The following is a 143272-nucleotide window of genomic DNA, read 5'->3' as shown; positions in this document are numbered from 1 at the left end:
ACATATATATACATAATTATACACATATTATGTCTGTCCGTTATTTATAATTTAAGTGATTGAGTGGATGACTATTTCAATTAATTCTTCTTCCATCTTTTATCATTTATATTAACACGATTTCTTCTCTTTTTTCTTCTCATTGTGAATATCTAAGCCAAATACGTATGTTTGTAATTAGCTAGGTACATTAACATTTGGAGAAAAAAAACATTGTATCCTTCTATTTAAGTTTCCTCTAATTAAGTTTAGGTTTAACAACTACAGTATCCTTTTTTTTTAAAATGGTACCATGCTTCATGTATTATCTTTTTTAATTTTTAGAAAGAAACATTATATTCCAAAATCATCATTCATTACTTTTTAAATGATTTCTTTATTACTGTATTTTCTTTTCTTACCAATTTTGATATGCTTTGCTTTGTTTGAGCGAGGATTTACCAGTAGTAATTTCTCTATTTCCATAAGATAAGGATACGACTCCATAGACACTACCACATTTATAAGATTACGTTTTTGTTTGTTGTTGTTGTGATGTCCAAAAATCATCTTTGTGAAAGAAGTATGATTTTTGTAAAAAAGGGGGTCTAGAATTTACTTAAAAGGATAAAGGAGAGTCGTAATGTATTTGCATCTCCAAACTCTTTCCTTAATTAGTTAATCATTGGTCACAAAAACTCATTGAAAGACCTTTTTTTTTTCACTCGACGGGTGTGATATTATATTGGAGTCAGACTATATCAGATTGGCTCATTCAAAAGGAAACACTTCGTCCTACTAATGAATTTTTCATAGTTAGGGCTCACATTCGAGGATTCTTGTTAAAGGAGGAGCAACTCCATCTACTGCACCATGTCCTTTGATGGTATTGAAGGACCAATTTCAATCTATTGACTCTTGGAAATTTTCTCATCTAATCAATGTAGCAAGTTAAAAGGTTGGTAAAATGAAACTCTATGTCAATTTTTTTATTAAGTTTTAATTTACAACTACATAATTATTCTATGAATATTCACGGAATTTCATACACAATATATATGAAGGAATAATAAAATTGTTGTTATATACATGTACCGTGAGGATTTCTTGTTGGTGCTTTGTCATCTATTATTTCTAGTATTTAGAATTTCCTAAAATGAAGTAATACATATTCCAATTCTTTATTGTTGTCCTCTCCAAAATAAGAGGTAAATAACAATTTACATCTTACCCTTTCACTTGCTATTGGAGTAGTACCATTACCACTGAATTTGTCTCCCTTTTTTACCTTTGATATTTGGTATCTACATTGAAGTAACTGTTAAATTTAAATTGCACACTACATGGTCTATTAGGGGGTGACGTTTGCATCAAAATTTTCTCTATACCCTAGACTTCTGATTAATTAAGGGTGGAATAGTCCTACCATTTCACCACCATTTTATATATAAGATATAAAATTAACTTATAAAAATGTAAGATTTGTTGTAGTTAATTTGAATACTAGGGTCTTGTTACTTTTCAAGTTGAAATGGATCCTTAGCTTACCTTTGAAGTTATTGAAAGAATATGTATATGACTACATTCTGTTTTCATTTTGGCATCAAGGGTGATTAAACATATAGTGTCTCTCACCTTCTTTATTTTTTAAAGGAAAGTGGTACATAAAATTATTTTCTTATTTGTCATACTCTTCTTTTTACTTCGTATTTCTAACTTCTTGCTTTATTTCGTATTTCTAACATTTCACATATTTAAGCGTAAATGAAAAGATATTTTCATACATCTGTATACTACAATAAATAAAAAATTTAAAGCAATAATATAATTCTGATACGGCCAGAGTCTCCACTTTTCACATCCCTCTCGCTATATTATCTTTATCAGCAATAATGATTGAATACATATATTTATAATCAATATTTTATATAAATGTCACTAAAGACTTTAGAAACTTTGAATGCAATGATATTAAATCATTACCACTAAAAAAAAAATCTATTGCCACACTATATGAGATTTGACTTTAAAATCTTTTTTTTATTCTTTAAAATTTTATATCAAATTAAAACTAAACAGATAAATTAAAATGAAAAGAAAGTCTTGTCCACTAGAAATGACAAAAGATGAGTGTTGTCCCAACGAATGACTTCCTAAAAGTAAAATAAAACTCATCATTTGTATTAAGGGTTCTATTTCCCTAGATCATTGTCATGGGGTTGACAATGAAAGGTCAAAGGTTTGAGAATTATTTGAAAGGGCATTGATTATGTAGATGTCAACTCTAGGGTTGAACCATGAACTATTAACAAGAATGAAATTAGGAAAAAAAATTTATTTAAAAGAACGAATTTGGTATTGAAAATTGTCATATTTTTTTATTGAATTTTCGTTATATATTTGTTTCATATATATATCGTTTACTTTTAGAGTTTGTTAAATTAGATGAGATGTCATTTATGGTTATATGCATTTTCATTAAGAATGCAATAGAATATTCGGTTAATTAATCATTTTAATTTATTTCCTTTAACAAAAAATTAGGAATAATCATGTCAGTCAACTTGGGATGATTCTCTTAAAAAGTCATCAAATACTTAATTTAAATATTTTTCAAATGATTTTTAATTACGTTTTAGTTTACCATTTTATTGACCGCACCACTTAATTCAAGCCTGCTAAAATTACATGGTAAATATATATTTACTAAAAAAACCTTTTTATTTTAGAGAATTTTATGGAATAACTCATTTTCTCGAAGTTATTTTTCATTTATATCAAAACTTTCTAAACATTTAAAAAACACATCATACGAGACTTGAAAATTTAAATTCCGGAATTAGTTTTTTTTAGCAAAAATGTTCAATTCATTCATGCAATAAATATAATTAATTGCAAAATACAAAAAATATAAGGATGTTATTATTGAAATTAATCATGTTTGACAGTTGAAATGGTTCTTAATTTCTTATAATTTTTTTTATTCGATATTCTGTATTCATATTTTGCTTTATTTGAGAGTTGGCACTCTATCTATATAGTATATAATATAATAACAATGTCTAATTTAGAAAAATCATAATTCTAATTCCCAATGCCATATATTCTAGGAGGAACATACTAGAATATCCTTTATATTACGTCCTTTTCTTTTTTAGTTAGTGATTTTCATTTCAAATAAATCCCACTTTATACTTTTAATATTTTGATTTTGAAATATAATATCCCCTTCACATTTTGACTTGAATAATAAACTTCCTTAATTAATCTTAAATTATTTTCTAAAAATGAATTAGACTCAAAATCTAGCTCTTTGTAGTTGCCACTTGCAAGTATGCTCAAGAAGATCATTTTTGACATCGCCCACAACAAGATATTAGCAAATGTTAGTTTTTTTGTCACAATTTACGTGATATACTTTAAGAGTCAAATAATTTAAGTTTAACATGAGTTTTAAGTATGAAAACTTCATGTTTTTTCATATAAAATCTATATATAGAAACTATATGAAAAATATCATAAATTATAATAATTGATTATTTAAAATATTAAAAAATAAATTTAAAAATTTTAAATTTCAAAGTTTAAGCGACGTTACACAATTAGAACAGAGAAAATACCATAATTCATTGCTCTAGAAAAGCTAATCAAGTAGCTAACTTTCTTTCTAAATTCATACCATCTAGAGGCTAACCATGACCGAAATACAAGTAATTAATATTAAAGATAAAATAAAAAAAATAAATCGTTTTCTCCATGCATGAAAATAGATGAAGAAAATATTTTAAAAAAATATAACAGACAAATAAAAATGAACTAAATGAGTAATTAGCATAAAACGATGGCAACATAATGAAATAGAACATAAACCATATTTCATCCTCTCTAAATTTTTTCCCCCTTAACATAAAGCTAGGAAATATAAAATACAAGTAATATAATTGTCTCAAACTACTACTTATTTCCATGTCTAAATAAAAAATATAATTTTACCAAGATTCTTTTTTCCAATACTCAGGGGGAGGATAACGATGTGCACCAAAATAAAAACCATCTTCTTGAACCTTCCAATAACATTCCATTAAATCAGGATTTACCCTTCCACAATCTTTTTCAGCTATATGATTATTAAATACATCAATTGATTTATCTTTTTGTTCCCACCAAAAATGACAAAAGTAAAGCGTACTCCCAATAATAATTTTTCTACGAAAGCTAAAAGAAAATTCCTCATTTTTATGAAGAACTCTTTGTCCTAAATCATCGTCTTTAGATTTACAATGAAGGGTCAAAGGATTAGTATCATTGGGAAGGTTATTAGTGATGTAAACATTATATCTAGAGCTAATACCAAAGCTTCTAGCAAAATTGAGGTTGAGTAGAAATATGAGTGAGACAAAAAGGAATTTGGTTTTGAAATTAATTATCATATTGTTACTCTTGAAAGGAAAATGTTTTTTTTTATACTATAAAGTGGTTCATGGTATACATTTATATAGGCATGAGATGAGTTTAGTCAAATCAAATTTATCTTTGAGTTTTGTAAAAGAGATTTGACATTATAGTTAGTTCCATTTTAAGAGAATACAAAGGAATATTCTTTTTGTTATGCTTTTTTTTTTTAAAAAAAAAAACTTTTTACAGTTGTTAGTTGCAATTTTGGTAGTTAGATATGTAAAAATTATGAGAAGTCTTTGTTTCATTTAAATCCCTTGAAAAATTCGATGGTACTAGAAAAAATAAGGCGTAATATATATATTAGACCCTAAATTTGGCTTCAAATTTTAATTTTGATCTCTAACTTTCAAAATACACAAACAGACACTTTAACTATCCAACTTTTAAATAAATAAACACATGAGTCCTACATGACACAATACATGTAGGACACCACGTAGGACAAAAAATGATATGAAGGATGACATGTTGGACATATGTGTCTATTTGTTCAACTTTATACAAGTTTAAGTGTCTATTTATGCACATCGAAAATTGAAGGATATAAATGTGATTTGAACCCAAGTTAAAGGACACATTTATGTATTATGCCAAAAAGTAATGTAAGAATTCTCATTTTAGATACCTAATGTAGGGGTGGCTCAACACTGTAAAAAAAGGAAAAATAACTTAAATACACAACTATAAGTTTAGTATTCTCTAATTTTCCCTTCTTTTTTTAAATATTACATATTTCCCTTTTTTTAAAAATTTTAATAGAAGTTTAGAGATACATAACCTTCTCTCTCCTATAACACACACTTCCCCAATATCATGCCTATTTTTTCTCCACTAAAACACTCAATCTTCTGAATCACTTTTTGAATTTTGAATTATTAATTTTAATTAAAAACGTTTCACAACATTTAATATGAAATTTTGAATTTCAAAATTCAAAAAATTTGAAATTTCTGAAAATTGGACCATTGTTCTATGGTTCTTTTTCTTCTTCTTACTCCATCCGTCTATAGTTCTTCTTCTTCTTCTTAATCCATCATCTGTTCTTATTTTCTTTTTTTTTCTTCTTGTTCATTGTTATATTACATCAGCCGTCTCTAGGTCTTTTTTTTCTTCTTACTCCATCATCCGTTCTTTCTTTTTTTTGATTCATTGTTCTATTACATCATATTAATGGATCCTTTTACTAATAGAAGGATTAATGATTCGGACGATGAAAATTGGAAAGAAAATAGAAAAAAGTCTTTGCATGATCCTATGGATGTTCGGAAAGATTCAAACAAAGATTTTGGTGAATCATCTAAATCAAAGGTTGACAAATACACCAAAAAAAGAGAAAAGAAGCACCAACCGTTGTTGTTGAAATTAGTAAAAATTTTAGTAAAGGAATCCCATATGTATCATGAATTTTTGAAAATTGTTGTCATGTATCAGACAATAAGTTTAATACATAAGTACTCAGTGTGTTATAGTGTGTTAGTCGATGCATTGATACATGAATTAAATGTGTATCATATGATTTCCTATGTATCAAGAGTTTTTGAAAATTGTTATCATGTATCAGTGAATAAGTTTAACAACTGCGCCATCAAGTGTGCTTGTTGATACATATCGACTCAGTGTGTTATAGTGTTTAGACGATGCATTGATACATGAATTTGATGTGTATCATATGACTTTCTATGTATCACGAGTTTTTGAAAATTGTTATCATATATCAGTCAATAAGTTTAATAACTGGATGTTCATAAAAATGTCTTCAAACTAGATGATATAATCTTGAATTTTCAAAATTTGAAATTGTTATCCAATTACGTGCTGAATTAATGCTTATTAATGAACTGTTACCGTAATTTAAGCTGATTTAGATAACAAGTTTAAATGTTCCATTTTTTTCGTCTTTTAATCTTAACAGTTTTAAGTTACTGTGTATCATTTACCATATATCACAACATACTAATGTATCACGCAACAACAATTTTAAGGGATTATTAGTAAATACTAAATTTTTCGGGACAGAATGTAATTATTGTATTACACTGTGGGATTCCTTAAATTTATACAAAATAAAAAGACATGTGTATTGGCCCCCCAGCCTCAATTTTTTTTATATAATAATAAGTTATAAGTTATTATTTTTTAATAAATACTGAATACTATTTGTAGAAAAAGTAAACATTTCATGAAAATGAAGGGATTATTAAAAGAAATTTGACATATTCGGAACCTCGTTTATTTTTGCTTTAGGCCACTAATACGTTTAAACCGCCCCTGTCCTGATGTAGGATCATGTTGTGTCATTTTGACACTTTCTTTTGACTTGTCAAAGTAAATGTGTTATACTCAACAATAGCACGTGAAGGACTTAATTTAGTCGTTTTTTTTACTTTATTTCTTCTTCTCCATTTTTCAGTCCACCACCTCCTACCATTTTTTCAAGCTTAATATCCTTCAATAAAGATTACATTTTTTTTTATTTGAATACATTTTCAAGTCATGTTATTTTTCATTTTTATGTTGCTTTTCTAAATCTACAACTATATGTTATAAACATAAATCCATTCATAAAATTCTTTCGTGGAAGAATTTAATATTCCCAGAAAAATAAATTTAAGAAGATTGATAAAAGTTTGAGAGAGTGAATTTCTTTTAACTAAGCTAATGTCACGACCCAAAAATGGGTGTGATGGCACTCGTCTTATCCCACCAAGACAAGTCAGCCTAAAACCAAATATCTAACAAAGTGCGGAAGTAAATGACAATCCAACAACAATTCCTATTATGAAATCAAGTCATACTAATCCAATCCCCAAAATCAGGTTGTCACGTGCACAAGCCTCTAATGTAAAAATTAGAATTGAAACAAAATAGGAGTCTAAATGAAGTTGTCTTTCAAGTAAAAACAAAGTCATAAACAGGAGTAGGAAAGTTCGCTGAGATGACAAGCAGCTACCTCACAATCCTCCACAAGATGCCTCGAAAACGAAAAGAATGACAGGTATCACGAAGATCCAGGCTCGTATCCTACAAAAATTTGTAGAAGCAAGGGGTGAGTACCAAACCACGCGGTACCCAACAAGCAAACCTCTAAACACAAGTTAAGTGAACAAAATATGGGCACTTCTTACACCATATCTAACCTCCACGCTACAGTCTAATAGTTTACAGTTTACCAAACACACAACTCAATAACCACACTCTATCAGTTTACACATTCTCAATAACCACTCAATATTCAACAGTCACAAGCTTCACAGAGAAACACTCACAAGATCAACAAAACACGTGTTCAAGTTCATCAATAATAAAATGTGTAATGCCATGAGATGCAATGTCAAGTATAGTGATGCATGTCTTCCCTAACGATACACACCCGCTGTCTCTCACTCCGGGACCCATGGGGGACATATCTGTCCATGCATCTATCGCGGCGCACGACACGACCCTCGATAATAGTAACCTTCACGGCGCGCGATACGTCCCTCGAAATATAATATCCATCGCGGCGCGCGATACGACCCTCGAAAATAGTACATGCTCTTACCACAACCATGTCTCAGATACAATGCAAATGACATGCTCAAATGAAAAGGAGGAGATAACCATTTGATAACAAAACACAATTTGCAACAAGAAATACAACACCAACGATTAAGCAACAAGTCTCCAAATCATTCTCAACATCACACAAGGAAATACACGAATTTAGTACGCTTAACAAGGGTTTAGAAATCCACTTGCCTCAATCACTCTAATAATCACTCTGGGACTTGAGCCTTCCCTTTCCGTTGAGCTTCCAAATCGATGCAATCTATGCAAGTATATATATTCACAATAAGGTTTCAGAACTAACAACACTCACACTTTTGTGTGTTTAATCTTGACCTAAAAATTCACTCCAAATTTATAATCAAGTTCATAATTCTTGATGCCAACTAACATTTCAACTATTATATTTTTCAAGTTCCAAGTCTAAGGTTAAGTTCCAAATTATTTTCAATAGCATAATTCCAATGGTATTCACATAATACCATACATCTAATGCTTAATATGTATATTAATGTATCCAACTTGAATTTTTAATGCATTAACTAAATTATAATTATTAAAATATGAGGCCACTGGTTACGAAACCAGTGGCAGACGAACAAAGGAAGAAAAACGTATCTTATAATGAGAGTAATACTATATATAATTAATAATTAAAAGCTATACAACATGGCCAATCATTACCCTCCAACATACAATTATCATGCCATACTTTCCCACTAATATTTTCTCTCCAAAGACACTGCCAACAACCACTTTCCCACAACCTATTTCTATAATAATAATATAATATGATCATACCTATAATTACCAATATAAGGATATAGAAAACATTGAGGTTTACCTTGGGAATTATGGTCTTTTTCTTATCGCTGCACTACCGTTCTTCATTCCAAATCCTCATCAGTTTCTGATTTACAAATACAAAAAAAAAAACCTTCTTTTTTTTTTTAATTAAATATAGGCTAAAGGGTATAAGGTCTTAATTAATTTTTTTTTCACTTTAGCCCATTAACTATTAATTTAATCATTTATCTACAATTATTCATCCATTAGTTAACTCAAGTTAAGCAAATATTTAAAATTTCCAAAAATGACCTTCCGGGTCATTATATTATCCACCACTAAAATCATGTTCGTCCTCGAACATAAAGTAAAAGAAAGTACCTGATGTTTCAAAAAGTTGAGGATATCTGGCACGCATGTCGGACTCTGTCTCCCAAGTTGCTTCTCTTACTGAACGGTGCTTCCATTGCACCTTCACTGAAACAAGCTCCTTGGTTCTAAGCTTTCGGATTTGCCTATCCAATATAGCTATAGGCTCCTCCTCATATGTCAAGTCTGGACCCAACTCCACAGAATCGAGTGAAATCACATGAGATTCATCTGGAATATACTTCCGAAGCATAGAGACATGGAAAACAGGATGAATTGCCGACAAACTAGGTGGCAAGGCCAACTTATAGGCCACCTCTCCCACTCGGCTCAAAATCTCAAAAGGTCCAATGAACCTAGGGATAAGCTTGCCCTTCTTTCCAAACCTCATCACACCCTTCATGGGTGATACTCGGAGCCAAACATGATCACCCTCCATAAACACCAAGGCTCTAACTCTCCAGTCTGCATAACTCTTCTGTCGACTCTTAGCTGTCAATAATCTATACTGAATCATACGGACTTGCTCCATAGCATCTCTAAGCAAGTCTGTATCCAAAGAGTCCATCTCTGCCGAATCAAATCAACCAATCGGAGTCCTACACCGTCTTCCATACAACGCCTCAAATGGGGCCATCTAGATACTAGAGTGATAACTATTATTATAGGCAAACTCCGCTAATGGTAAATGTTGATCCCATCTAGCACCAAAATCGATCACACACGCTCGAAGCATATCTTCCAATACCTGAATGGTCCGCTCAGATTGACCATCTGTTTGAGGGTGAAATGCCGTACTCATATCTAACTGAGTACCCAGACCATGTTGTAATGCCTTCCAGAAGTGAGAAGTAAATAGTGAACCTCGATCTGATATGATAGAAATAGGAACTCCATGTAGTCGCACAATCTGACTGATATATAGTTCGGCTAACTTTTCTGCTGTATACTTTACCCGAACCGGGATGAAGTGGGCAGACTTGGTCAGCCTATCAACAACAACCCAAATAGAGTCATAACCACCCACTGTGGTAGGCAAACCCACAACAAAGTCCATAGTAATCCTCTCCCACTTCCAAGTAGGAATAGGCATCATCTGAGATACACCCCCGGGCCGCTGGTGCTCACACTTGACCGGCTGGCAAGTCAAACACCTCGAAACAAAGTCTTAAATATCTCTCTTCATCTCACACCATCAGTAATGCTGACTCAGATCATGATACATCTTCGCTGCTCCCGGATGGATGGAATACCGAGAACAATGGGCCTCCTCAAGAATTAATCTAATCAAATCGCCTGTCCTGGGCACACAAATTCTGCCTCCGATCCGCAAGACACCATCAGAATCAAGGACAGCCTCCTTAGCTTCCCCTCTCAATACTTTGTCTCGAATGAGACATAATTTTTCATCATCAAACTGGTGTGCACGAATTTGCTCGACTAAAGAAGACCGAGCCTCAATAAAAGCAATCACCCCATCACTCTCTTCTGAAATCTGCAAGCGGACAAGACTGTTAGCTAATATCTGCACATCTCTAGCCAATGGTCTCTCCTCAATACTAAGCGCTGTAAGACTCCCTATGCTAGGAGTCTTCCTACTCAGAGCATCGGCCACAACATTGGCCTTTCCTGGATGATACAGAATGGTCACATCATAGTCCTTCAGCAACTCAAGCCATCTCCGTTGCCTCAAGTTCAAATCCCTCTGGCTAAAGATATACTGAAGACTCCGATGATCAGTGAAGATCTCACAATGCACTCCATACAAATAATGACGCCATAACTTAAGTACAAATACCACAGCCGCCAACTCTAGATCATAAGTAGGGTAGTTCTTCTCATGGGACTTCAATTGCCTAGAAGCATAAGCAATCACTTTCCCCTTCTGCATCAACACACCACCCAATCCAACTCCTGAAGCATCACAATACACTGTAAAGTCTACACCCTCCTCAGGTAGAGTCAACACAAGAGCTGAAGTCAATAAAGTCTTGAGTTTTTGAAAGCTCTGCTCACACTCATCAGACCACTGAAAACGCACATCCTGTCGAGTCAATCTAGTTAATGGAGCTGCAATAGTAGAGAAACTCTGAACAAATCATCGATAATAGCCTGCCAATCCCACAAAACTCCTAATCTCAGTAAGTGAAGTAGGTCGCGTCCAGCCTCTAACTGCCTCAATCTTGGCCGGATCTACTCTAATACCCTCATTGGACACCACGTGTCCCAAGAATGTCACAGAAGTAAGCCAGAACTCACACTTTGAGAACTTGGCATACAACTTCTCTTCTCTCAACCTATGAAGTACAATCCTCAGGTGTTGGACATGGTCCTTCTCAGTCTTAGAGTAAACCAAGATGTCATCGATGAAAACAATCACAAAAGAATCAAGGTATGGTCGAAACACCCCATTCATCAACTCCATGAATATTGCAGGGGCATTAGTCAATCCGAAGGACATCACTAGAAACTCATAATGCCCATACCGGGTCCGAAAAGCTGTCTTAGGGATATCTGATGCCCTAATCTTCAACTGATGATACCCAGACCTCAAATCAATCTTAGAGAACAATGATGCTCCCTGTAACTGATCAAATAAGTCATCAATACGCGGAAGAGGATACTTATTCTTAACTGTTACCTTGTTCAACTGTCTGTAATCAATACACATTCTCATAGTCCCATCCTTCTTTTTCACAAACAATACAGGGGCACCCCAAGGTGATACATTAGGGCGAATAAAACCCTTACTCAATAAATCTTGCAACTGATCCTTCAATTCTTTTAACTCTGCTGGGGCCATACGATATGGAGGTATAGAAATAGGCTTAGTGCTCGGCTCCAAATCAATAGCAAAATCGATATCCCTATCGGGAGGAACACCAGGAAGATCAGAAGGAAATACATCAAGAAACTCCTGAACCACGGGAACAGAGTCCATTGGAGGTGGTTCAGCACTAGTATCCCGAATAAAAGCTAAGTAAGACAAACACCCCCTCTCCACCAGTCTCTGAGCACGGATAAAAGAGATGACCTTGCTAGGATAAGAACCACTAACACTCTTCCACTCAACCCTCGGAACACCAGGCATTGCTAAAGTCACTGTCTTAGCATTGCAATCAAGGATAACATGATAAGGAGAAAGCCAATCCATACCCAAGATAACATCAAAGTCCACCATCCCCAGAATGATTAAGTCTACCCAAGTGTTATACCCAGCCAAAGAAACAAGACAGGATCGATACACTCGATCCACCACTAAGGGCTTACCCACGGGTGTAGAAACACGAATAGGTACAGTCATGCTATCACATATCATATCAAATTTAGCAGCAAAATACGTAGACACATAAGAGAATGTAGAACCTGGATCAAACAACACAGACGCAGGTCGATGGCATACTGGGATGATACCTGTAATAACAGCATCGGAGGTCTCCGCCTCAGGTCTCCCGGGGAAAGCATAGCAGTGGCCTCCTCATCCACCTCCATCCTGGGTGGTACCTCTACCCCCACTCTACTGAGCTGCAACACAACTACTAGAAACTCTATCACCTCTACCTGACTGAACTCTGCCACGACCTCTACCTTGTGGTGCTGGTGGTCTAGTCTGGAATGAAGAATTAGGTCGAGGCCCACCACGACCCCTTTGAGAAGTACACTGCCGCATTAGATGATCGGGATCTCCACAAGTAAAACAAAATCTCTGACCTGGGAACCGTTGTGTGGACACTGAAAACCCACTAAAATTTCCGCGCCCTGTAGGTCGTTGCTGTGAACCGTATGAGGTCTGACCCGGGCTATAAGAACCCCTAGATGTATCGCCACCCTCAAATGTCGGCATAGATGCATGAATAGGTCCCCGCTGCTGAAAAGAACCACTCACTCTCTGTGATCCCCTACCTCCAGATGAGGCACCATGAAACTGGCCTGATATACGGGCCCTTTTAGGGTCCCCAAACTCCTCTCTCTCCATCAATTCTGCCTCTTTGGCGGCGCTCACAATGGACTGGAAAGAAGCCCCCTCCCTAGATGCCCGAAACACAGCTGACCTGATAGAGAAAGTCAATCCCCTCACAAATCTGCGGATCCTCTCTGTCTCATTTGGAATAATGGCCAACGCATGCCTAGACAACTGGCAAAAACACGCCTCATACTCCGTAACCGATAAACCATCCTGTCTCAGACTCTCAAACCTCAAGCGACTCTCCTCTCTCACGCTCCATGGGACAAAACGATCTTGGAATGCACTAGCAAACTGCTCCCAAGTCACTGGAGGAGATCCAACTGGCAAACATCCCGAATAAGTCCTCCACCAGTCTCTCGCTGGTCCACGAAGCTGGAGTGTAGCATATCGAACCCCATGTGACTCAGCTAACCCAACCACCTCTAGTAACTCTCGGCAGGTAGTTAGAAACTCATGTGCGTCCTCGTTCTTCCCACCCTGAAACTGAGGTGGGTCCATCTTTCGAAATCTCTCATACCTACGCTGCTCATCCTCTGTCAGAACAATCATCGATGCAACTTGACCCCCAACTGCTGGTGCAATATCATTCTGAACCGCGGGATCTACTGGTAGTTGCCCCACCGCATCCTGAACAACCGGAGCTTGTTGCTGCTCTTGGGTCTGAGCCACCTCTCTAGCACGAGAGTCATATGGTGTGGTAGTTGCACCACCACCCTGAGAAAAGCCCTCTAGCACACTTAACACCCTCAATAGCGTATCCTGAAGCAAAGGTGTGACTACGGGATCTGGAGGAACCTGGTCCTCTATGTCATCAATCTGAGGTTCGATAGAGACCTCTCTAGCACAACTTCTCACTGGTGCTGCTCCACGTCCACGACCTCTGGATACTGTCGCACTACTAGCACGACCTCGAGCTCGAGATCTACCCCTACCTCTAGCTGGGGCCTCAACAACTGCCTCGGGAAGTGCCTCCCCTCTACCACCAGTAACATTAGTTCTAGTTCTCGTCATCTGTCAAAAGAGTATACAACAACTCAGTACTAAAGAAAGTGACTACGCACGATGAAAAAGAATGAACAAAAAGATGTTTTTCTAGTAATCCTTGTAGCCTCTCAAAGATAAGTACAGACATCTCCGTACTGATCCTTAAGACTCTACGTAGACTCGGCTTGTATACACGTGAGACCTATAAACCTGGGGCTCTGATACCATTTTGTCACGACCCAAAAATGGGTGTGATGGCACTCGTCTTATCCCACCAAGACAAGTCAGCCTATAACCAAATATCTAACAAAGTGCGGAAGTAAATGACAATCCAACAACAATTCCTATTATGAAACCAAGTCATATTAATCCAATCCCCAAAATCAGGTTGTCACGTGCACAAGCCTATAATGTAAAAATTAGAATTGAAACAAAATAGGAGTCTAAATGAAGTTGTCTTTCAAGTAAAAACAAAGTCATAAACAAGAGTAGGAAAGTTCGCTGAGATGACAAGCAGCTACCTCACAATCCTCCACAAGATGCCTCGAAAACGAAAAGAATGACAGGTATCACGAAGATCCAGGCTCGTATCCTACAAAAATTTGTAGAAGCAAGGGGTGAGTACCAAACCACGCGGTACCCAACAAGCAAACCTCTAAACACAAGTTAAGTGAACAAAATACGGGCACTTCTTACACCATATCTAACCTCCACGCTACAGTCTAATAGTTTACAGTTTACCAAACACACAACTCAATAACCACACTCTATCAGTTTACACATTCTCAATAACCACTCAATATTCAACAGTCACAAGCTTCACAGAGAAACACTCACAAGATCAACAAAACACGTGTTCAAGTTTATCAATAATAAAATGTGTAATGCCATGAGATGCAATGTCAAGTATAGTGATGCATGTCTTCCCTAACGATACACACCCGCTGTCTCTCAGTCCGGGACCCATGGGGGACATATCTGTCCATGCATCTGTCGCGGCGCACGACACGACCCTCGATAATAGTAACCTTTGCGGCGTGCGATACGTCCCTCGAAATATAATATCCATCGCGGCGCGCAATACGACCCTCGAAAATAGTACATCCTCTTACCACAACCATGTCTCAGATACAATGCAAATGACATGCTCAAATGAAAAGGAGGAGATAACCATTTGCAACAAGAAATACAACACCAACAATTAAGCAACAAGTCTCCAAATCATTCTCAACATCACACAAGGAAATACACGAATTTAGTACGCTTAACAAGGGTTTAGAAATCCACTTGCCTCAATCACTCTAATAATCACTCTGGGACTTGAGCCTTCCCTTTCCGTTGAGCTTCCAAATCGATGCAATCGATGCAAGTATATATATTCACAATAAGGTTTCGGAACTAACAACACTCACACTTTTGTGTGTTTAATCTTGACCTAAAAATTCACTCCAAATTTATAATCAAGTTCGTAATTCTTGATGCCAACTAACATTTCAACTATTATATTTTTCAAGTTCCAAGTCTAAGGTTAAGTTCCAAATTATTTTCAATAGCATAATTCCAATGGTATTCACATAGTACCATACATCTAATGCTTAATATGTATCTTAATGTATCCAACTTGAATATTTAATGCATTAACTAAATTATAATTATTAAAATATGAGGCCACTGGTTACGAAACCAGTGGCAGACGAACAAAGGAAGAAAAACGTATCTTATAATGAGAGTAATACTATATATAATTAATAATTAAAAGCTATACAACATGGCCAATCATTACCCTCCAACATACAATTATCATGCCATACTTTCCCACTAATATTTTCTCTCCAAAGACACTGCCAACAACCACTTTCCCACAACCTATTTCTATAATAATAATATAATATGATCATACCTATAATTACCAATATAAGGATATAGAAAACATTGAGGTTTACCTTGGGAATTATGGTCTTTTTCTTATCGCTGCACTACCGTTCTTCATTCCAAATCCTCATCAGTTTCTGATTTACAAATACAAAAAAAAATCCTTCTCTTTTTTTTTTTAAATTAAATATAGGCTAAAGGGTATAAGGTCTTAATTAATTTTTTTTTTCACTTTAGCCCATTAACTATTAATTTAATCATTTATCTACAATTATTCATCCATTAGTTAACTCAAGTTAAGCAAATATTTAAAATTTCCAAAAATGACCTTCCGGGTCATTACAGCTAATTAATTTATTGGGCAATTTTTATTTTTACTGAAAATTAATTATTTAAAAATACTTTAAACATAAATCTCAAATTTTGTAGTGTAATTCATCATTTTACATATCATTCGTGAGCGTAATACCTATACATTATATATTTTTATTGATATTAAAAAAGGTATCAAAATAACACAGCGAAACTCTCTATGAGATGTCTAAAATAAATTTCTTATAATTGAGATATTTAAATAAGACACCGTGTTAATTTTAGAAGGTCACCAATAAATATTACAATTTCAGATGCAACAAGCGCGCGCGCATATATATATGTGTGTGTGTTTGTGTGTGTGAGAGAGAGAGAGAATGTCATTCTCTTTGCAATTACAATAAGTTACAAGCCTCTCTAATGATAATTAAATTCACTTTCAAACTATAAATTTAGGCCACATTCATCAATTTGAGTAGATTACTTTCAAAAAACAATGTTCATTTTAACATTATAGTAATATTTTTCACAGAACAAGCCAAGAAATACAAATAACTTATCCATTTCATTCCATTTTCAAGATAAAAATACAAGTTGTCGATCTACTTTTAAAAATAACTATGTGCGTTACATCTCAATTATTTCACCAATCATATTTTTTAACAAAACGATCAATAGGATCTCGATGACCATTGAAGTAGAATCCATCTTCTTGTACCCTCCAATAGCATTCATCAGTGACAATATCCTTCATTCCACAACTTTTAGATACATGATTATTATAAACATCGAATACTATACTTTTCGAATTCCACCAAAAACGACAAAAGAAAAGAGTACCTCCAAAAATTTTCTCATTAAAATTTATATCAAACTCATCGTGTGCAACGATGGTTTTATTTCCTAAATCATCATCACCAGATTTACAATGAAGGGCGAAAGGTTCAGAATTTGGTGGAAGGGCGTTGATGATGTGAACTTCTACGTTATTAGTAATCCACCCATTACTTTTTGCAAGAACTAGGTCTAGTAGAAAAATTATTGAGAGAAAAAAGATTTTCGTGTTGAAATTTATCATTTTTTTTTACCTTTAAGAAATGGTTCTTTGTTTGAAAGTCTAAACAAGTGAATATATATATATATATATTACACATTTAATTGTTATGTTGTATTTTTCAAAAGTCAAATTTATTAATTTTTATGTAAATTGATTATTTTAAACAAAAAAAAAATAATTAAAAAACTACAAAAAAATACTATAAATTACATTTTATAGCGTATCAATATAATAAAAAAATATATTATGATATATTAATCAAAATTCTTATATTTTGACTAAAAAAGATTATGATAATTAAATAGGTATAGCTTATTTTGATTTAGTTGCACTATAGATGAGATCATCGTTTATTTTCTCCATGCATTATTAATTAATAGAAGAAAGTGGTAGTCAATTACTAAGAAATACTCACATTTTTCTTAATGATGCATTTAAATGGTCTTTTGACCTTTTCACAAAAACTATTATCACATTTATATGTAAGAACACGTGGACATTATGTCGATTAGATATGTAATTATTTTATTTAAAAATTTAGGTTTAAGTTATATATAGCCCTTGAAATTATTTGCACAATTCACTTAGATATTTTAATAAAGATTTGTATCTATTGAACATTTAATTTTTTTCAAATTTAAATCATTTGAATATTTTTTGCATAGGTGTCATATTGTATGTGATTCATGCCGTTTAAGCGCGTGAAAAGATATAATTAGATATTTTTTTAATGGAAAAACATATTATTTCTTCATCTTCTTTTTTGTAATTCTTTTCTCCACCGCACCACCAGTTCATCGTTGTTGTCGCCGCTACACTCCCTTCTTCTTCCTCTTTTTCACCGGAACTGAACCTGTTGTGTTGCTTGTTTTTTTTGGCTTCGTTGACATTGATATTAGAATTGGCAGCACACACCATTAATTGTCACCGCTATTCTACATTTATTATAGTCATTTTCATCATATTAATTGTAGAGGGTTCGAAGTTTGAAGTTTATCTCTTTGATATTAATGTAGTGATTTGGCGTTAAATTAATGTCCAATTCCATAAATTTTATAGGAGGATTTTTCTATTTATCATTTGCTTTACTCAATTTTTTACTGAAGCTTTTTTATTTGTCTTGAATATACAAGCTAATCGGCTATGAAACATAAAAAAAAAAAAATCTGAGATGGTGGTTTAGTTTACAGCTTTTTTCATTTCTTTTTTACTTTAAAATAATTCTTTTTTTCTTTACTTCATAATATAATTTTTTGGGCTCAAAATAATACATGTCATTATTTTATTAATCTAATTGACATGTCATATTTCACATATTTTCTACTTTTAGTTTATTCTCAAAAAAATGTTCAAATAGTTCAAATTTGAAATGATAGAGATGTTTAATAAGTACAAGTCCTAGTTAAAATGTCTAATTGAATTATGCAAATAACTTTAAGCCAAAAATTTAAATTATTATTCACTTTTATTAATTAATGATCTTTTCAAAGTTGGACTTTAAAAATCTAAATATCTTTAGAAACACTTGTATTTATTTATAATGACTATTTTTAAGTTTTTTTATAATATTTTTTCTTCATTTTCATTACCTTAAAAGAGGACTCAAAACATTTTATTTAAATTAAACTAATACTTTTGACCAATCATGTTTTTTCTCATATCCAGATGGAGGATCTCTATGGGGTGCAAAGTAAAATCCATCTTCTTGCACCTTCCAAAAACATTCATAATCAAATCCTTCTAAAGGGATTAAATCTCCACAAAATGTAGCTATATCATCATTATAAACATCAAATATTATATTTTTGTCATCCCACCAAAAATGACAAAAGAAAAGTGTACCACCAAAAAATTTCTCTTGAAATCTAAAGTTATATTCCTCTCCTGAATGAAGATTTTTATATCCTAGATTATCATCTTTAGATTGACAGTGAACAGTTAAAGGTTTAGAACTACTCTCAAGGGCGTCGATGATGTAAACCACTCGTATGCTGCTAAATGGCGCCCCACAACTTCTCAAAATGAGGTTTAGTAGAAAGATGAATGAAAAAAGAGAGAATTTGATCTTATAACTAACCATATTTTTTACCTTTTGAATATAACTTCTTTTGTTATGTTTTCTTTGAGATCCTAAAGAGGTTCATGTGTGCTACCTATATATGCATATCAAGAAATAAATGACGGCAAGAAAATAACTATACGTAGATGTTCATTAATTTAATGTTGGAGTTGACAAACAAACTTCCATTTTATAATGCATTTTATTTTGAAAAAATCTTTATTTTATTTCAAGTAGAAATGATGATTCTTTTTTCTTCGATTGTATATAATAGTAAATTATTAATTCAAAAATATAGATTGATTTAATTGTCTCCGTAGTAACCTGTTGCTATTTCGCCCTTTTCCCGGTGAATTTCATTTGCCGCTCTTATTCTCTGCCTCGTCTCTCTCGTTTTTATCCAAAAGCAAATGTATAAAATGTGTTGGTGTTTGTATAATGCGAGAGAAAATTGTATATATGCATAAATTTTCGTTTCCCTCTTCCAAATATCGCTCCGACTCTTCCAGATCTCGTTCGTCAGTCTCTCTCGCTTATACAAACAAAAATGTTTAAATTGTGTTTCTATTTGTATAAAGCGAGAGAAAAATGTATATACACATGTAAATACATATTTCTTCGTCCTATATACATATAATTATAAAATACAAATATTTTTCTAACCATTTTTCTTTTGCCTTTCTCTCTTTCTTGCTTAATACAAACACAAATTATACAATTGATCTTATGTATATGTATACCTAAACGAAAACAGATTATATAACTGCAGTCTTGTGTATATGTATAGCAAAATATACATATTTATGTTTGCTCTTTTTTTAGTTTTATATATATCAGATTGTTTATGATTATTATCCGACAACCATAAAAATTCTAAAAGAATGACCTTATTTCTCTTACATCATCCATTAATCAAGAAGGAAATAACACCATTACAAATTTTGAAAACATTCATGGCAAAAAGTAATTTTTTATTTTGAATCAAGTAGACTTTCTACGGGTTTATGTGTTAGAAATGATGAAGAGGCTGATTTAGATAAGATTATCAGGTCGAGTAAAATATTAGTGAGTTTTATTTGGAATCCAGACCCAATAATCAATCAGTTAAATATAAATAGGAATTAGACAGAAGAGTTATGCGTATTGTGAAGAAACTGTCCTCTCATCTTCTTTCTAGAGTCTTGTAACTTCTCATCCACATTCTTATCTCTATCTTTTAGTTACTTGTTGTTTCGGTACTTCTCTTGTAATTCAAGTATTGTTATTATAATTTGGTTATTATAATTCAGGTTTGTTCCATTTTTGTACTCTACATTTGTATGTCCTATTTATGTTTGAAATTTAATTCCATTTTTTTTTCATAAAAATGACTTTTATTGAAAATAAAATCAGTACATATATATAGAGGGGTTACAGAAACTTCCATAACCTACTTAATGGAACAAGTTCATCAATTACTAGTACGATTTTAATATAAGCTTGCAACAAATTATAGTAGAGATATCATAATATCTCAATCTAAAATAAGAAGTCAAGGTTCATCATAAAACTATGGGAAAATATCCAAGTACCCCCTCAACCTATGCCCGAAATCCTAGAGACACACTTATACTATACTAAGGTCCTATTACCTCCGAACTTATTTTATAAGTAATTTTCTATTCCTTTTTTGCCTATGTGGCACTAGTTTGAAAAAAAAAGCCAACCATCGTTGGATCCACAAGATAGTACCACGTAGGCCGAAAAGGGGTAAAAAATTATTGATAAAATAAGTTCAGGGGGTAATAGGACCTTAGTATAGTATAAGTGTGTCTCTGGAATTTCGGACATAGATTGAGGAGGTACTTAGGCATTATCCCTAAAACTATGAATAAATAGTTTAGGTAGTAAACAAATCTAAATCAAATGTGAGCTTTGATATGAGCAAAAGGAGGATTTTGAGAGGGTGTGTTAGATGGTTATTTTTCTATTACAACTTTCATATATCATACGATAATTAAAGAGAAATTATTGTTTGTCATAGCTGAAAATATAAAATTTAAAATAATATGAATTAAAAAATAATATTAGTTAAAAATAAGTAGAAATCGAATCGGGTTAAAAAAAGAATATTTGTGTTAGAAGTGATATAATTTCTTTTTTTGAATGCCACAACCTAGAAATCAAAAGAGTGAGAAACCTATCAAAAGGCAAAACACAAATACACAAAAAATGATGCATAAATTAAACTAAATCACAAATTGATCATTTCATGAAAACTCATAAAGAAATGCTAAAATAAATACAAGGCTTTATTTGTTTGTTTAAAAGTTTTGGCCATTTTATTCCTTCTTTGGGTTGTGGATTGAGGAAGTTAAGTCCCTGGTAAATGTTTGCAAGAAAGTAAAATTGTGTATCTAAAGTACCAAACTTTTCTGTTGCCAAAAAAACAAGAAGGAAAATAATAATTTAAAAAAAAGGGATAAATGCATAAATACTCTATAAATTTCAAAGACACACCTTAAATAAATTGAGGTTTGATTTCCCTTTTAAATTATTTTTTTTAATTTTGTGCACCTTTTGTCTTACGTGGCACACTCCATGATTCTACGTAATTGAGGCGCGTGGAAGATATTTGAATATCACGCAAACCAAAAAGGTGCACAAAATTACAAAAAAATACGTTCAAGAATAATAGGACCTTAATTTAATTAATATGTGTCTTTGAAATTTTGATCATAATCTAAGAAAATACTTGGATATTTTCCCAAAAAAATATAGCAAAAAACATATCAATTAAACGGATGCGGTTAAAAAAAATCAATTATTATTGCTAGCTTTTAATGGCACAGAGTGGTAGAAGGAATCAATCTTTTTTCAAATTTTATCACACTTTTAAATGATAAATATTAGTGGAAAGCAAATATTAACTATACCATGTCAATGTGTAACAAAAAGTTACAAGATCTTTAGAAACACATGGACTTACTTTGATGACAATTTAAGTTTTAATAATATTTTCCCTTCATTTCATTATCAAATAAAATACTCATACATTTTATATTCAAATCAAGTAAATATTAACTATACCATGTCAATGTATAACAAAAAGTTACAAGATCTTTAGAAACACATGGACTTACTTTGATGTCAATTTAAGTTTTTATAATATTTTCCCTTTATTTCATTACCAAATAAAATACTCAAACATTTTATATTTAAATCAAGTTAATGTTTATAGCCAATCATGTTTCTTCTCATATAAAGATGGAGGATTTTTGTGGGGTGCAAAGTAAAATCCATCTTCTTGTACCTTCCAATAGCATTCATGATTGCGATCATTTGATGAATGGCTTACTTCTCCACAATCTATAACTATTTTGCTATTAAAGACATCAAATAATATATTTTTACCATTCCACCAAAAATGACAAAAGAAAAGTGTACCTCCAAAAAAATTTTCTTTAAAGCTAAATTCATACTCCCCTCCTGAATAAAGGTTTTTATATCCAAGATCATTATTTTTAGATTGACAATGAACAGTCAAAGGCTTTGAATTATTTGGAAGGGCATCGATGATGTAAACCGTATATATGGAGGTAAATGGTGACTTACAACTACTCAAAATGAAGTTTAGGAGAAAGATGAATGAACAAAAGGAGAATTTGATCTTGAAATTAACCATATTTTCACCTTTTGGAATAACTACTTCTTTTGTTATGTCTACTTTTGAGATCTTAAATAGGTTCATGTGTGCTACATATCTATGCATTTGAAGAAGTTATTGACCGTTGAAAAAACGGCTATGTAGATGTTCATTAATTTAATATAATGTTGGAGTCAATATCTAACAACAACATCCTATTTATGATGTTTTTTACTCCCCATGTCCTTATTAATAGTGGGTTTTTTTTAAAATTAGTTTGACTAATATTAAATATTAATTAGAACTCTTAGTCTAGAAAAGGAAATTGTAACTAAATTTTGACTAATTTTTAACTGGTATTAACAGTTAAATTAGATTATATTAATTTGATATTTTAAAATAAAAATTTAGATATTCAAAAATAATATAAAAAGTATTATAAATTGCAATTTTCGTATATAACGTTATTATTGTTTGACTCTACAAAATAAAAATAAGAGAAAAGTATCAAAAACACAGCTAAACTATTGAAAGTGTGAGTTTCATACCTAAACTATTGAAAGTCTGAGTTTCATACCTAAACTATTACTTTTTAGTTTGAGAAACACACCTCAGTGGTGTGTGTAGTGCACTCTTTCTTTTATGTGAAAATTTTTTGACACATGACATTTCACATAGATAAAATATTGTATCTAGATAAAAATTAAATAATAAAAAATTAATTGAGTGTTGAGGGAGGATCTACTTGTCCACAAAATGTTGCTATTTTTGTTATTGTAAACATCAAATGTTGTATATTTGCTATACCACCCCCAAAAAAAAAAAAAAAGAAGAGAAATTTGTAGTTACTAAAACATTTTGACGAATGGTAAAATAACCCTCCTCAACTAAAAAGAGTGTTTTATATCTTAAATCAATATCCTTAGATTGACAATGATCAATCAAAGGTTTAGAACGAGGTGAAAGGGCATTGATGATGTGAATTACTTGTAAAATTGACATATCTAATCGACTATTTAAAACGAAAATTAGTAGAAAGATGAACAAACAAAAAAAAAGTGTTTGATCTTGAAATTGATCTTATTTTAACCTTTTGAAATGATTTGTTTTGTTTTTATGCCTTCTTTGAGAGCTTTATGAGGTTCATGTGTTATATATATATATATATATATATATTCGAAAAAATGATGACTTTAGATGGTGTTAATTTATCTATGCTTCGAAAGAACAATTACATTAATGAGTAGAACTTTATTTATTTAGAAAATATTGCATTTTTTTTTTGGGAAAAATAGCAAAATGTTGGATTTAATCATATCTAAAAGAATATTATTTTGGTTGTCTTTTACCTTTTCTAAATATTTCATGGCAAGTTGAAAGGATGACCGTCTTTCTATTGTTTGTACCATCCGTTAATCTAAAAAGAAATTAAAAGTGTTGCAAATCGATCAATATTATAAGGTTTTATATAGACATCTAGTTATTTGAATCAGAAAATGAGATCAGTATTTGGACATGTGATTTCATTTCATGATTTCAAATAATGAGATGAAATAATAAATTCTCCAAAAGGTTTAATTTGAAATTTTATATCATGATTTCAGAGTTTTCAAAAAACAATAATTAACTCACATATTTACATTTTTATTAAAAAACACTGTTAATTTATATCTATCGACGATTTATTTAATACGTAAGCAAAATTTATAGTTGATACTATTACTAACGTTATTAACCAACAAATCGCTCAAAGCTAGTTCATCTTCTCGGACATCTGATCAAGAAATGTGTATTCAGTGTGAAAAGTTTGTGTATACTATGTAGGAAATTATATTAAATAATAATACACTACAACTCATGTCAAATTCTTCTTTTTTATTGAACTAATTAAAGTTTGATCAATAAATATTTTACTTTTATACTATTGTTATGAACGTTTAGTACTTTTTTTTTAAAATTGTATAAAGAATTTGATTAACTTCGATAACTTTAACAACTTATGAGAAAAAATATAACGTAAAATTCAATTGCATATCAGATCAATTTCATCTAATGATTTCAAATTATGATTGCATCTCACTTGACCAAACAAATTAATTTATATAAACTTAACGCCTAAAGGTAGCGTTACTTTTATCTTTATTGTGCATACATAAGCAATAAAATACAAGCTTATATATTTTTCTATAACTCAAAAAACTTCATATTACATAGATGTAATTAATATTAATAAAATAAACTATTGGTTCCAATCATGTTTCTTCTCATAATCAGGTGGAGGATTTCTCCTAGCACCAAAATAGAAGCCATCTTCTTGCACTTTCCAATAACATTCAGAATGATCACCATCTATTATACCACAATTTCCAGCTATAGAATCGTTGAAAATATCAAATATTATACTTTGATCATTCCACCAAAAATGACAAAAGAAAAGTGTACCACCAAAAAGTTTGAGATTAAAACTAAAATCAAACACATCATTTGGATTAAGAGTTTTGTACCCTAAATCAGTATCATGAGATTGACAATGCATGGTTAATTTAGAATTAGGAGGGAGGTTATCAATGATGTAAACATGAAATCTTGTAGTAAATCCATGACGACTTGTAACAAGAGCAATGTTTAGTAGAAAAATGAGTGACAAAAAAAGAGATTTGGGCTTGAGATTAATCATATTGAGATGGTTTTGTTTAGTTACTTTGAATAGGTTTCATGTGGTACATATATATATATGCATCAAAAGTGATTGTTTTGGTTCATACTAAAACATAAGTCAAACTATTATTGGAATATTAAGGAATATTCTTTTAGTTTGATAATTTTAAGACATTTTTAGAAAAAATATTACACCCAAAGAAATAGAGGAAAATGATCATAATTATTGACAATAATGTTGTTGTTAGTTGATAGGAGGAAAGTTTATATGTTACGTAGGCGGACTCTTCAAAACGTTATCAATAATTATGTATTTTACCATTAATTAAAAAAATTTCAATCATATATATATTTAAAAAATACACTTAGATACATGAATTTTTGCGATATGATACATTAAAATAGAAAAAGGTGAATAAAAAGGAGGTGAGCGAGATGGAGAAGAAGATAATCATGTATCTCAAATACACGTGGATCATACTAGATACGTATATCAGATACATAGGAGAGTAGTGAGTTGGATTTATCCGTGTATCTTAGTGTATCCACTTAAATACAAATATCTAGAACAAATTACATGTAATTTTGAATTCATATACAGTTGAGTCAAATAGAATTAAAGGGTTCATATGTGCGACTGGAAAAAAATATTATTTATACATACGTAAAATTATATTTTGTATGTGAATACATTAGAAGTTGAACTCAGCCTCTTTGACTTTTCATATTTACGTTTCATAACGTAAATCCCTTAATAAAAAGCTTGATAACTCAACTATAGCCACAACAACCAACCTTATATTGATGATAAATATTTTTGGGGAAACCCCTAAAAAATTTAACTCTTGGCCCTTGGTGAGGATTCGATCAAATTTTACTTTCATTTTAGCTCACTGAAAAGCGCATGATAGAAGAAAAAAAAAGGCGAAAGGAAATGACGACGCGCCTATAACCTTTTTTTTTTTGGAAAATTGTATATAATAGCAAACTAATAACCTAAAATAAATGGAATAGCTATGGTTTGATTTAATTGTGCTCCATAGCAAACATTAGCTAAAATTTGCCAGCGTCTCTCTTCCAAAAATCTCGCTCGCCACTCTCCATTCTCGCTCGTCTCTCTCGCTTTATACACAGCAATGTATAATTCTTTTTCAGTTTTGTATAAAGCGAGAGAAAATTGTATATACACATGCAAAAATCTATATCTTCGTGTTATACACTTAATCATACAATTTACAAACATTTTATTTCAAATATTGCAGAGAAAAAGGCCAACGAATTATACAATTGTGAATTATACAATTGCAGTGAAATACAATTTTCTCTAGTTTTATACAACAGAACTGTACATATTGTGTTTCTGTTTTTGTATAAAGCGAGAAAAACATATATCTTCTTGCTATACACTTATAATTATGCAATATACATACATTTTAATTCGATTCAACTGTATGCAAAGCAAATTATACAATTGCAGCGAATTATACAATTTAGGCCAGCGAATTATACAATCGTATATGTATAGCGAATTATACAGTTTTATGTTTGATATGGAGCGCAATTATGCAAACTTTGCTATAACATACAAATATGAATTTTTTGTTTGCTATATGTAAAAGTTGCCCTTTTTTTTTTTTACTTTCTAAATGCTAAAATATCGTCTGGACATTTTTCAATGAAAAATTATATTGATTAAAAATAATAATTTCTTAGTGGTGTAAAACAATAAATCAAGTAGGGTATCTTCATTAATTAAATCAGAAAAGAAAAAACTATGCTCAAAAGAAAGATTTTTCTTGTCCAAATAACTAAGTCACAAAAGAAATTGTAGACCATAATATATATCAAAATAAATAAAAATGAGATTATATAACACAACAACAAATACAGTGCTGTACAATTAGTTGGCAAAGTTTACAATTTAATGTCAAAAGGGCAATGTTGCTGATTCCCATTTATTGCAACTTCTAATTCTGATTTGTAAAACAGTGTCAATAATATTACTATTATCTTCACCATTAATCACCTCACAACATTGCCTATGTGGTGCCTGTTTTTAAAAATATTGATAAAATAAAACGTGTTAGTCACTTAATGAAAGATTAACAAACAAATAAAATAATTAAAAATGTGGCACGTAGAAAGAATATAAAGAAACGTTCCATTTTTGCAAATAATTGTAGCTTTTTTTAAAAAAAAAATTATGTGTACTTTTTAGTAGAGGTCACGTTCTATAACGTAACATATCTTTTTTGGTTGAATTTTGACTATTGTCAAACAAACCTTTTAAAAAGTCAATAGAATTATATTAATGTTATTGCTATATTAAATGGATATTGATTAATGAAAATATTACTACCACATTGAATGTCGAAGACATCACTAGTTTGATTTTATTTTTTTTGTTCGATAAGAAAAAGAAGAATTTTTTTAGAATATTTTCTTTAAAAGTATATTAGAATATTTTGAGTAGAAGAACTGTTAAAAATAGTATTTCTAAAATATACAGTAAGGATAAGGTTGTATTTTCCACCAGCCTAGATCTCGTTTGTAAAATTTCACTAGTTATATTGATGGTGGTAGAAGAGTGAAAATAGAAACGTGAAGTTAAGAGTCTGAGATAACTACAAAGAAAAAAATGACTCTTTTTTTCTAGATCGTACTTTATTTTCAAAAAAAAAATTCGTCAAACAAAAAATAAAGAAAAAGATTCATAAAACAAAGGTGAATTTTACCTGTCTCCATATTTGTGGAGATAAAATCTTGGCTGTGACATTAACCATTTGAATTGCTAATGCTGGTGAATAATTTTCATTATCACATTGCTTATTATAATCACCAATTCTCTTATAACTCGTTAAAGTTTCACCATTATCGAGCTCAAAAACGCGATCCAAATAATACTCGATAGGCCTTTGACATGGCTCAATATAATTTGGCCTAGTATTAAACGTAAATGGCTCTTCAAACCCTTTCCATGTCTCAAATGTCCTCATTGGTGTCTCTAATTCCTTCCCATTCATTAAATTTGGATACAATTGAATCGAATATCCCCATGATACTGATATCGACCAATTTTTCTTTAAATCATAGCAAAAACTTTGTTGCATTGTTCTACTTGAGTCTTTTTTATATGCCTCAATTACCTTCTTTATTGAATCGACTCGATCCATTAGTGGTATTAGAGAATGTATAACACCTAGATGGTGCAATGATACAATTGGTGTCAATGGATGCGCGGCCAAAAGTCCACGTGCACTACCACGTATGTCCATCTAAAAAAAATTATTCATACTGTCAGAATATATAACATCAATAACTAGTTATATATGTTAGAAGAATGAAAGTCACAAGACCAATATGAGAAGACTAATAAGTCATAAGAAAAGGCTAGTTTTACTTTCCTAAGAAAAATAATACTCCCTCTGTCTATACTTTTCGTTCTTCGAGAGTCAAACAATTTAATTTTGATCGGACTTTAAATATTTTTGAAATAAAATTTATATATTTGTAAACTACGTAAAGAATACTATAATTTACAATAATCGATAATTCAAAATGTTAAAATGATCAATGAAAAACTTAGGGTCAAAGATATACTTGTTTGAATCTCGAAATGCGAAAAGTGTCGCATAAAATGGAACGGAGAGAGTATATTATATTATACCTGATGAAATCCGAGTTCTCTAGTGAGAGGAACACCAATCTCAGCCATACATCCACCAATCTTTTGATCAGAACCGTAGAAATCATGATATCGATTAATACAACCGTCTAAAAACTTTACGAGGACCTCTGCAAGAGGATAACTAATAGCAATTCCACCACCACCATAAGCCATACCATAAGAATGTACCAAATCTTGTTCCACACTTTCTGAATTACCACCAATATAATACATTTGATTATGATCGTATTTACTCAAAACCGTTACTAAATTCTTCGTAAAAAATACCGTATCATCGTCCCCCATAACGAACCATCTCACATTCTCTAACCCTAATTCAAAACTCTCTTTCACAATTCTCGCAATCCTCACAGCTGATCGATCACCAAACCAACACGTGTACTTGAACCTTGACGTGTCCTCCGATACCCTATAGGGCGGGGAATATTCAGGCCACGTGTCATTTTCTCGCGGCTTCTCATCGAGCCACACGAACCCTCGTGTAACGTTAGGTTCCCACCATAAATCGGAATAATTTTTTCGATTTTTCCATGTCTTAGCGGACCCTCCGATACCAAATAAAATATGAGTTATGTTAGTAATATCTTCTTTTTCGTTGATATTATTTGTAACGGTAGCACTATAAGCATAACTAGTATGAATATTTATGGCACCACAATCGAGACATGGACTAAACCATATAAATCGATTGGAAAATGAAGTGAATGAGATGAATAAAAAGGAAGCAAATAAACAAATAACAAGAAAACACTTCATGAAAATTGTGAAAATATTTGTGATTTTTGTGTTAGGGAATAACGAGACTACGTTATGTTTCAAGAGTTTTAATGGATCTTGAATAATATTGGAGATGGAAGATGATTTTTCTTGTTGAGACATTTTTTTTAGAATAAAGTGTTCATAAGGATATGGTGATCTTCTACTTAAATCCTTAAGTTTTAAAGCTAATTCAGGGTTATTTTAATATAAATATATAATGTATATATAAGTTCTTGTTTGATTGGGTAGTTATTGGATTTGTTTATATATTTTTTTTCGATTGTTTATTTCTATTATGGTAAGCAATAACTTTGGACAAGGAAGACTTATAGTGGATAAAATTGTCAATGGTTCATGATCTTAAATTTTCGATGAAAGATAAATTTAAATGGGGCAGGAGGTACAGAAATATTGAAAACACTTTTAAATTCAGCTATTAATTTTATTTACGAATTATTGACAAATTTACAAATGCAACTTTACTTGAATAACTGAATTTAATTACACAACGATCATGCAACATGAATGAAATAAACCCCTAAATTCTCATCAAGTTTATCGGTGTTTTCAACTCTTCTCACGTCTTTTTATTAAGAGTGTCATGCCCCTGTAAGAGTTTGAGACCACTTGTTATGTCATGTGGAAGATCGAGAGTATATCTGAATTTAGTTAGTCAGTAGAAGGTTTTTTTTAAGGATGTTAACATAGTTCGAAAATGAAACCAATAACACACGCTAAAATTTAAAGGTATTTTAAATATTTTTCTAACTATGCTCAAATATAATATTATAGGCATAGCTTCAAGTAAATTCTTAAGTTTTGATGTAGAGAATAAATTTTCATAAGTATTTATTAAAATTTTAATAAAACCTATAATCTTAAAAATATAATAGATTCAATACCAACAATCTTTAAAAGTTTAATTATTAGAATTTAAATTATAAATCTACCCCTAATTTCAAAAGGATATTTTCCAAAAAGTCAATTTGCACAAATTCAGATATAATTTATGAAGTATACTATAGATTTTTAATTTATCTCTTATTTTCTTAGGAAAAGGATAGGATCATAAAGAGTGGTGAACATCAACTCTAGCACAATTTTAGTATCTAAACATTAAATTTTTATAAATAAATAACAAGAAATGATACATATGAATAATAAACAAATGAAGTTCTTGGTGTCAACTTTTACGTGGAAGTGTTATTGCACGTCCTCAACAAGCAATTTTATTATTCCCATTGTTGTAACCACTGATATTTTTTTTTAAAAAAAATATTGATATATTAGAACATTTTAATGGATAATTTTAAATAATGGAATATAGAAAATAAGATTTTATACGTTGAAGGGTCATTGCACTTTTGCCCCTATTTTTGGTTAGTCTTTTATTTTATATTTTTTCGTATTATAATATTAATTTTATGTACATTACAGTTCTACGCCTTTTAAAAAAAAATTGTTTCATCAGATATATGTTCAATTGTTAAAATAAAAATTAAAAATCATTCAACAAATAGTATAATTATACGAATATAATATGGAGGGGACAAATGAGTTCGATGAGCTGTAAATTATGCCGGTTACTAATTAAAGCATATATGTAACGAATGAACATACACTGTTATTAATTACTACATAAATATTTTTAATGAATTTACATATTTTGATAGGTTACATGTACTAATATTTAGGGACATTTATTAAACAAGACTATATTGAAGCATTAATTTACAATTTTAATTATAAAAGAAACAAGGAAATGATATCAAGTAATTAATGGAACAAGGGTGACTATGTCTTATTTGACTCTTTAAATGTGTAAATTAAGGATTAGTTTTAATATTCTACTTGAGCTAAAATATTTAAATTAAATATCTTTCAAGCTTTGCCAAATCAATAGATTTGAGTTTGTAGTAGTTGGAATCGTAAGTGTTGGGTTTTTCATAGTGAAAACAGATTGTACTAATCACGATTTGTATTATTTATCATGAAAAAATTCTTACAAAATGAATGAATTATCTTTATCCACGACATAAATATCCTTCATACAAAAAGTTTCACTCACCGTAATAATTATTTAATATGAAAAAAATCCTCTTTTTTCCTACACTTATAAAAGTGTATTCGTATGCTATATTTTAGAATTATAAAGGAGAACAAGCTAATGAACTAACGGAATCATGAACACTCCTTAGGAATGAATAATTTGACCTTTAAAAGTGTATTTGTATACTATATTCGAATACTATATTTATTGTTAGTATTAATTATTGAAGTTTCCTAAATAAAATTAACTTTGCACTTTCTTTTTACTTATTAATTTGTCTAATATATTTGAATTTAAATCAAAATCGTATTTTAAAATTGATTTTGTAAGACAGTCTTCATTTCTTGAGGTATTTCTTACTCATTTCGAGCTCAAACATTTCTTGAGGTGTCTCTTGAACATTTGAAGCTCAAACAAATTAGATTATTAAATAATTAATTTGAAAAGACATTGTCTTAACTTTGAAGTTCTTCTAAAATGTATTAATCAATATAGTTTAGACCTATTTTTGTGAGTAAGTAATGTAATACAAAATTCATATATACAAGTAAAAATGATACTATAATTAATATATGTAATTAATGTAATACAAAGAACATATATATATAAGTAATTAGTGTACTCAATCAAGTGAAGTCTCAATTTTATTTTATTTTTAATATTCCTACTACATTTAGAATATTTTGATAATTTATAAAACAATATATTCAATTGATAAAAAATTTTAAAATTATAATCAATAAAATTTTATCTAAAATATAAACATATATAGTATTATATAACGTACAATAATTTATATATGCATATTCATGTGTTACAAATTATTACAAAAATATTATAATGACAATTTAAAATAATATACAAAAAATTGTTATTTTTTCATTATTATGTATTAAAATAATAATTAATTAGTGACCTACACTATAAAAGTCTCTAAAAAAATAATCAACAGCTAACTGAATTTTGAAAGAATATGCTTAGACTTTCTTTTACTTTTCATTAAATTTTTTAAATAAAACTGTGAAATAGTTCAATGACACTAAAGTTCAAAACTGAAAATGTTTCAAAAAGGTTTTTAAAAAAAAGATATTGTTTCATTTTAATCTTTATTCTTCATATTTTAATGTTGTTCTTATCGTTATCAATGATCGGTGAAAGCTTAAAATTTAAAATTAATTTTTTTTGTTTGCCTTTTATTTCATTTTAAATTAATTCAGTTCATTTTAAATTAAATATGAACTCATTTTTGGTGTATTCATTTTTTCAAAAAAAAAAAAATAACTATTTGGATGCTTTATAAATATTCTGACCGAATCAATGCCTCTCCATTTTTTCAACTAGCATTTATATCAAAAATAGCTAAATATATTGTTATTGTTGAATTGATTGTTTGATAATTTTTTTAACACTCATCAACATGGGTTGTAGTGTACAGGTAGAAATGTTTCACCCTTAATCAGAGATTTCGGGTTCGAGTTTTGGATATGAAAAAAAATTTAAATAGACCCTACAGTGCGCGATTTAAATTTAACCGGAGCTTCAATTTAAACTCCGAACACCTGGTGCGGGACACCTGGTGCGAAACCAAAAGAAAAAAAAAATTAACAGTCTCTATTTCAAAAATGTTTTGTCCTAATTGTGGACAATTAACGATAAATAATACATCATAATTCGTTGTAATCTGTGCATCATTTAAATCTCTTTCATTTGTGATAATTTACACTAACTTTGACTTATTGAAATATTTTGAGCCTCTACCTCACCATAAGTTATGACCTAGGTTATCACCGTTTTAGTAAAACAAATATAATAAAATCTTGTCCTTTCATCATGATTCGTTGTAATCGGTGCATAATTTATAATTTAAATCTCTTTCGTTTATTATAATTTACACTAATTTTAAGTTATTGAAATATTTTGAGCCTCTACCTTATGGGGCACCACATGGACAAATCATTGGTTAGAAAACATCCAAGTGTATGATTTTATCTTGCTGTAGCTATCAAGATATTTGAATTGCAATTTTATGTCTTCATGATAGACGCTTCTGGAAATTGGAATATAGCCATAAATTGCCATCTCTTAACTTCTAGTAGATAGATGCTTCTGGAAGTTGGAATGTAGCTGTTTTGTATGATTAATTTTACTCTTTGGTTTTTGTAACTGTTTATTATTTCATGTAGTTTGTTTGTGTTATTATTTTTGTTGTAGTATTATAATCGATTAAATATTATTAATATATTCATATCTCTATTGTTACACAAATAATTTAAATATTATCATTTTAAAGCTAAAATGGTTCTGAAAAATCTCTTCCTTTTTTTTATTGTCACGTTTTATCTAGTCCCCTAACAAAACAAAAAAAAAACTATTATAGCCAATTCAATTGTGTGGCCATTTGGAATTGGTAAGCCAAATCCACATAAATTTTCATACACACACTTTTAGCCATACATGTAACATCAACTTTCTGCTATAAAACTTAGCACTTCCCTTACTTTTTTTCACCAAAACCTAGTGCTAAAATATTTTCTTAACAAATTACAGAGAGTAATTTTCAAATAAACTTTTGTTATTTTGTGAGTCTTTAGAGTTAGTCAAGTACAAATGGCTACCTCCATCTCAACCATTGGAGCTGTCAACAAGGTAATGGTACTGTGTTAAACACTTACTAATTGATCTTTTGGTGTGTGTAAAAAAATGAGAATTAGGAATGGGAGTCAATAGTTATTCGCTTTATACTAAATGAAATGAAGTATTTTCGGTATCTTTTTACTTTTTCTTAAAGTTGAACTCCAGAAAACACGTTTAACTATAAAATTTTAAAATTCAACTCATTTTCAATAAGTTGGAAAACAACAAAAGGCGTTTTCACTCCAAATTACTCGGAAATATCCAAAAACAACTTCAATTTTGTATTCATAATCTAACGCAATTTCCAACATTCAAATATCATTTTCTTTTTTAAAACAAAAACTATAATTGAAAAAATTCACACTTAAACATGGACGAACGCCTCTTAAACCGGATGATTTAAGAATGTTTTTTTGTTAAGATTTGATCATAGGCAAGGGCGGAGTCGCAATGTAAGTTATGAGTTCAGTAGAACACAGTAACTATTACTCAAACTTAATATTAGTGTTAAAAGAATTACTTAGTATGTATAAATATCTTATTGAGCAAAACAGATTATGGTTCAAAACTTATAAACTAAAAATTCTAACTCTGACACTCTGATAGAAAATAGACTATAGATTGTGTGGCTATTACTAAGTAAACATCTTTTTTTTATGCAGTTGAGTTTGAACAACTCTGTTGTTGGAACTTCAGTTCCACCAACAGCCTTCTTTGGCAAAACCTTAAAGAAAGTGAACAACAAAGTTTCCAGCACAAACATCTCAAACAAGAACTTGAGGCTGGTTGCTCAAGAAAAAGAAATTGATGAGAAGAAACAGACTGATGGGGACAGATGGAAGGGACTTGTTAACGATGTGTCCGATGATCAACAAGACATTGCAAGGGGTAAAGGTTTGGTTGATTCGCTTTTCCAGGCTCCAACGGGTACTGGTACTCACCACGCCATCATGAATTCCTATGAATACCTCAGCCAAGGTCTTCGCCAGTAAGTTGAACTGTGTGATCATCTTATCTAAAAGTTTATACTGCTGTTACAACTTGTATGATCATATTGTCTAAATGGTTAAGTTGTTAGAGAGAACACACTTTTATTTACTTGATTATATGTTTTGACATTCGATTAGATATAACTTGGACAACAAGTTGGACGGATTCTACATCGCTCCTGCTTTCATGGACAAGCTTGTTGTTCACATCACCAAGAACTTCTTAACGTTGTCCAACATCAAGGTCTGTTAAAGAGATGTTTGTTAAAAAATTCTGGCTTAAGTAGTGTTTTGTGTAAAAGAAGATTTGAACTTTGTTTATGTTTCTTACAGGTTCCACTTATTTTGGGTGTTTGGGGAGGAAAAGGTCAAGGTAAATCATTCCAATGTGAGCTTGTCTTCAGAAAGATGGGAATCAAGTGAGTATTGCCTTAAATTACATACTATCTTTATTCGGATTTTTTTTTCCGAGGAAATGGACTACAGTTACTTCTAAAACAATCTCTCTACCTACATGAGATAGGGATAAGGTCTCTATATATACGGTTCACCCTCTCCAAACCTCACTTGTGGGATTTAATTTCACTAAGAATGTTGTTGCTGTATATAGACTAAAGTTACTTTTGAAAGAACCTATCTTACCTTCACGAGATAGGGGTAAAATCTGCATACAGTTTACCCTCTCTAGACCCCACTTGTAGGATTTCACTGAGAATGTTATTGTTGTAAGTGGATTAAAGTCTTCCGAATCATCCTTTCTAGCTACCTCCACGAGGTAGGTGTAAGGTCTACGTATAGTCTACTCTCTCCAAACTCGAATTGTGGGATTTCACTGAAAGTTACTTTAGAAACAACCTCTCTACCTTCACGAGCTAGAGGTAAGATTTGCATACAATCTTACCTCTCCAGACCTCACTTGTGGGATTTCAATGAGAATGTTGTTGTAAAAGTTACTTACAATGTTTGGTTTATTAAACTTGCAGCCCAATTATGATGAGTGCTGGAGAATTAGAAAGTGGAAATGCAGGAGAGCCAGCTAAATTGATCAGGCAAAGGTACAGAGAGGCCGCGGAAATCATCAGGAAGGGAAACATGTGTTGCCTCTTCATCAACGATCTTGATGCAGGAGCCGGTAGAATGGGTGGAACTACACAATACACTGTCAACAACCAAATGGTGAATGCTACACTCATGAACATTGCTGATAACCCGACGAATGTCCAACTCCCCGGTATGTACAACAAGCAAGAGAATGCCAGGGTACCTATTATTGTCACTGGTAACGATTTCTCCACATTGTATGCACCTCTTATCCGTGATGGTCGTATGGAGAAATTCTACTGGGCACCAACTAGAGAAGACAGAATTGGTGTTTGCAAAGGTATTTTCAGGACTGACAGAGTTCCTGATGATGACATTGTCAAGATCGTCGATAGCTTCCCTGGACAATCTATTGGTAAGGAGACTAATAATATTTAACTTGTGTTAAAGATGAATAATAATATCAATGATCATATCTGAGTGGATCTTAAACAGATTTCTTCGGTGCTCTGAGGGCGAGAGTATACGATGATGAAGTGAGGAAATGGATTGGAAGTACTGGAATTGAACAAATTGGAGAGAAACTTTTGAACTCAAGGGATGGACCACCAACATTTGAGCAACCAAAGATGACTATCGATAAGCTCCTCGAGTACGGCAACATGCTTGTTCAAGAGCAAGAGAATGTTAAGAGAGTTCAGTTAGCTGACAAGTACCTTAAAGAAGCTGCACTTGGTGATGCAAATGCTGATTCCATCAACAATGGATCCTTCTTTGCTAGCTAGACATTTTCGTCAATTTAATCAGTTCTGTTTTTTTGCATCATTTTTGTCATGATATTGTAATGATCTTCGTGTGATGATTGTATTAGTGAATATAAGTTTGATCTTATATCCGCGCGATTTCAGTTATGCAGACATATTGTACGTGCAAATAGAGTGTATCCGCTAAAAATATGATTGGTAAATAAGCAAACTATCACTATAAGTTGCAATGATTGTCATAGTTAAAATAGTAATCACAATCCATACAGTTTGACTCTCAAACAGGTTAGAGGGTCAAGCCACTAAAGCAAAGGCCTTAGGCTACAAACTTTTAGGTGGCTTAATTTTTTTTCAATATTCGATATTATTAACAATATAATTATGTTAGTTTTAGTTATGTTAGTTAGAGTGTTAGTTAGATGTCACATCAAGTTAGTTAGAGTTTTGAAAGTTAGTCACACATTTTACATTTCACATCTTTGTATTTGTTGAACACAAACTTCAATTCTTTTGTATATCTATGTTGAGTGAATCAATACAGAAAATGCAGTTTTCATTTTCTCCAAATCAGTATTCCTAATACTTCCTTCTTCTTCTTCTTCTTCTTCTTCTTCTTCTTCTTCTTCTTCGATTGTTATGGATACACTCTGTTTAGTGTGGATCACCATTGTTGATCAGCTTAATATGGTATCAGAGCGAGGCTATTCTTGCTGCTTCTGATTTGAATCTGCTGTTGATTCCTTCTTGTTTAGTTGTTTTTCTTGTGTCCAGTCGATTCTTTATTATGACAGGATTTGAAAGTGTTCCTTCAACACAAGGAACCTCTGTTAATAGTGATGCACACAACACTCTCTACATACATCCTTCCGATAGCCCTGGTATGGTACTAGTTCCAGTTCAGTTCGATGGAACAAGATATAGTTCCTGGAGAAGGGGAGTTATGTGAGCCTTATTAGTGAAGAACAAGCTTGGATTCGTTGATGGTAGCTGTGTTAAACCAGCTGCAAGTTCAAACCAGCTGCATCAATGGCAGAGATGCGATGACATGGTAACTTCCTGGATTTTAAACTCTCTCACTAAGGAAATTGCAGATAGTGTAGAGTATGTTAGTGATTCAGTGGAACTTTGGAAGGAACTTGAAGATAGATATGACCAAACGAATGGAGCAAAGTTATATCAAATTCAAAAGGAGATTGATGATCACACAGGGAAGTTTGGATATCACAGTCTACTACACCAAAATGAAAAAGCTTTGGGAAGAATTGAGTACCTTAAATGTAAAGAATCAGTGTTCTTGTGCTTGTAATTGTGGAGCCAAGGATGGACTATATAAAGCAGAACAAGATAGACGTTTGATACAATTCTTAATGGGAATGAATGAGGCGTATACTGTAGATAAGAGGTAACATTCTTATGATGAATCCTCTTCCACAATGGCACAAGCCTTCTCCTTGTTGATTCAAGAGGAGAAGCAAAGGGAGTTTAAACCTGCTAACCAAATTCCTGTGGAATCGATTTTCGTTGAATGTGAACTCATCTAATAACAATGGAAAGGGATCAACAGGAAGGAACTACAAAGCATCATTCTCTAATGAGAACTACTCAGGAAATACTTCAGGTAACAACAATTATGGAGGGTCCAACTATTTTCCAGCTAACAATAGCAATAGAAGTGTTATGGTTTGTAGTTACTGCAAAAAGACAAGACATATCAGGGAGAAATGTTACAAGTTGATTGGAATATCCTAATCAGACTAATAGGAACAATGGACCTCATGCAAGGCAGAACAATAATCATGAATAGAGAGGAAGGAGAGTTGTAGCTAATGTTCATGGATCTTCTGATGATATGGTATCTGCACAAGGAGAAGATTGCATGTAGAGTAATCAGAATCAAAAGGTCAACATTCACTAAAGATCAATATGATAACATGATGAAACTTTTGCAGAATTTTCGAGTTGAAGGAGCTGATTTAAACAACTCAAACATGGAAGCTGGTTCTGTCAATTTTGCAGGTACTATAGTATGTTCTTCATTGATTTTGGCAATCCTTCATGTGAATGTTTCAAATCAAGTGTTGACCTATGGATCATCGATTCGGGAGCATCAAACCATATAACCTTTAACAAATCCTCATTAACCAATATTCAAACCATGTCCTACCCTATGCTTGTCTCTTTACCCAATGGATACAAGGTTAAGGTGATAGAATTTGGAGATGTAGTGATCACATCTAAAATTGTTCTACACAATGTGCTATATGTGTCTTCTTTTAAATACTATCTAGTGTCAGTTTACTCATTAACTCTTTCAATGAGAAGTATTGTTCTATTCACTAGTGTTTCTTGTTTACTGCAGGCCCCTTCAGTGAAGAGGCCTCAGGTGCTTGGTAGTAACAGAGAAGGACTCTATTTTCTTTGTTCAAGATGTCTGAAGAATCCTGCTAAGCTCACCACATGTTGCTGCATATCTCACAAATCACAATTCTTCTTTGTCTATTAATGATAGTCAGGTCACAAATAAAACTTTACATGATAATAACAAGTGTGCTGGTCATACTATTTGTTCTTCTACTTCTGATGCTATATCTGCTGAACATTGTGTAGACCTATTGTGGCATAATAGACTTGGCCATGTGCCTTTGTGAAAATGAGGAAAATATCTACCATTCCAGCCAGTTTCTCAAACAAACAACCTTTTATGTGTACAATTTGTCCTATGGCAAGACAAGAAAGATTGCCTTTTAATCAAAGTGTCACACACTCTAATTCCATTTTTTAACTTCTTCGTGTTGATATATGGGGTCCTTATCATACACCTACCCATGACAATTACAAATATTTCATCACCATAGTAGATAATTTTAGTAGATCAACTTGGACTCATTTGTTAAGCACCAAGAGCAATGTCTTACAAGTTCTCAAAAACTTTGTGAATATGATAGAAAACCAATTCCAAACCACAGTCAAAATTGTTAGATCAGATAATGGACTAGAGTTTAATAACAATGAAACCAAGTTCTTCTTTCAATCCAAAGGTATAATCCATCAAAAGAGTTGTCCATATACACCCCAACAAAACAGTATAGTGGAAAGAAAGCATAAATACTTGTTAGAGACAGCAAGAGCTCTTCTGTTTCAATCAAAACTTCCCACTAAATACTGGGGGGAATGTATACTTACAGCAACATACCTTATAAATAGACTTCCTTCAGTCTACCTGAAGAATAAATGTCCTTATGAAGTTTTATACAAGAGAAAACCAAATTATAGTCAACTTAGATCTTTTGGTTGTTTGTGTTACCCAACATTACCCAAAGTTCAGAGGGATAAACTACAACCTAGAACTACTCCTCATGTGTTTGTAGGTTACCCTTTTGGAACAAAAGTATACAAAGTGATGATTCTTGCCACAAAAAGGATACATGTGTCTAGAGATGTAGTATTTCATGAATATCTGTTTCCTTTCACATTAACTTCAGATAAATGTGTTTTTCCTTCTATTCCTAGTACAACTTCTACAAATAACAGAACTGTTTCCTCAAATGATTTTGATGATTGTATTGATTCAATATTTGATAGCACTTTGGTAAATCAAAATACAGATGTGCTCCCCTACTTTTTCAACCTTATCACCTAATCCTCCATCTCATAACAAGCATCAATCACCTAATACTTCATCACCTTCTCATCCTACATTACTGCACAGAAGATCACAAAGGGAAAGCAAGATTCCTTCACATTTGAAAGATTACATCTGCTCAATACCCATCCTAAAAACTCATATTTCTACTACACAGTCTATTCCCATTGACAAAAATTTCTCTTTGAATGCCATGTTCACCAAACATCATCACATTACTCCCAATGATATTGCATCTATTAGTCAAGCAATTGTTGAAAACATTTGCCATGATAGTGAGCCTTTATCTTATGAGGAAGCAGCCTTAAGTCCTGCATGGCAAAATGCCATGATGCAAGAGTTTGATGCACTTTATGCAAACAATACTTGGGATCTTGTAAGATTACCTGCAGGAAAACAAGCAATTGGATGTAAATGGGTGTATAAAGTGAAGCATAAATCTGATGGTAGCATTGAAAGGTTTAAAGCCAGACTAGTAGTTAAAGGTTACACTCAACAGGTTGGTGTGGATTATACAAAGACCTATTCTCCAGTGGTAAAAATGACCACTGTGAGGACCTTGATTGCATGTGCTGTTAAAAAGGGTTGGGAGATGTCTCAGCTTGATGTGAACAATGCCTTTCTTCATGGTGATCTTCATGAAGAAGTATACATGAAACTACCACAGGGGCTTGCTGTGGATGATTTGAGCTTAGTGTGCAAGCTAAACAAGTCTCTCTATGGCTTAAAACAGGCTAGTCGACAATGGTATGCCAAGTTGACTGAAGCTCTATCACTCAGAGGATATGTACATTCCCATCATGATTACTCACTTTTCTACAGAAAGGTTGGTGCCTTAGTTGTTTTTGTTGCAGTCTATGTTGATGATGTTATTCTCACAAGTACAGACACTGCTGAGATTACACAGTTAAAGGCTTACTTGGATGGTACTTTTAAGATTAAGGATCTTGGTCGATTGCATTATTTTCTGGGGTTAGAGATACTTGACATACCAGGAGGGGTACTTGTCTCCCACAGAAAGTTTGTATTGGATTTGCTAAAAGAATATGACTGTTATAGTTAGAGTTCACTTACATCTCTTCTTGATCCAAATATCAAACTAAGGGCCAAAGAAGGAACTCCATAACCTGATCCTACATACTACAGAAAACTAGTGGAAAAATTGAATTTCCTTACCAACACTAGACTGGACATAGCATTCAGTGTTCAACATTTGAGCCAATTCATGCAAGATCCTAGAGCTCCACATCTGCAGGTAGCATTTCACCTTCTTAGGTACTTGAAACAAGATCCAACTCTGGGCCTTCATCTATCCAAAGATCCTGATTGCTCAATCAAAGCATATTGTGATTCAGACTGGGCATTTTGTCCAGACTCAAGAAGATCAGTTAGTGGATATTTGGTTTTACTTAGAAACAGTCCAATCAGCTGGAAATCAAAGAAGCAAGAAACCATCTCATTATCTTCTGCAGAAGCAGAATATAGATCCATCACGAAGGTAGTAGGTGAATTGGTTTGGCTTCACAGGTTGACAAATGAGCTAACTATATCTGATTCTTCACCTATTCCTGTCTTTTGTGATAGTCAGTCTGCTATCCACATAGCTCACAATCCTGTTTTTCACGAGAGAACCACACATATTGAAGTCGATTGTCACTTTGTATGCAGTAAACTTCAGGAGGGGTTCATTTCATTACATCACATTTCCACCACTGAGCAGCTAGCAGACATACTCACAAAGGCCCTTACTGGAGTTAAACATTCAGCATTACTCAACAAGTTGGCTATAAGATCATCACTGCCAACTTGAGGAAGGGTATTAACAATATAATTATGTTAGTTTGTTAGTTATGTTAGTTAGAGTGTTAGTTAGATGTCACATCAAGTTAGTTAGAGTTTTGAAAGTTAGTTAGTCACACATTTTACATTTCACATCTTTGTATTTGTTGAACACAAAATTCAATTCTTTTGTATATATATGTTGAGTGAATCAATACAGAAAATGCAGTTTTCATTTTCTCCAAATCAGTATTCCTAATACTTCCTTCTTCTTCTTCTTCTTCTTAATCGATTGTTATGGATACACTCTGTTTTGGTGTGGATCACCATTGTTGATCAGCTTAATAAATATTTATATTGAATAACAGATACTCGATAAGGGCCAGCAGAACTTTCATCCTTCGCTACAATAAAAATACTTTTAGCAGCAATAAATATTGACATTAATAAAGAGTGTTAAATTTTTTTCCCACATTAGTCAAATGTCATTAGAATCAATATCACTAAAGGTTATAGAAACATATACAAAGAGTGCTAATTATCGTTAAAAATATGTATTTACTGACAATTAAAAATTATATACTTATCGCTAATAATTATTTTTAATATAGTGATTGAGCTCAAACGCAGTGATTGAGCTCAGGAGTTAGCCAAAAGCAGAGGACTTTTTTCCCCACTAGTGCTTCACTTTTCATAATTGTATCAACAAAACTATTAATTTCATAGAATTTTCTATTTTCTTTGAATCCAGAACATAATCCCAAAGCCAAAAAAAAATAGAATAAAAGTTTGTAGTAACGTGTTAAAGAAAAGAATCAATGATGAAAAAATTGGAATTTTCTTGATGCCAAGTTATGTGGTGATTATATTAATAAGCAAGTACATTATTATAATTTCATGTTTTTGTTTCTTAAGTTTGGCTCTTTTCAAACTATCCATTATTAAATAGCCAGGGATCGTTTGGTGACTTAGAGATAATTTATTTATGTATTACTTCTTATACATGTTTGATAATTATTTAAAAAATAAGTTATTTGTGTATAAAATAAATATGATGTTTGAATTGTAATTTAGAAATTAGTCTCTCTATCATCATTGATCTGTCATGTTTTATTTCACGAAATCAATTTGATTAATTTTTAAAGTAAATTAATTTAATATTTAAAATTTGGATATTCGTAACTAATATCATAAATACTACAATTGTAATTATTCTCATATTAATATGATAAAATAAGAATACGTCTAGCACGTTGCTTAAGATATAAAGTGCAGTGTAACCACCCCGACTTTCGTCCTATCCTAATAACAAGAGTTTGTGTATTAATTTATGCAAGGTAAAAGATATGACGAAATTTCTGTGTTATTATTTTTTTTTTCTAAAAACTCTTATCTTTTTATTTCTTCGATAATTCAAACTTATAATTTTAAGATTATCATCTGTCCAGCTATCAAATATTGATATAATTATTATTTATACAAAATTTATATCTGGATAATTCAAGTGAACCGTTATAGTGATGCTGAACCTAGGTAGCTTTTGATTAAAATATTTTTGCCATTTATAAAAAAAAAAACAAGGATTCTGCTTTCGACAAAGTAAAAATATTTGAGTATTTTATTAGACTACTTTGTAATATCTATATTATTTTTTTCTTTTGGGGGTGCGTGTAATATGTATGTTATCCTTTTGCCATTGGTAATTGATTAATTTTTGGTGTATATTCCCTGTAAAGTGATGTGCATTTAATTATTGGTTTCCAACTTGACAAAACTTTCTTTTTAAGTTGTGTATGAAATAACAAAATTATGCTTCAAGTTAGAATGTGCATACATGCAATTACTTAAATATCTATACAATATTGTGTTATTGTGTTATACAGGGGCGGACTCTGGCACGTGCATACGTTAACTTAAAAAAATCATGTTTATATATATATATATATCTTGATAAACGGATAGAAAAAAAATATAAGAAAAAGTACATCCATAATGAATATCTAATGTTCTTTGGTTTGTTGGTAGATGTGAGGAAATATATGATATTTCATGTGTATTCTGTTATATAGAATATACATTTACTTGTTTAATTTTATATAACTTTACGTATATATACTTGTATAAATTTAATATTAAAAAAATTTAATTATCAAATTAAATGAGACAATTATTTGTTATTTGTTATGTGAAAACTTTCCAAGTAGTAAATAATTATTTTTGGAGAAAAATTGCAAAAGCATAGGGACGAAAAGACAGCATGATTATCAAGTTGGCACTTTTGGCCCTTTTAACAAGGGGGAAATAATCAATAATTTAACTGTTCTTTAAACAACAAACAGAAAATTTCGACAAAAAAATAAAAATAAAAATAAGGATCATCATATTGTTTATATAATATTTCTACTCTTTTCTAGGAAAATCACGTTTGCCGGGCAAAAGGTATCAAATAAATGAGTTAATATGGATGAATCAAAATACGTGGTTATGTCATTAATTTGTTTAAAATTGGAAACTCACATAAATATATTATAATAAAAAAATATAATTATTTATAGTAATAATATTTTTTTTCACTTGACTACTTTTAATTTATTTATAATACAAGTTTAATACATATTACAAAGATAAATTTATTATTCAAATATAATACAAATTTTAATGATGAATAACATTTTATCACACATTTTAATATACTTATAATACAATGTGACAATTTTTTACCAAATAAATATAATATATTTCAAAAACAATTATAATTCAAATATATTGCATACATAATTCACTTTTAATACATATTACAGATTTATCGCAATATTGCTATAAATGGTAATAAACAAAAAGTATCGCTAAAATCAGTAATTATTTTTAAAAATGTATTTATTAATGTAACTTTTCCTTTAAAGTTTAGGTGAGACGTTCTTTTTTTTTTGGAAAAATTGTATATAATGACAAACTAATAAATCAAATTAATTGCTATAATCACCCTTTGATTTAACTGCGCCCCATAGTAAACTGTTTCCAGTCATCTCTCCCTCAAACTCTCGCTCGCCACTCTCCTCTCTCACTCCATCTCTCGCTCGCTTCCTCTCACTTTTATACAAATATAAGTGTATAAAATCTGTTTTTATTTGTATAAAGCGAGAGGAAATTGTATAAATACATATATTTTTGTTCTCCTCTCTCCTCTCTCCCAAATCTCGCTCGCCACTCTCTCTAATCTCGCTCGACACTCTCGCCTCTCTTGCTTATACAAGCAGAAACGAAATATATAAATTGTAATTCTGTTTGTATAAAGCGAGAGAAATTGTATATACACATGCACATACATATATTTCGTCCTATACACTTATAACTATACAATAAAAATACTCATCTGCCCAGTTTCTTTTGCCTTTCTCTCTTTCTTGTTTTATACAAATTCAAATGGTATATAATTTCTCTCTTTCTCGTTTTATACAATTTGATTCAAATGTATATTCCCTGCCCTAGTGACTTTTGTCTTTATCTCTTTCTCATTTTATACAAATTCAAATTGTATATAATCGTTCTATACACTTATTATTATACAATTCGTTTTATACACTTCGTTTTATTCAATTCTCTACCCGAGTCTCTTTCTCTTTCTCATTTTATACACTTCGTTTTATACAATTCGCTTCAAGTGTAAATGTATAGCGAATTATACATATATATGTTTGCTATGAAGCATATAAATATGAATTTTATGTTTGTTATATGTGAAAGTTGCCCTTCTTTTTTTATAAACTAATATATATCAGCTCTAATTTTATTTTTAGTTTAGTATTATGCACTTCAACTTTAATGTTTTTAGCATCGAGATAAATTGAAACCATGAGATCAACTTTAAACTAGGGATATGTGAACGATATTAGTTTTGGTTGTATCATGCAATATTGATAATTGAGTCAATAAGATTTTCATGGTTCGATAATGGATTATCAATTATCAGTCGTTAATAATATAATTATTTAACTAATAAATTTTAACAAATACTCACACGATATATTTTTTTAAAGTATTCCGTATAAAATGTATCTAAAAGTAACAGTAGATTTTATCTTTTTATGGGGTTATCAACAACTTATTAACGAAAGTAGCCAAAACAATATCCCAATCAATAACACAATAAATAGGATATTAAACTATTAGAAAGTGAACAAATCAATAATGGTACTCGTTTGACAGAGTGTATTAGCAAAAATAATATATGCATTTTATTGTGTATTGAGAAATGTATTGCTAATATTTAGAAATTCATAATATTAGTTATGCAAAAAATTCAATTCATGCATTAATAGGATTAAATACTCACTTATCCCTCAAAAGTACTTGTGAAGGATACTCTTATAAATAAATATTTTTATACAATACATATTTTTTTAATACACAAAATCAAACAATGCATAAGAAATAATCTATGCATAGCTAATACAAGTATAACTAATATATGCATTATTAATGCTTCCATTACTAATACACTCTATTGAATATTATTTTTATACACTCTACCATAAAATATACACACTTTTATCTTTACAAAGGATAAATAAGTTATTTCTAAAGAATCCTGAATTCAATTCTATTATCGATTCGAATTATCGATCTGAGCTGAAATTTGCACAGCCTACTTAAATCTGAACTCATTGCAATATTTGAGAAAATTTTAGTGATTATTTTCCCTAATGGAAATATGTTGGATGTCCTAGGTTACACACACCATCAAACCTATAGTGGTATCACTGTCATTAAAAAACTAAAGTATATATATATACTAAAATAAACAAAAGATAGCCACCATGATAGTGCTTGCAAGTCCAAAGACAATAATACATATTTTCTAAGGAATAAATGTCACTCTCCTTGTTTGCCTTGATTGTATTTTTTTCTGTAACATTTCTCTTATACACCAATAGTACATTTTTTTCCAACTAAAAAGTACAACAATCTTGCTTCAAAATTCTCAAATCTTGTATACATTTCAGTCCAAATCTCACTAGATAAAATCTTGAAATCTGACCTGAGAATCTTGGGGGAAAAAAATACCCTTTACAAATGGTGTTCTTGTTTGGGTAACATTTTTCTGAGACCCCAAAAGTGCGCTTTTCATTGTAAAGCATCAATCTTTACTACTAATTGCTGAAATCTTCAGTACCCTTGAAAAAATCTTGAAATTTAATCTTGAAAATATAGCTTTACAAGTGGTGCTCTTCTTGTTTGGCTTGGCTGTGTTTCTGTAACATTTCTCGCAAACCCCCCCCAAAAGTGCTTTTTTCATTATAAAGCAACAATCTTTACTACAAATCTTGAAACTTGGCCTGAAAATCTTGAAAACCCCCTTTTGGAAATGGTTTATAGTTGTCTTGTACTACTCTGTTCATTCATTTCCTTTTCAATCCTAGCTTCATCTCAGCAACTTGATGGCTTCATTTATACAAGATTCAATGAACCAAACAATAACATTACCTTAAGTGGAGCTGCTGAGATTAGCCAAAATGGATTCATTCAACTAACCAATGAAACAAGTAGATTAATGGGGCATGCTTTCTATTCTTCACCTTTTCAGTTCAAGAACTCAACTAATGGCAGTGCTTTTTCATTTTCAACATGTTTTGCTCTTGCTATAGTCCCTGAATATCCAAAACTTGGTGGTCATGGACTTGCTTTTACTATTTCTCAGTCTAATGATTTCAGCACAGCTCTTCCAAGTCAGTATCTTGGCTTACTAAATGCTACTGATGTTGGTAACTTCTCAAATTACATACTTGCTGTTGAATTTGATACAGTACAAGATTTTGAGTTTGGGGATATTAATGATAATCATGTTGGTATAAACATTAATAGTTTAAGGTCTAATATGTCTGCTAAAGCATCTTACTTTGATGATGATTTGGTAAAACAAGATCTGAATCTCAAATGTGGTAAAGTTATATTGGCATGGGTTGATTATGATTCTGTTACAAACTTGGTTAATGTTACACTTTCAAGATTTGCTAAAAAACCAAAGTTGCCACTTTTCTCTTATCATATAGATCTCTCTCCATTTCTCAAAGAAAATATGTATGTTGGTTTTTCTGCTTCAACTGGTTTGCTTGCAAGTTCACATTATGTTTTTGGTTGGAGCTTTAAGTTGAATGGCGAAGCGAAATTTCTAGACTTGGATTTACTTCCATCATTGCCTGGTCTCAAGAAGAAGCACAGTGGCGTAATTGTAGCTATCTCGGTTATAGTTGTTGTTTTGGTTTTGATTGGTATATTAGTTGCTATTTATTTAGTTAGGAGATTCAAGAATGCTGATGTTATAGAGTCTTGGGAGCTTGAGGTTGGTCCTCATAGATACTCTTATGAAGAACTTAAGCAAGCTACTAGAAGTTTTAAGGATAGTGAGCTTCTTGGGTTTGGGGGATTTGGTAAAGTTTACAAGGGTGTTTTACAAAGTTCGAATATGGAAATAGCTGTGAAGCGTATTTCACATGAATCTAAACAAGGCTTACGCGAATTTGTGTCTGAAATATCTAGCATTGGAAGACTCCGCCATAGGAATTTGGTTCAATTAGTAGGTTGGTGTAGACGTCGTGGTGACCTTTTACTTGTGTATGATTTTATGCCAAATGGAAGTTTGGACAATTTCTTGTTCGAAAAACCTAGAATGTTGTTGACATGGGAGCAAAGGTTCAAAATCATCAAAGGGGTTGCTTCTGGTTTACTATACTTACATGAAGGTTATGAACAAGTTGTGGTGCATCGAGACGTTAAGGCTAGTAATGTGCTACTAGATGGAGAGTTAAATGGCAGGCTTGGAGATTTTGGACTAGCAAGATTATATGAGCACGGATCAAACCCGGGCACGACTAGGGTGGTAGGCACATTGGGGTACCTTGCACCGGAATTACCAAGAACAGGACGAGCTACTGAAAAATCCGATGTTTTTGCCTTTGGTGCGTTGTTGCTTGAAGTGGTATGTGGACGTAGACCGATTGATTCAAAGGTGGGGCCAGAGGAATTAGTTCTAGTAGACATGGTGTGGAACAAATGGAGAGAGGGGAAAATTCTTGATGTTATAGACAAGAGATTGAAAGGTGAGTTCAATGAAAGTGAAGTTGTGATGGTGTTGAAATTAGGACTAATGTGTTCAAACAATGAGGCGTCGTCTCGACCTAGCATGAGACAAGTGATGAGTTACTTGGAAGGTGAAGCTGATATACCTGATGCTCCAATGGCTCCTGGTGATTATAATGGAGGATTTGGATTCGAAGAAAACGAATGTATGCATTCTTTAGCATCTTCAAGAGGACATACATCATGTTTGGCTAATGGAAATGTTGATGGTACATTTGTTTCTGTTTCTACTGCACCACTTTCATGTTTATTTACTGATGAGTTGCCTAGGTAGTGATTGTGAAGTTGTGTGCAGATTTTTTTGAGTTTTCAGGAACATTTTCTTGATGAACACTACTTTAAAGTTCAAGTTATGAAAGTTTAAACCAATCTTTTTGGTCAAGAAATATAGAAAAAATTAGTGTGTTTGTTAAGAAGAAAATGTTTGCTCGAAAAATAAGTGATTTTCTTACTCATTTTGATAAGTAACTACAGTATTGTTCGAAAAATATTTATATATAATGTAGACAAACACCTTAGAGGGTGTGGATGCAAAATGGAAGGAGCGGATTAATATATAATGTCACTTATAAAACTTGTGTTTTATGTTTTCGTTAGAAAAGTCATTTTCTTTATTTTTAAGAAAGTATCAGTCATAATCTAACCAAATAAAGTCTTTGACAAAGCATGTCTATCTTTTCTTTTTATATATATAAAATAATGGCAACTCCCACCAACAGATCAATGTTGCACTTTGAATAAAGCCTTTAGAAGGAAATATGAAATATTACAAACAATGGAATGTGGGATTTATGCTATGGTCATCCTGTCTAACTTATGGCAAAATGATTAGGTAAAATTATTTAAATACACAAATTTATTTTATTATATTCTTTAAAATTTTCTATTATTGGAAAAAAATTACAAAATTCTCATTCTCAGATATTGAATGGATATATCACTTTACACGATGTATATATCGGTTCATAAATCACTTTACACGATGAATCGATTGAATATATCACTATACACGATGTATTGATCAGATACATCACTATATGCGATGTATCGATTGAATACATCCCTATATGTGTATCGGTCGGATACATCTTATACGTGATATATTGGGATGTTAAGTGATGTATCCAAAATAAAAACGTAATGTATCAAAATATTGAGCGACGTATCTAAAATTGAGACGCGATAAACTGAAACGTTTTGGGATGTATTTGAATTTCACCAAATTTAAGGAATTTTTATAATTTGAAAAGAAAAATAAAGATAGAATGTAATTAGTTTAACCTCTTTTTCTTCTTTTTTATATTAAATGGTGTTTTGTATTGTTACTATGGGATGACAAATGGTTTTGTGTTGGTGATGCAACGCAAAATTTGTAGAAATGAAAAAGTTAAGTTTTTGACACATGGTATATCTATTTATATTTCATTTATATATGAGTATATCTTTTATGTATATGTCCTTTGTATATGTGTATATATTTAATGGTAGCTTTCACATATAGCAAACAAAAAAAATCATATTTGTATGCTATAGCAAAGTTTGAATAATTGCGCTTCATACCAAACATATAAATATATAATTCGCTATACATATACAATTGTATGATTCACTGGTCAATTTCGCTGCAATTGTATAATTCGCTGGTCTATTTCGCTACAATTGTATAATTCTCTAGTCTATTTCGCTGTAATATCTGTATAAAATTTGCATTTGTATACAATTGAATCAAAGTAAAATGTTTGTATATTGTATAATTATAAGTGTATAGGGAGAAGATATATGTTTTTGCATGTGTATATACGATTTTCTCTCGCTTAATACAAAACAGAAACACAATTTATACACTTCTGTTGTGTAAAACGAGAGAAAATTGTATTCGCTGCAATTGTATAATTCGCTGGCCTATTTCGCTGCAATATATGTATAAAATTTGCATTTGTATACAATTGAATCGAAGTAAAATGTTTATATATTGTATAATTAAGTGTATCGCATGAAGATATATGTTTTTGCATGTGTATATACAATTTTCTCTCGCTTTATACAAAACAGAAACACAATTTATACACTTTTGTTCTACAAAGCGAGATAGGCGAGCAGAGAAAGAGTGGCGAGCGAGAACGGGAGAGTGGCGAGCGAGAATTTAGGGAGAGAGGCGACTGACAAGCATTTGCTATGTGGCACAATTAAATCAAACAGTAGCTACTTCATTTATTTTAGATTATTATTTTATTATTCTGTACAATTATTCCTATATTTAATATAAACCCATATATCTCTTATATATCTCATATATATTTATACACTGGAAAATTACATAATTAGGTAAACATCCCATATGTATTTATAATATACATATTCTTTTCAGTGATAAAAAAATAGAAATATATATGTATTTACTGATACAACAATGATATAAATGATAACAATCAATTATACAAATACAAATGTTAAACTTGATGCAATTGTATCTGTTGATACAATTTATTCATTAATATATGCACATACTTATTGCAATTATACAATATATATATATATATATATATATATATATATATATATATATATATATATAACTATACAAATACAAATGTTAAACTTGATGCAATTGTATCTATTGATACAATTTATTCATTAATATATGCACATACTTATTGCAATTATACAATATATATATATATATATATATATATATATATATATATATATATATATATATATATATACGCGCTACTTACATCATGTCAAAAAGTCTTAATACATTATCCTTAGAAATTAAATATTTTTCATCTAAAGTAGATCGATATGCTAGCAAGATGATATCATTCCTAAAGTTTATAAAAAATAATAAATTCAAATATTATGGACATTTTGTGACTCATTTTTGTCATTGTACCGCAAATTTTGAAAAAAAAAAAGTAAAAAAATATTGTAATGTGTGCAACTTATTAAGAGGAAAAGTAGTTGAAATTCAATGCCGGAATTAGGAATTCAACCAAGGATATATAATTTTTTTTCTCAATTGTGAACTTTTAATAGTGAGTAAATATATACACATAATAGTAGATAATATTTAACCTTTATACACCATATAATTTTTAAGCGAATAAAATATTAAGCTAAGAGGACTCTGCCCATGGTTATAACTAGAGGCGAATCCACCCCTCTAGGTAGGGGCGCATGTGCACCCGATAACTATAGAAAAAATTATATATATATATATATATATATATATATATATATATATATATATATATATATATATATATATATATATATAGCTATTTTGAGAAACTGATATAAATTAAGGTATAATTAACAGTGTACTTATTAGAAAAACATAAGAGTTTTATTGTTTTACTGGTACAAACTACAGAATCCATCCATCAAACCTAGGTTTGAATCTAGATAAAGTGTTATATTGATCCACCTAAAACCTTCAAATTCCGTTCCATTAAAATTGACTGATATATAAATTATAAGATCATGTCATCGTGAAATTCAACTTGATTATGACCAAAGGGCTGCCCTCTCAATCTTCAATTTTTCCACCATTTATAATATACAAACTACACTGTCTTGATTCGATTTTTTTATGAATGAAAAAATAAGACTAATTCAGATTCTTGTTAAGTAATTTCATTTAAAGAATAAAACACTTAAATCTTAATTTTATACATTAAAATTTTTGGTTAATATATTGGCAAAAGAATCACAACCATTTAAGTATACATTCTAAGGTCCATACTTTCAATTATAAATAGGGAAAATACCCAAGTACCCCCTCAACCTATGTCCGAAATTTCAGAGACACACTTATACTATACTAAGGTTCTATTACCCCCTGAACTTATTTTATATGTAATTTTCTACCCCTTTTTAGCCTACGTGGCACTAGTTCAGAAAAAAAAGTCAATCATCGTTGGGCCCACAAGATAGTGCCATGTAAGCTAAAAAGGGGTAAAAAAATATTTATAAAATAAGTTCAGGGGGTAATAGGACCTTAGTATAGTATAAGTGTGTCTCTGAGATTTCGGGCATAGATTGAGGGGGTACTTGGACATTATCCCTTATAAATATAATAACTACTAAACTATTCCTTTCATCCTAATTTAGGTGGAGGTGTTTGATTGGACATTTTGTTAAAAGAGAAATAAGATAATCTTGAGTCTATTGACCTAAGACAAGTATGAAAAATCTCTATGCCATAAACTATTCTCTCCGTCTATTTTTATTTGTCTTTTATATTTCGAATAAATATTATTTTTTAAGTCTAGTTTGAAAAACAAGATTTACCATTTTATACTCACTTTATCCTTATTATTATTATTAAGTATTCTTCATTTTAAAACATTTAGACAACTTGCAATAAATAGGGGGTAGTACATGGAAATTATTTTTTAGTATAGGGATGTGTTAAATACGGACGAGTAAAAATAGATGGAGAAAGTATTTAGTGAAGGGTTAAAATGAGGAAATTAAAATTAATTGATATTAAATATAGAAAAGTGACATTCTTTTATAATTAACTAAAAAGCAAAATTATGTCACATAAATTAAACCAGGAGAGGGAGTAAACCTATATCAAATCCACACTCGAGGCAGAAGTGGATAGAACTTACTCGCTTCCGTCCGCAAATGTTTGACAGATATACTAAAAATAGATGTCCAAGATTAATTGTCAATATAAATAATTAGTTATTTTTTTTCAGTTTTGCCCTTAATAATTACTTCATTTTGTTCAATTGAAAAGTTAGGTAGACTTTTGATATTATTGCTATAGTAGGGTTATATTAGTCAAATTACACCTTATATTAAATTTTTTCCCTAAGGAGAGTGCATCATGACCTTACCCTGACAAACAATCGTGGACGGAGAAAGTAATATTTATGAGTTTTTACATCAATTTCAAATATAATAATAATTAAATTCACATATAATAATAATCAAATTCACGGTCGATATAATTTTAAATATTTAACAAATTTTATACAAGTTAATTGTAATATGAACATATAGGTTACAAGCTAGATCTGCCTCTATCCAAAAGTTTTAATTGCCAACATAAATGAATTCATAGGTAAAAAGCTAGTTCTACAACATAAAATAAAGTATGATAACATTAATGCAATATAAATTAAATTCTTGCAACTTGCCAACATTATTTTGCAGATTCCTTTTAAAAAGGGTAATCAATTGGTATCTACTAACATCTTGTATTATATCTGTTGAGTAGTTGCTATCATCAATTTATAATTTATTGTAATTTTAATGAGGAAATTACCTAGTTTGGTAATCCATTATCTAATTGTTTAGATGTTAGTTTTTACTACGTTTGCTAAAGTGACATTTTAAGAAAAGGTCTCTAGTTGAAAATATAGACCTTTCCTCTTATATAAATCCAAATTTAAATACATGTATGATGAGTCAACTCGGTAAATGATTTTTTTGTATTACCGACTAAGGATGTGACGTGCAGTGATGAAGTCAGAGTTTTTATTAAAACGTTTAAAATATAAACAGGTTAATACCCGAACAATATAGACCATTCCTTTCATGTATGATCTATGATGAGACAACTTGGTTGACTTTTTGGAATACTTGGGATGACTTTGGCATATAATAATACATTTTTGCATTACCTTATGTCTGGTTATGGTTGTTAGGTTTGAAAGAATAAAGGGCATCACGTGAAAGTTTATCATTATAAATCAAATAACAAAGAAAAATATATTAAAAGTATATTATTAATATAATTTGATTAAACAATCTATATATTACAAAACTAATATTGATTTAGGATTAATTATGCTGGGAGAAGATCTCCCTCTAAACAAAATTCTTAAATGTGGACAGCGTGAATGCTACCGTAATTTTGGTATAAGAAAGTGAGTCTTCTATTTATAGAGTTTCAAATTTTCGCAGAGAACTATTGTAAAAAATAAAAATAATTATGGTAATGACTCGACTTTTCTTCGAGAGAGAATTAATTCAAATATGAGAAGAAAAGGCTTATATAAATAATGTGTTATTTAACTTGACTCATTTCACATTTATGTTCTTCAATTTTGGATGTGTACCAGCATAGACTTAAACTTGTCTAAAGTTGAACAAGTAGACACATAGTCCTAAGTGACTTAATACACGTAGAACTCCACCTAACAAGTCAATTGTCATGTAGCGCACCATGTAGAACGTGTGTTTATTTATTCAACTACATACAAGTTTAATTAAGTTTCTACTTGTACACACCTAAAATGAGGGCATAAATTGAAATGAGATCAAGTTAATGACACGTTTACGAATTATGTTATTAGAAAATCAGGGTAAAACCCTAATAATATTGATAGGATAGATAGGACTCCTCCACCCTTAAGAAAATCGACGGACTAAGTCGGTATAAAGAACCCGAGCGAAAACCTACCCAATCCATTTCTTTTTAACTTTTTAAATAAAATAGACAGAAGTACGTCCGTGAAATATCTATTACATTTTTTTCTTTTATTGAAACTGACAGACTCCCTCGATTATCCCTCGGTTTTAACCGACCCAAGTCAAACCAATAATGTATAGTCGGTCGATTTCCCTTAAAATCTGAGGGAATCTGTCGGTTTCGATCCTCGATTTTTTCCCTAATTACTTATTAGTAGGTAATGGGCCTTACTCGACGCGAACCCAGATTAGCCAGGCCCAATGTGGATATCGTACACCGGAATGGAAAACCTAAAAATCAAAATAATAATTTTGGATTACTATAGACATATAGCCTTGTACATTTTGTCATTTATTGATTTTCTCATTTTGTGCCTCACCATATTTTCCCAAACAACAATATTCCCAATGTTCTTCAATCTTTTCATACTAGTAGCTCTCTTCTTACTTGATTTTTCACCTGCTTCTTGTGAAGTTGATGCATTCATTTTCAATGGATTTCAATCAGCTAATCTTAGCTTGGATGGCATAGCACAGTTCAAATCTAATGATCTTTTGTTGTTAACAAATTCTGGAACACAAAATCAGGGCCATGCTTTTTATCCAAATCCAATTCATTTCAAGAATTCATCAAATGGTACTGTATTTTCTTTCTCCACAACTTTTGTGTTCGCGATAAGGTCTGATTATGGAAATTTGAGTGGTCATGGACTAGCTTTCGTCATCGCGCCACACAAAGGACTTCAGGGGTCTTTGGCAAATCACTATCTTGGTCTTTTTAACTCTAGTAATAATGGGAATACATCAAACCATGTCGTTGGAGTTGAGCTCGATACAATCTATAGCGAGGATTTTGGTGATATCAATGACAATCATGTTGGAATTGATATAAATGGATTGAGGTCTGTAGCAATTCACACAGCAGGTTATTTTGATGATACTGATTTGTTTCATAACTTGACTTTAATTAGTGGCCAGGAAATGCAAGTTTGGATCGATTACGATGGGAGGACTAAGCAAATGGATGTAACAGTAGCTCAATCACATATGGAAAAACCAGTTAGACCACTCTTGGCTTTGAAATATGATCTTTCGTCGATTCTTGATCAGACTATGTATGTTGGTTTTTCATCGTCAACAGGTTCAGTCCCAACGCATCATTATATCTTGGGATGGAGCTTCAAGACAAATGGGAAAGCGCAAGAACTCTCGCAACTTCCTAAGCTTCCTCGTCTTGGGACTAAAGGGACATCAAGATTTGTAACGATTGGTTTGCCTATAATCTCATTGGTTTCACTTGTTGCAGCTGTCTTAGCGGTGGTTTATTATGTAAGAAAGAAGAAGTATGAAGAAATTCATGAAGATTGGGAACGCGAGTATAGACTACAAAGGTTTAAGTATAAAGAATTGTACATTGCTACTAAGGGATTCAGAGAAAAAGAGCTATTGGGAGCTGGAGGATTTGGTAAAGTTTATAAAGGAGTGATGCCTACCACCAAACTTGAGATAGCTGTAAAGAAGATATCTCATGAATCGAGACAAGGGATGAAGGAATTTGTTTCGGAGATTGTAAGCATTGGTCGTATGCAACACAGGAATGTAGTACCACTTTTGGGTTATTGCAGGCGAAAAGGGGAGTTGATTTTGATTTACGAATACATGTCAAATGGAAGTCTAGACAAGTATTTATACGATCAGCCAAGATACACCCTCGATTGGAACCAAAGATTCAGAGTCATTAGAGGTGTAGCTTCGGGACTATTTTTCCTACACGAAGAATGTGATCACGTAGTGGTTCATAGAGATGTTAAGGCCAGTAATGTCTTGTTAGATGGTGAACTAAATGGCAGGTTAGGAGATTTTGGACTCGCTAGGCTGTATGGTCATGGGACCGATCCTCAGTCCACACGGGTTGTTGGTACTCTTGGTTACCTTGCACCAGAGCATACTAGAACTGGCAGGGCAACACCTAGTAGTGATGTTTTTTCATTTGGGGCATTTCTGCTTGAAGTTGTCTGTGGTAGGAGGCCGATACAGCCAAGACAAGACGGTGATGATCTGATTTTGGTCGATTGGGTGTTCTCGTGTTGGAATAGGGGTAATATTCTTGATGCTGCTGATCCGAACATAGGCATTGATTTTGTTCCAGGGCAAGTGGAGTTGGTCTTAAAGTTAGGCTTGTTCTGTTCTCATTCAGAGCCCTCGTGTAGGCCAACCATGCGACAAATCTTGTTGTTTTTGGATGGTGTTGTGGCCTTACCAGAGTTATCAGAACTCGGTGTTTCATCAGCTAACCTAACATTTGAACATCGCGGAGGTTTTGATGATTTTGTCAAGTCGTATCCATCTTCTTTGGGCTATGCATATTCCGGTTCTCCATCTGTAACAGACTCCTTTCTCTCTGGTGGCCGGTGATTACTAATGTATTGAACCTGGTAAACATAATCTTGTTTTGGTGGATTATGTACTGATAAATTAGATTTAATCTACACATTATAGAACAGTTTCATAACATTAAAATGATTCAGGCTTTGATAGTACAGTTTACAATGGAACAATACACAGAGTTAAGTGATTTCCTGTACTTATTTTTCTTTCATTTGTTATGTTTTCACCTATCTAATCAATAACCGTTTATGACTGATCACTCGCCATTAACTCGGTTTTTGTGTCATAATCATTATATAGAAGAGATGGCCGAGTGATTTAAGGCGTAGCATTGGTTAATAGGAATCAAGTTATTCATTGGAATCAATTCATTGTGATGAAGGGCTCTATATTTGCCTTCCTCAGATGTTGAATGTTTAATGAGTTCATGACTTTATATGTTGACAATGACAAACTGCAAACCACAAAGCACTCTTTGACTGTTATCACCTAGTTTTCTATCTCATTCCGATGGGGGATTTGCCTAAGCTATCTTACATATCCCTCTTCTTCAGAAGCTTGTCAGTCTACTAGTCCTACTTTTTTACTAGCCAAGTACGTTGAAATTCTTTTTGATATGGGTGGCAGTGTGATTAGGTCTCAGGACCTCTGTCTGCTCTGATATCATGTTGAAGTGTATGACAATCTTAATTATCTAAAAGTTTAAGTTGTTAGAGAGAACACATTTTTATTAATTAATTGTATTCTCAGCTGACATCGCCCTAACCACAGTGCTGTTATATACATCCACACACATGAAGTGCACCTATATGCAAAATTTCTACTGTTAATTAGAGGTTTTAATGATTCATTGTAAAATCATTTTGCAAGAGGACCCTGAAAAGAAGTGGCAAAAATATCAAATTTAGATGCCAAAGCTTAGTAATATTTTGTTGAATTTGCTGTGAAGGGAAATATTTTGGTAGGAAAATTTTGGTGGTATAGAACCCGCTACATTGAATTTTGACTTCATGGACCCTCCACCATCAGAAGCTTTACTTAAAGCACTCGAACTTCTCTTTGCCCTCGGTGCCCTTAATAAGCTTGGAGAGTTAACAACAATAGGTAGAAGAATGGCAGAGTTTCCTCTAGATCCCATGCTGTCCAAGACGATCGTTGCCTCTGACAAATACAAGTGTTCTGATGAAATTATAAGTATTGCTGCAATGCTTTCTGTGGGGAATTCAATCTTTTATCGTCCAAAGGACAAACAAGTCCACGCTGACAATGCACGTTTGAATTTTCATACAGGCAACGTTGGAGATCATATCGCACTGTTAAAGGTTTATAATTCCTGGAAGGAGACAAACTTCTCAACACAGTGGTGCTACGACAATTACATCCAGGTCCGAAGCATGAAGAGAGCTAGGGATATCCGAGATCAATTGGAAGGCCTGCTGGAGAGAGTAGAAATTAAGTTAACTTCAAATGTTAATGACTTAGAAGCTATAAAGAAGTGTATAACATCAGGATTTTTCCCACACACGGCGAGACTACAAAAGGCTGGATCTTATCGAACTGTTAAACATCCTCAAACAGTTAACATTCACCCCAGCTCAGGTTTATCTCAGGAGCTTCCTAGATGGGTTGTGTACCATGAGCAGGTCTTGACGAGTAAGGAGTATATGCAACAGGTTACTGAACTGAAACCAGAATGGCTTGTAGAAATAGCTCCTCACTACTATCAGTTGAAAGATGTTGAAGACTCTAGCTCAAAGAAAATGCCTCGCGGAATTGGACATGCACCTTAGAAACAACTCCTATTTTTTGTAAAGAAAAGAGCAATGTCAAGGTATATGGCTTGTATATAGGATATTGTAGATTCTTCATCGTTTTTATGTATTAACGGCTGTATTTCTCTATATGTGCCTTACTCTATATAGAAGAAGCACGCAATAAGACTAATCTTTGACCTCCATATCCTCCCATCTAAAGTATTGTCCTCGGTAAACTGTAGGTGTAATACATTAGAACTCAGATTCAACTATAATTAATAAGAAAATGTGATAATTGAAATAATGAACACCCTTTTAAGGCAATTCTTATGTTTTATTCACTGTGGGCATGTACTACTCTAAATCTTTGGTTCCAATCAAGAGTGCAGCTGTATCAAACTTCAATATGTATCTATCACAAATAATCACACAATATAGTCAAGTCTAGTAGGCAAGTATTTGACATTTTGTTATCATCAATTATCACACATTGCCTCAAATTTGTGGCATTTAATAACAACCCCTCATCTACTTAAGAGTCATTCTTATAGGTTCAGATGTATCAAAGGGTATAATACCTCTGCTTTGATACGTGTTGTCGTTGATTTAACAACAACATGTAACTCGACATCAAGCCTCGTATGGTACCAATATAGCTAGCGTAAGTATATACACAACTTACAATAATTGTCTAGTATTCTAAATGCAAGGAATAGTGAGATAAAATTGAAAGGAAGATGATAAGTATATTAGTTCTCATTATTCGAATTAATAAGAGTTATGAATTTACAAAAAATCCTTGACTCTCTCTCACACACACATAATCAAATTTAAAAAATAAAATTGGGAGGTACAAAAATTGCACAAAATAAAATTGTCAACATTTGGGAAGATCCATTGGTGGAGGAGGCAACTTTTGATTTGGAAGTTTTCCATCTTGAACCAACCATGCCATTTTCAATCCCCAACTTGTATGAACTTCCAAGTGACAATGCATAAACCACACTCCTATTAACAAACATCATTATTCGTGGAGTCAGAAATTTTAACCTGATATATATATATATAATACTTTTTTGAATGCATATTCATATAAAAAAAATTACCTGGATTATCCGCGAGAAATCGAATAGCAACCCAACCACCAGAAGGAACACCTACAGTATTCCTTTCAATAGGATCAACTAGGTTGAAATTTGATGGATCCTTTTTAGGGTCAAAATTTCCAAATCCTTGTCCAACAACAAAGAAATTAAATCCATGAAGATGAAGAGGATGACTTTCAAGACCAAGAATGCTTGTATCTTGCATTACTAACTCCACACTTGTGTTGAATGGTAAAACCATAAGTTTTGTGTCATTTGCAACAAGAGTGTTATTTGGAGGGTTCCCAGTGTAATTAAACCAATTTAAAGGACTATAAGGAAAATCAGGTTTGTATACACCTTTAGATTGACCAAAGAAATGAGATTGAAGAAGAGCAGTTGTAGGTAACACAAATGACACATTGTTGATTGAAGCTGAGAATTTTGTACCATTAGGTCCTTGACATGTTTTGTTTTTATCACAAGGGCTTGTTCCAAGACCTACTGTGAAAAACAAACGTCTATCGACGTTTTGAGGTACATTAGCAGGGTATTGAGGACTCGCCAGACTTCTTAATCTATTAGTAAAATTGGTGACAAAATTTGTGTCATTCAGAGCTGGTAGTAACGGTTTAAAGAGCGGTAGATTTTTCAAATAGAGTTTTGTTTCGGATTCGTACTCTAATATTCCAGCAACTGTAGAGTTATCGAATGTACCAGGACCTGTCACATAAGGTCGAGCAGTCATGTAAAATGTTGCATTAGGGAAATGAGATTTAGTTTTGAGAAGAACGTTATGTGTTTGTCCTGGTGTAATAATAAGTGTATTTGTCTCAAATGGTTTAACGTAAACTCCGTCAGCATCGATAATTTGGAGAGTATGATTTGCAATACTGAAGAAAAGCTCGTCATTAAGTGCAGCGTTGATCAATCGAAGAAGATATGTTTTTTCAGGCTTCACCTTTAGTTTAAAAGTATCTGTATATAATATAAAGAAGATATTTAATAGTATCATATATTTTAGTGTACCGACATTATTTAAAAAGCGAAAATAAATTTACCTTTTGCGGAGCAGTTATATAAAGGTCCAGGAAGTCCATTTATAGTATAAGCATCAGAAACATTAGGACCTCCACCTGTTCGTAAAGCTTGTGAAATTATAACTTCAGTATCAGCATTGAACCATTCTCCTGTGTGACATAAATATATTATTATTATTATTAGTATTCTAATCATTAATTTTCTAATAGACAAATTATTAGTGAAGGATTATAAAAATTACCAAAGATAATGGGAATTTCTTTGTATGGTTTAGCAAATGGATAAGGAGTATTTTTGTTAGGTAAAATAATAATAGGACCATAGAGAGTTGATCTCAACCATGAAATATGTGCATGCCACCAAAAAGTTCCTCTTTGACCAATTATAGTGAAATTATACACATATTTTTGACCATTTTGAATTGGACATTGTGTTACATAAGCTGGTCCATCGGCCCATCCACTACGAACTTGTCGAATTCCATGCCTATATATATAATAATAATCGTTAAATATTAAATACTCGTTGAACCTTATAAATTACTTCACAAAAATAAATATTTATTTGTTTACCAATGGATGGAAATATTGTTGTGAACATGATTGACAACTTCAATTTCAAGACGATCACCTTCCCTTGCCACAATTTTAGGTCCAGGAAATTGTCCATTTACTGTAACTATACTCTTCGTGTGACATAGTCGTGTCACATTTTGCATTTTTATCTGAAACACGGAAAAGAAAAATGTTTAAGTGATGAATTCTAAATAAAAAAAATTGAATTCACTTAGGAAACTATGCAAAAATATATATGCATACTTCAAATTTATAGTGTCTGGTTGCAGCGGAAACGCTAGAGAGGAGACACGATGCAATCATCATAGATAAGAGAAATATTTCAATAGAGCCCATTTTTTGCGCTAAGAAAGTTAAATCTTTTTGTTTTGTTACAAACTTCTTGTTGTTGTTTTATTTAGTGCATGGAAGTCAAGTGTATATATAGAGATGTTTGGTTGATTTGGTGAAATTATTTTTAAAGAATAGATAGAATTGAAGAGAAAAGTGAATAGGTTGATTGTAAGATATGTTTGGTTAGACCAACTGTTGTTGTAGAACATACTTTAGAGTGGTGTCAAAGAAATACATATATATATATTTGTAGTATATCATTAGTATATATATATTTTCATGCAAATATTTCAGTATGTGTATGTATTTTCCTTCTTAATGACTCATAGAGGATAGATTAATTTAGGGTTCATATATAGATAGCTATAGGTATGATTTTGACTCTCTTCCATACATGATATATAGCCTTAGAGGAAAAAGTTTATCAAAATATTTCTTCACTGGAATAAGCATAAGAAAATTGTAATTTTATGGTACTCTCTCGTTTTAATTTGTTTGTCTGATTTTGACTTGATGCGGAATTTAAGAAATACAAAAGAGTTTTGAATGAATCAGCAAGATACTCTTTAATTTTATGATTTTAAACATGTCATCTAAGAAATTAGAATTAAAAAAGTTCTTACAAATATAAAAAAATAAACGAATTTGTAATTGATGGTCCTTATGAATGTACCTCGACCTAATAACTATTCTCTATTTCTAATAATATAATACTAACGTTGAGGTTCCACATATTTATAACTTATGCTACATTGAATATAGTATATAGTTTTACGAACAATAATACTACCAAAATTTTAAAATAATAAAGGACAATAAAGTGTAGGAGGGAAGTTTATTGAAAAATGACAAGTGAAGCATAGCATCATTATGTAAAAGGTGCTTTAGTATTAAGTAATTAATTAGGAAAAGTAAGCTTGTAGATTAAACAATCTTATTTTCGACTATTACATTAGGCATGTGCCCATATATATATATATATATATATATCATAATTTATTCAAACATTATGATTAAAATTTAAGATTTAAACTTCATCAGTCTTGGTAGCTCTACCACTGAAATGGATGACATTGGTCCGAGATGGCAATAATAAAATTAATAGATAATCCTAATCGGTGATTGTTTAAAAATATGTGTGCAAGAAATATATATATATATATATATATATATATATATATATATATATATATATATATATATATATTATATTTGTTGATGTATAAATATAAACATTTTATTATCGAATATTACAAGTTAGGAAGATGAGAGTACTTGAAGAAGCTTAAGTTGGTGAGAGAAGGGTTTTCACTTGTTCGGTATCTATCAATTTTCATCAGTACTTATAAAGAGATAATATTATTATTATTTGAGTAGGGAATGTCTAATATGGGACACACAAAGGAATTTTACTCGAGTAACATGTAATTTATGGATTCACATTATGTTACACACCTAAAACTCAAAGTAACATATAGGTGTGGTCATGGCCGGGTTGAGCTTAATTCGTAAATTTTTTTAATTAATTTCATTTTGTTCTACAGAGGCATAGTGTTTTAAAAGGTGGGGACGTGAGGTGAGGTGTTTTATACAATACGGGCGAGGTATAAGCCTCGAGACACAGGGCGTAAGTCTCATGGATCTACGGGGCGTAGTCTCACGTATATTCAATTTTAAAATTTTATTACTAATAAAATAAGAAAAATTAAACATTTCGATGATTTATGATTTTTATTTGAGATAAACACTAATAATCAATAATGAAGAAAAAAGCAGTATAATTATTATTTGAGAAATATCATTACACCAATAATAAAAATATGATTTAAAAAAATAAATCAAAAATGTCCCGCATATGTTTTTACGCCCAGGACTTGCGTTTTTATGTTTAGGACTTACGCCATATGGATCTACGTTTTAATTGACGCTCAGAGCGTTTTTGGTATGCCCCGCCCTGGGTTTCGCCCCAAAAACGTTTTTGAAAACACTGGTCCCACATATCAAATTTTTCATTTTTAACCTGTCTTCGTCCCGCTTAGACACGTCTCGCATAAATCTGTCCAGTATAAGTTTTTTGATATTTTCTGTTATTAGTTAAGTTTGATACTAAAAACAAAATTCGCAAAAATAAATAAATTCATTTTTTTATTAAGTTATATTAATTTAATAGGATAATGACATAAAAAGAAAATTACTGATCCATTGGTAAACATGTAATTAGAAATTGTATTATTTTTTATTGAACCATTTTCATTTACTATCTTGAATGATTTAATAGTTTTAAAGAAATTATCTTATAATGTTATGTCACTCTTATAACATGTAATAAGTTAAAATTAAATTTGAATCCACATAAAATCACATATACCCGCAATGCGATGTCCCACATTAATTCTAAAAAAAACTCATGTCTACGTGCCCGGCATCCCACCCACTGCACATAATCTTAAATCCACTCCACCCCGTATAGCCTTAAACCCACCTCACCGCACCCCACCCCATTGTCATCCCTAGTAACATGTGATTTTGTATTATACTCCTATACTATCTGAAATGTAAGGCGTAAACTCAAAATTAAAATAGGATAGTGATATATGCATAATTTTTTTATATTCCACTCGACATAATTTATGAAAAAGATTTTATTTTATTTATTTATTGCAAAAATTCTTTAAACATTTGACAAAATTTTAAAAACAACTCTAAATGGTTCTATTTGTGTAAATCACCCAAACAAATTAAATAATAATTTGATATACAATGAATGACAATAACTTTGAAGTGATACAATTATATGCTAATATGTATCAAAACATTAATTCAATCAATAAAAGATATATAACATTGATAACCAATATATTTCCCTACATACATACAAACAAAATAACTCAATGAGAGTATACATAACTAATCATTCAATACGACAAGAAGATTATATATTGCCTTTGAAAATTCAACACACCCTTTATGTTGAATCACAAAATGTACAAAATGGTAAAGACCTCTCTTTAAAAAAAATCACCAACCATTTCTAGTCTTTGAGCCAACAACCCCCACTTTCATTTGATGTTTTGCAACCCCAAGTATGGCAATTCATAAATTTGAAGGGTGTTATATGCATTAATTTGGGACCACTCAATCCATTAATCACATGACATGTTTTCCACCGTCTCCATTAGATAGATACAGTTTTAGACTCGAACTATATATGATTTGGAAAAAAGAATAATACTATCTTACATCTTCGATTCAATGGAAAAAACCAAATCTTTGACTCGCTATATCGCATCGTACTTGAGCAAAACCGATGCGAGATTTTTCAAGATCATACTCCACCCATACATTTTGTTGATGATGGTGTCCTATAATGTACGCCTCAACGGCTAGTTGATCGGAATTTCCAAAAGTAAAACAATGTATCGAATCTTTCCCTCGAATTTCACCAGGTACTCGATACAACAATCGTTCTCCTGAAACAGTTATTTCTGCTCCTCGAAACACTAAACTAACCGATGGTAACTTAGGTAACGACGTTTGATTAATAGGTACTCGATAACACAAGTCCATTGCACCTTGAAAAACAAAATCTTGATCCTCAAGGACCTTAAGGATTGTCATTGTTTGATTCAAAAACTCACTCCTTAGTATAGTGTAAGCTTGACCTAATAGGAATGTAAATTGGGTACCCGAATCAACCATGGTTTGACCCGCCCCAGTATGATAGGGTATAAATACGGATTCAGGTATCGGAAGTAATTTATTCGAAACTTTAATACCTTCAAGTTTAATAGTATACGCAACTCGATCGAAATAAGGTAACGGAAGCGAAATTTCGACTAACGGGGTGTAATTTAACGGTAAAATCCAAGTAAAATTCGATTCACCGAAAAGTAAAATACCAGAAAAATCAAGGCTCGAAATGCAATAAGAAAACTTTTTGAACCCCATTTGTGAAACAAAAGATAGAGATCCACGGTTCATACCCATTAACCCGGTTGTCTTTTCATCTTCATCCGAATCACTACTGAAACCCGAATCCATTGACCCGAATATCGTACCCGTAAAATTCGACCCGCCAATCGTAAACGTATCCATAGCTAAATTCCCTTCTGAAGACGAAGCATCTGCGTAAGAAAGCACAGCATGACAGAAATTCTTCGAATCACAAGAAGCTGGTATGGAAAAATCTTGGGTTCGGGTCGTGCAAATGGGTTCGGAGCAAGAAACGGGTCTGTAGGAGAGTGAACGGTTGGGGTTGAAAATGGGTTGTTTGATTCGGGTTGAATTTGAATGTAGCCATGAAAGTTCACTACCAGTATCGAGCACCATTGTTACATTCTGTGGAGGTGTACCAACTGAAAGGGAAACAGTAAGAGTAACATTGTGAGTAAATGGGAGTTTATTTGGAGATGAAAACCCAGATGAGATTTGTTGAGTTTTTAGGGGTAAAATCAACAATGGTGAAGAAATTTGAGTAATGGAAGAACAGTTAATAAAGAAGAGAAATGGTGTGAGGAAGAAGAAGAGAAGTAATTCCATTGTGAATTGAAAGTGTTTGAGTTTTGGGGACAGAGAGAGAGGATGTGTGAAGGAATCTGAAATTTTCTATGGCTTCAAGTGAAACTTGGTGATAGCCATTAAAGCAAAGCAATATTGAAAGTTTGTTACTATGTCGTTTTTAACACTCTGTTTGGATGGTTGTTTATACAAATGGCATAATTCATCAATGTGAATTGTTACGATTCCGTGATATATGCGTCTATTTATTTAATTTTATATAATTTATAAGTGTGTAATAAATATATGGAAAATTATCAACATATATGCTTACGTAATATAACATATGTAGGCTTAAACTGTCATGTAGGATATTATGTAAAATAAATATATTTATTTATTTATTTTTATATAAACTAGAGTGTTTACTTCTATACTTTTAAATTAATGATATAAATATCAGTTGAGGTGAATAACTTTGTTTAAATTAGCACATTAAAATCATTGTTATCATCATTCAATAATAAGAGATAAATATATTTATTTATTTAATTTTAGATAAATTAGAGTGTTTTACTTCTATACGTTTAAATTAATGATATAGATATCAGTTGAGGTGAATAAGTTTGTTTAAAATTAGCACATCAAAATCATTGTTATTATCATTCAATAATCATCTTAATGGAGTCAATATTTTTATTAAAAGGTATCAAAATATCAAAAATTAAAATGTTGTAATTTATGCACAAAAATTAAAATTACAAAATACTTAAACAATATAATTGAATTGACTAAAAAATATCAATTAACACCTCTTGACATAAGATAATCCCGCACAATTGATTACACATACAAATTAATCATGTGGACATCGGAATGAATTAGAATTGAACCGGTGATGCAAGGATTTTCCAAAATATAACTAAAATATATATAAATAATTAGTCGATCTACATTTTATAAATTTATCACAATATAATTGATAAATAAAATTAATTTACATATATTATATCCTGCATAAGTAAATTATACATAAGTAATATAATTTACGACCAAACAACACCTTAGAGGTGCTTGAAAAGATTTGAAAATGATGTATTGGGCGATTGATTAACATTTAATAATCGGTGGAAATCCCACATTTTGTGGTTGTTAATAATATTGTTAGTTTGTGCTTTTCGTCAAACACAAAAATTTTTTAAAAAAAACTTATTAGTAAAATAGAAGGGGAAAATAAATTGGAGAATATATTATAATGTGAGATTTTAATTTTTTTAATTATTTATAAAGTTAAACTTTAAATAATCAATCAACTAAATTATTTAAATTTTCTAATTACTAAAATATTGTTGTTTCTTCGTGAAGAATCACTTGATTTACAAATTAATTATGTGAAATTATTGTGAAGAATTTATTTTTGGCGTAAGTAATAATGAATGTATTATTATATCGTGGTGAATAATGAAAAAAATTATTATATGATAATTAATAATAATGAGTTGTTGTTATATTACTTATAAAGTATTTCTTACATATTCTAACTAATGGTAGCTTTTGTCCTTAAAGTATAATATTCATTAGTTATAATGTACGTGTCATTATTCAACATTTTATATTATTAGGAATTTAAAGTTAATAAATTTTAAATTATAGTTTTCTTTTTTTAGTTTTAAATTATTAATTTATACATATAAAATAAATTATTTAAGATAAATACAAAATAAAATTTGCAGAAAAAATCTTATTTCAATAAACTCATCCTTCTACTATCAATATATAAAATTAAAAAATACATAAATACCAACATAACCTAATAAGACTATAGTATTATTAAATTAGGCCAACCTAATATTGCTTTAATTAAATGGCTATTTTATTATTTTGTATTGATTTTATGTTAAAATTATTTATACCACACTATCAACCTAAGAGTGACCCTAACGATAACGATAGTGGTGTGTTCATGATTTTGTACCATCAAATTTTTAATTAAATAAAAAAGGAAAGAACATTTGTCTTGTTTGAATTTTCAATAGAGTAATATTTAATTCTTTTTTCACTTTTATTGATTTTATTTCATAATTATGAAAGGTTGGTAGCAAACTGGCCAAAACATCTTAAAGTTGTGTAGTAAAAGCTTCCAAGTGAACTAGGACCAAGGGTGTCCCCGTTTTTAATGAAAGTCGAAAAAATAAGTTTAACAAATTACGATTTGTCAGTTCTATTATAATTGTATTTTTCTCACTAAGAAATTTCGAATAAAAGGGTTGGACCCTCATTCTCTCCCCCCACCGACCCCCACCCCTAACTGGACCCCACATCCCTAATCCTTCCCCTTTCCTCCGTTTCTCCGACACATCCTCTTATCTTTCATAATATTTATCTAAATTATATATATAAAAATATTTTTAACAAAATTTACTTACATACTGAACGTAAGAAAATAAGTGAGAAATTCAACAACTACTGCAGCCAAATCCTACTAAACCTAGAAATTGGACTAATCAACTAAAATCACATCATTTTGTCTGTTTAAACTTCCTATTAAAGTAATAAACACCTTAGGGGACGTTTGGCTCGTACAAAAATAATGCTACAATAATTATCTATAAAAGCACTATAATGTAGAAATCAATTATTATGACATTAATAATTTAATAATTATAATGTGTATAGTTAACACTTCAAAAAAAAATAATTATTTACATATGTACATGTTAAAATAACAGTCATAAAAGATAGTATTGATTTTATAATGGATTCATAAAAGGTTTTTTCTACTTAAAATGTTAATGAACTTAAATTAAAATGTAAAACTACTTAGGATAAAATATATATATACACATACAAGGGAAGGTTTATATACATATACAGATATTGCTTAGAATAAAGAGGTAAAAAATGTTTATTATTCACAATTGAAAAGATGATTTGATTTTTAAAACAAAGTTAAAAAGTGTAAATTAATTTTGCCACTAATAAAATAAACAGTAAATTCAGTTTTTAAATGCTCACAGTTCAAAATTTTAATAATCCAAGTTTCTTTATGAGAAAAAGGCAACATATCTTATGTTATCATTTTTATATTTTAATTAATTCACACGCACAGCCATAAAAAAAAATGGAATTAAGGAAGAATCAATGAACATGGTAGGCTACATATTTTGTGTGTAATTTATAAATATAAATATAAAGATAGGGAAAAAGTGTATTTAATTTTATTTATATGATACGATGATAACATGATATATAAAGAGGGTAAAAGAATTTAACATCATTAATAATGTAATTTATTTAATTGATATATTATGCAAGTAAATATTACTCTTGATATGAAAAGCTACACATAAATGATAAATAACTATTTTAACAAAAATGATAAATCAATTAGCCATAGGGACAAATAAACAGCACTAATTAGTATGGGACGAAGGGAGCTAGTACTACACTATAGAAATATCTAATTGAAGTTTCTTTTTTCACTTTTACTTATACATAATTAATTTGTATATTCGAATAATAAATAAAATTATATTTTATTAAAATAATTATACGTAAAATTGATTTCAGTGATTAATAAAAAAGTTTTTTGGAACGAAGCGTTTGTTGGGAATATGAAGAGGTGAATATGACGTTATACAGAAGCTTACAATTTGCAAATCACATGATTGATAAATTAGATAACAAAAACTAATAGTAAAAACAAAAAAAATACTATTATATCAAAAGTAATATGAAGAAAAAATATTGAAACTGTGGATAGAATAAAATCCTCCATAAACAAAAGTCTCTAAATTACTACATTGTGGATTTTATTGTTCTTTTGTGTTAGAAGAAACAAGCTTATGTTATAGAATACTTAAACATTTCCTACTATAAAAGAAATAGCTACTCTAAAACTTTTTCCTACTCTAAAATTTTTTCCTAATAAAAAAAAATAAACTAAATATAAAATAATATTATATTTCCCTTTCAAAAAAACTAAAAACATTTATAGTAATATTTTATCTTTTCTGTAAGAAAAAATAAATATTAAATTATAATAAGAAAATCATAACAAAATTCTAACATCGTCCTTCCTCGTATATTATACCAGGAATCTAAAATATTAAATTCAACCATTTTGAACAGAATATATTATATAATTTTTTACGAAGGACGGCCTCAAGATAATATAGCTCTGCATCTGGAGCTCATAGTCCAAGTTAAAAATAATATCCTATTTTTTTCTCCCACACATCTTACTATTAAAAAAAATGTAAATTTCACCTATCTTTATCGATTGATGATATAAATATTTAACCATTCAAGCAAATCTAACTTGTCTAAGTTAGAAATAAATCTTATTCTTGGTTGTGTTTTATCAAAAAGAGCAACTTTATTATACTTACCTCCCAATGGTCTAATCACAAGTGAGGCATTAAATGAGACTTTATTGATTTCACTCATTGCTTCTTTAAAGCATTTATTGGGATTCTCAAGACATTTATGCAAAAAGTAGACACTTGTCTCAAATAAGTGTGTGAAGAACTCAACTAAAGTGAAGTTGAAGAAAGCATTTTAGATCTAAAACTTTGTAAGTTTTACTTTGGCACATGGGGGGGTTGTGTTGTAAAAATCAACACATCAAAATACACCCTTCAAAGGAGCTTTGAAGCTAGCACATGACATGTTACTATAATATGGGCAACACAATCCTTAGAAAAAAATAGGGACCCTCTTTACACATCTCTTTGATCCACCAAACATATTTACATATAGGTGAATATATAATTAAAATATAAAATAAATAAATATTTAAATTAATGTGTGAATATTATTACGTTTTGTAAAGAGATTTAAATTTAATGCAGTATAATTTATATTAATATAAGAGAAAATGCACAAGTACTCCCTCAACCTATGCACGAAATTTCAGAGACACACTTATACTATACTAAGGTCCTATTATCTTTTTGAACTTATTTTATAAGTAATTTTTTATCCATTTTCGACTTACGTGACACTAGCTTGAAAAAAGGCAACCAGCGTTGAACCCATAAAATAGTGTCACGTAAGCGAAAAGCGGTAGAAAATTATTAATAAAATAAGTTTAGGAGGATAATAGTTACTTAGTATAGTATAAATATGTATAAAATTTCGGACATAGGTTGAGGGGGTACTTGTGCATTATCCCTTAATACAATAATATATCTATTGACTTGTATTATTTAGAATGCAATAGCCCAATAATATTATATAATTTAAGTAACTCTAGATTAGAAGATTTCAAAATGCAACAAAAAAAAATGTTATCCTTTTGTATAAATTGCAGACTTAAAACATATTTACATTGATTTATTTTAAGTCCTTTTAAGTCGGATAAAATAATAGAATAATGAGTAATGAGAGAAGAAGTAATGTAGTTTATCAAAATTGTTGTATTGAAAATACATTGTAGTTATCTAATAGTTAATCATTATTCTTAGCGTTCCATATTAACTAAATTTTTGAGGTGTTTTATATTTTTTATGAAAAATAGATTACAATATAATTGAATTACTTTTTTACTTTTATTTTTATTAATTATTGTTAAATTTATGATTAAATAACTAAATAATCCTTCTGTTCCTATTTAGTTGTCCACTTTAGAAGTGACACACATATGAAGACATTAATGATTATCATATGTTAGTTACAATTTTACCCTTGAAATTAAAAGATTATGTAACTCCCCAAGTATAATAAATGTATTTTCTGGTTCCAAAAAGCATGCATTACAACTTAATAGTACTTGAAATTTTTTAGAATTAAATAAGGGCATATTATGAAAAAATATATTGTCCTTTCTTAATTTGTTAAAATGGACAAGCAAATAGGAACAAACATAAAAGGAAATATGAACAAGTAAATAGAAACGGAGGGAGTAATAATTAATCACTAATGTCGGTACTAACTAATGAAAAGTAAAATTAGAAGAACACTCGGAAAATAATGTTGAAAAATAAAAAATTAAGTTAATTTAAAAAATAAAAAATAACTCAAAAATTAAAGAAATATAAAATGAATTAAGTATTTCTTAAAAAGGGTGTAAAATGAATAAGTAAAAGTAAAAGATTACCGCTAGCTAAATAATCCAGCAGTTTTAAGTTAACTTAATAATTTATACGCAGCTGTCAATAATCATAACGATGGAAGTACTCTCTCTAGGCCATATTAAATGAATAGTTGGGATGTGATATATTTTTTAAATAAAAGTATTCAAGGATAAAAAATAATTAAGGGTAATGTTAAATGGGGAAAAAAATTAGCTAGAAATTTAAAAAGTTTATAATATTTTCTTTTAATTTTAAAACAAATTATTATTATTTTCATTTTTCAACTGAAAAATATTAAAGTTAAAATGGAAAAACTATTCAATTTTTTTATTAAAAAGGTAAAAATATTCAAAAAAAAATAAAATAATATAGATAAAATATCACTTTTGATCAAATTTCTTTAAAACTTCAAAAATTTTACTTTATTTTGATTTTTGAATTATAAGAAAATCACAATAATTCACTTTTATATGGAAGGAGTAATAAATAGTGAATTCACTTATGTATTCTAATTCTAGATTAAAATTATTGGAGCTTTAATCAAATTGAAATCGTATACTTATATTGCGAGAATTATTTGAGGATGATACTCTTAATATGATTTTTTTTCATACACAAAATTGAATCCCTCAAACACCAAAATTCAAAATCCACTTATTACGAGTGAAACACCACTCACGATCCTATTTAGGAATGACACTCTCAATATGATTTTTTTCCATATACAAAACCTGACCCCCTCATATATTTAATTTTAAAACCTCTAATTAAAAATAAAATAAACATATCGACTACTATATCGACGCAAGTCATATTTATGGGGAAACAAACTCATGTAACACGATGTAGACATTTCCAGTGAAACAAATAAAAAGTTTATGACAAATATGGTGACAAAAAGACTAAATTAAACCATGCACGTTTGTATACATTTCTGTTATATGATTATCATAACAAGACTTTTTAAACGTCATTATAGAATCTTCGAGCATTTTATTTTATTCGACTCATATTGATTTGATATAATTCTTTTAGAAGATATATTTATCAAAAGAGTTTCTATTAGATTTTGTAAACTTAAATCTGACAATTATTTTTTCGTCTCAAAATAAATATTTATTTTATATATTTTGAACTTATCAAGAAATAATTATAGAAAGTATAGTTTACTAAATAATCTCTATCTATTAGGAAAATTATGTATTATTAAGAAAAAAGCTTTTTGATACGAAGGTATGATTGAAAAAACATACCATATTGATTTTGTTTAAAATTTGAAAGCGACTTTATTTTGGATTTCTTTTTTTTTATTAAAGTGTTTTCTAAAATAGAGGAAATAATACTTTATATAGTTATTTAGTTATAAGGGCAATATTACAACAAATGAACAATAAATTTCTCTTAATTTGCTTTGCAGATGAATTACGAAATCTATTTTTAATATAAGATAAGTAAAATAAAACATAAATTAATATTTCCACAGGCTTCTACAGAATATAGCAACTAGACACACTACTCTGGAGATTCTTTGGAACTGTTTGAAGGGAGGAAAATATTTTTCAACAAATAATTTTTTAATTTAAAAAATTACTTTTTATTATTTTTAATAAATTTATTTTTTCTAAAAATATGCAACACGATCCATGCCATCGTATGGTCCAATTTAATGTGGATTTGTTTGTTATTGGATTGCGAAATTCTATTGGGCCGTTAGGTCCGAAGGCCTTTCAAAGTTTAATTTATGGGAAAATTGTATATAATAGCAAATTAATAACCTAAAATAAATGAAGTAGCTAGGGTTTGATTTAATTGTGCTTCATATCAAATCTTTGCAAAAAATTGTCAGACGTCTCTCTCCCGAATATCTCGCCTGCTTCCTCACTTTTTATACGAACACAAGTGTACAAACGTTATTTCTAATTGTATAAAGCAGAGAAAATTGTATAAATACACATATTTTTGTTCCCCTCTTCCAGATATCGCTCTCCACTCTCCCAAATCTCGCTCGCCACCCTCGCCTTTCTTACTTATACAAATAGAAGCGAAATGTATAAATTGCGTTTCTATTTGTATAAAGCGTGAGAAAATTGTATATACACATGCAAGTACATATATTTTCGTCCTATACACTTATAATTATACAATAAAAATACTCCCCTGCCCAGTATCTTTTGCCTTTCTCTCTTTCTCGTTTTATACAATTTTCAAATTGTATCTAATTTCTTTCTTTCTCGTTTTATACAATTCGATTCAATTGTATATTCATCGTCAAGTCTCTTTTGTCTTTCTCTTTTCTCTTTTTATACAAATTCATATTGTATATAATCGTTCTATACATTTATAATAATACGATTCGTTTTTATACAGTTTTCTGCCCAAGTGTTTTTCTCTTTCTTATTTTATACACTTCGTTTTATACAATTTGTATCAACTGTATATGTATAACGAATTATACAGTTTCTATGTTTGTTACGGAGCGTAATTATACAAATTTTGTTATAACATAATTTTTTATTTTCTATATGTGAAAATTGCCCTTTATGAAAATTACGAGTGTATTAAATTAGGGGTGGGCATAAACACCGAAAAACCAAAACACCGAATCGAACCGAATTTTTTTAGAATTTCGGTATCAGTATTTCGATTTTCGGTTCGGTATTCGGTTTAATTTTTTGTATTTTTTGATATTTCAGTTCGATTTTCGATACATATTACTTTGGAATTCGATATTTCGGTTTAAACCGAAATATTATGCTATAATTTAATAATTTATAAATTATATTATATTAATTAATTATTAATATTAAATAATTTTTTTTAAAAAAAGTAGAAAACCCTAATACCCTACTTTGACTCTTTCTCTTTCTACTAGATTTTTTCTCCTTTCAATTCACTCCTCATCCTCTCCTCTTCAGCTCTTCTTCCTCTTATCTTCTCCTCTTCCTCTTCTATTCCAACTACTCTTCAGCTCCAACCACTCTTGTCTTCAGCAGCGCCGCCAGGCGCCAGGCGCCAGCCGCCGTCCACAACAAGGGAAGCAGCAGTAGCCGCGACAGCAGCACAGCAGCAGCCAGCCACAGACAGCAGCACAGCAGCAACCAGCCGCGACAGCACTCAGCAGCAGCCAGCCGCCGACCGTGCAGCAGTTTGGTCCATTAAAAAACCGAAATAAAAAATCGAATCGAATTAATAAAAATCAAACCGAAATATTTCGATTCGGTATTCGATACGCAATTTACAAAAACCGAAAACCGAAAAAACCGAAAAAAACCCGAACCGAACCGAAATACCGAATGCCCACCACTATATTAAATTTGAAGTAATTATATACCCATCTCGATTTTAATTTAATATAAACAAATAATAAACCCTTCTCCAAGATAATAAATCCCTTCTTCTCCAAAGTTCCAGTACCTTCTAGTTTCTACAAAATCTCTTCAATAAATTCTTCTTCTTCCCTAAACAAAACACCGAAAAATCTAAGTAAGAAATCAAAAATGGCGAAAGAGGGACCTAATTGGGATGGTTTATTGAAATGGAGTCTATCTCATGCTGATGGTACCAAACCTCCTCCTCGCAATTTGAGGTAACCAAATTCGAATCAATGAATTTCTTTGTTTTATAGCAAAAGATTGAAACTTTTGATATGGGTTTTGTTGGTTGAATAGTAATTTCAGTTTAGATAGTTTGTAGGTTTGAGTTGTGTGCTGTGCACACTAAGCCTCTTGTGTTTAAGTGGAGAGGGTGGGCTTATTGTTCTTGTTTTCAAAGGTTGTAGTGTAAAAGAGGGGTTCTGTAGGTGATGATGACAAGCTAAAAATAGTTGAAACATGAGTGGAATTGATAAAAGAGGATTTATGTAGCAGGCAGATTGGTTTTGGGTTGATTGGGGTAGTATTTGAAAAAAGTTTCCATTTTATATGTTCATTGATTGGTGTAGGGATAGATCTTTTTGTAGTATGCTTTGTCATGGTTTCTTTTAGCATTTTGTCTCGACTTCTTTACTTCAGTTGTTTTCATTTTTCGAATTGTGTTGTAATGATTTTACTTGAGCTGAGGGTCTATGAGAAACAACATCATTATCCTTCCCAAACCCCACTTATGGAATTACACTTGGTATCTTATTCTTGTTGATTGATTAATTGGTGTAGTAATTTGAATGATTCTATTTTTATTTGTTCTTTTCTGTGGAAGTTGGTCTTATATTGAAGTTATTGGTTGATTGTGTTACTGTGGGTCAGTGAGGAGGACAGGAGGTGGTTCATGGAGGCTATGCAAGCTCAAACTGTTGATGTGATTAAGAGAATGAAGGAGATTACACTTGTCATGCAAACACCAGAGCAGGTTTTGGAATCACAGGGGGTGACTTCCCAAGATATTGAAGGTACTTGTTTAGTTTTTCTTGATAATGTGTAATCATATTTTATGAATTTTACTCGTTTTGACTTTTTTGCTGGCCTTGTGATTTCACAGATATGCTGGATGAGCTACAAGAACATGTCGAATCAATTGATATGGCTAATGGTGAGTTCTTGGTGTAATTTAGTTATTCAGAAATGTGTGTGTATCATGATTTGGTAGTTACGCATATTACATAATTCTTGCTAACCAGCTAATTTGGAATTGAGGTCTTGTTGTGGAAGCTCTATCTGTTAGAGTGTCCCACATTAGTTGAGGGAATAGATTGTTGTCTCCTTATAGTATTGGACAATTCTTGTCACATGAGCTAGCTTTTGTTGTTGATTTAGGCCCAATTCTTGTCTCCATTTCTTAATATGGAGTTAGAGCTGCATCAGTATTTTCTTAGTTTACTGAATACTAGGCCCAATGTTAAATTGTTCATGCTCTGGTTATCTACTCTCGGTTATCAGAGGAGACTTAACATCTCACATTGTTTGAAAGAATGACCCCTTGTCTTTTATATATTTTTTGCTCAATCCTCACCTCTTAAGCTAGCTTTTGGGGTCCAGTGCCCAAGGCCAATTCACTTGATAATATCATGTAGGTTTAATTGAAGTTTCCAATGTTGCACGTCATGTGCTTGAACTTCGCCACATTCAAAATCACTGTATTTAAGTGGACGAGAGTAGAGGCGCGTACCAATTATTGCCTAGTTATGAGCCGGCCCTCGGAATTTCTCGGCAATTAAAACAAAATTGTCCTGATCAAAGAGTAGTTTCATTGGTTATATGAGTTCATTCTTTTGCTGTTCTTTGACAAAGGTAGTCTGTAGTTCATATCATTGTGTTCATCTAGGAGCCAAGATTGTAATTATTTCCTGTTTTGTGAAGTGTGACCTGACAAGCATCCTGTATTTCTGTGAGTAGATACTGACCAGCATGCATGTTGGATACTCCATAAATAGTGCATATTTGAAGAATCCGACACGGGTGCAACAACATTTTTGGAGAGTTTGAGCAACATAGTTCTGCAATGGTTTTTTCTTAGACTGAAGAATTTTTGTTCTGTCTCAAAATTGCAGTAATGATATTGCTCTCATCTTTTACCTATGATAAATTCAACGACGTACATCCACTCATTTCAAGGAAAACCATGTGAGAATAGGTGCTCAGTAAAGTTATGCAACTTCATGATAATCTCTATTGAAGATGTTTGTGCTCCATAATCACATATTCAAACAAATAAAAACCTCAGTCACACATATCCTCTTTGATGTTGCTCCTGATTTCCAGATGTTTATCTCTGGTTCCTAGTTATTGTAATTGGTTGTGTTCAGATAATAATTACTTGTTGAAAAACAAAAAATGAAGCATATTAGACCAAGCTGACACTATTAAGTATTCCATAATATACATCACTCTGATCCTCCATCATGCCTTTTTCCGTCATAAGCTTAATTCTGATAATTTATGTCAGCAGTCACAATTTTCTTTTAATATGTATTTCGTATGAATGTACTCTTGGTGTTATTGTGATTTGTGCTCTACATTATGAGGTCCTTGAGACTTCTAGTCAACCTAGAAGTAAAGAAAGAAAGGTCTACCAAGTAGAAAAGAAATAAATGAAGAGGTTTCTCGTTTACTTTGGTATGAATCAGTTAAGGGGCTTTCATGAGCATGAAGAGAATGGGTATATCCTACAGTTTGAGATGTTTTTACTCTGTTGCCTCTTTAAGAGCTTGGTAACTGGTTGCTTCCTTGAATTGAATGGAACACTTCAGAACAAGGCCTCCAAGAGTATCTAAGAGTATGGAACAAAGTAAAAAACATGTAATCTCTCATCCTTTACAGCATTAATGTTAAACTGGAATGCCTATGACTAAGCTATAACGGATATCAAGAGCCACTCGAACCTGGTAGGCCGTATTCCATGGTTACTGCTGGAAACTAGAAAAAGAGAAGAGGACCAGAAAGACCTGGGGGAAGTGGTCTATACTTTGTTAGTGTTACTGGCTCATAGGTAATCTTTACTATCAGCACTTGGACATTCCGCTCTTTGTGTCCTTTCCCTCCTCATTCCTTGGGGATTTCGTTCTCTTTACTTGCTTTGTTGTCATTTTCTGTTTGAGCTTTCAATATTTAATTATGTGGTATTCCCATTATTAAAAGTTTTAGTCTTATGCTCGATTTCTTTTATTGTTATTCGGCAGATCTGAATTCAATTGGTGGATTGGTGCCTCTTCTTGGTTACTTAAAGAACTCCCATGCAAACATTAGAGCCAAAGCGGCAGAAGTCGTAAGTACAATTGTTCAGAACAACCCGAGGAGCCAACAACTGGTAATGGAAGCTAATGGCCTAGAACCCCTTCTGTCAAATTTTACCTCAGATCCTGATGTTACTGCCCGCACTAAAGCTCTTGGTGCAATTTCATGTGAGTACTTTCCCCGTTATGATTTATTAGTTAAGTGTGCCCTTTAAATTTTGGTGTCATGTCATCTGTGTTTTCCAGTAGCGTTGATCAACTAGTTTTTTTATTTTTCCTTTATTCCAGCTTTAATTAGGCACAACAAGCCTGCCATTGCTGCATTTCGTCTTGCAAATGGTTATGCAGGTTTAAGAGATGCTTTGAGTTCTGAGAGTGTGAGATTTCAGAGGTACTATTTTCTATATCATGCACTAGACGTTTCTGAATCAACCATTGATGAAGCTGCTGCTTTCCCGTAAACCTTCCTCTTTTATATTCCTTTCTAATAGGTATAGTCCTGTTCTTTTGCAGGAAAGCCCTTAACTTGATCCATTATTTACTACATGAGAATCATTCAGACTGCAATGTAGTGACTGAGCTAGGATTTCCTCGAGTTATGATGCATCTAGCCTCTAGTGATGATGGAGAAGTGCGAGAGGGTGCCCTACAAGGTCTTCTTGACCTTGCCCAAGACAAGACAGGAGAGGTTGCTGGCTCCTCATCGACTGAAGAAAATGAGAAACTCAAGCAAATACTCCAGGAGCGAATTAAGGGGATTTCCTCTATGTCACCTGAAGATCTTGGTGCTGCTAAAGAAGAGAGGCAACTTGTAGATTCCCTCTGGAATACTTGCTACAATGAACCTTCCTCTCTTAGAGAGAAAGGCCTAGTTGTTCTCCCCGGAGAGGATGCATTACCACCTGATGTTGCTAGCAAGCATTTTGAACCTCCTCTGAGAGCTTGGGCTGCAAATAGGAACGAGGATACTAAGCCAAGTAACGAAAAGAAACAGGCTCCCTTATTGCTAGGCCTAGGTCCACCTACACAGGGTCCTCCTGTGCAGAATAGCTCTAGTGGAGCCATGTCTGGGGAAGAAAATAGAGACACCTCTGCATGATGTACATTTTTGGGCAATACCAGGTTATTCAGCTTAATATATCTTTGTGATATTACAAATAACACTGTGTTAAATGCCAAGTGTTTTCTGGATAATTTTGAGTCTTTCCTCTCTGTCATGTCACACTTCCAATTTTTCTTCATTTCCTTTGTTGTTTAACCAAATTCTCAAGTGTAATGCTGTATTTGTTTTGGTTATAGTATACGTACAACATTGACTGTTGAATCTGTTTTTATTTTGGTGAATTTTATCACAATATGAAAATCTGAACTATTACTAGTATTGCTGTTCATTGACTTCCATTAATTTTCTGCTATGACTTGAGTTACATAAGTTGAGGACAACAAACTGCCTCTAGATGGACATGTGTTTCCATCCAATCCTAAGGTACATGAAACTTGTATTACAGATTCCCAGAACTCTTTATTTTGGAGGGCAAAAGATAATGACATACCTTGTAGCCCTACACCTGTTTAGGCTAGAAGACTCATCAAATGCATAACTGTAAGCCTTGGGACAGATGGCTTTAAATAGATGAGCAAAAATAGTAGGTTTGCAAGTTTTGGGATCTGCAAACTTTCCTGTGCAGCAGTACTTGGCTGATTGTATAGCCAAGCAAGCACTCTTACACCCTACCACTTCTCCATCAACCTTCACTTCTAGTGCAGATGGGCAACATATATTCAGATCAACATCACACTCCGCCACGCCACAACCTGTTCCTCCACCTACAGGTCTCATTGAAACTGGCACGTTGAAGCCATCGACCAAGCTCACATCGTAGAAATGCAGGGGCGAAGTTGATGAGCCTAGTGTCATTTCCACAACAGTAGCTGGTGGCTTACCTCCTAACCCCCTGCATTTTAACTGACCATTACAGTCTCCAGTATCACATGAGCCTTGACCAGTCTTATTAAAGTGACAATTCTGCCTGGCCCATAGCCTACCTGACCACTTCTCAGGCACATCGAAGACTACTTCGTCACCACTTCTCATATGAAAGCCACCATCTTTAGGAGTCATCTTCCCTGTATTCCCAAGAATTCCAGGCCATATGCTTCTTCTGCAGTTGTTCACTAGGATAAGTTGTGTCCCATCTGCAGTCACATGAAAAAGAGTAAAACAAGTCAAGAAGATATTGTGCATTCAAACAAGCTAGGACATAGATTAAGAGTCAGGGAATTACTTGTGCTGACAAGAAAGAGGTATAGACAGAGTGCAATACATAGTAGATGAGTTAAAATCTGCATTTTGACACTTTGAGAAGCTGAAGCTCAGGTAAACTGAGTCAGTGGGGAGTGGAAGAGCTAGCTCAAGTTTATAAGTACAAACTAAATATTCTGTTTAACTGTGTGCTTTTAGTTTATTATAACCAACAATGGTATCTTTTTTACCTTTCTTTTGGGAACACGGGGCATATATGCATTGCTTCAAGTGTAGGACTTGTACCACACTATAGATTAATGTGATTTGGAGATATACTTAGCTTGTGTAGATGCTTCAACTCTACTCACTCATCACAAAGCTAGAATTGTCATGGTCTATGTTGCTCGAACTATTAAAAAATATTAATGTGCGCGTGTTTGATTCTCCAAAAATAGTTGACTCACTCATCAGAGAAGCTAGAATTGTCATGGTCGATGTCGTCTAGACTCGATGTCAATGTGTCGGGTTCTTCAACAATAGTATATTTCTGGAGAAATCGACACAATTACGGAATCAAAAGTGAAAAATATTGCGCGAGATTTAGGCGGTGGTTATTGATCAGATAATTTATTCGTGATACGAGTTATTTAAAAACATGTGAGATGACCAAAAATATTGTAATAAAGTTGCTCTCTTTTTATTGTGCATAAAATAATAGTACATAAATTTTCTCATAATTTATACACGTATTAATTACATGAGTTTCCAAATTGTAATCTATTAATTTTTACCTCCTAAACACATACTCACATATTCTAATTATAATATATGTCTAACTTATCTCAAAACTAGCTATCACACGATCCTAGTATTTTTATCTGATCAGATCTGAATAAGTTATTTTTGTTAAAAGAAAACTGTCTTACACTAATAAGTATTGTGATTAAGCTTTAAAAATGAAAAGGACTTGAGCTGCATTAAGCTTTAAGCTATCGTTTTAACTTAACAGTAAGGATTAGAATGGTCCCTAATATCTAATTAACACCTAATAGTGGATATATATAGTAGCAAACGTATATGTTTAACTTTTCAAATGTATATGTACATAATTTTCAAACTTAATCAATTGTGTCGATCAACTTTTTGATTAATCTAGAAATATTTTAATTTCACAATTTTACTGTCCGTTTTACTATAATATTTGTTTGCAATACAATGTATATTTTCATTGCATAATGAGAAAGGAGAGAAAACGAAAAATTAATATGTAGGTTGGATTACAATAAAAAGAATATTTTTATTCTCTAACTTTGAATTTCATGGTATTAAAAGAATCATGTAATCATAAATTTAAGGTACCAATACACACGAAAATTGATGTTCTAATTCACTTATCAAGAATTTAATTTTTCTAATGACTTATCTGTTTCAAATTATATATTGTGTTTCTCTTCATTTGGGTAATTTTAGTATGCTTGAAGATATAATTTTCTATTAAATTAATATTCAGTCAAATTATCCAGATCACATCTATTAACTCTCGAATAGTGGATTAAAAGATTTAAACCTTTCAATTCGATGAACGGAAAGATTGAAGTTCAACTTATTATATATGGATATGATTTTGAAAGAAATGATATTAGAAGTTGTAGAGGTCGTCGTCTTTCATATTGAGATTTCAAAAGAAATTTAAATCGATAATTTTTTTACACAGAATATGAAAAGATAATATTTGGTTCAATTAAAATCAAGTGTTCCATTCATTCTTTTAATCTTCAAAAATAATTACTCATATTTAATATAAAATAAAAAAGTATTTTAAACTTTTAAAATAATAAATAATTTGAGATAATTATTTTTAAAATTTAATAATTAGAGAATAAATGGAGTAGTTCCATCAAATTCAAAGTGACTGAAATCGAACCCTAAATCTGATAAACCCTTTGAATTTAGGGTTTTGCAGAATCATTTACTATGTTTCGAATCGGAGCTAAGCTCTATAGAGCTGCGAGAATCGGTGGCTCCGCCGTGTCCGATTTCAGGTCACCATCAACAAGATTTTTCTCCATTAACAACAATGTTAATACTGGTTTCAAGACCAACCCAGTTGCTCTTCAAATGATCAATTATGCTCTTTCTCTAGCCCGGGCTCAAAAATCAGGTATTTTTTTTCACTATACCAATCTAATGAATTGGTATCTTCAGTTTGTTTTTGTGTTGTAAACTCGAATTTGCTTTGATTTCCCCATCTGGGTCATAGGTATTTTCTCTTTTCTCGACTCGTGAAGTTCATTTCTTGAGTTTAGTTGTGTTTTTGATGGATACAAATGTTTGAGGAAGATGATTTGGTTTAAGAAAATGTCAATAATGCTCTCTTTAGGTAGTAGTTAGGACAGGGACCTGCTAGGATAAACAAAGAATTGCTATTTCTCTTTTCTTATATGTTTTGGAAATTCACTCTACTGCAATTATTCATTAGCACATTTTGTGAGTTAACTGTTGGTCTTAGTATAGTTACTAGTGTTTGGAGAAAGAATTGAATTCACTCTCATATTTGTTGAAGCCAGCTTTTGGTAAGAGTTTGGCAGAGGTAGCCCTCAATCACTTACTTATTCGGTAAATTAGCTAGCAAGAGGCCAATCCTTAGGAATTTTATTTCCAAGATAAACCATTTGAATGCTACTAAATGACAAGAATAATCTATTGGAACACGGCACATGCATCACACATAAGGGAGACGCCGGAAGACTTATAATGAATTTGTCCGTTACTCCGTTTCGGGGTCTTTCACTTTTGCCATATCTGGAGAAATACTACAAGTCTTCCGTCCTACATTCCATGGCCACGGCCATCTGATTGACTGATGCTACCAAAAGAATCTCGTACTTGCGTTATTGTTATTGATTGTTTGATTGTCTTGGACCATGAGGATCCCAGTTATGCTTTTGATTTTCATTCCCATCATAATGCTGATGATAAATCTCCTCTTGCTCTGCCATAAGAACTTGGAGTCGGTATTATGGTGAAGATAATATAACACTGTCATTCTTACTCAAAGACAGACTGAAGGCCCATAATTTGACATTGAATTATTTATTATCCAAATAAAATAAGATTTTCACAGTATATAACAATTTTTTTTGTTTCTTATCTCTAGGACTTTGATGATTTAGGTTAGAAGTATTATTATTTTTAATCAGTCATCTCTTCTATTTTTTTTAGCAGAGCTCGAATATCACTAAGACTGTTAAATATAAAGAGGTTAAACGATTCAACATATAGAATATATACTTTTAAAAAGCTACCTATTTTTTTATGATTAAGTCCCTTAGACATAGTCTATACCAAAATATTGTTATTACAAGTGCAAAAGGAAACAAATTAAAATAAAAAGAAAACATAAGCCCAACAGGGCGATACAAAGGAGAATCATAAATAGAGAAAGCTAGACAGAAAAGTTTAATTTTTCGGGGGATCACTAGACTTGCCCTCCTCGGCCTCACCCATCTGCTCCATTTGTAATCTCTCAGCAAAGAGTAGGTATCCGTCTTAAATCTTATTCAAAGAAATCTTGAATGAACCAATATTGCTTATCCATCCTGGAAAGATAAGTCTTTGAATGCAAAGAGTAGGTATCTGTCTTAAATCCTCTTCAAAGAAAGCTGAAAGTAACCAATATCGCTTATCCATCCTGGAAAGATAGTCTTCACATATGCTTCAGAGCTCATTATATTACAAGCAGCAGATGATATGTGCACAATCAGAAATCTGAACCAATTTCAAAGCGAAAGCAATGGTCAAGACAAAGCAACAACTCGACTCGGGGAGAAGTCCATTTGATAGGAATTTTATAGCTAGCAGTAATAGAACATTTAGTAGATATTTAGTTTGTGTTAACTTAGTAACTTGTATTAGTCTATATTGAGTTTTTACAACTCTTTAACTTCTACCGTTTTACACTAATGAGGAAAAGAATGATTAATGTAAGCTAGGTTCATGTACTGGTTATAAATGAAAAAAATATTTATTTATGGAAGGGCATTTTTGTTCATCAACATTTAAGGTTACTTTAGTAATTTAATATTTTGATTTGGGGATTCCCACTTAAAGAATAGTGTGTGTGCGCGCGCGCGTGTATGTATGTGCCGCCTCTGAAGCACTTTTTTTTTGTGTGCGTGTGTATCTATACATATACATATATACATACATATGTAGAGAGATAGACTAATGAAGGTATCCATTCATGTCCTTAAGAAGAGTTGCTTTCTAATGGAAAAGTCACTATTTTTCAAGTAACACCTTTCATGAATGGACGTATCTTTTGAAAAAGAAAGACACGACAGTCAACCATGTAAGACCTCGTGAAATTTGTGAACTATCATTTAGGCCAGTTGTAAATGTGAATTTTCTTCTATTTTCCATGTGGTCATAGATGCCTATTCGAAAAATCAGGTCTTTCACTTTTCCCATGTCATCAAGTTCATTTCTTGAGTTTTTATCTGTTGTAAAATATGAATCTACTTTGATTTTCCTCATTGGTTACATGTGCTCTTTTCAATCAGTTCTTTTTTTTCCTTTTTTTCCTTTTTTTTATTACTTTTCCCAGCTTATCAAGTTCGTATGTTCTGTTGGTTCTCTGCTGTCATTGTGAATTTGATTTTTGATTTTCCATGTGTTGTGCATAGACGAATCATATGCGCAAGCTCAATTGGTACTTGAGCAGTGCCACTCAACTCAGTCGGATGAGAGTGCTAAAGGATTGGTTATGCTCGCTATGTCTACCTTATTTTCTGAAAGGTTAGTCTTTATGATGTGGTTATCCACTTACAATTTATGACCTGGAATTTGAAGTTAATAGTTTTATTCTCCTTTCCCGGTGTTTTCTTTTTGTTTTTTAAGAGGGAATTTTAGTGAAGCCATTGAGAAGCTCCAGAAAATTCAAGATTTGGGCTTGTCAACTTTAGCTGTTAGAGGTAAAACTTGTGGCACTTATGATAGAATCCACAGTTTGAAGTTCCCATTGTGACAATTAGACATATGATTGCAGTTGCCGCCTCTGAAGCACTTGCTGGGCTTTATTTAGAATCATATCAAGTAAGACTTGTTGAACTGCTGACGTCTACCTGAACTGATTTTTGGCATATCGTTTATGTATAATATAGGATCACTTAGCAAATATTTCTCCAAATGTAGGATGATTTTTCATCAGCAACTGCAGATATGTGCTTGCAACTGCTGGAAACCATAAGGCTAGAAATTGGTGGTGGTGGATCTGACATATTGGAAGCTCGTGCAAAAGCATTGAAAGGGCTGGTTGAGTTGGTCCATGGTAATGCTGAATCAGGTGAGAAATATAGTGGTCAAACTTTTCCTCTGCTTTGTGTGTTTCTTTGTTCTGAGGCTTTGAAATTGTGCATGTTCATTTCAGCTGAGTCATTCTTTGAAGGAGCTCAAGGTGATAAAGGTTGCTTTGGTAAGGATTTGCCTTGTGAGACATCACGGATGACATAGTTCTACAATATATTGATATCATGATGTATAGGCAATGTTGCACTATCTTTTGGTGAATTCCTGCATTGTAAGCGGAATTCCCAGATGGCGAGGGAGTTATATCAAAGGGCAATGCAGGATGTATCAGAACGTAAAGATTTTACCGACTCACAGTCCATATCAGCTTGTAACATGAATTTGGAGGAGACTTTGTTAGGAGCTACATGTGCTCTAGGACAGCTTGAGGCTCATTTGGGGTAAGACTTCCTTTAAATGCTTGGCTTTCCCTTGTATAAACATATACTCCAATATCTTCCCTCATGCAGACTTTTCTGGTGGCTGTAGGAATTTTGATGATGCTGAGGAAATACTAACTGCAGCACTGAAGAAAGCAGAAGAGTGCTTTGGTTTGCTACATCAATTTATTATTGCATGTATGACAAAATCATTTGTATCCTAATGATTTTTATTTATTTATGCAGGTAATTATCATCCAAAGGTAGGTATTATTTTGACCTGCATAGCTCTCATGTATCGACATAAAGCAGCCATGGAGCAGTCAAGCTCGCTTTTGATTCAAGAGGTCTGAAACTATTCTCAGAGCCATTGGCATATACAACTATCTATACACCACATGCATTTACTTTCTGTTTTACCATTGCAATGTCAACCCAGTAACATGATTTTGCCTTGGGTGGAATTCGTTTTAACATTGTGAAAAGGTTTTGGATGCATTTCCAATTTTTCTAAGAATGCATGGTGACACAATTTAGGGTTTATTCCCTAGGTGATGTTGGTGGGTTTGTTTCTAAGGATTTCTTCTGAAGATTCTGAGAAACTTAATCCAAAATAATGTCAAGAAACTGTTCATTTCAAGGACCTGAATCCAAAGAATTTCATGAGTGGCCCTACTGCAGTTACAATAGTCGAATATGAAATACTTTATTTCTCAGGGTCTCTCTCTATCTCTTAAAAGGGTTTCATTGAATAATGCAGGGACTCTATAGAAGAGCAATTGAAGTGCTCAAAGCTCCACCCTTGGAAGTAGAAGGTATGCCAAATAATGAAAAAGTTCCAAGTTTGCATCATGCAGAAATCAACTAGAGATAGAATAACAACCATTCGAAATCTTTTTACAGGTGTTGTAGCGACACGGTCTAGAAGGGATATTCTTGCCCTTGCAAGAGGTATACATTGCTTCTAAAATGTAGTAGATCTTATTTACTTCTTATCCGCATCTTGTACAGAACTGTCCAACCTCTTCAAGATATTCCCCTCTCACCCTAATTACAAGATCTTTTTTCTGGAAACGATCTTTATAGTAGTAGCAAAGGCTGAGTCTTTAGGGTCAAGTGATCTCTCTTTCTGCAACCCCCGCTTCCGTTAGGCATTATAGTTTTGAGTCTTCACTGAAAGAGATGAAGCTATTGATCGCAGGGGTTAGCATGGCTTCCCAGATCGTTGTGCTTTGGCCAAAGTAATAGATGTCACTTGCTTTTCAGTTCCATATTTTTAAAAACGGATGAATTGTTTAAATAGACTCCAGAGGAAAAACATGTGGAAATTCATTCAGAATTTAGCTGCAGTAATCAGTGAAAGTTTTGTTTGTACTTGAAGGGTTGATCTAGATTTAGCAGTGGTAGGTGTGAGGGGGGGGGGGGGAGCAAAATAATATTGGACAGTTGCAGCTTACTGTGGATAAAACCTTAGGTAGGAGGTTGTGGAGGACACAATTTAGGGTAGAAGGATAGTAGGTAGTAAAGCGTTGTCTCACTTATCCTTCGATACTAGTAGTAGTAGTATTTCTGCTGTAATTTCTTGTCCTTCGGGTTTTCTTACTGTCTACTGTCTCTTGTACTTCGATTATCAAAGTAGTTATTGTAGTTACTGTTCTTTCTTTTTTTCCCATGATTTCCTTACTTTCATTATTTATTTTTCGGTCTGCTTTGATATGCTTTTCCATGAGCTGAGGATCTATTGGAAACAACCTCTCAAGGTAGGGAGGGGTAAGGTCTGCGTATACTCTACCTTCCCCAAATCCCAATTAAGTGATTACATTGAGTACGTTGTTGTTGTATATCCCTCTTCTGCAAAATGGTTTTGTTAGCATCCATTGATTCACTCTCCTGCCGCCCTGCTGATGCTTCTTACACAAACATCATGAAACTACTTCCATCCTAGTTCCTGGATCAACTTGCTTTGTCGTTGTACAGGTGGGTACGCAGAGACGCTTATCGTGCAACAAAACAGAAAAGCAGAAGGTGAAAAACTGAAGCAGTGGGCTGAAACAGCTTGGACAAGTCGCAGATTATCACTCGCGGAGGCACTAGAGTCATCAGCCAAAGTGTCTGTCATAGATACTCGAATAAGCCGAGTCCTGTAGTTTGTTTCCTTCCTTGACACATTACGTTCATCAACTCACAAGTATATCTATATACTTTTTGTAGATATGATATATATGCTCTAAACAACACAAGAGATTTCGAAATTTTCTTGAATAATGAATGTATTACTGTTGTACATTACTGAATTTTGCATGAAGAAATTTAAAGATTCACAACATTTAGAGAGGAATATCAAGGCCTTTTCCAATTTCTACACCAATCATTTCAAGAATTCCCTTGTTGAAAATCTGAAAAAGTGCAACACACAAAGATTACGATATAGTAATTAATCAATTAATATTTTCCTTCAAAGGTATAAAAAAAGATGTATAGTTACCAATTCCACAATAAATGTACCAATAAGACCAATCATACAAGCTCTAGAGTTCCATATCTCAGCAGTATTAGTAAAACCCAAAAGGGGTTTGCTCAACTTTGGTACTTCTTTTGGCAACTCCACCTACACAATAAAAGTTTCATTTTACAAAAACATAGTAAATATAAATGTGAAAACAAGTTTTTGGTGTTCTTCGAATTTCAAATACAATTTCACGTTATATTTGAAAATCTTATAGTCAAACGTTGATTTTCAAATAAAGTGAATTTTCATGGTCTAACGAATCCTAAGATGTCACCTACCTAGTTTCTTCCAACTCCACCTTACTATAACGGTGAAATCCAAAATTTCATTAAGGGGATTAAAAATAAAATCTTATGCCAATAGGATTTAACAACTTATGATTTATGTGTGTACCCTAAAAGAGTCATTTCCCCTTATTTATATAATAATACTCCTTACGTCTTTATTTATGTTGCATAATTCAGATTTTCAGACTAAATTGACTTTTAATCGTAAATTAGATGAAATTTTTTATGTTTTTTTTTCAAAATATAAAAAATTACAAAGTAGTGTAAGTCTCAGTAATCATAATTCAAAGGCACATGAAAAATTTACAATCAAACAAAAATGCAACATAAATTGAGGTATAATTTGTTAATTATAATGTTAGTATTAACTAATAATAGAATACATACCCCAGGTGGAACCTTTGCAGCCTGAATGTTGAAGGAGGTCCTTTTGGTAATTTTCAAATTGGGATTATTTGGAAGAAATAAATGATGATTTTGAGAATAATTTGGAGAAAGTGTTGTTGAGAGAAATGAAGATGAGAGTGAAGCCATTGTTACACAAAAAAAATAAAAAATAAAGTAAAGTTGAAGCAAATTAGCCCATTGTATTCTTGTTTTTGTGTTACCTTATCAACAAATTATTTTGTGGTCTCCAAAATTCTAATTTCTATGAGTGTGTGGGGGTCCACTCCCACCATAGGTGTACCACCTTCACACCTCATATTTTTTCTTACTTTGTATTAATTTGATTTGTAATTTTGGGAAAACGTACAAGTACCCCTACACATTATCGAAATTCCAGAGAACACATATTAGTTAAATTAAGATTCTATTACCCCTTTTGGATTTATTATTTTTGTAATTATATGTATTTTTTGTCTTACGTGGTACACTTCGTGACTCCGTGCAATTGAGGCGCGTGAAAGATATTTGGATATTACCTAAACCAAAAAAGGTGTACAAAATTACCAAAAAAAAATAAGTTTGGGAGGATAATAGAACCTTAGTTTAGTTAATGTGTCTCTGAAATTTCAGTCATAGTTTGGAAGGTACTTGTGCATTTTTTCTATAATTTTGTAAAGTTCAACGGCTAGAGATATGTGTCTGATATAATATATGTAGGCAGTATGGTGTGAATTGTCACGTAAAATACATTATGTCTATTTGTTTAATTTTATATCAATTTAAGCGTTTGAATTTATATACCCAAACTTATTTTCTTAAAATCTTAACCAACTGAATATAAATAATTTGAAAGATATTTTCTTCCATATTAAAGACATTTTTGTAATTTTATTTTTATAATACCTGATAAGGTACTTTAATTTTCATTATGTTTGAATGGTGAAGTTTTAAATTATTTTTTTGTTATTATTCAATTAATTTTGTTTTTGTTAGTTAATTATATATTCTTTACGAAATATTAATATATATGTTCACGAGATAAAAGTAAGATTTACATGCATATAGTATATTCTTCCTGCTATTTGTGTAAAATTTCACTAAATAATTTAAATATTCATAAATTTATTTTTATTATTAGCCGTCAACCGTAAAATAAAAAATAAAAAGATTTAATTTGAGAAAACAAGAATGAAACACGTAACATGTAACATAGTCACGTAGCCCGCTATAAAAGCTCACGTTCCCCTTCTTCCCATGCATGGTAATAATTTTTTATTGGTAATTAGTAAATAAATTTAATATTATGGAATTTATTAAACAATATTAAAACCTATCAGTTATTAAAATTAAAGTATCAATATTATTTTAAAATTACGAAATAATGTAAAATAAAATAAATTTTTTTTTTGTTATTTATATTTAATAACATAAGCATAAATTAATGACTGTAAAAATATATATTATGATTTGTAACATAAGCATGTCAGTGAGTCACTCAGCAAGAGCAGAGTATACAAATATTTAATTGTGAAGAAGAGAACGAAGAGAAGGTTCCGAATTTTCGTTGTTTTTAAATGAGAGAAAATCCTCTATTTATAGACAGCATAAGGTAGTATAAAAAAAATGTTTATTGTGCTTGTTGAAAAAGTTACAACTATTTGAAAAAATTGCAACCCTTTGAAAATGTCATAATTCTTTATAAAAGTTACAATTCTTCATTAATATCACATTTTTTCATAAAATTCAGAACTTTCCATAAAAGCGATAACTTTTCATAAAAGTAACATTTTTTCATAAATATCGAACTTTTCATGAAATGAGAAGACTGATTTTAAAAATAAATAAATTAAAAATAAATTCTAATTTGTGGTGGCACGCTACTACATAGGCGTGGTTAAGATTTTCTCTTATATATTTATATGATTAATAAAAATAAATAGAAAAAAAATATCTTTATTTAATTTATACCTTCTATATTATTCAAATTCAAATACAACAGGAAATATCTCATCAAGCATGCCATAAAAGACACTCATAAATATAGGCTAAGAAAATTACAATCGTAAATTAAAATGAGTGTTGCTAAAAGCTTCGCTATTTAGCAATAGAACAATAATAATAATAATAATAATAACAAACTACATTTTTAGAATCGATCAAATTTGATAGATTCGTCTCGAAAATAATTTCAACCACTTGATATTCATCAGACGCATTCGTTAACGTTCCCTTTTACGTTTATTAGCATTAGAAATATAATTAATATCTCCTTGAGGAATATCACACAAAACATGTTGATCCATTGTCAATACAGTTACTGGACTTGAAGGGCCATAATTAAAAACTTCACTTGTTATTAATTCTTGATATTCCTTAATCAAGAATTGTTTATTTATCACCATTCTTTGACACTTGCTTAGATCATCCTAAATGACAAAAAAATAAAAATGAAAGGGTTATGAAATCCACAATTAAAATTCGGTAACGAGTAGATATTTCTATAATTAAATACATTACGAGATGTTTTTTCATACTTTCATCGATTAATATGTTATATATTATCAAACTCTAATAATGAGGTTCTTAGTAAAGTATTATACTCCTTTCTACTTGACACTACGACAAAAACAACTTTTAGCGATAATAAATAGACACAATAATAAAGAGTGTAAAGTTTTTACCGACATTAGTTAAGTGTCATTAGATTCAATATGTTAAAAAAAACATATTTAGCAAATTTCTAATTAATTAATTACTGCTAAAACTTATTTTTGATGAAGCGTGATGTGACGATTAATTTTTTTTGTAAAAGTCAAAAGAGGTTTTCTTAACACGTTTTTGCAAATTAAAATAATTTTGTTTCTTTTTAATTAGAGTATGTTATAACTTATAGTATTTTTTATCTAATTTTTTCTGATTCAAAAAAAATTAGAGAATATTTTATGTTCAATGCACATAACATTAGTTAGTTTGATTCATATACTCCAATATACAAGCATGACATAAAAAAAAAGAGTAATTATTATTTTCTACATTAAAAAAAAAAGGATTGTGTAAAAATTTACCTTTTGGTTTTGAGGGATGAGTCTAGTAAAATTATTGAAACAAGAGTCATCTATTAATAGAGACAAATCTTCAGAAATGCATGTAACAACAGATTGTGCAATCACACAAGGCCTCAACTCCAAGAATTTAACATCTGTCAAACATATAAATATTAATCGATCTGTCAGTATATATAATTTAAATTTTTTCAATAAAAAAAAAAGAATAGTTTTAAGTAGTTGATTTTTTATACGAACACTCAACTAACTGTAATCTTTCTGAGATAATCATAAATCGAATAACAGAAATCAATTCAAGTTTTAAGTTACCCAAAAGAATTCGAAGAAGTAGGTCATTGACACTTGAAGTGAAATCTCGAAGGAGGGATAATTTGAGCGTATTAATATTCCATTGAAATAATTCAATATATGAATATGGTATTGTAGAATTTAATCTCCATCCTAAAGTCTCCAATAATGTCAATTCCATACGTTGAATCATTGTTGATTCAAACAAATGTTCAACTCCTTCCATCTATATATCAAACAACAACAACGGTTAATAACATAATCAGTATAATTTCATAAATATAATCTGAAGATAATAGTGTGTACGTAGACCCACACCTATCGTATGAGAATGAAAAAAAATTATTTCTGATCGACACTCGAGTTAATCTATCTATCAATAATGATAATATAAATAATAAAAATAAAAAACTACCTGTAATTCAAGCAATTGAGGGGGACTTGTTTCATGGAATTTAGAGGACACAGACAAACATGCAATTGAGAGTAACTCAAACATCCAATATTTCCATCCCTACAAAAAAAAAAGATTGTGTAATATAAAATTTGATCAATTAACTCGAATTAATTTATATATATATATATATATATATATATATAAACTTTAATATAAATTAATATTGTTACCTGACACTTGTTTAAAGAGATAAATCGATCAAGGTAACTTGCAGCACCAAAACAAGTCCCAAATGAGAGATTCCACCTCCTTTGAGACTTTACAATATGTTCATAATCATTAAAAAAAATATTAGGAGATAAAAAAAACACACAAAAAAAAAATGATAATTTCTTGAGATTATAATAAATTTAAAATTTCATACAAAAAATTATTGAATTCAGTTGAACCAATTGAGATTATACTATATGAACATCTTAAGGGGCGGAGATAGAGGGATCAAAAAAGGGTTCATCCAAACTTCATTTGTCGGAAAAATCACTCATTATATCTTTACGAAAATTTTGTTTCCGCTACTGAATCTACGTCTTTACGTCTTTACACGATAGATAGATATGAGACATGATTTATTAAAGAAAAGATGAAATTACCTTAATAAACCAATGAATAGCTTTAAACCTTGCATTTTCAATAAAACAATTCTCTTTTATAAACTTCACATAGCCTATTTTAGGCATGTAACTTATCTCCTTGTTTAATAAAATCTTAAAAGCCTCTTCACAATCTTCTTTTGATTTAAAAAAACAAGAATTTTCAACATTATTTTTCAATTCTTCTTCTTTTTCTAGCCAAATTTCATCACAAAGCAAACTCTCCATCTTTAGTAGAAAAAAAAAGAAGTACAATTTTTAAATTATTCCAAGAATGACTTATAATTTGTCAGTGAAATTTAGGGTACAAAATAGTTTTAAAAAGAGTACAAAAGGCAAATGATCACTATATGATAAGATAGTCTGCAAAACTATAAAAAAAAAAAGGATTTTATAAATTTGTCCCTTTCTAGTGCTTTGTGTCATGCACAAAAACCTTAAGGTAAACTTTAATATATAGTAGTATAATAGTAGTATTAAAATTCTTGGTGGAGTAAAGAGTCATATGAAATAGTAGTATATACAGCCTGGCTAGGCAAATTTAAAGCAAATTGAATTTAATTTCTATGAAGCAAAAAATATATAGAAAATTATTTTCGGATCTCATTAGCTAGCTCAGTTGATTGACTATCTAAATTTTTTGTAGGTGAGGATACGAATTACGACTTCCCACATTTTTAACCACCAACCCCACCCTATCACCACCACCACCACACACATACACAATTTTTTTAAAAAAAATAAATATATGTGTGTTCATGATAGATAGTACTCCTTCTGTCCCTAATTACTTGTCTATTTATGATTTGACATCCTATTAAAAAAACAATTATTGTTTTAGTGAAGATATCACATTTTACAGCATTAATGATGAAGTGAATGAATTAAAAATTTAAAATTTTCAGGAAGTTTTACTTTTTTCAAAATAATTGATTGAATGTAGAATAGGTAAAAATATTTATTTTTTCTTAATTTATCAAACTACAAATAATTCGAAACAAACTAAAAAAACTTGACAAATAATTAGATAACGAGGAGTACTATATATTAATATATAAAAGAGTTAAATAATTCTTGATATATGAAATATATTAATATATAAAAGAATTAAATAATTCTTGATATATGAAAAATATCAATTAGTTTGTATCAGATTTTTAGAGGATAAAACATTAATTATTTCGAACGAAAAAAATTAACTTAAACACAAATGCATACCTTTCATTTTATCTCAACTTATATAACGTATTTTATTTTTGTTATATCTCAACTATATATATATAAAAACAATTTTATAACCACTATTCAAAATCTATTTTAACCATACAAGTAGTTATTTGACATGACATCATATGACAAGTTAAATTCCAATGAAAGTATAAATTTCTTTTATATATAAATCTATAGTTGCAAATTTTTTTATTTTTTTTAAAAGGGGGTTGGGGAATAAAAAGGAGGAGATAAGACTCATGAAAAATGGTAAATGCAAACATGATTATTATTATTATTATTATTATTACTTTTGACTGCAGTAACCTATTGCGTGAACCCACGAGAATGATCGCTGTTTGCCTTACTCATTTTATTTATTTCTATTTGCATTGTTTTCATATAATATACAAAAGTACCCACAAATTTAACTTTTTTACTACTAACAACCATGTGGGGCTATTACTAAATTATTGCAGTGTTAAAAAGGTTGGCACGTATATTTTTCTGTCTCAATTTATGTGATATGATTTAATTAAATATAGAAATAATAAAAATTTGATTTTTATAAAATAATGTAATCATAAATTATTCTTTTAAGAAATAAAAGATAAATGAAATCAAAAAATAAATTATTCGAATTATAAAAAAGTAAATAAGTTAAAAAATATGTCCGATAAATTGGGACGATAGAATATGTATTTATGAAGCACACACGTAATGGTACAGAGTGCACTTTTTTGGAATTGATAACTTCCCCGTTATCCCGTATTTTACGCCAGCTAATTCGCTACAACAATTAAAAAAAATCGATAATTTTTTTTAAAAAAAATTAACATTATATGAAAAATACTATAAATTATAATTTTTTTCATATTAATACGATAAAAAAATTCATTAGTCAAAGTTTTTATAGTTTAACTTTAAAAATAGAACCATGACAAATAATACTGGACGAAAGCAGTAATAAATTTACTACTTATTTTCTTTAATTTATTTTTATAATTGTTTTTCAAGACTATAAATACTTACTGATTATTCTACGTTAATTTATTTTAATAACTGTTTTTTCTAAACATTATGATACATAAATAGAGGAATTTTTAATGGAAAAAGATTGTATTTTAAGATATAAATAAGAATAATATAGTAAAACATATTTCTTTAAAAAAATATAATTAATAAATAAAAATATTATAAGTATTTTAAGAAATATAAATGGCATAGTATTCCGTTGCTACAGGAATTAAAAGCCTCTCGTGGTTGGCTCAACTAGAATGAAATTTAATTCACACACTGACGCTGAAAAAAAAAAACTTTAAAAAGGGGTGTAAAACTATATTTTAAAATAGGTTGGAGAGAATATAATATTCGTGTGGCGGATTTCATAAGAATTTTTAAAGCCTGTGATCTGATAAATTACTTTTTTTGTTTGAATTTATCTGATGATATTTGATTAGATACCAAGTTTTAAGAGAAAAAATAGAGAATATTAGAACTTATGATTTAAATTAAATCAAATTTGACCATAAATTATTTTATTAACGATAAAATGAAAAGGTAAGTTATTATTCTACTAGTAAATAGAGAAAGAAGTGATGATGAGTAAAAAGTAGAGGGACACATAATTGGGACCTAATAAAGAATATACAATAAGAATATTTTTTGTTAAGAGTAAAAATAAAAACAATAACTATGACATATTCAATGTAATTTCACTAAGTATGATTTGAAGAAGGTAAAATGTACACAGATTTTGTTCCTTCTAAAAAAGTAAGAGTAATATAAAAAGTTTTAAGATATATTTTTTAAAAATTAGACGGTATTTAACCAAGTTTATAAGCTGATCAAACTTATTTATAAACACTATATTTCACTCATCTACATATTTGATAAATACATAAAGTATAAGAAAGTGACTAATTAGAACAGTTTTTTAGAAATTGAGGTGTTTAATTGGAACATGACTTAATTCAAGTATCTAAATGTCATTCAATTAGTTTCAACAAATTCAATAATTTTTTATATTCTATTTATTTCTTTTTTCTTTATTGTTGACTAATAATTATTATCTCATAAAGTCATCTTTCTTAATTAAAAAAAATTGGATTAATTTTAATTTTAAAAAATATAATAACTATCAGTTAAGCCACTATCTAACTAAATCACCCCTTTAATTTTCTTTCAATTCAAGTTAGTAAGATTTTTTTTATTTTTTTTTGATAATAATTACACTTTGTAATGCATGCATGATAAAAGCTTTTTGTTGAAGGCTATATATATATATATTCTTTCTGTATGGAAGAGTGTCAAAATCATGAAGCCTATAGCTAGCTGTCTATGAAGTCTAAATTAATCTATCCTCAATGAGTTATTAACAAGGAAAATCCATACATAGTCAAATATCTGCATGACAAATACAAAAATCACAAATGATATACAAATATACAACAAAAATATATATGTATTTCTTTGACACCACTCTAAAGTATGTTCTACAACAACAGTTGGTCTAACCAAACATAGCTTACAATCAACCTATTCACTTTTCTCTTCAATTCTATCTATTCTTTAAAAATAATTTCACCAAATCAACCAAACATCTCTATATATACACTTGACTCCCATGCACTAAATATTAAGAAGCAAGTTAAGCTTGTAACAAAACAAAAAAGATTTCATTTTCTTAGCACAAAAAATGGGCGCTACTGAAATATTTCTCTTATCTCTGATGATTGCATCGTGTCTCCTCTCTAGCGTTTCCGCTGCAACCAGACACTATAAATTTGAAGTAAATTCAATTTTTTGATTTAGAATTAATTAGTATTTAGTATGTGTCGATACTAACTTCTTCTCTCTCTTTTTTGCGCGTTTCAGATAAAAATGCAAAATGTGACACGACTATGTCACACAAAGAGTATAGTTACAGTAAATGGACAATTTCCTGGACCTAAAATTGTGGCAAGGGAAGGTGATCGTCTTGAAATTGAAGTTGTCAATCATGTTCACAACAATATCTCCATCCATTGGTAAACAAATAAATATTTATTTTTGTGAAATAGTTTATAAGGTTCAACGAGTATTTAATATTTAACGATTATTATTATATATATAGGCATGGAATTCGACAAGTTCGTAGTGGATGGGCCGATGGACCAGCTTATGTAACACAATGTCCAATTCAAAATGGTCAAAAATATGTGTATAATTTCACTATAATTGGTCAAAGAGGAACTTTTTGGTGGCATGCACATATTTCATGGTTGAGATCAACTCTCTATGGTCCTATTATTATTTTACCTAACAAAAATACTCCTTATCCATTTGCTAAACCATACAAAGAAATTCCCATTATCTTTGGTAATTTTTATAATCCTTCACTAATAATTTGTCTATTAGAAAATTAATGATTAGAATACTAATAATAATAATATATTTATGTCACACAGGAGAATGGTTCAATGCTGATACTGAAGCTATAATTTCACAAGCTTTACAAACAGGTGGAGGTCCTAATGTTTCCGATGCTTATACTATCAATGGACTTCCTGGACCTTTATATAACTTCTCCGCAAAAGGTAATTTATTTTCGCTTTTTAAATAATGTCGGTACACTAAAATATATGATACTATTAAATATCTTCTTTATATTATATACAGATACTTTTAAACTAAAGGTGAAGCCTGAAAAAACATATCTTCTTCGATTGATCAACGCTGCACTTAATGACGAGCTTTTCTTCAGTATTGCAAATCATACTCTCCAAATTATCGATGCTGACGGAGTTTACGTTAAACCATTTGAGACAAATACACTTATTATTACACCAGGACAGACACATAACGTTCTTCTCAAAACCAAATCTCATTTCCCTAATGCAACATTTTACATGACTGCTCGACCTTATGTGACAGGTCCTGGTACATTCGATAACTCTACAGTTGCTGGAATATTAGAGTACGAATCCAAAACAAAACTCCATTTGAAAAATCTACCGCTCTTTAAACCGTTACTACCAGCTCTGAATGACACAAATTTTGTCACCAATTTTACTAATAGATTAAGAAGTCTGGCGAGTCCTCAATACCCTGCTAATGTACCTCAAAACGTCGATAGACGTTTGTTTTTCACAGTAGGTCTTGGAACAAGCCCTTGTGATAAAAACAAAACATGTCAAGGACCTAATGGTACAAAATTCTCAGCTTCAATCAACAATGTGTCATTTGTGTTACCTACAACTGCTCTTCTTCAATCTCATTTCTTTGGTCAATCTAAAGGTGTATACAAACCTGATTTTCCTTATAGTCCTTTAAATTGGTTTAATTACACTGGAAACCCTCCAAATAACACTCTTGTTGCAAATGACACAAAACTTATGGTTTTACCATTCAACACAAGTGTGGAGTTAGTAATGCAAGATACAAGCATTCTTGGTCTTGAAAGTCATCCTCTTCATCTTCATGGATTTAATTTCTTTGTTGTTGGACAAGGATTTGGAAATTTTGACCCTAAAAAGGATCCATCAAATTTCAACCTAGTTGATCCTATTGAAAGGAATACTGTAGGTGTTCCTTCTGGTGGTTGGGTTGCTATTCGATTTCTCGCGGATAATCCAGGTAATTTTTTTTATATGAATATGCATTCAAAAAAGTATTATATATATATATATATATATATCAGGTTAAAATTTCTGACTCCACGAATAATGATGTTTGTTAATAGGAGTGTGGTTTATGCATTGTCACTTGGAAGTTCATACAAGTTGGGGATTGAAAATGGCATGGTTGGTTCAAGATGGAAAACTTCCAAATCAAAAGTTGCCTCCTCCACCAATGGATCTTCCCAAATGTTGACAATTTTATTTTGTGCAATTTTTGTACCTCCCAATTTTATTTTATTTTCTAAGTTGTTAATGTTTTCTTATTTTGGATTTGAATATGTTTTGAAATGAATAACGAGAATTAATAAAATTATCACCTTCCTTTCAAATTATCCTAATATTTCTTGCATTTAGAATAATCGAGAATGGTGCCTAAAGGGTGAAAATCATTTACATTTTCAATTTAAACCGTCTAATGAAAAAACAGACTATTTACCCTCAGAAAGATAGGGATAAGGTTTGCGTACTTACACAAATAGGATTGCATTCATGTTGATGCAGAACATTTGTTGATCATAATTCTCTTGAATTATTTCAATGTAACAAAAAAAGAATGTAATAACACATTAACTTAATGAAGGAAAATTTTCCGAAAAAAAATAAATAAAGGAAGATCAAAACACTCAAGAAATCGCGAAATGAGCAGTTGAGTTTATGTTCTTGTTCAACATTTAGGAAGATCTGAAGGCGGAGGAGGTAACTTTTGACTAGGTAACGATCCATCTAACACGATCCAAGCCATCCTTAGTCCCCAGCTTGTGTGCACCTCGAAATGACAATGCATAAACCATACTCCTGTTTGATACATCACAATTTACGATCATTATTATGATTTGTATATTCATTTGTTTACAAACAAAGTTGTTAATTATTACCTGGATTGTCCGCGAAAAATCTAAAAGCAATCCATCCACCAGCAGGGACACCAACTGTGTTTCTCTGTATAGGGTCCTTGAGGTTGAAGTTAGATGGGTCATTATTAGGATCAAAGTTACCAAATCCTTCACCAACAACGAAGAAATTGTGACCGTGGAGGTGAAGGGGGTGATTTTCAGCACCGAGTATGCTAGTGTCCTGTAACACAACCTCAACACTCGAATTAAATGGTAAGACAACAACTTTTGTTGCGTTGGTTACAAATGTGTTGTTTGGTTGTGGTGATCCTGTATAGTTGAATGGATTTAGAGGGGTAACCGGAAAATCTGTGGTGTAAATCCCATTCGATTGTCCAAAGTAATGAGATTGGAGTAGTGCTGTCGTTGGAAGGATAAACGATATGTTGTTTACTGATGCTGCAAATTTAGTGCCATTAGGTCCTTGGCATGTCATGTTTTTGGGGCATGGATTAGAACCAAGTCCTATTGTAAAGAGAAAACGCTTGTCAACGTTTAGTGGAACGTTTGCTGGGAATGGAGTGTTAGCTAAGCTACGAAAGTTCTTGGTGAAATTGGCAACAAAACTTGTTGAAGTTATATTTGGTAAGGTTGGTTTAAAAAGTTTGATTTTACTTTTGTTGGTGGGAGAATTATGTAAAGGGGATTCATATTCTAGGATACCGGCAACAGTAGAGTTGTCAAAAGTTCCTAGACCGGAGAAGTATGGCTGAGCCGCCATTAGGAAGGTGGCGTTTGGGTAATGTGGCTTCGTTTTGAGAAGAACATTGGTGGTTTGTCCAGGGGTGATGAATACTACATTTGTGTTAAATGGTTTGGTGTAAATAGCGTCTGCATCAACGATGGTGAGGGTGTGATTGGCAATGCTGAAGAACATTTCATCATTTAGTGCAGCGTTGATTAATCGTAGCATGTAAGTCTTTCCTGGCTTCACCTTCAACTTGAATGTATCTGAAGAAACATGATATGTTAATTTGAAAATGACATACGCTAATATGTGTCGTAGCATGTGATTATCTCACGTAAAAGCTTAAGCCATTAGACTGATTCTTTTTCATAGACTAAGCACGTGATTCTTTTTGATAACTACTATTTACAAGACTCAAACTCATGATATTATTTCAAAGTGTAGTCATATCTCTAACAACTTTAACTTTTAGATAAGATTGTCACACATTAGCAACAGTATGTAATGTGGTTGTCATTATTATTCAGACTCTTCAAAAATGTCGTTAGGTCTGTGTCAGATCATCCAAAAGTTGTGCATTTTTGGACAATCTGATGCGAATTCAACGTCAGTTTTGGAGAGTCAGAGCAATATCGCTGATTATACCTTTCGATGAACAATTATATAAAGGTCCTGGTAGGCCATTGATAGTATATGCATCTGAAACATTTGGTCCACCTCCTGTCTGAAGAGCCTGATTTATTACAGCCTCAGTATCAACATTCCACCATTCCCCTGAAACCAACAAAAAAAACAAAACATCAACATTTGTGTCAACTAATGTTACTGTTTTACTATGATAATATACTTACCAAACATGATTGGAATTTGCTTGTATGGTTTCTTGAATGGATATGACTCGTTACGTCGTGGCAAGATGATGATAGGCCCATAAACTGTTGCTCTAAGCCATGAAATATGAGCATGCCAGAACAGAGTTCCCCTCTGACCGATGATCGTGAAGTTATATGTGTAACTCTTGTTAAATTGTATAGGACATTGTGTAACATATGCTGGTCCATCTGCCCATCCGTTTGCAAGTTGCCTAATTCCATGCCTAGCACAACACAAAACATGAGTATAGTACTATAACATATAGTATTACAAATGTAGTATTTTTCGATACTTTAGTGTTCTGTTAAGTTCTTACCAATGAATAGATATGTTGTTGGAAACTTGGTTGATCACCTTAACGATCACTCGATCACCTTCTCTTGCTATAATACGAGGGCCTGGAAAACGCCCATTCACGCTAACTATGCTCTTCGTGGTGCATAGTCTCGTTACGTTGTGTTTTACAATCTATCGACACAACAAAAATGTAGTTAGTTTCAATGATGTTAGGAAAAAAAAAAAGGAAAAAAATCAAGTTTATAAGTTTGTTACATTGAATGTATAATGCCTAGTAATGCAAAATGTTGATTGAGGCAATAAACATAAAATGGCAAATCCAAATAGCAAATAAGAGTAGCCCATTTGTGTGTTTTTGGTTTTTAAAAAAATATATATATATATATTTGTTGAGGATATTATTATTAATATATTTAGGGAACTATATATAGAAAAAAGATTAATTGAAATTTGTTTGAATGAAAGAAAAAATGTCATTTTCTATGTTGAGTTTGGTCACCTTATGAGTTCCTCTTTGCTATGTTGGTCGACCTTAATTTTAGAGTGTTGATAAAGTAAAATGGTTTACTTAACATGTTCAATTGTAAATCTTTTTATTATTACAAGTAAGAACATTTTAATATCATCAACTTTTACAATTAATTAGTTTAATCGTGATTAAAGAAAGATTACAAAATATCTAAAGACCATAATAAACTTGACACCTAAACTATTAGTTATCTTAATTTTACTTAGTTTAGGGGGGAGGGTACAGAAATGTCCCTATTATTGCAGTTAAAATGTTCAATCTTTTATGACCCATCTTTGTTTTGTTTGTGTAATCTGTGGTTGAACTGTTAATTTTATGTTTTAAAAGAAAATTTAGTGTTCGGTAGTTATTGGGATCTGGCTTAATTTAGATTCATGTATTGCAAGATTCATTTATGAGGGCGGCATTAAGAATTTGAATATGATACTTCTAATTTTAAAAAACTAAAAGAATTACTATTGGGAAAATGTATAAGTATCTCCTTAACCTATGTTCGAAATTTCAGAGACACACTTATACTATAATAAGTTCATATTACCCCTGAACATATTTTATAAGTAATTTTCTACTTCTTTGGCCTACGTGGCACTAACTTGAAAAAAAAAAGTCAACCAGCGTTGGAACAACAAGATAGTGCCACGTAGGTCGAAAATGGGTAGAAAATTATTAATAAAATAAGTTCATAGGGGTAATAGGACCTTAGTATAGAATAAGTGTATCTCTAAGATTTCGGACATAGGTTGAGAGGGTACTCGTACATTATCCCAATTACTATTAGAAAAGTATAAATTACATGGGGATTTTCCTGAAAATTAGTATGAAAATTTGCAGGAAAATAAATTTCGTATTGATTTTCATAATGATCTCCATAAACATCTCCATGTAATTCACAATTTTATAGCAAATGTGATCGAATAATCTCACCATAACTCACATTAGTTTTGTATTGTTTTTGTTAATTATTCACCAAGATAAACAAAGTACATAACTAAATAATTAGCGTGAATATTAAAATATCTTGTCATAATTATTTTTTTTAATTGACGACCATATCATATATGCTTGGGAGAAATTAAAAAAGATTTTCTTGAACATTATATTCTGTTTTCTGTTGATTCTGTTTTATTTATACTCTTTCCATTCAGAAATGTTTGTCATGTTGTGTTTATCAAAAGTTAATTTGATTAATTTTCAAAGGTAAATTAGATCACATTAATTCGATATTTTAAACAAAAAAAATAGATATTCTAAAACTATATAAAAAGTACTATAAATTACAAATTTTTTTATATTAATATGATAAAAAATATATTTTAAAATGTTAGTTAAAATTTTTATAATTTGACTTTAAAAATAGAAATCATGACAAATAATACTGAACGGAGAGAACAATTTTAAACAAAGTTCAAACTTGATGTGAATTCTTTATAATTCAGTCAACCAACCATGCATGATTTAGTATTGCTTTTCTCTATTTCTTAAAAATTACTATATAATGTGAAGGTATGTTTCTCCAACTTACCTTAACTAGATCACATACTTGATTTAATAATTTCTTTTTTTGAATAATAGAATTAAGGGATCAATAGAATTATATCTGTTACTTTAATCAATAAAATTATATTTTTATTTATTTAGTTGTGATCAAAATTTATTGTTCGTCACTTTAAAATTTATTGTAAACAATGTGAAACTACAACTGCATATAAGTTATGATATTAATTCTTGTTTTGCTTTGCAGCTTTGATATAAAAGATTACCACATCTACTTTTTTATAACGATCCCCTTAGTCGTTTTATGAATTTTACCCATTTATCTAAATTTAATTATTTTAGTAATTTTTATAAATAATTTATGACTTGTAGAAATGAGTGCTATAAATTTTAAAATAAATTAAGAGTTAATTAAATTTTATAAAATAATAAAAGGAAAATAAATATACTTAATTTTAAGAAAAATATAATAATAATAATAATAATAATAATAATAATAATAACAACTAGGAATCGTGCCTTGAGGGGGGATGCTGCCAATCCTACCGAGGACTTTATGGATTTCTTCTTCGAGAAGCGAGAGGTACTGGACAAAAACCCCGAATGGGGCCCGGTAGAGAAAGACATAAAGGAAATCGAGTTCGGAAAGGGAAAAAAACAAAGGGCTAAGCCCAATTGAAAAGAAAAAAAAAGGGTTAAAAGCTGCTGCTAACAATAGCAGCAGCAGACACGCATAAAACAAAAAAAAAAACTTTCTGGCAAAAACTACTTAGGGGAGGTAGCAAGCAAAAGAACGTTGTTGTATTATTTTCACATTCATGCTGCACTCCGAAGGATATTCTCGTAACCTCAGGTGACTTTGATTACATTTTCCTATTATAATTAGTATGTATATGAATATTTAGGTTGGACTTGTAGGAATTAGAGTCTACATATTAGTATGTGTGTGTGTGAGTTGAAAAGAAAATAATTTACCGTGATAAGTATCTGTTTTAATTAATGTGTAACAATATTTGTTAGTATTCATTTAATATTGGTTTTGAAGAGGAAAAAATAAAAAAAAACAACAACAACAGTGTTTTGAAATAAGAAAATTAGAAATTGGTACATTTGCTTACAGTAATGTTGGAATGAGTTACTGGTCAATTGTCACGACCCAAATCGAGCCGCGACTGGCACCCACACTTACCCTCCTGTGTGAGCGAACCAACCAAATCTAAACCTTAACATTTCAATGTACTATCAACATAAAGTAATGCGGAAGACTTAAACTCATTAATAAAAACCAATTCAATAACTATTATTTCCCAAAATCTGGAAGTCATCATCATAAGAACATCTACTTCAAGTTACTAAATCTAAGAGTTTCTAAGAAGCTAAAAATACATAAAAGCTAGTCCATGCCGGAACTTCAAGGCATCAAGACATGAAGAGGAAGATCCAGTCCAAGCTAGAAGCATTAGCTCACCCTAATATCCGGAGTAATGAAGACTAGCTAGAGTTGCGGTTGAGTTGAAGATGACGGCACGTTTGCTGCACTCCACAATTAAACAAAAAGAAAACATAAAAGTAGGGGTCAGTACAAAACACGGGTACTGAGTAGGTATCATCGGCCAACTCAAAATAGAAAACAGTATATATCAGATAACATCATAAAATCAACTAATATCCTTAGCATGCAGCATTTACAATTACCATAACCCTTGGTTACAACACCAAGCTCATCAATGAGGACTCACGCCTCCTCATCATACTCATTTGGGAATTAGGTTCATTAGATTAAATATATTAACATCTTTCAAGATTCATTATCTTTATTCCTCTCGTGTCGGTACGTGACACTCCGCTCCTCAATATACTATCCTGGTGTCGGAACGTGACACTCCGATCCTCATTCTATCCTGGTACCGGAACGTGGCACCCGATCCATATTCTATCCTGGTGTCGGAACGTGACACTCCGATCCTCATATTCTATCCTGGTACCGGAACGTGGCACCCGATCCATATTCTATCCTGGTGTCGGAACGTGACACTCCGATCCTCATATTCTATCCTGGTACCGGAACGTGGCACCCGATCCATATTCTATCCTGGTGTCGAAACGTGACACTCCGATCCTCATATTCTATCCTGGTACCGGAACGTGGCACTCCATCCATATTCTATCCTGGTGTCGGAACGTGACACTCCGATCCTCATATTCTATCCTGGTACCGGAATGTGGCACCCTATCCATATTCTATCCTGGTGTCGGAATGTGACACTCCGATCCTCATATTCTATCCTGGTACCGGAACGTGGCACCCGATCCCCTAATCTCCTTCTATCAATTCATCAAGCCTTCTTTCTTACCAAGGCATCATCAATATCATTATTTTAGTTCATCACGCCTTCTTTTATACCAAGGCCTCATCATTAACAAGAGATTAGGGTTTTTCAAGATTTGGGATTCAATAACTTCATCATGCTTATATAATCACAATTATATAATTACATTCATGCAAGCATACAATTAAGCACATAGCAGGGTTTACAATATTATCAATACATATCATTCGCTATTAAGAGTTTACTACGAGTATCGTAAGAGAAACCATAACCTACCTCCACCGAAGACTAGTGATCAAGCAAGAATTTCCCAAAGCCTTGTGTTTTTCCTCTTCGTTCGTCTCTCTCTATCGATTCTCCTTCTCTCTCTTTCTGTTCTTTTTCTTTTTCTTATTCAAACCCTCTTTTTTTTATCCTAATTAGCATATAATTAAGAATAAAAGATGGCAATAATAACCCACTAATTTACTCAAGGTTACTTCTTTTAACCCCCAAGTAATTAGACTTATTAACATAAACCCACTAACTTTATAATTAAAGTAGGAATAGTCCAAAACGTCCCTTAAAACGTGTAAAAAAATCTGACCCAGACTGGGATTACGCAACCTGTGACGGCCCGTCGTGCCTGCGACGGTCCGTCCTGCAGGTCGTCGCAAGGTTCAGAGACTCAATTTCCACCAAAGAGTCTGTGACGGTCCGTCACGCCCGTGACGGTCCGTCCTACCATTCCGTTACGAAGTTCAGAGAGTCAATTTTCAGTACCCAATTTTAGAATTTCTAAGTGTTTTGAAACGAGACCCCTCGACGGTCCGTCGTGCTCATGACGGTCCGTCGTGAGTTCCGTCGTCTCAGCCTGTTTTTCCAGAAATAAAATCTACTGCTCAAAACGACTAAACAGGTCGTTACATTAATCATATTGTAATGACTGAGGTTATAATGTAATTATCATTATTAATATTGACAATATTGATAAAAAGGAATAAAGGGAATATTATTTGAGGTTCAATAGTAGTGGTACTCTCGTCATTTTGGTCGTAACTTAACTTTGTTGTTGCTTTGAATTTTCTTATTATTATTATTATTTTATTATGATTCAAGTTTTGATATATTAAATATTATGATGTATTATATTATGTGAAAATTATTAGGGTTGTAGTGTTTGGAGAAATTATGACTTAACTCAAGGTTCGAATTTGAGGAATATGAGAGTTGGAATATTAATTGGCATCAAGATTAGGAACGTGATTATAAATTGGGGTTGAGTTATTGACTGTACGCGTAGTAATATGGGTGTTGTTGATTTTGGAATCTTATTGTGGTTAATTATTAGACTAGATTTATTTGAGTTGGAAGTTCAACAAATGGAAAAGACTCAAGTTCTGGAGTATATTCTTGTTGGATTCAGGCAAGTGGATTTCTAAACTCTTGTTAAGTGTATGAAATGCGTGTACTTCCCTGTGGTATATGTTTGGAAGTAACGGGATTGGTGATGGGTTGACTTGTCCACATTGATTAAATCTAATGATGAAAAAACAAGGGATAACAAAAGGCAATGTGATCAATTGTTTATGTGTGATCTGTTGAGAAAGGGTTAAAGGCTTGTTGAATCATTGTTGATATGACTTTATGTTTGTGTGGTTGTGAAGTGTGCGATGTTATGAAAATGTTCCTCTCCTCGTTATTTGTGTGAACTTCTAATCTGCATTATCCTGAGGCATTGGTTGTGACAAGTGTTATGTGCATTGAGAAAGAATGAGAACTTAAAGAGGATGTACCATTTCGAGGGACGTCTCGCGTGCCGCGATGGATACTATATTTCGAGGGACGTATCGTGCGCCGCGATGGTTACCATTATCGAGGATCGTGTCGTGCGCCGCGACAGATGCATGGACAGATATGTCCCCCATGGGTCCCGGACTGAGAGACAGCGGGTGTGTATCACTAGGTCAGACATGCATCATTATACTTGACATTGCATTGCACATACTTATCATTAGTGAACTTGATATTGTGTTTTGCTGATCTTCTGATTGCCTTTCTGCGGAACTTGTGATTGATCAATATTGAGCTTGTTATTGCGTATATTTAATTTGTTGAAGTATTGTTTTGAGGATATGTAATTTGTTGAAGTGTTGTTGAGGATATGTAATTTGTCTAAGTGTTGTTGTTGAGCTACGTGCTATGTAAACTATGAGCTGTTAGGTTATGCAGGTTGTAGTTGTGGAGGTTCAGTTTGGGGTGGTAGGAGTACCCGTATTTCATCCCTTTAGCTTGTGTTTAGAGGTTTACTTGCTGAGTACCGTGTGGTTTGGTACTCATTATGAGCCTGGATTTTTGTTGTACTTGTCAGTCTCTTCTTTTCCGAGGCTTCATGGAGATTTGTGAGGTAGGTGTTTCCATCTCAGCAGACTTTCTTTTCCATAATTATGATCTTGTTCTATTCTAGAAACAAGTTCATTTGAGACTTGAGTTTTTCTTTTGAATCTTGTAATACTTTAGAGGCTTGTACACGTGACTACCAGGTTTTGGGGGTTTTATTAAGTTACTTATATTTTATTTCCGCACTTTATTATAATGGTTGAGTTTTAGGCTGACTTGTCTTGGTGGGATAAGACGAGTGCCATCACGTCCATTTTTGGATCGTGACATTTTTGTAGATTTATAATTTAGAAGTTTATGTGATTGTCCCAAAATAAATGAAATTAAAATATGGTAAAATTAATATAATTTCTGTATGAGGTCTATCTAATGTTAGACGTAAAGCTGTATAATAGATCAATATAAATATCATGAATTGTTTCGTAATAAAATAAATTGTTGTTGATACCTTATTCTTTAGTTCCTTCTTCAATAATCAGAGCATTCAGGGTCTTACGGAGAATATTGTTTATATTAGTTTGAGAGAGTTAATAACTTTGATGGTCACTCAACTATCAATTGTTTTCATAGAAAGTCATTCAACTTTCATTTTCAACTATGATTTCTTTGCACAGAAAGTCACTCAACTTTCATTATCAACTCAAAAGTCGCTCAACTATGACTTCTTTGCACATAGAGTCATTCAACCTTTTCAATTGTTTTTTCATTAAAATTTAGTAACATAAATTTTAATTATTAATCAAAATTTTAAGAATCATATATATATATATATATATATATCCTTCTTTTGTCTGATTGTTTTTTAATATTTATTTTGTTAGCTTCCACACATTATTTATTTTGATCCTACACATTTATTTCTGGTTAACAACATAAGCATTAAAATGAAACAAATGAATTAAATGGATATTATTTAAAAGATATATATTAAAGAGCCAAAATGTTTATGAATTTGGTTTTAACTTATTTAGACAAACCTAAAACGTTTGTTGAACAATAATTATCTTCAATAATCATGATAAGGAAAGGATTAAGATATATTTGCTCCAAAGGCAAGATTATAATTCAGATAGCTACAATTTTAATTAACTTCTTAATCCTTGATTATATTTTCTCTAAATTACTATCAACTAAAAATAGAAGTTTCATAAAGTAATTGGAACAGAGACAGTTCATCTCATCATTTCTAGTAATATTTGTTTTTATAGGTGGTTACAGAAAATACATGTTTTACCATATTTAGCAACATTGCGTTTTTACTTTGATTTCTAATTTTGGACCTTAATCCATTGGGATGTGGTTATATTTGACCACTTTTAGTAGTAATAGATTTCTTTAAGTGATTATATTTATTATCGTAAAAATATTTAGTAGTAATTGAGTTAATGTAAGTGTAATTAGATATATAGCATTTTATATAGTCATATTCTCAAGTTATGGCGTAAGAGTTTGATTTGCATTGTATAACATTTAATATATCAAGCTATAGTATTTTTTTAAAATAATATAATGTTAATTTTAAATTATTAAAAAGAGATAATTAAATTAAAACAAAAACAAAACAAAAAAACACCTCAACCAAGCTATCCTCAAGGTTATACGGCTGTTTCATGGCGAGTGCACCACGATTAATTTTACGGAGCCCTGGAAACGCGGTCGAATGGGGCCCTGCTGAGATTCGAACTAGCGACCTGAAGAACTTTGTCCTCAGGCCTTTACCAGCCAAGCTACCCCTCAAGGTTATATATGTATTGAACTCTAAACTTAATTTTAGTTATACAACCTTAATGTTGACGAAAATAATTAGTTACTATATCCGACTGATCCATCAACAAACAAATTAAACACCTACTAGTAAATTGAACTTTTCTTTTGCTTTCATTGACCTCCTTTTTGACCCTTGTCTCTTATTTCTTATTCCAAAAGCATGTTCACCTAATTGCTTGTTAAAAGATTGATTACACTATTCTAACCACAAAATCCCTACTAATAACATTTATTATGCTGAAATTAATTATCTATATTTAATTTGGACTTGGTAAACTTAAGAGTGTTTGGTATGAAAAATTATTTTTTGAAAAGAATAAGTGATTTCTTACTTATTATTCTAAGAGCATTTATATATACACTAACAAATTACAAAAGAAAAAAAAAGATTATTTAAACGTATTATAGATTAAATTACACCAATTATGCAAGAAAATTCTTATATCTCCGTATATATATCACTTGAATTCATAGTTACGCCTACTATAGTAGTAAGTAGATTCAAAATTAAAATTTAGTAGGTCTAACATGCATAAGGAACGAGGAGTAACAATATACCGTAAAACCTCTATAAATTAATATAGGTGGAATCATGAAATTTTAATATTTTATAGAGATATTAATAGATTGATAAGAATGGTTTGAGATTTAATGAAGGTTAATTTTGATAAAATCAAAATCATTGTGTCTTACAAATTTATGTATCATATTTATTGATTTCACATAAAAATAGTATATATATAAAGTACAACAAATGCATCAAAATCATTGTATCTCATAATTTCAACATTGTGATACTGCGATAAAAGAGCTTTCAAGATATATTATCGAACAAATTTTACCGTAGGAATTAGAAAACTATGAAGTGAAACAAACATATCTAGCAAAGATCAATGTTTGGATGCTATTAATTTTGCAATCCCTGTTTGAACAACAAATGTTCAGCAAGACAGAATAGAAAATTATTTTCGACACTATAAAATTCATTTGGGAGATGCAATCTCAGAGAATTTGAATGAATCTATTTGGGAAAATGTCATCCATGAACTTGAGGTCATGGTTAATGATCTCGGTTACCACAATAAAATGGATGACAATAACCTGATGGATTATCCGAGTGAAAGTGATTCATTTTAGAGGTACAAAGCTTAGAAGAAATTGCGGATACCATTGGAAAAATCAATGTTAATGATGAAGTTGATAAAAATAATATACATTTGGAATCAGTTATGCACAAAGATAGACTTACTGCAGCTAGAACTCTTCACAATATTATGGTGCAGTTCGAAAAGACAACAGTGAAGCTCATGGATGCAATAAGAAAAGTTACAGATAAACTCCAACTAGATTTAAATTTTTTATATTGAAAAGAACACAGTAAAATCATATTTCACTAAAATGTCTTTAGATATATTTGTACTATTAAAAAGTTACTAATTTATAATATTAATGGGACCATATATTTATATAGAGATCTTATGAAAATATATTATCTTATCAAAACTAGTGATTGTTTCCATTCCCAAACCCAAACCGAAGAAAAATATTATTTTAAAGAGATTATTAATTTATCGAACATTAATTTATAGAGATTTTACTGTACATGCACACCATTCGTATAAAAATTATGAACTTAGATGACCTTGTAACTAAAAAGCTACATTTATCTCTCTAAACCCTATTAAGTTTCTTTAAAATATATATACGTATATATCAGTTGATGTGCAGCCTAGAAAACAACACTAGTAATTTCCACGACATGTTATTAAACCAATAATGAAAAAAAAATCTATTCACGTTATAAAACAACTTGAGGGGTGAAAAGGATTTACTATTTTTTTTTATATCAGTATTGAAGTCTGAACTTAATTTTTAAGTATACAACCTTAATTAGTGTTGACAAAAATGATTAATTATTATATCCGACTAATCCAACAATAAACAAATTAAACACCTACTAGTAAATACAACCTCTCTTTTGCTTTCATTGACCTTCTTTTTGACCCTTGTCTCTTATTTCTTATTCCAAAAGCATGTCCACCTAATTGCTTGTTAAAAGGTTGATTACACTATTCCAACCACAAAGTCCCTACTAATAACATTTATTATGCTGAAATTAACTATCTATATTTAATTTGGACTTGATAAACTTAATAGTGTTTGGTATGATTTTTTATTTTTATTAAAAAAATAAGTTGATTTTTTTTACCTATCATGTTAAGAGCATTTATATATAATCTGACAAAACACAGACGAAAGAAAAGAAAAAGAGAGAAAGAGCGAGATTATGCGATTATCTTAAAGTATAGTAGGATTTAGTAAATATGTTATGAATATTTGTCTAATTAAATAATGGAAAAGTTATAAAAATCTAACGAGTTTAGGAGCTAATTAGATACATTCTAGTTTGCAATATTACGATTTTTATCATATTTTGGTGTGTACTCCCTCATATGTCTAGACACATGTATTCGAGATACATTAGGTAAAAATTAGGTGTAATTTGTTCTAAATACATTGCATCCAAGTGGAATTGCATGTATATAAGATACATAGACAAATCTCGCTCACCTCACTCTTCTCCCTCCCATATCATTCGCCACTCTCCTATATATATTTGGGATACATAATTAGCTCCCTCCTCACCCTACTCGTTTCTCTCCTGTTTTTAGTGTATCTGGTAATAACATAAATATATGTACCTATGTATATTTTTCTTTATGTATAGTAAAAAATTCTTAATTCTTGATAAGATACGTAATTCTTTGAAAGTATTAAGGATCCATTCATCTAACAGAATGGAGGATCCGTGCCATAAGGATTCATCTAATATTTCTTCAATGGAAAAATTATGTGGTTGAGCAAGCTTATACTACTATGTTATTTATCATAGCTATAAGTCATTATAATTACCACTCGCCACTAATATTATACATTAATTATTTGGGTTGACTTCGACTTTGTATAATTAATTAGTCACGTTTGTATATGTATAATTCACCAGAATATACAAATACATAGGTATAATATATAATTATCTAACTAATATACATATATATTCACCTCTCTCTCACTCTCTGCCCTCTCTCGCTCACCTCTCTCCTCTCTCTCCCAATCTCGCACGCCTCTCTCCTCCCCTACTTCTCTCAATCTCTCTTCCATAGATACAAATACATATGTATAATATACAATTATCTAACTAACATTCATATACAATTCATCTCTCTCCAACTCTCTGCCCTCTCTCGCTCGCCTCTCTATAACATGTAGCTATGAATTGTAATTGTTAAACTATATCAATGGAGAGTAATAAGAACCTATTTTTGAGTGACCATATGTGAAACTCTCTCCCCCCCCCCCCCCCCCAATCGAGCGCTTCCTTTGTGGCCCAAATGAGATCCAACAGAATGGAGGATCCATGGGCAGAAATAGTGAATTAGTAGACTCAAATCCATATAATTCCAATAAACGGGTCATTTGCATTTTCCCCATTTTTATGTTGGAACTTTAATTTTTGCTAAATATTAACCTTTTTATTCTCATAGGTCATAAGTTTATTTTTTCACATCATTTTATTTCGTAGTATTTTGAGAGTGTTTGATACGAATAAAAATATATTACTTGTTATTAAAGATATTTTGATTTTCTTTTTTTGTGATGTAGGAAACAAAACTAGGGATATAGGTGAAAGATAAAATATATTGGAGAGTGGAATGTTATATAGTAATTAATATGAACTGAAAGATGACATTTTTTATTATTTTTAAGAAATTTATTTCTCAAAATTTATTGATTTTTCGAAATATTTGATCAATCGAACGTAAATGCACGCAAAACACAGATTTGGAAGCATTGTTCTACATAATCAAATGAATCACTAATATATGCAAGAGAAAAGAAAATTAATTAGTGAAATCACACGCTAATTTAACTCTTAAAAAGAAATTAAAATAATCATAAATACTTATTTTGAAGTAATCAAACTTTTCACTCTCAAACATAACATACATTATATCCGCCCAAAATAATAATTAAAAAAACAAACAAACAAACTTTATATGCTATTTTACAACCTCGCTAAATTAAATAACTATCATAAATTTAAAATTTAAAATTTATGAATTTTTCTAAAAAAAGAAAAATAACAACTTATTGGATCCGAAATCATAGAAATAATAGTTTGCTGAAATTCTAGATAAGAGAGTTCCCGATTATTGAATTGCGGGACTCATAACTAAAACTCTAGCTCCGTCTCCGCCAAAAAATGCATCAAGATCAGGAGAATGAAAATAGGCTGTAATTTTGGGCTTTTTGTACCTTTTCCCTGCTGCTCTGTTTTCATTCTTCTTCTTCTTCGGAGCCGGTGGACACTCTAATGGCGTTTGAATTCGATATTCTTGATTTTTTGGTGTTGTACACATTTCTTCCTCCATATCCATGTTCATTATTCTACAAATTGCAGAAGAAAAACAAGTAATTTTTGTTGAGAATTTGATGTTTATTTAATGGATGAGAGGGAAAAACAGAGAACGTGTTGACTGAAAATGGGGCAAGTTTGAACGTGTGGAGAGAGGGAATGAATTTGTAATGCAAATAAAATCAGGCAAATTGAAAATACAATTCCCCTTTTATTTTAGAGTTTTTTTTAAAAAAATTTCATATATAGCTAGCGTTTGGTCATAGATATTCAAATATTTTTAGCAAATATTATTTGGATGAAATTTTACCATGTGTTTGGCCATGGAATTTGAGAAACATATTTCATTTTTTTAAGAAATATGATTTATACCCATAAGTTTTTAAAACTATCAAACTAACCATAAATTTGTATTACATAGCACAATAGAAATCTCACGTAACAAGATTTATGCCTTCCGCAACAAATCAACAAGAATCATTAAGTAAATATTCGTATAGTGAAAAGGTTTTGGTACAAATCATGATAATGAAAATTCAACTAGTATAAATTCGGGGAAAAAAAAGAGAAGAAAACAAAAGGAAATAAATATTGCAATCACTAAAGAACCTATGCTTTCTCATCTGAAAGAGTTCAACCTATTCTTTAATATAATCTTCCCACATTTTATGAACAATCTCTTCTCGATGAGCTTGCATTTCCGAATCAGATGATTGAGAAAATGAAGCGATGTTGTTACCCTGAGCCAATAGTTCGTCACTTTCATCAACAACCATATCATCATTTTCATATTCATTGAATATTCCATCACTACTTTGATGTTCACGTAAAAAATTATTGGTTGGTGTCAATAAATATATTATTTTTGTAAAATAAAAAGTTAAGGGTAAAAATTGAATTTCTAAAACTTTCCAAATAATGAAATTTGGCCCAAATACTAGTTTTTTCTAGTATTTGGGAATTTGGATAATTTGCCAAATAATAAAAAAGTGTATGGACAAACAAAATTTGCCAAGTTTTTCCCCAAGTTTTACTTGCAAAATTTATGGCCAAACGGGCCCATAATATGTTCGAAAAAATTAAAGGTGTCTGAATCGATGCTAATATGTGATGTTTCATAATAGAGGTTTTTTCGTGTTAATATCTCTTCAATTGCATATGTAGCTTACTAATGAGGATTGTAGTGGAGTGTTAAGTACTCTTTCATCTTTAATCAAGAGGTTTTGAATTTAAGTTTCTTTGGATATGAGCCGCCTTTGTTAGGAAGCGTTTTACCTCCTAACGTGAAACTTTTCATCGTGAATCTGAATTTATTTGAACTTCAATGTGAATACTGAATATCGGATGAAAAATAATAAAAAAGAAAAATTGTAAGCTCAAAGGTTTTGTCTATTGTTTTTATATTTCATGTGTGATATTCACTATTGTAATATAGCGGGCTTATAAATATGAGATAACAATTGTGAGTTTTATAAAAGGTTTAGCAAAAATAATTAAAAGTATTCCAATTTTTTTATATCTTTTATGGAATTATTTTTAAATCTATATAGAATTTCAAATACCACCTTTTAATATCTTAATTATTAATAAATTTTGATTTTAATTGTCACGATTTTAGCACAAATAACTTTCAATTGTTTGAAGTGTACATTTTTATTCTGTTTACTTATAAATATTTTAAAAGATTAATCATTTCACTATTTAATTATATATATATTACGAAAATTTATATTGTTATTTTATGATGATAATATACTCTTAAAAATAGCCTAAACATAATACATATGGTACAAAAAATATTTTTTTTAAAAATTAAATAGGTTGAACATATAAAAAATCAAAATTAAATACTATTATTTTGACGGTTAAGAAAACATTTTGTAAGAAATTAAACAATTGAGTAATTTTATTGAAATTTTTATGAGTGGGACATTTAAATATTAAAAAATCATAAAAGTTCTGTTGAGCATTTTGGACCAACGAAATAGTCGTATATGTCCCATCAATCAAGAGAATAGAATATTTAGAATTCATAAATTTACAAATATTTTAAATTTATATCACAGCTAAAATAATTACTCCTATCATATTGTATTTTTCATTGTTTTTATAAAAAATAAAATAAATTGACAGTTAAATATGGGGTGGCACCAACTAAATATTTGAGCTGTGTAACGTGGGCTCCACCTAAGACCGCGTATTATTCACATTTCAAAATAGGCGGCGGTTTACATCTATTTGGGTCGGCACATTTTGGCGGGAAGATTTGAGACTTCGGAATTTGGTATATTAAATTTTCGCTACGTATAATAATTAGAATCATCGTAAATTGTATAAAAATACCTTTTATCATATTTTTTAGGTACTGGTATACCTATCGTTCAAAAATTATAGCATGTATAATCTATTAACGGACATACGTATGTTATTATCTTATCCACTGTTTCGACATTTATTAAATGTTGTATCGACGAATAACATCGTGTGATGTGTCTCTATTTCGTCTTTTATTTGACTAAAAGACATATATGTTTAAGTTTTTGAATGACACGAGCATTGAAATGTACCAAAAGTATGACGAAAGATATTTATATATTATTTACTATAATTTTGGAGTATATTTATCATTTTTTCATAATAAAAAAAATAAACATGGGATTATAAGATTTGTTGTATGTGGTCTTATCTTCGGTTTCAATGAAAGGTTAATTTTATAGCTTGAACTCATAATTTTCTAATCATATGAAATTAGTCATTTATTTTATGATTGATTATTCAAGATTAGTTTAATTTGAAATCTAATAAAGCAATGACTTAGAAGTTTAATTGATTGATCATCTGAACTATCATTTTATTAGTGAGGACTCGATTTCTCGTATTGTAATCTCCTTTCCATTTTTTGTTCACCTAATACTATTTTGAAAGGATTATACCATGTTTACTAGCTAGTTTGAAAATAGTCATTTTTATATAAAATAGATAATTTTTTTTTAAAAAAAATATTATGTGATATAATTTGATTAAATATAAAATTTGAAAAATATAAAAAGAGTTTGTAATGTTTCAAAGCTATCATTAAAAAGACTACACTTTCATAGATTGTATGTTGAAAACAAACGAAACTCAACATGAGTTTATTGAGAAAAATGTAGAATGTTATTAAATAATTATCTAATAAAAAAAAATATATAGAAATTGAGATAAAGAAAAGAAAGCATGACTTAATAAATTGCATAACTATTCTAGGCATAAGTAATTATGAGAATATCAATACATCACATTATTATTATTATTTTATATATATTTTTATTATATAGAATAAGAGATGAAACAATTAATATCCATATAATTATAATTTATATAGTTTCAATCTTACTACCAAACAAACTTTGTCCTCCATGGCTGTGAAAGTTTGATAAGATGGATTGAACCTAACAACACAAAAAGCTTAAAAGTAAAATTTTCTTTTTGACTAAATTCAATTAATTTGGAATGTTTAAGTAGAGGATATTGCAGAGAGGAACTTAAAGGAGACGATATATGATTAATGTAAATATAACTAACATAAATATTGTTAATATATTTTATTTAATATTATTTTATAATACTTTTATTTGTATCGAATGCATAATATGTGCTCAATCAAATATTTATACAATTTGAGACAATAACATTATTCTTTTCGTTTCATTTTACATGCTTTTATTAAGTCATAATAATTTTTTTTTATTAATTTACCTTTTAAAAAACATTTCAGAACATTATAAATTTGTTAGCAAGTATTCATTGAAATAACTTTTTTTAGTAATGTGAATAATATGAGACATAAAATGTAATTTTTTTTTGTTCATTTCATCTCTAGTCACCATATTGCTCAGAAAATCATTGATATATGCTCTCTACGTTTAGTTTTATGTAAACTAATTTAATTTAATATGGAATTTGAAAATTTTTTAAAAATTGTTCTTATAAACATTTTTAAGGACGGTGGATTAATTTTCTTTCGAAAAATTGTATATAATAACAAATTAATAATCTAAAGTAAATGGAGAAGTTAGGGTTTGATTTAATTGTGTTCCATACCAAACGTTTGCAAAAAATTGTCAGGCGCCTCTCTCCCAAATATCTCGCTCGCCACTCTCCTCCAGTCTCTCGCTCGCTTCCTCACTTTTTATACAAACACAAGTGTATAAAAATTATTTTTATTTGTATAAAGCAGAGAAAATTGTATAAATACATATATGTTTGTTCCCCTCTCTCCCTCTTCCAGATCTCGCTCGCCACTCTCTCAAATCTCGCTCGCCACCCTCGTCTTTCTCACTTATACAAACAGAAGCGAAATGTACAAATTGTGTTTCTGTTTGTATAAAGAGTGAGAAAATTATATATATACATGCAAGTGCATATATTTTCGTCCTATACACTTATAATTATACAATAAAAATACTCCCCTGCCCAGTTTCTTTTGCCATTCTCTCTTTCTCGTTTTATACAATTTTCAAATTGTATCTAATTTCGCTCTTTCTCGTTTTATACAATTCGATTCAATTGTATATTCCTTGTCAAGTCTCTTTTGTCTTTCTCTTTTTCTCATTTTATACAAATTCAAATTGTATATAATCGTTCTATACACTTATAATAATACAATTCATTTTATACACTTTGTTTTTATACAGTTTTCTGTTTAAGTGTCTTTCTCTTTCTTGTTTTATACACTTCGTTTTATACAATTTGCTTCAACTGTATATATATAGCGAATTATACATTTTCTGTGTTTGTTATGTAGCGAAATTATGCAAACTTTGATATAGCATACAAAACACAAATTTTTTATTTGCTATATATGAAAGTTGCCTATTTTCTTTTTCCCTTCGACTAAACCATGACAAATTCTATAAACGAAGAATACCAAATGTGAAAATTCAAGTGATCATGTCAATCTTGACCTCATAATCATGCGCTATATCATTACAAATTTTAAAATTCACAATTTTTTCATTCTAATCACACTAAGGATGGTTCTTATGAAAAACATGGACAACTATGATGGTTGAAAACTTTAATTTTTAAAAAACACATAACAATTAGCATAAAAACGATCGAGAATTGATTGTTTCACTTATGTTATCTAAATATTTATTGAAATTGATTATTTAGGAATTTTACATTTGAGAATTAATCATGTGATTGTATGTTTTTAAGATCATATATGTAGAAAAATTTCAGCGATTTAAAGATTTTACATTTATTAGTTGATTAAATATATCTGATATATGGTTACTATAAAAATTTAAAAATGAATTTTCTATTTATTCAACGATAACTAGTCTTAAAATACTCAATTTTTGTCTACATTTTTATATACTCGATCCATCATGTGGGAAATTGTTGATCTTTTCTTCTTTTTTTTTTTGCGTGAATAAGGTTTGATTCTATGACCTTTGTGTTGAAAATAGGAAATAGTGAAGGAAATTTCGTCCCATATAGTAACAAAAAAAGGTATGTATTACTTAAAAATTAAAATTAAGTAAAATTTATTATAATTAATAAATTAAAAAATATGTAAAAATTATATTAAAATTTAATTAACTATCAAAATTTTATTGATGTCAAATAAATTGAGACAAAAAATAACTTCAACTAGAGGGACGACAATTAAAAATTATCTATATAAGGCACAAAAATTACATATGTTCTCACCTTCTTCCCAGATAAAGTAACATATACATATTACTGCCAGCAATTAAAATATTGTATCGATACAACAGTTAACCAACCCGAGTTCTTAAAGTAGTACTCAAAGCATCATTCATTACATTATACAGAATATTTATTTCTGATTTTATACAATTCGATTCAATTGTATATTTCATGCTCAAGTCTTTTTTGTCTTTTTTGTTTTATACATTTCGATTCAATTGTATAGCGAATTATACATATATATGTTTGCTATGAAGCACAATTATGTAAATTTTAATATAACATATAAATATAAATTTTGTATTTACTATATATAAAAATTGTCTAATTAAAAATCATCTATCTGACGCATAAAACTTATATATCATCGTCCAAAAAGATGTTAAAAGTAAAGATTCGTTTCAATCGTAGCCCAACTTTAAATCTATAATGGCCCATTAAATCACATCAAAGAGGCCCAAAAAATAAACTTTACAACACTCTAGAACAAAGTGTTAAAATGACTTTTGATTGAACCAAAGAGCCATTTTTTTTAACAAGATGCATATTGCAATTGTACACTACGTTGCAATTGTTGTACTTTTATAATTCTTCGGTTTATTCCAAGATTTTTTTAACATTAATACTTTGGTTTCTCCGTCTTTCTTGGAGAGGAACAAGTTTGCTGACTGACACTTATGTAGTTAGATCCAACACAACAACCTCACATGGTATAAACCAATTTTTTTTAAGCTTTTATGTCAGAAAAGGAATCTATATATATATAGTGAAATCAAGAAAATCCCCATTTACTATTGTTGTGATTTTTTCTTGTCTTTGTAATGGCTACTAGGCCTCTAATTCAATTATCTTCTGTAGATCTTCATAAGAGTTCAGCTACAACAAGGGTATAAAAAAGTTGTCTTTTTTAGTCAATTGGGAAATTAATGTAGGTGTTTGTTTTTGCTTATGTTTCTTGATTTTGATGTTTTGAATTTGGTTATTTGTGCAGATCTTGAGGACCCAAGTGAGATTCTTGGAAGTTGATAAACCCCATTTGAGATTTTTGAATTTGCCTAGGTAAGATTCTTGAAGTCAATTGAGATTTGTTTATTTTGCCTAGTACGTAGATGCGGAGCTAGAATTTTTAGTGTATGAGTTGTTAATAGATTGTTTATTTGTAGTAAACAAAAAATTTAATGTATATAGAGGGCTGGCTCTGTCCCTGTTGAATACGGGAATAATTAGGCCTACGAAAAGTTTAGGTGTGCATTGAATAAAATCGGAATAAGTTGTGTTGTGTTTATGGGGTAATGAGTTTATTCTATCTTATAAACAATGAATGCATCATGTAAAGATGGGATCTTTTCCTTGTTTTCCTGTATATGTTCATCTTTTGTGGAAAGACCCTACCTTTTTCAATTTGACCGGTCATTGCCAGTGTATTCGGGAGTTCTTTGTGAGATTTGCATTAAGATTGTCTAGCTTTCGGTGTTGTCAAAGGCATGCTTAAGCCTTGATTTGAGGTGCAAGATATGTTGAGCGCTTCACGTTGCTTAGCTGGTGCTGCAGTGTTGTCGTTAAGGCTCTAAGGCGTGTTTTTTCTTGCCAACGAGCATAATCCTGAAGAGGCTATACTAAATAATTATATTTTTTGAGTTTTTTTGTTCATATATAGTCTTGGACTACAGATGTATGTTTGTTAAAAAAAAATTCCTTTATTTGCACTTAAAGATCTAATGGACCTCAGAGTTCTTTTGCGTTTCTCGCCTTGGATAACACTGCTAGCTTTGCTTAATGTCTGGGTTATTAATCCAAGTTCATGAATTGATCTCAGATATAAACTTTTAAACCGCAGTTGTAATTCAACTCCAAAATTGAAAGCCTGGAAGGGACCAATGACCCTGACCAAGGAAGTGGTGGATGAAAAAGAGATGAGTGCTGTCACTGAACATGAATCGAATGAATTCACTACGTTGAAACATAGATTTTTGAATTTCAAGAAGGACAAATATTTGTAAGCATCATCAGAAGTAGGCAACTGTTTTTTCAACTTTTTTTACTGTGAAGGATTCTTCTCATTTGAGTGTTTCGCTTTATTGGACAAGGAAAAATTTGGAGCATTATCAGAGTCTTGCAGACGAACAATCACCAAAAGTAACTTTTTTTCACCTTTTAGACATTTTCTTAAACATGGACTTTATTTTACCATTTAGTCACTGCTTTTTCGCTTCCTTTTTCAGTCTATTTTCCCTGTTTGTGATTTGCTGTTCCTTTTCCATATTAAAAAACTTAAAGTTAATTTTGTGGGTAGTGTTGAAGTGCTCAACTGACATATGAAGGGCAGTTTTTGGTAATCTCTTGTGCAGACTCTCGGGTGTGTCCCTCAAACATACTGGGATTTCAACCAGGAGAAGCCTTTATAGTCCGCAATATCGCAAATTTGGTGCCTCCTTATGAGGTGTTGTATATTGCACTTGCACTTAATAAATGCTGAGGATGTGTTTCAACATTGTTCAGAATAAAAAATTGCATTTTTTCTTCTGGTGCAGACTGATCCTTCAGAAGTAAAGGCAGCTCTTGAGTTTTCCGTTAATACTCTCAAAGTGAGTAAAATTTGTCCAGAAATCCTATGGCGTGTTGTTTCCTTTTATAGTTCCATCACTGAGATCAACGTTTCATGGCTGCTTACTTTATTTTGGTGCCTGTTTTTTTATCTCTTAGCTTTATTTGAGAGTTAGAAATTATGGAATGGGAAATAAAGTTAACTTGAGAATGGAAATTCTAAACAGGACTTTCTAATAATACAATTTTGAGACTTCCGTAACTGGACTGTTACTCTTTGACTTTCCAAAACATGACTCTCATGATGAATTTACTTTATTTACTTTGATGTAATAGACCCTTGTGTTCCGCCCCTTCCCCGGATCCCATACATAGCGGGAGCATAGTGAAACAAGCTGCCCTTTTTACCTTGATGTAAATTGTGTTGGAAGTCTTAAATGTCCAAAACAAAAGGGGGAACTTGGATGATGGATTTGCTTTTATTCATCACCCAATGTATTTAAAATTCCTTCAAGTTCATCTCATTTTCTACTTCCATTTGTTTCATTTCCTCTTTTCTATGTATTTTGCTTTTATCTTTTGCGCAAGGAGGTGCAGATAAGAGGGAGTTGCGGTTATTGGTCTCTCTTGTTTTCATTTTCCTTAAGTTTTCAGGTTTGACTTTTGTTATCTGCAGGTCGAAAACATATTAATCATTGGTCATAGTCGCTGTGGAGGCATTCGTGCTTTAATGAGCATGGATGATGAAACAAATTCAAGGTTTGTCTAGTCTCTCTTCTTATCAAGTGTTATAGGCATTTCTGACACTAATTTCTTTATGATTTTCAGTAAAATAGTCACTTATGTGTAATAAGATCTTCCATTAATTCCTTGTAGCTTCATTCGGAGTTGGGTAATTAATGGAAAAGCTGCCAAGACAAGAACAAAAGCTGTTGCTTCCAACCTCAGCTTTGACCATCAATGCAAGCACTGCGAGAAGGTAAAGTCTCCTTTTCATACTTTCATTATGTTTTAGTTAGGGAAAATACACAAGTTACCCCATCTAACGCTGTTGTGGCAGAGCAGCTGCTATCCAAACAATAGATAAACATTGACGAACTCGAGGTCTGACTCTATTGTTCCCGGTGACAATGTTATCTCCAAATCTACACTTCCCCTACTTCTCTTCCAGAAACAGTAATCTCTTTTCGTTATACTTGTTGGCCTGTCTACTATGATCAGCAATGTACCTTACCCATCTGTAATCATAGTAGTACATTAAGAACCGAACTCCTCATTGTTAGCATAGCTTCGTCGAAATTCCCCAGCAAGAAAGACCTTTTCAGATTACGTATTGTTAGGAAAATTAGACATGATAGATAATTCTTCTTTATGTTTGATGTCTTCACTGATTCTTTTTGCATCTGAAAAACTACTAGTATGTGTAAATGACCTTTTGGGGCAAGTTTAGCAATAAAGGTATGTATTTTCCCTTTTCGTAAAATGGCAGCTCAAACACGCTTGAGGCATAGCCACCCAAACTCATGCCATGGATAAGATTGTCGTCTTTCTCTTTTCCGATTCTTGAATATGGAGAACTTGAAATAACAGTTAAGACATTGTAACTCTGTGTATGCATATGACTTCCCGAGTATTGAAGCAATCTACATATTTTCTACGTTCAGGAATCGATCAACTGCTCATTGATGAATTTGCTTACATACCCATGGATTAAGGAGAAGGTGAATAAAGGGGAGCTCTTAATTCACGGTGGCTACTATGACTTTGTTGACTGTAGTTTCGAGAAGTGGACTCTCGAGAACAACTCTCTAGTGGATGATCAAGTCTCCATCAAGAACCGGGAATTCTGGAACTGAGTAATTCTTCTAAGTCCTCTATTTGTTTTGTTGTATCATTTTTTACTTGTGTAATACAAAACTCATTGCTATTCTTGTTGACAAACTAAAATGTTGTATAAAGTGTGGACACTATTGGCCCCCTTGTATTGAAGAAAGTGATAGTTTTCTATATTCAATTTGTTCTCTGCTTCTATAATGATATATTCTTCTGCAATAATGTGAAAAGAACTCGGTCCATATGCCTGGTTGGTGAATGCAAAGCACCAGCATGAAAGAAGGGACATCAATACAAAGGTGTTCGTGTACGTCGACCCTACAAAGGTAGGGGTAAGGTTTGTGTACCCCTAAATCGTCCGTTTGACACTTAAATCGAGGAGAGGCTATAAGGACACTTAGGAAGTTTTTGCATTCCTCTCACTCTAGAGCCTAGATTGTTCATTTGTGTGTCTAAACTTAGAAACATGAAATCCATGGACCATGGTATAGTACTATATACTTGTATAACCTAGGCCTATAAGCTTTTCTTTTTGGGATAATGGGCCGTTACCATTGACGATGATTTGCGCGTAAATTTTATCACTATTTTGTGAAGTTAGAGTATTTGTTTTCGAGAGTTGTGGCTCAAGTGCATCAAACTCAAGTAGAAGAAAATGAATGGATAAAAACATAATAGTTAAAAAGAAAAGTAATGTAAAATCTACTCGAAAATAATAACAATAATAAAATAGTATGATACTGAAAAAACACAATAAACAACATATGACAAGAGCTACAAGAGTACGATTAGCACTTTGACAGACAATGTCAAGCCTAAAACATTCATAAGACAAGACAACACTATACCCTTAATAATATTCTACTCTAATACGCACACTATATTCATTCCTATCTAGAGTCATGTCATTGATAATATGAAACCGCGACATGACATGACTTATAATAAACACCAACCCCAATCAACAAAATTCACACGCTAACCATTAAAAATAATAATATTTTCGCAGTATAAATTAGATAAATTTAGTATTTATTTAAATTTTATATTTATATTTATATTTATTAGAATTTCATTAAATGATGACATGTTTTGTATATTTAGATATTAAGAAAACAAACCATCTTAATTTTTAAATATTCAGGTATTAAAACACATCTTAATATCTTGATTCAATCATCTAAATCTTAATACATAATTTTACTAGTCATATAAATATCTCGATTGAGATATTTAATCTCAATAAAAATAAATAACGTTTTTTTTGACATTTGACGTACATAATTAACTAAATTTACCCCCCCCCCCCCCCCACCAAAACCCTCCCCCCTCCCTACTCCACTTTTTTTTTATGACAAAGAAAACTCTCAGCCGCTATCCTTTGGGTTGCACAGGGTAAAATCAACGCTCCTATACAACAGCTCGCAGAGAAATAACGCGCACTAGGCAAACCTGATACGACGAGCTTGACCCAAAAGGCAAACCCCTTTCTTTCGCTGACAGAAGAATTCAAACTTAAAACTTAAAACCTATAATACGAAAATTCCGAGCCACCCCTACCTTTTTTCCTTCTCATTCTAACTAGAAGAAATTAGATTTGTTGTTCAATCAATTCTTTGAGGGGTGAGTATTACTAAACAAGGCAAAAACACTGACCCTTCGAACTTGATTGGTTACTATCAATACTATATAATCACCAAAAAAATTTAAATTAATGGCCAAAAAAGGGTTGACTTTTATGAAAAATTCCACCAATATTTGGTCACGGACTAATTGGAATTTTGTTAAATAGAAAAATGAAACAATTATTTTTTTTGGCATTATTATTTTTTAACAGCTCCACCTTTCATGTTCAGTCAACCCATATTTTGTCTCAATTAAAAAAACAATTAAAAAAACATACAAATAAGTCACTATCCAAAAAAAAAACTACCCCCACATTAATAGGGCCTTTCCAAGAATTTATCATCATGGGGACTCTAAAAATAAAAGTCAACTACATATAGAAACAAAATTTTACCTGACTTTGAAGCAAACCACCATGTTGGATCCATATGGGGTTGACTCATAAACATAAAAAAATATAATAAAATATTAATTTGATCGTTCGTGATTGAAACGAGTATTCAGAATTTAAACTTGACTGATATGATTTTTAAAGTTACGTGAAAAAAATACTGAATTTGGATGATTACCCATTATGTATTAGTAAAACTCGTAAATTTGGTTAGGATAAGAGCAAATATCATAAAAATCTCTAGAATCTTATCTATCCAAATCTTTATGTATGCTATGTACAATGGATTAGGTTTTAAGTTGTAAATTGATATGATAGGTTGAGTGATTTTTGTGTTATAAAATAAGATTAAAGTGATTTTTTAGACAATTCATTATTAATCGATCGATAACTAAAATAAAAATTATTAGTTGAGTAACTATACGAAAACTTTTAACTCTAATGTTAGGAGAATCTTAAGTTGTGTGTGTTCTTTGTAATAATGACTCATAAGTTAAAAGTATATTTTATGTTTATTAACATGAATCTAAATTGACTTAGTGATTTTGAATCTAATTCCTTTATACATGTCTATATAGATTATTTTTTTAAACATTTTTTTAAAAAGCATAATTAGGAAATTAGAACATTTGTGAGTGTGTCAAATTATAAGGAACAAAACATAGCCACGTGTGCATCTAATGTTTTGATTGGATTCTCAACAATTTTGGTATTGAAAAGATATGGATTATATTCTAATCAAATCATTAAAAAAATGAACAATTTGACCCCTCCACTTTCACATTAATATTCCAATAAATTAAAATGAAAGGAATTGCAATGCAATATGTTCCATTATTTGCGTGATAATATTTTTTTTTTGTTGATAAAATATAATTAAACATGTTTTATTCTGTTTCTAAAAGATCCCAATGCATGAATAGGAAAAACTAAATAAATTATAATACTGATCAATAATAAGAGTAAGTACTTTTTGAACCATCACAAACAACAAATTATCCCTCTAAAACTAGCAAATGTGATTAGCCAAACAAAAATTATTGCTTTTTTCAAAAATATTTTTTTTAAAGCACTTCTTTAAAAACTCGGCCAAACAGATTATAAATTTAAATATATTCATGTTGAGCGTAATGATTCCACAAATATGATTCCAACATACATTATCAGTTAGCTTTTTTCAACATTTCACCCTTACGATAAAAGAGTTTGACATCACTCTAATACGTATATATCCCAAAAAAATTTATAAGATAAAAATAACTTAATTATGTTAATTTATCACATCAAACAAAACTTTAAATCCAAGTCCAACCAAAAATTACAACAATTATTTTGAGAGATTTGAGCTAAATTATTAAAATGTGCAAGTGATTCCTTATACCACCTGCTTTTGGATAAAGAAATTGAACCTCTACTTTTAACCTCAATTATTGTCATATTAGTTAATTTTAACATTAATTTTCAACTGCCCATGAAGAACCTTTCCTAAAATAGATAAAAAGGAATATAATATATATATATTAAGAAACAAATATTATTATTCCAATTATTAATTTATGTATTATAAGTATCTTTTCAAATCCTTCTTTAGTGGTTGACTCTTGTTCACATATCTACCGAATACAAGTCATGGTTCAGGTGGCCTAGATCCCCTCTTTATTAGGTCGATGTTCGATATTTATAATTAAGTTTAACTGATTCGAAGTTCACACTTTATAGGGTTTAAATTTAATAGCGACACTTTCAACAAAAAAAATTTTATTTTTAAAATTCAGACTTAATATTTCTAATTAAGAACTGAGAAATCTCAACTATCTCATTACAATCGAGATTGGTAGGTTGAGATTTATTAAAGCACCCTAGTAGGACAAATATACAAGAGAAAAAAAGTAGATAATTCAGAATATATTTTTTTTTTACAATTTAATATCTTCAATATATAATTGTGACAGCAGTTCAACTGCAATGGCAACATTTCTATTAATTTTATTAATTTATAAAAAAACAAAAAAATACTACAATTAAGAATTAGAGCAGAATTTCTGCATGAGAATATCACTCGATATAAAAGTATTTCTTCATATTTAATTAGACTAGGTTTTGTATTTGAATATAAATTTGAGACAGAGTCATCTTTATAAGTAGGAAGTGTTTTATATAAAGTAAAATATTTCGACATATATTTAAATTAATCAGAATTCAAAGCTAATCTGAAATAATACATTATATTCTTGTGATTAGAATTAATACATTTCATCATCATCATTATTATTATTATTATTATTATTATCATTATTATATTTATACATAAGAATTGTAAATATTCCCATGTATTGTACAATTGACACTTAGAAATCAACTAATATTTTTTTTAAAAAAAATAGATTCTACATACCTTATCCCTTTAAATTATAAATATGTACACATAAAGCATCAACTACCAATAATACTTTATTACACAAAACAAAAAAACATCAAAAATTTTGATTCTTCTTCATCTACTCCACTCTCCCTTCACCTTTTACCAAAAGAAATCTTTAAAATCCCTCATAATTGTTACCAAAAAAATCTAGCAAATTAATTAAAATATAATCATTGTAGTGAAAATGTTAATGGAGAAATATTCATGGTCTTATGAAGATGAGTTGATAAAAGAACTTCTTGATGATGAATCACCATTCTTTTTTGCACCTCAACATGACTCAACAACTTCTTCAAGTGATAATTATTGTTCACTTGATGTAACAAAGAGTTCTATTTCTTCATTTTCTTCATGGCCTAACAATATTCATGATGATATAGAGAGTGGTTTGTCCATGACAAGTAATGGACTAATTCAATCTCATGATGCTAGGTTCGAATTTTTTCTCTCTTGATGTTTTTAGTTTTATAAGTTCTATACGCTGACAGTGTAAAAAATTTATTTTTATGTTTGATCTCTATAATAAGCATTACCACGTTGGAAAGTTTCACTTTTTGGGAGATTAAGTATTCCTACTAAATGTGATTTTTTTCCCCAAGATTTCAAACCTGAAATCTTTGAATAAGAATATATGAAGGGAAACTCTGACCTGGTATAACATGTTAAATTACTCGAAGTTGAAATTGAATTTTGTTCGTATAAATGCAGGAATTTAGGGTTGGGAAGAGGGTTAGACATGATGATGAATAAGCATGAGGCTAAATATACATTGAGAATACAAACTTGTGGTAATGCAATGGCTGATGATGGTTATAAGTGGAGAAAATATGGCCAAAAATCCATTAAGAATAGCCCATATCCAAGGTATAATATATGCTCATATATACCTATTTAATTTTGTCTCATTTTGAGTCAAACTTTAGTCTTGATTGACATGATCATCATCGGTCAACCATATGAAACTTCAGACATATGCCTTAAGTTATGTCAAAACTGTATATCTGAAGTGAATACATATGTATCTTTTTTTTAAAATTCAATCCGATATCCCCCCCTCCAAATAAACATAAAAATATTTCTATTATTTTTTGATGTTATTGAATTGATTTCAACAGGAGCTACTACAAATGCACTAACCCACGATGTGGAGCCAAAAAACAAGTTGAGAGGTCCAGTGATGAGCCCAACACTTTCATAATTACTTATGAAGGCCTTCATCTACATTTTGCTTACCCATTTATCACTCTTGATCCACCTCAATCTCTTAATCAGCCCAACAAAAAGCCCAAAGTAACAGATTCAAAAGCCCATAACTATGAATCTGAAAACACAAGTGGAGTTGATGAAAGCCCAGCACTGGTCAATCCATGCTCAATTGTTGACCTTGAACAAGGATTGGGCTTTGGTGAAATGGGCTCACAAGGATTGGGCCTTGATAGAATGGGCTCACAAGGGTTACTTGAAGATATGGTGCCATTAATGGTTAGAAACCCATCTATTAATAAGCCCACAAACTCATATTCTTCATCTTGCTCTTATTCATCTCCACCAACTTCTCCTTCATTTTCTTGGTCAAATAATTAGTGTTTTTTTTACTACTAGTAAATTATTGTATGTATGATACTTATAGAATATATTGTGTTGTAGGAAAATTATTATATGGCAATTTTTAGCTAAATAAATTGTGAGTGAAAACCTTGTAAAATTCGTTATGTGGAAAAGAAATGAAAACCTTGTAAAATTTGTTGCATGAACTCATGAATTGTCCTAAATCAATAAAAAAGAAAAGATTTTCACACAATATAGTTGTTCATCAAAATAACAGTAGAATAAATGTATATTTTTAAAAAATATATAATTGACAGTATACATATGATACACATTTAGTGTATTTCTTTTTTTTTACAAATTGACAAATGGATATGGTTGTTTTGGCAGACCAGACAAATATGTACAAAGTATATAGGTTGTGTATAATGACGAAGTCAGGAATTTTCTAAAATGTGGTCAAATTTGAAATAATAAATACATTTAATCTCTATATAACACATAATTTTTCGACAAAGAGTATGCACCAGACCACCCTTATCTTAAATTGGCTCCCCCCATGGTTGTGCATACTTCATACTAAATATATATATTATACACATGATGTATCTGGTTACATACATATACACGAAAATAACGTGTATATTATGATATTTCAGTCATATTGGTAAACTAGTCGGCCGAACAGTATGTATACGCAACTTTCTTTTGGGCCCAAATGCATCCACCTTTCATGCCCATCAACTTTTAGCCCATAAATACAAAAAATTGGCCCAAATGAGTCCACCTTCCATCATTGGACCTCATTACAAACTTGTGGCTTATCCTACAACCACAGAGAAAAAAAATAACTCCAATGACCAAAGTACCCCTAAACACCAAGCCAACTATCCAATATATGTCCCGATTCATGCAACACATTTCGAAATTCAAATAAGCCTATCTTTTGTTGTAAATTTTTATCTTTTAAATATTTTGAATTGTCCATTATTGTGATGTTTATAAATATATAAATTTTAGTTCAAAATAATTGAAGATGTCAATTCACAAAATTCCGTAAAACGTAAACTGTCTGAGTCTCCAGAAACGAAAGTAATTTCCCTTCCAAGGTCAAATAAGTAAATTCACCTAGTATCCAAGGTATTGCTTTCCCGGTTTTCCCTGTTACCCGAACTTCTCTGATTCTGCAAATTCTTCGACCTAAACAATAGCTCCAAATGCAAAAAATCTTATAAATCTGTGAAAATTAAACTGTTTTTTTTGCTAATTTCTCGTCGATATTATCTATCGATTTGCCTTAAAGGATCCGTTTTTCAGAATCGATTTCTAAGGATTTGAAAAGGAAATTCATGTTAAGGAAATCACCAAAAAAATGATGCTTTCACGTATTAGCCGCTCCATATCTAAGGCTTCTCGTTCCAGCATTCACAAAGTAAGCTCTCTGTTCATGTATTAATGTAATTGATGAAGTTCCTTTTTTTTTTTTTGGAAATTTGAATTTTTTTTGATTGTTTTTCGTTTTGTTTAGGGTGTTGGATATGGAGTGAGGTCGACGGTGTTGGATGAAGTGGCAACCGGTGGCGCGTGCATTACACGCGTTGATGGTGGGTTAGGGTTTGTGAGAACGTATTTGACGTTGATTGGAGGTGGAAGGAGAGGTTTGAGTAAGGAGCTTGATTCGGTTTTGGCAAGCCCTAGGCTTAGGAGGTTTTTCTGTAGCGAAGGGCCAAAGAGAAGAAGTGAGAATTGATTGAATGATTGAGCTTTTTGATTAAAGTATAGATTTTTGTTTGGTTTTCAATGCTTATTTGTTGAATGTTGTGTTTTTGTAGACTATGAGAACTATTATCCAAAGAACAAGAAAGAAATTCCCAAAGCAAATAATAATCAAAAGGCTGAGTCAGGCAAAGGTATGGTAGTGCATTTTTTTATGTTTTTTGGTAAATGCATGGATTATGTTTAAACGAACAACTAGGCGTCAATCTAATTTGAAGTCGCCTATATTGATCCACTTTAGCCATTCTGCTTCATTTTGAAGTTCTAATTGTGTATTGATGATATAGCAAGGAGATGCAATTTATGTAAGAAATTGGTAGCAGAATTATATGAAAAGAATAGGAGAAACAAATGTCTTCTCCTGTTTAAAGCTTTATTTCTGGGTTGTGTACAATGAACATTCTTACTTTGGTTTGTGTTGTTGCAGAGGAAGGTTCAGGTGAGCAAGGAAATCCCCAGGAGAACTTCATTAAGCTAAACTACAATTTACTAGCACCCTTATTATTTATTGGGTTTATTCTGTCATCTATCCTCATGTCTCCTCGAGAGCAGCAGGAGGTTAGTGCTTAAACAGAGTTTTTTCCCCCCTAACCCCTCAGGCCCCCACCCACGCGATATGCACCCACACACACAAACAAAAAACCTTTTGCTTTTTACTAGAAGTGGATGAGTTTAGGGCCTGTAAGAAGAATTGATCTTAAACATTTCAGTATATATGTGAAGACCAATTTTACCTCTACAGTAATTGTAATGGAAACAAAAGCACAGTCAGCCATCTGTAAGATAATTAGTCACTTGGATAGAGGATGTTAAATGTATGGCAGCAATAGCACTTTTTTACCTTTCCATATATATATATATATATATATATAAATATTCCCCTTTTATGACTATAGAACCTTTGCAGTTAAAATTTTCACAGTTAATATGATTTTTCTTTTTTAATTTGATTAGTCGTAATGGAAAATGATTAGGAATGGACAACTTTGTTAGGTTGAGTCATTACATGGGATCATTTGCTTGTAGATAGCGGATAGTAATATTGGGTATGGTAACCTTTTCTAGATATTGGATTGTTGGTCTAAGGAAAACATTTCCAGTCTGCAATTGTTACATTTATATGTCGTAGTTACTATTTGGAGAGTGAAAGGTTATTCTCATTGACCATACTTTTTCCTAATACTTCCAAAATATTTGAATAACTTACTATTGTGATTTATAGTACTTTTTATTTGCTTCTAATATGTAAAAAAAATTGAAAAAGAAAAATTCTATGTCCGACTACAACACCGAGCATTAGCTAGTTTGATCCTCGTCCTCCAAATCAAGCTACATAAATTGAAATGGAAGGAGTAACATTTATTGAAGACGTGATCATGTTTTCCATTATGGTCTTTTTGGTAATATAAAAACTTGGGTTCTTATATGATACATAGGCTTTATGTTCCTATTTCATATACTTTCTTGCTCAAACATATGTTTTGATGAAGTCTCTCTCTTAGTGTAACGATATAAATGTGAATTTATGAAACCATCCGACTTTCATATATATGTATTGTTTAACTGATGAGATAAGTAAAACTGGTGCGAATATAATTAAAGGGGCAGGTCTCTTATCTTCAGTTATTGTTGTCTTCTGTAACTTGCTTCTCTTTCTTCTCACAACAACTTTCCTAAATATACATTTTCAGATTAGCTTCCAAGAGTTCAAAAACAAGCTACTTGAAGCTGGTCTTGTTGATAGGATTGTTGTTACTAACAAATCTGTAGCCAAAGTTTATGTGAGAAGCTCTGCACCTAGTCCTGATCAAATTGGTGACGTCGCTGTTCAAGGTCCTGTAGCTGGTCGAAATGATAGAAGAAATACGAGCCTGTACAAATATTACTTTAACATTGGGAGTGTCGAGTCATTTGAGGAGAAGCTTGAAGAAGCACAGGAGGCGTTAAGAATAGATCCTCATAATTATGTTCCAGTTACATATGTTGATGAACTGAATTGGTTCCAAGAAGTGATGAGGTTTGGTCCAACAGTGTTGCTTCTTGCTGTCCTTTATTTTATGGGACGTAGAGTGCAGGGTGGGATGGGTGTTGGAGGCCCTGGTGGAAAAGGTGGTCGTGGAATATTTAACATTGGCAAAGCGCATTTCACAAAGATGGATAAAAATGCCAAGAATAAGGTGAGTCTAAGTTTCTAACCATGCACATTTCAAACTTGGTGCAGATTCAGAAGTATTGATGGTGTTTTTAAACTCTATATCTACTTGCCATGATATTTCATGATTAATTCTTGGAAAGTCTGTTGACACGTCCTTGGTACAGGTCTTCTTTAAAGATGTGGCTGGATGTGACGAGGCAAAGCAAGAAATCATGGAGTTCGTCCACTTCCTTAAAAACCCGAAGAAATATGAGCTGTTGGGAGCCAAAATTCCGAAGGGTGCTCTTCTAGTTGGTCCTCCTGGGACTGGGAAGACACTTCTGGCCAAAGCTACAGCAGGAGAGTCTGGTGTACCTTTTCTCTCTATTTCTGGATCAGATTTTATGGAGATGTTTGTTGGCGTTGGACCAGCCAGAGTTAGGAGCTTATTTCAGGAGGCAAGGCAGTGTGCACCTAGTATAATTTTTATTGATGAGATTGATGCCATTGGTCGAGCAAGAGGAAGAGGTGGCTTTTCAGGAGGACATGATGAACGTGAAAGCACTTTAAATCAACTGCTTGTTGAAATGGACGGTTTTGCCACCACATCTGGCGTGGTTATACTTGCTGGCACAAATAGACCTGATATATTAGACAAAGCCTTGTTAAGACCCGGTCGATTTGATCGTCAAATTACCATAGACAAACCAGACATAAAAGGCCGTGATCAGATATTCAGGATTTATTTGAGCAAGTTGAAACTTGACCACGAGGCATCCTTTTATTCACAGAGGCTTGCTGCTCTAACACCTGGATTTGCTGGAGCAGACATTGCAAATGTTTGTAATGAAGCTGCTTTAATTGCAGCAAGGAATGAGAGCACAATAATTACAATGCAACATTTTGAGTCAGCCATAGATAGGGTAATTGGTGGTCTTGAGAAGAAGAATAAGGTATCCAATCCTCAGCTTTTCCCTTCATTATCTACTTTTCATTGATATGTAGCACATTTTCAATACTAGACATTTCATATAATGGCGTTGTTCTGGATCTTGGTTATGGAATACATTGTTTCCAGCTTGAAATGTTTAGATTTATGCAACTCATCGCCGAAATAAAAAGGAAGAGAGAACTGCTTGGATTTACATATGCTTACTTTTTATTGAATTTAAAATGAGAAGAATATCTGGGGATATTATGTGATTTACTAATATCTTAATCTTAGTGCCTCTCCCATGACTTTTCAGACCAACCAACCCGGATCTACCACTCAGTTGCTACTGGAAAACATATATAATTGTGATTAGGGCATTATCAGAGGATGTTTTTATTACTTTCTTTGAAGGAAGTGGTATTATGATATAAAAATCCTACAAGTGTTTGAGCTGATTATAAATTTGGAATTTCTCTGTTTTCTTTATTACTAGGCAAGTATGTCTTATGCTTCTCTTCCTCTCCTTTGTTTTTGTGTGGGTGAGGTGGGGGTTGGTTGGAAGTTTATGAAAATTCAATGAAGTATTTAACCTGATAAAAAATGATGTTGTAATTGTCAAGAAACTTATGATCATTGGGTGCAAAATACTCTTCTAAAGGCCAGGCCTGAAACTCCTTGTAGCAGGTAGAAAATTTAGTTTCTTTTTGGTGGGAAGGATCCAATATATATCCATTCAGTATAGTAAGAATAGCTGCTTTTATTACTGTGTCCCAAGTCAGTTACAACTGGAGTGACCATTTGTTGAATATCCTGTCAGCCAAATTCTTTTGGCAGGCATCATAGATCTGAAGATATTCAATGTAAGAACTCTTCCCTTAAGGGTTTGAATTGGAAGCTGTGGTGACTGTTTGGTCCTTCACTGCTACATCCAGGGATATCCATAATGTTTTCTCGGAGAGTTTTGTTTTGGTTATTGAGCACTTTTTATTTGTTCAAGAAATAACATTATGGAGAGTATTGGTATGCTCCACTTCAACACCATTATAACTGCTTCTTGTTGACTTGATATGAGTATGGAACCAACATGGCATGGAGAGGGTAGTGGGTAAAATAAAGATTGACCTTTCTGTACATTGTAGTCCATTTTATTTTCTCTCTTTTTCTCAGTTTCATTAAAAAAGAAATTTGGTTGGACGCTCACTTTGGGGAAGTATGATGTGGCTAGTGTTAGAATTTTCTGGTCCAAGGTTGGGTTGTGAAGTTTGAAGGGTAAATAATTCCTTTTGTTTCGGAATACATCACATCTCAAAACTTTCCTGTGTGCTTTCTGCAGGTCATAAGCAAGCTAGAGAGGCGGACAGTTGCCTACCATGAATCTGGTCATGCTGTTGCTGGATGGTTTTTGGAACATGCAGAACCATTACTAAAAGTGACAATTGTTCCTCGGGGTACAGCAGCCTTGGGATTTGCTCAGTATGTTCCTAATGAAAATCTTCTAATGACTAAGGAACAGCTATTTGATGTGACATGCATGACTCTTGGAGGTCGAGCTGCTGAGCAGGTGAATATATAGGGAAAACAAATATTATCTTGCTTTCATATTTTTCCCTGTAGATGGACTTATAACTTGTTTGGCCAAACTTCTAAAAATCAGCTTATTTTGGGAAGTGTTTTCTTCAGAAGTGCTTCTAAAAAAAGTACTTTTGGTAAAAATCAGTTTGTGTTTGACCAATAGATTTAGAAACACTTTTGAGCAACAATTAGAGTTTGGGAAAACTTGCTTGGAAGTGTTTTTCTTAAAAGTACTTTTCGAAAAAAGTGATTTTGGAGAAAAACTACACTGTTTTTTAGCCTATGGCCTTGTGAAAAACAACTTATGCTACTTCTCAAGAAGTACTTATTTTTTTCCCAAGAGCTTGGCCAAACACCTCACTTTTTTTTCTATCTAAAATAAGCACTTTTGACACTTCCCAAAAGCTTGGCGGAACAGGCTATTGGGCACCTTAGTTCAACAGGTGTCATCCAACACTGCTTCGTCGAAAAATATTACCACCTAAATACCTACATAAATAATATGCTAAACAAAAATAAAATTGATGACTTTACTTAACAACCTGTTTCTTTAGGCTACTGGCCGAGCACTTCATTTATGGAAGCTAGGTCTAGGTTCGAGTCCAACCCCGACACCTCATTGTGTAAGATTTTTGGGCATCTGTATCTGTATTAAAGAGAAGAATAAAATAAAGGTTGTGTGGTTTCAAACCAGTGAATCTCTGAAGCAAAAATAACCTAAACTACTGAGCAGAAGCTCCTCCCAATATAGAAAAACAGCAATTTAGTATTTTCAGGAGTCGTGATGAAGAAATAGAAAAATAATATTCTGTTGAGGTGGTAATAGGTGCTTGAATTGTGTTCATTAATATGATCTGAATCTTTTTTTAATTTTTTTATTATATATATATGTGTGTGTGTGTGTGTACACACACACACGATCGGTTCATTTGTTCACTTCTTTAAATTTCGAAACCGCTTATAATAAAATTCCGGGTGCGCCACCACCTGTAGACATTAATAATTGTTAACTTGAAACTATCTCACCACGTGGGCAGTGGGTAGACCCCAAAATATAGAATCCAATGCTAAATTGTATTTTTACAAAGCAACTTCTTTTGAGTGATAATTTTTCTTGGAGTGATTCCAAAAGCCAACTTTTTGGTACAGGGCAAACACCCTGTTATGTACTGTACGGATACTCTGTCCTGTGAGATTGCTCATTTCTTTAGCCTGAATTATGTTATTTTAGTACTATGGGGTGGTGTTGCATTACAGTGTTGAGATAATTTGGACTCAAATCCTGCACATAATGGCGAAAGACCCCCGAAGACTTCCTCAACACTTTCTAATAACCTAGGCAACAGCTACACCTGTTATTCTTTTTCCTTTTTCTCTCTCTTTCCCCCTAACATAAGGTTATACTAGCAGGTGAATATCTTATGACTTGAGTAGAATGTGAATATCTTATGTGAGCTAAACTATGCGAGTTCCACAGTTCTGTTTAAATATATTTTGGCCTTAAAGTTGTGCAACACATCTTCTGTTTGTTCTTATAAGGACATCTTTAGGCGTAGTATTAAAAAAGGTATCTTCTTGCTGAAGACCTAACTTTTCAGATCAGCGAGTCCAAATTTAAAGGGGTCTGTATGTCATATGATGTATAATAAGTTTGTTTTTTAATATTATATGCTTTCTAACCTCAACTTTAGTGCTCAGAATATGATGGCTCTGATTTGAGTGGATTTTATAGGATAAACTTATTAGCTTAGTGACTGAGAAGATTTAGTACCAGCATAATACATAAACATGACCTTAACTTGGCTTTAGCTAGCAACTATGCCCTCCAACTTTGAATGTGCACAAGTAGACACTTAAACTTGTATAAAATTGAACAAGTAGACACAAGTGTCCTACATGGCACAATACACGTAGGACACAAAATTGTCAAGTAAGGTATCATGTAGGACGATTGTGTCCTTTTGCTCAATTTTATACCAATTTAAGTGTCTACTTGGGGCACACCCAAAGTTAAAAAGGTCATAGTTGTCAATGACAACTGATGCCAAGTTAAGGATCATGTTTATGCATTATGCCTTTTAGTACCCTAGTGCGCATGAAGAATTTTGTTTTTTAAATGCTAATCTGCAGCATCACTTTTCTACCATCGTAGCAGCTTGGCTTTTCTTACCTTTTTTTTTTTTTTTTTTGTGAATAAGATACCTGAAGTGCATTCATTTGGTTTTCATTTGTTGACTAGGTTTTGATAGGGAAGATCTCGACTGGTGCCCAAAATGATTTGGAGAAAGTCACCAAAATGACATATGCCCAAGTAGCAGTTTATGGTTTCAGTGACAAGGTTGGTCTTCTTTCTTTTCCACAAAGAGACGATGGATTTGAGATGTCAAAGCCTTACAGTAGCAAGACAGCAGCAATTATCGATACTGAAGTAAGAGAATGGGTGTCCAAGGCATATGACCGCACTGTGCAACTTATAGAGAAGCATAAAGAACATGTAGCACAGATTGCAGAGTTACTACTTGAGAAAGAGGTTCTTCATCAAGAAGATTTGGTTCGAGTATTGGGTGAACGCCCATTCAAGAGCCACGAGCCCACAAACTATGATATATTCAAGCAAGGATTCGAAGAAGAGAACAAAGAAACCAAAGTTAACCCCGAAAATAAGACTGTAGAAGATAACGGATCACCACCGGTCGTAC

The 143272-nt window shown here is 31.4% G+C and overlaps 17 protein-coding genes across 25 annotated transcripts in view; 10 read left to right on the top strand and 7 right to left on the bottom strand.

The window, feature by feature from the left end:
* Positions 1 to 27481: 27481 nt before the first annotated feature.
* On the bottom strand, positions 27482 to 30254 carry LOC101253314 (uncharacterized). Its single transcript, XM_004246818.5, has 3 exons — positions 29340 to 30254; positions 28408 to 28947; positions 27482 to 27722 (listed from the first exon to the last, which is right to left on the bottom strand). Exons 1-3 carry the CDS (start codon positions 30237 to 30239, stop codon positions 27600 to 27602), a joined length of 1563 nt encoding a protein of 520 aa, XP_004246866.4. The 5' UTR covers positions 30240 to 30254; the 3' UTR covers positions 27482 to 27599.
* Positions 30255 to 34578: 4324 nt separating this feature from the next.
* LOC101250725 (ribulose bisphosphate carboxylase/oxygenase activase 1, chloroplastic) lies at positions 34579 to 37724 on the top strand. 2 transcript variants are annotated; one of them, XM_010327541.4, is made up of 6 exons: positions 34579 to 34815; positions 35466 to 35791; positions 35931 to 36036; positions 36126 to 36211; positions 36776 to 37248; positions 37329 to 37724. In XM_010327541.4, the coding sequence occupies exons 1-6, from the start codon at positions 34777 to 34779 to the stop codon at positions 37616 to 37618; spliced, it is 1320 nt and encodes a 439-aa protein (XP_010325843.2). In that variant the 5' UTR covers positions 34579 to 34776; the 3' UTR covers positions 37619 to 37724. The 2 variants fall into 2 exon arrangements, with proteins under 2 accessions (XP_010325843.2, XP_004246415.2); XM_004246367.5 differs by having other exon boundaries at positions 34668 to 34821.
* Positions 37725 to 47848: 10124 nt separating this feature from the next.
* On the top strand, positions 47849 to 50624 carry LecRK-XI (clade XI lectin receptor kinase). The gene has a single exon (NM_001320312.1). It carries the CDS (start codon positions 48385 to 48387, stop codon positions 50428 to 50430), a length of 2046 nt encoding a protein of 681 aa, NP_001307241.1. The 5' UTR covers positions 47849 to 48384; the 3' UTR covers positions 50431 to 50624.
* A 6324-nt stretch (positions 50625 to 56948) lies between these two features.
* On the top strand, positions 56949 to 60931 carry LOC101250147 (L-type lectin-domain containing receptor kinase IV.1). 2 transcript variants are annotated; one of them, XM_069288960.1, is made up of 2 exons: positions 56949 to 59023; positions 60267 to 60931. In XM_069288960.1, the coding sequence occupies exon 1, from the start codon at positions 56997 to 56999 to the stop codon at positions 59001 to 59003; it is 2007 nt and encodes a 668-aa protein (XP_069145061.1). In that variant the 5' UTR covers positions 56949 to 56996; the 3' UTR covers positions 59004 to 59023; positions 60267 to 60931. The 2 variants fall into 2 exon arrangements, with proteins under 2 accessions (XP_069145061.1, XP_010325846.1); XM_010327544.4 differs by lacking the exon at positions 60267 to 60931 and having other exon boundaries at positions 56949 to 57490; positions 57560 to 59172.
* Positions 59987 to 60766, top strand: LOC138338263 (pre-mRNA-splicing factor ATP-dependent RNA helicase DEAH1-like). Its single transcript, XM_069289052.1, has one exon. It carries the CDS (start codon positions 59987 to 59989, stop codon positions 60764 to 60766), a length of 780 nt encoding a protein of 259 aa, XP_069145153.1.
* A 525-nt stretch (positions 60932 to 61456) lies between the features above and the next one.
* On the bottom strand, positions 61457 to 63964 carry LOC101253619 (laccase-17-like). The gene is made up of 6 exons (XM_069288961.1): positions 63675 to 63964; positions 63429 to 63580; positions 63098 to 63342; positions 62877 to 63005; positions 61837 to 62793; positions 61457 to 61738 (listed from the first exon to the last, which is right to left on the bottom strand). The coding sequence occupies exons 1-6, from the start codon at positions 63765 to 63767 to the stop codon at positions 61608 to 61610; spliced, it is 1707 nt and encodes a 568-aa protein (XP_069145062.1). The 5' UTR covers positions 63768 to 63964; the 3' UTR covers positions 61457 to 61607.
* Positions 63965 to 66583: 2619 nt separating this feature from the next.
* LOC101255725 (aspartic proteinase PCS1) lies at positions 66584 to 68528 on the bottom strand. Its single transcript, XM_004246384.5, has one exon. It carries the CDS (start codon positions 68301 to 68303, stop codon positions 67014 to 67016), a length of 1290 nt encoding a protein of 429 aa, XP_004246432.1. The 5' UTR covers positions 68304 to 68528; the 3' UTR covers positions 66584 to 67013.
* An 8615-nt stretch (positions 68529 to 77143) lies between these two features.
* LOC101253115 (hsp70 nucleotide exchange factor FES1) lies at positions 77144 to 82326 on the top strand. Its single transcript, XM_004246375.4, has 6 exons — positions 77144 to 77924; positions 78580 to 78722; positions 78812 to 78862; positions 80949 to 81170; positions 81291 to 81393; positions 81516 to 82326. The coding sequence occupies exons 1-6, from the start codon at positions 77836 to 77838 to the stop codon at positions 82099 to 82101; spliced, it is 1194 nt and encodes a 397-aa protein (XP_004246423.1). The 5' UTR covers positions 77144 to 77835; the 3' UTR covers positions 82102 to 82326.
* A 57-nt stretch (positions 82327 to 82383) lies between these two features.
* Positions 82384 to 83482, bottom strand: LOC101261057 (thaumatin-like protein). The gene is made up of 2 exons (XM_004246403.5): positions 83288 to 83482; positions 82384 to 83198 (listed from the first exon to the last, which is right to left on the bottom strand). The coding sequence occupies exons 1-2, from the start codon at positions 83349 to 83351 to the stop codon at positions 82525 to 82527; spliced, it is 738 nt and encodes a 245-aa protein (XP_004246451.1). The 5' UTR covers positions 83352 to 83482; the 3' UTR covers positions 82384 to 82524.
* Positions 83483 to 84919: 1437 nt separating this feature from the next.
* Positions 84920 to 91311, top strand: LOC101251023 (uncharacterized). Its single transcript, XM_004246368.5, has 12 exons — positions 84920 to 85408; positions 87933 to 88044; positions 88147 to 88220; positions 88295 to 88341; positions 88441 to 88591; positions 88676 to 88720; positions 88790 to 88994; positions 89083 to 89144; positions 89220 to 89320; positions 89734 to 89788; positions 89877 to 89924; positions 90951 to 91311. Exons 1-12 carry the CDS (start codon positions 85222 to 85224, stop codon positions 91118 to 91120), a joined length of 1257 nt encoding a protein of 418 aa, XP_004246416.1. The 5' UTR covers positions 84920 to 85221; the 3' UTR covers positions 91121 to 91311.
* On the bottom strand, positions 91218 to 92408 carry LOC101262449 (light-harvesting complex-like protein OHP1, chloroplastic). The gene is made up of 3 exons (XM_004246408.5): positions 92157 to 92408; positions 91459 to 91581; positions 91218 to 91369 (listed from the first exon to the last, which is right to left on the bottom strand). Exons 1-3 carry the CDS (start codon positions 92301 to 92303, stop codon positions 91301 to 91303), a joined length of 339 nt encoding a protein of 112 aa, XP_004246456.1. The 5' UTR covers positions 92304 to 92408; the 3' UTR covers positions 91218 to 91300.
* Positions 92409 to 94248: 1840 nt separating this feature from the next.
* LOC109118722 (putative cyclin-D7-1) lies at positions 94249 to 96931 on the bottom strand. Its single transcript, XM_019215613.3, has 6 exons — positions 96557 to 96931; positions 96137 to 96223; positions 95925 to 96023; positions 95531 to 95735; positions 95222 to 95355; positions 94249 to 94582 (listed from the first exon to the last, which is right to left on the bottom strand). The coding sequence occupies exons 1-6, from the start codon at positions 96782 to 96784 to the stop codon at positions 94376 to 94378; spliced, it is 960 nt and encodes a 319-aa protein (XP_019071158.2). The 5' UTR covers positions 96785 to 96931; the 3' UTR covers positions 94249 to 94375.
* A 3466-nt stretch (positions 96932 to 100397) lies between these two features.
* Positions 100398 to 102755, top strand: LOC101254231 (laccase-17). The gene is made up of 6 exons (XM_069288959.1): positions 100398 to 100556; positions 100643 to 100794; positions 100881 to 101125; positions 101215 to 101343; positions 101426 to 102382; positions 102489 to 102755. The coding sequence occupies exons 1-6, from the start codon at positions 100464 to 100466 to the stop codon at positions 102617 to 102619; spliced, it is 1707 nt and encodes a 568-aa protein (XP_069145060.1). The 5' UTR covers positions 100398 to 100463; the 3' UTR covers positions 102620 to 102755.
* A 129-nt stretch (positions 102756 to 102884) lies between these two features.
* On the bottom strand, positions 102885 to 105712 carry LOC101253711 (laccase-17). The gene is made up of 6 exons (XM_069288958.1): positions 105433 to 105712; positions 105197 to 105348; positions 104859 to 105103; positions 104653 to 104781; positions 103302 to 104270; positions 102885 to 103221 (listed from the first exon to the last, which is right to left on the bottom strand). The coding sequence occupies exons 1-6, from the start codon at positions 105652 to 105654 to the stop codon at positions 103091 to 103093; spliced, it is 1848 nt and encodes a 615-aa protein (XP_069145059.1). The 5' UTR covers positions 105655 to 105712; the 3' UTR covers positions 102885 to 103090.
* Positions 105713 to 124219: 18507 nt separating this feature from the next.
* LOC101257401 (beta carbonic anhydrase 5, chloroplastic) lies at positions 124220 to 128351 on the top strand. 7 transcript variants are annotated; one of them, XM_069288752.1, is made up of 10 exons: positions 124256 to 124503; positions 124652 to 124680; positions 124785 to 124852; positions 125610 to 125789; positions 125881 to 125929; positions 126120 to 126233; positions 126325 to 126378; positions 127014 to 127096; positions 127214 to 127316; positions 128002 to 128351. In XM_069288752.1, exons 4-10 carry the CDS (start codon positions 125671 to 125673, stop codon positions 128191 to 128193), a joined length of 714 nt encoding a protein of 237 aa, XP_069144853.1. In that variant the 5' UTR covers positions 124256 to 124503; positions 124652 to 124680; positions 124785 to 124852; positions 125610 to 125670; the 3' UTR covers positions 128194 to 128351. The 7 variants fall into 7 exon arrangements, with proteins under 7 accessions (XP_004246440.1, XP_069144853.1, XP_004246439.1 ...); XM_004246393.5 differs by having other exon boundaries at positions 124328 to 124503; positions 124626 to 124680; positions 125631 to 125789; XM_026032867.2 differs by having other exon boundaries at positions 124403 to 124503; positions 124626 to 124680.
* A 4278-nt stretch (positions 128352 to 132629) lies between these two features.
* Positions 132630 to 134363, top strand: LOC101254521 (probable WRKY transcription factor 49). The gene is made up of 3 exons (XM_004246822.4): positions 132630 to 133041; positions 133318 to 133473; positions 133725 to 134363. The coding sequence occupies exons 1-3, from the start codon at positions 132794 to 132796 to the stop codon at positions 134191 to 134193; spliced, it is 873 nt and encodes a 290-aa protein (XP_004246870.1). The 5' UTR covers positions 132630 to 132793; the 3' UTR covers positions 134194 to 134363.
* Positions 134364 to 135189: 826 nt separating this feature from the next.
* Positions 135190 to 143272, top strand: part of LOC101248035 (ATP-dependent zinc metalloprotease FTSH 8, mitochondrial) — an 8248-nt gene continuing 165 nt past the window's right edge. The window contains exons 1-8 of the mRNA XM_004246357.5: positions 135190 to 135589; positions 135686 to 135896; positions 135990 to 136067; positions 136361 to 136491; positions 137625 to 138110; positions 138253 to 139020; positions 140335 to 140562; positions 142813 to 143272. The exon at positions 142813 to 143272 is cut by the window's right edge and continues 165 nt beyond it. Coding sequence (XP_004246405.1) covers positions 135530 to 135589; positions 135686 to 135896; positions 135990 to 136067; positions 136361 to 136491; positions 137625 to 138110; positions 138253 to 139020; positions 140335 to 140562; positions 142813 to 143272 — 2422 coding nt within the window. The 5' untranslated portion in view covers positions 135190 to 135529. The remainder of the gene's footprint in view (positions 135590 to 135685; positions 135897 to 135989; positions 136068 to 136360; positions 136492 to 137624; positions 138111 to 138252; positions 139021 to 140334; positions 140563 to 142812) is intronic.

The sequence above is a fragment of the Solanum lycopersicum genome, chromosome 9, assembly GCF_036512215.1.
Source record: "Solanum lycopersicum chromosome 9, SLM_r2.1".
In the NCBI taxonomy this organism is placed as follows: Eukaryota; Viridiplantae; Streptophyta; class Magnoliopsida; order Solanales; family Solanaceae; genus Solanum; species Solanum lycopersicum.
The sequence above is the reverse complement of the archived record's forward strand: the minus strand, read 5'-3'. Positions and strand labels throughout refer to the sequence as shown.

What these genes read in the sequence shown, in the direction of transcription:
- LOC101253314 (XM_004246818.5), bottom strand. Translation starts at nt 30,239, where the DNA reads ATGTCTCAACAAGAAAAATCATCTTCCATCTCCAATATTATTCAAGAT. An exon ending in GAGAACTCGGATTTCATCAG is followed by an intron (nt 28,948 to 29,339) that starts GTATAATATAAT and finishes AATTTTTTTTAG; the next exon opens with ATGGACATACGTGGTAGTGC. An exon ending in CTCCACAAATATGGAGACAG is followed by an intron (nt 27,723 to 28,407) that starts GTAAAATTCACC and finishes TTTTAAAAACAG; the next exon opens with GCACCACATAGGCAATGTTG.
- LOC101250725 (XM_004246367.5), top strand. Translation starts at nt 34,777, where the DNA reads ATGGCTACCTCCATCTCAACCATTGGAGCTGTCAACAAGGTAATG. An exon ending in CTCAGCCAAGGTCTTCGCCA is followed by an intron (nt 35,792 to 35,930) that starts GTAAGTTGAACT and finishes ACATTCGATTAG; the next exon opens with ATATAACTTGGACAACAAGT. An exon ending in TTCAGAAAGATGGGAATCAA is followed by an intron (nt 36,212 to 36,775) that starts GTGAGTATTGCC and finishes TTAAACTTGCAG; the next exon opens with CCCAATTATGATGAGTGCTG.
- LecRK-XI (NM_001320312.1), top strand. Translation starts at nt 48,385, where the DNA reads ATGGTTTATAGTTGTCTTGTACTACTCTGTTCATTCATTTCCTTTTCA.
- LOC101250147 (XM_069288960.1), top strand. Translation starts at nt 56,997, where the DNA reads ATGTTCTTCAATCTTTTCATACTAGTAGCTCTCTTCTTACTTGATTTT.
- LOC138338263 (XM_069289052.1), top strand. Translation starts at nt 59,987, where the DNA reads ATGGACCCTCCACCATCAGAAGCTTTACTTAAAGCACTCGAACTTCTC.
- LOC101253619 (XM_069288961.1), bottom strand. Translation starts at nt 63,767, where the DNA reads ATGGGCTCTATTGAAATATTTCTCTTATCTATGATGATTGCATCGTGT. An exon ending in AACAATATTTCCATCCATTG is followed by an intron (nt 63,343 to 63,428) that starts GTAAACAAATAA and finishes TTATATATATAG; the next exon opens with GCATGGAATTCGACAAGTTC. An exon ending in AGAAATTCCCATTATCTTTG is followed by an intron (nt 63,006 to 63,097) that starts GTAATTTTTATA and finishes TATGTCACACAG; the next exon opens with GAGAATGGTTCAATGCTGAT.
- LOC101255725 (XM_004246384.5), bottom strand. Translation starts at nt 68,303, where the DNA reads ATGGAATTACTTCTCTTCTTCTTCCTCACACCATTTCTCTTCTTTATT.
- LOC101253115 (XM_004246375.4), top strand. Translation starts at nt 77,836, where the DNA reads ATGGCGAAAGAGGGACCTAATTGGGATGGTTTATTGAAATGGAGTCTA. An exon ending in GACTTCCCAAGATATTGAAG is followed by an intron (nt 78,723 to 78,811) that starts GTACTTGTTTAG and finishes GTGATTTCACAG; the next exon opens with ATATGCTGGATGAGCTACAA. An exon ending in AGCTCTTGGTGCAATTTCAT is followed by an intron (nt 81,171 to 81,290) that starts GTGAGTACTTTC and finishes CCTTTATTCCAG; the next exon opens with CTTTAATTAGGCACAACAAG.
- LOC101261057 (XM_004246403.5), bottom strand. Translation starts at nt 83,351, where the DNA reads ATGCAGATTTTAACTCATCTACTATGTATTGCACTCTGTCTATACCTC. An exon ending in CCTCTTTCTTGTCAGCACAA is followed by an intron (nt 83,199 to 83,287) that starts GTAATTCCCTGA and finishes ATGTGACTGCAG; the next exon opens with ATGGGACACAACTTATCCTA.
- LOC101251023 (XM_004246368.5), top strand. Translation starts at nt 85,222, where the DNA reads ATGTTTCGAATCGGAGCTAAGCTCTATAGAGCTGCGAGAATCGGTGGC. An exon ending in TCCACCCTTGGAAGTAGAAG is followed by an intron (nt 89,789 to 89,876) that starts GTATGCCAAATA and finishes ATCTTTTTACAG; the next exon opens with GTGTTGTAGCGACACGGTCT. An exon ending in TATTCTTGCCCTTGCAAGAG is followed by an intron (nt 89,925 to 90,950) that starts GTATACATTGCT and finishes GTCGTTGTACAG; the next exon opens with GTGGGTACGCAGAGACGCTT.
- LOC101262449 (XM_004246408.5), bottom strand. Translation starts at nt 92,303, where the DNA reads ATGGCTTCACTCTCATCTTCATTTCTCTCAACAACACTTTCTCCAAAT. An exon ending in CTGCAAAGGTTCCACCTGGG is followed by an intron (nt 91,582 to 92,156) that starts GTATGTATTCTA and finishes TTTATTGTGTAG; the next exon opens with GTGGAGTTGCCAAAAGAAGT. An exon ending in GTACATTTATTGTGGAATTG is followed by an intron (nt 91,370 to 91,458) that starts GTAACTATACAT and finishes GCACTTTTTCAG; the next exon opens with ATTTTCAACAAGGGAATTCT.
- LOC109118722 (XM_019215613.3), bottom strand. Translation starts at nt 96,784, where the DNA reads ATGGAGAGTTTGCTTTGTGATGAAATTTGGCTAGAAAAAGAAGAAGAA. An exon ending in CTATTCATTGGTTTATTAAG is followed by an intron (nt 96,224 to 96,556) that starts GTAATTTCATCT and finishes CATATTGTAAAG; the next exon opens with TCTCAAAGGAGGTGGAATCT. An exon ending in CTCAATTGCTTGAATTACAG is followed by an intron (nt 95,736 to 95,924) that starts GTAGTTTTTTAT and finishes TTTGATATATAG; the next exon opens with ATGGAAGGAGTTGAACATTT.
- LOC101254231 (XM_069288959.1), top strand. Translation starts at nt 100,464, where the DNA reads ATGGGCGCTACTGAAATATTTCTCTTATCTCTGATGATTGCATCGTGT. An exon ending in ATATAACTTCTCCGCAAAAG is followed by an intron (nt 101,344 to 101,425) that starts GTAATTTATTTT and finishes TATTATATACAG; the next exon opens with ATACTTTTAAACTAAAGGTG. An exon ending in ATTTCTCGCGGATAATCCAG is followed by an intron (nt 102,383 to 102,488) that starts GTAATTTTTTTT and finishes GTTTGTTAATAG; the next exon opens with GAGTGTGGTTTATGCATTGT.
- LOC101253711 (XM_069288958.1), bottom strand. Translation starts at nt 105,654, where the DNA reads ATGACATTTTTTCTTTCATTCAAACAAATTTCAATTAATCTTTTTTCT. An exon ending in AACAACATATCTATTCATTG is followed by an intron (nt 105,104 to 105,196) that starts GTAAGAACTTAA and finishes GTGTTGTGCTAG; the next exon opens with GCATGGAATTAGGCAACTTG. An exon ending in ATATAATTGTTCATCGAAAG is followed by an intron (nt 104,271 to 104,652) that starts GTATAATCAGCG and finishes ATGTTTCTTCAG; the next exon opens with ATACATTCAAGTTGAAGGTG.
- LOC101257401 (XM_010327545.4), top strand. Translation starts at nt 124,615, where the DNA reads ATGGCTACTAGGCCTCTAATTCAATTATCTTCTGTAGATCTTCATAAG. An exon ending in AGAGTTCAGCTACAACAAGG is followed by an intron (nt 124,681 to 124,784) that starts GTATAAAAAAGT and finishes TTATTTGTGCAG; the next exon opens with ATCTTGAGGACCCAAGTGAG. An exon ending in TTTCCGTTAATACTCTCAAA is followed by an intron (nt 126,379 to 127,013) that starts GTGAGTAAAATT and finishes TGTTATCTGCAG; the next exon opens with GTCGAAAACATATTAATCAT.
- LOC101254521 (XM_004246822.4), top strand. Translation starts at nt 132,794, where the DNA reads ATGTTAATGGAGAAATATTCATGGTCTTATGAAGATGAGTTGATAAAA. An exon ending in ATTCAATCTCATGATGCTAG is followed by an intron (nt 133,042 to 133,317) that starts GTTCGAATTTTT and finishes GTATAAATGCAG; the next exon opens with GAATTTAGGGTTGGGAAGAG. An exon ending in AAGAATAGCCCATATCCAAG is followed by an intron (nt 133,474 to 133,724) that starts GTATAATATATG and finishes TGATTTCAACAG; the next exon opens with GAGCTACTACAAATGCACTA.